Source organism: Diaphorina citri, unplaced genomic scaffold, assembly GCF_000475195.1.
Source record: "Diaphorina citri unplaced genomic scaffold, Diaci psyllid genome assembly version 1.1 scaffold117, whole genome shotgun sequence".
NCBI classification, from domain to species: Eukaryota; Metazoa; Arthropoda; class Insecta; order Hemiptera; family Psyllidae; genus Diaphorina; species Diaphorina citri.
This window is the reverse complement of record NW_007377554.1, coordinates 1-112300: the sequence shown is the minus strand read 5'-3', so window position 1 is coordinate 112300 and position 112300 is coordinate 1. Positions and strand designations below refer to the sequence as shown.

Genomic DNA, 112300 nt, shown 5'->3' with positions numbered 1-112300 from the left:
GTACAACATAAGATGGAATCAGAGAGTCTTTCATTGGTTGGATGCTCGTAAAGATAATATACCCTCTAAAAATGTCAATGAACTTGTCCAAGTTAAAGGCAGAGTTAAAAAGATTATACATTTCCTTGTAATAAACTTGTCATCTTGGAGATGGGACGAACACGCTAGACTAGCCCTTTAGGGAAAATATGACGTCATGACTTTTGACTTGAAATATGTATCCCTCGTTATTCCCATTACATAAGAACACGCTAGACTAGCCCTTTAGGGAAAATATGACGTCATGACTTTTGACTTGAAATATGTATCCCTCGTTATTCCCATTACATATCTTATATTATAAGAACAAGATCCGTTCATAGTTCCACACTGATCGCTCTATCTCAAGAATCACAAGACCTAGAAAGCTGAAATTTGATAGGACTATTCCTTTTATGGTCTAGGTGTGCAATAAGAAAGGATTTTGCGAAAATCTAAACCGATCCTGAGATATGATCAATTTTTGATCGCTAAAATCACCATCATGCTTTTTCTTCTTCTTTTTCGAGTTGGTACATAGGTATATTTTTTTATTGTTGTTATTATTATTTTGTTATTACCTGCCTCGGTGTAGTGGTCAAGGCGCTCGACTGGTAAACAGGAGGGCGTGGGTTCAATCCCAGCCGAGGTTGAATTTATTGAGTAAAACGTGACTAGATTTTCGTTTCACCGGCTTTAGGTGGATCTTTGATGGGAACTCTATTGCGACATGCTACTGTAACGAGATACCTAGGTAATCTCTATTTTGAAAAACATTAGGAGGGAGGGAGAGAGATACAGTTAGGGGTTAATTTTAGTGGATGTGCCAAGTGACCAAAGTATGAATGTTCTAGTGATTCTGGTCAAATTGTCTAACATGATGTCGAAAGTAGAAGGTAGATAATGGTAAATAGGGAGATACAGTTAGGGGTTAATTTTAGTGGATGTGCCAAGTGACCAAAGTATGAATGTTCTAGTGATTCTAGTCAAATTGTCTAACATGTGATGTCGAAAGTAGAAGGTAGAGGATAATGGTAAATACCCATTACATAATTATGTATAAACTTAATAAACGAAAGGAAAGAGTTGTAACTTGAAGATTTAACCCCCTTAACGTCAGTTCTATGTCCGTTTTCTGATAGTTCCTTGGTAACTTTTGAACTCTTTTTAGTTTCTAAAGTTTAAAGAGGCTGAGAACTACAGATGAAGAACGCCTCAAAATGATCGATTCAAGGCTAAAATTAAGCTTGAACTATTCACAGATAAAAAGCTGTCTAATAAAAGTACCTAGTTGGGTACTCGTGTGAAAAAATCATCATAGATCATACTTTCTATCAAAAGTCAAATTTCCGGCTTTTGTGACATCACTGGAGTGAACTTTTTTATTTATTTTTATTATTAAATGTTATTTTGAAAGCTAGAACCTTTTTATTTGGCAGTCTATAGGTACCCAATATGGCTTCTCTGGCCATGAAGTCGAATATTGGATGATAATACTCGTTAACGATAAGGTAAAATAAATACATTTAAGCAGGCAGACAGGTAGTGAGTAAAGTTAAACACATGATAGGCACATATAAATTATAAATGAAGAAATATTGACAATTTTGCGGCAGCAAATAGCATAGTTCAAACTTTCAATATATCATATACCTAATTTTATCCATGTACTAAATTAGCATTTATGTATATTTCCTTCATCTTAATAACCCGTTGCTTGTTCTTTAAAGAACAGAGCCTAAGACACTGGGAAAAACCTTACTCTCTCTCAGTAAGATATCGGGAGGTAAGCTTCGGATCTGCAATATCCCGATGACCCCCAGTCGACATCACTAGACTGCACTTTGCTCTAGAATGCACACAACGCGAGTCGCATGAGAAATAAGAGCTTTCGGCAGAACTGGAGAGGAAAACTCCCCCAGATATTGATTCCAACATATTTTGCCTGTTGCTTTGTTGCATGAGGGATTTTATAGACGGAAGGAGTTTTTCCAATTTCCCCAACCAGACGGCAGCACATCCTTGAAGTCAGATTTTTTTCTTTGTCACCTGGTTGTGCATTTGTCCGCCAGAGAAAATAACATATTTTGTGTCTTTTCCTTGTAACTTTTAACGTTCAACACATCTGGTGAGCATTCATATTTCATATCGCCAGTGAACACAGTCTACAGACCAGGAACCATAATTATTATTAGTCGTTAAAGCCGTATTCACTTAAATAAAATATTAGGTAATTTTCCCTCGTCACACTAATTACCACTTAAAAGTTGCTAGAGAATTAATGAAAATTTCAGGAGCATCATGATCTCAAGAATATTTTCAAGATTCGATGAAATAATTCTGTTGGGGGAAAAATGAACATAAGCCGTATTCACTTAAATAAAATATTAGGTAATTTTCCCTCGTCACACTAATTACCACTTAAAAGTTGCTAGAGAATTAATGAAAATCTCAGGAGCATCATGATCTCAAGAATATTTTCAAGATTCGATGAAATAATTCTGTTGGGGGAAAAATGAACAATATCCATGGATGCATATGTATGACCTTTTACTTTTTGTTCGATATATGAGAGCCAGAGCAGACATGCTGCTGTTTGCCTTATCATTCATTTTTATTGTTCAAGTACATGTTAGAACGAGTATAGTAGATTTTCTTACCCAGAAAAAGGGCTAATATTATTTTCATCTATTGTACATGTACAAGGGCGTATTCAAAATAAAGCATCCCTTCTAATGGATCAAAGTATTTTCAGTTTATCCCTGGAAAATTGAAATTTCTTACTCGGATGTTTGCACTTGTGTGAGAACCAAGAATGTGGGAAAATGGAATATCCACGTTTAGTTTGCCCGTGCTTTGTATAGTGTGGGCTATCAGAATGTGAATAGGTTTAGTAATACGTGGTTTTCACTTTTCAAGTGTCTTCCGACTTCTAATTTGATATCCTGATTATGTTTGTCCCTCTTTTTCTTTTATCCAAGTACTTTTTTAGAATCTCTATCGGTATCCATTTATAGGCTTTATTACAATTACGTTGTGCATATATCTTTTATGTCTGTGTTTTCGATCAGTTGCCCCACATTATTGTCCTCACTAAACGGAGTGCACTCCACACCCGACTTCTAATTTGATATCCTGATTATGTTTGTCCCTCTTTTTCTTTTATCCAAGTACTTTTTTAGAATCTCTATCGGTATCCATTTTATAGGCTTTATTACGTTTTAGCTAGACCTGACTCCTAGAGATTATTTTTTGCTAGACGAATTGAGATACGAGGCTAATCCAACTCATAATGAATACACCTCATGGGATTTGGACTATCACAATGCACGGACATCTCCTTCCTGTGATACAGTCCACTAAAGTAAAATTATCATAATCTAACGAAGGCCATAACAATTACGTTTTGTGCATATCCTTTATGTCTGTGTTTTCGATCAGTTGCCCCACATTATTGTCCTCACTAAACGGAGTGCACTCCACATTGGAAAATTTGTGCGGAATCTCGAGGCTGTTCAATTATTTTGTTTCCCCTTTTTCTTGCCTGCTCTACACGACACTTTTCTTTTTTTTCGAACAATAGAATTCATTCTTCATTGTTGTATCCGCACAGCTTCGCTTCTTTTCAGCAATAAGTAGTGTTGCGTATACCTATTTACCTCACCTGGTCTGCCCTATCCTGGGCATGTTTCCTATCGCGTCACCCCAGGCAAGGAACACGAAATTTATGTGAAACATTAAGAAAAGGAGAACCCTGATATTGAGCTGTGTATCATGCATAAAGGATGTTCTATTCTACAAGAGGAAAGGAGGAAGGCACAGAACCTTTTCTTTCTTATTCAGATGAGAAAGCACCTTTTTTACTTTCCTTATCCTATAGGAAGGAAAGTAATGTAATCGGGTCAAATTTTCGATGGTCAGTTTTTAGTGCCAAAACACGTTTTGAGGTCCTTAGAGCCTAAATCCAAAGTTTCAGCCATTGGTCCGAGTGTCTGTCTGTCCGTCCGTCTGTCTATCTGTCTGTAAACAAAACTTGACTTGGCGGGGCGGAGCGCTACCGCGCTCCTTACATGACAAAGACGACCTTTTTAGACGTCTATATCTGATCCGTGTTTTGTAGGTCCCATGCCGAAGGAGTAGGTTGGTGCTGTGTGTAGAAACTAGAAACCCATAGTTTGCTAACCATTAAAAGTAAGGGAAGTATGTAACTAGTTGGAAAATTTGTGCGGAAACTCGAGGCTGTTCAATTATTTTGTTTCCCCTTTTTCTTGCCTGCTCTACACGACACTTTTCTTTTTTTTTCGAACAATAGAATTCATTCTTCATTGTTGTATCCGCACAGCTTCGCTTCTTTTCAGCAATAAGTAGTGTTGCGTATACCTATTTACCTCACCTGGTCTGCCCTATCCTGGGCATGTTTCCTATCGCGTCACCCCAGGCAAGGAACACGACGAGTAGAGCTTGTTGACTTGTCCAGATAATGCCACACATTTCCTGGAAATAAAGCATTATGAGATAATTAAATTATTATTATTATTTACATTTTGTGTACATATGTACCTCAAATTGGTTTTACAGAAATAAGAACATTTTATAATAATATTTTTTACCATCCTTAATAGAAACATACTTTCTTCCTTGGAATCTGGGTTTCCCTTCGCTATGAAAACTCATTAAAAAAAGTCATTGCAATATATTATCGGTTAGGACCTTACTTATGATGGTGTATCAAAGACTTCAGATGACTTAGCTTGTCATTAGCGTTCAGATGTCCACTGGAAAGGTTTTTGTTATATTTTAAATTGACTGAGGAAATTCTCGGACGTATCAAGAGCATTTCCATCGCATCTCGAGTGAGGCGGAATTCTTTGGCAATTTGTCTCAACGTACGTATGAGCGTATAATCAATACAAGTACAGAAAGTGTTTGCGAAGTAATTGGTTGAACAAAATCCAAAGGCGTAGACAAGGTGTGTATTTGTAACATAAAAGTCTAAGAAGTTGCTAAGTGGAATGATAACCAGGATGAACAACACATCCCAGGTTTCTACGCTTTTATCTTCTTGATAATCTACGTCCAGATGCAAAGATTTTCTCAAAACCTCGCCTTCAGCTCCAAGCTGATCAACAACGAGGAACAACTTTGCAATTGTCTTTTGGTTCTTAGACACCAGCGAAAAGATGAGCGTATTTAAGGCATACACGTACGTTAGGGTGAAATAAACGTAACAGGTGTTTATGCCCAGCTGTGTCAAGCCGGATTTGTCCACATTATCCGTAACGTGATTAATATTAAGCCATGTAGAGGATATAAACGCAACGTTCAGGAGAATCAATAAGAACACTCGATAAAGCTTGTTTATGATGTAGTGATTCTTCAATAACTCGCGCTTTGAAATGATACCCATTGCAGTTAGAAAAAAATCAAGAATAATTATTAATGAAGAAGAACAAAACATTTCGGATTTTAAATCCTTTTTCCTCATTTTCTTTAATTTTTTGAAAATAAAATAAATAATACCTAATAAAAAATAAAGCACGAAAGTAGTAGAAGTCAACCTTTACACTTCCGTTTTTCGATATAAAATAGTATGTGACAGTAACATCAAGAACAAAATGACTAATAATGATGACCCCAAGTTATAAACAAAGGTTTTCCTGATATTAGTTACATTAGTTGATTAGCTTTTGTTTTTTTAATATAAAAGTACATGGACAGGTATTCTCCTAATATGTATTTATCTATGCAGATAGTAATCATGACTGTACTTATATAATTACCTATTAAACTTTTGATATAATTATAGCCTTATTTGCAATCAATGGCCGTCGGAAATAATTATGAAAGGGTGGCCTAGGATTCACATTGACGTCAACTAGATAGTATAGTCTAGATCTCTAGATTAAGATTGGGTGTCTCCATTTTGTTGGAGATTAAATTTATAATCATGATCTGCAACTTGTTATTCATCAGTCTGACGGTTCACGAGGGTAAGTCTAACGGTTTATCAATTGAGTATACAATTTGATAAATAAGCTACATAAACTGAACCCTTCCTTAGTCGCCACAATTGTAGACAATTATGACTATTTGAGGTACATATGTACACAAAATGTAAATAATAATAATAATTTAATTATCTCATAATGCTTTATTTCCAGGAAATGTGTGGCATTATCTGGACAAGTCAACAAGCTCTACTCGTTACAGTCGTTCTTTTCGATTGCTCTGTCCTTTGCCTTGGTCATAACATTCTTATTTCTCGGCTCTCTCCTTCTCATTCAGAAAGCTCGAGGAATTTTCACAAATTCGGAATTCATTTTTCTCCTCTCTGACGTCATCATTATGATTGTAATTCATTTGGTGAAGTTGATGTATTTGATATCTGTTTGCAACAAAACTCGCACCCAGGTATGTACACAAAGCAAGTTTTTAACAAAATTTCAAAAATTGTGAATTTGATATCTGTTTGCAACAAAACTCGCACCCAGGTATGTACACAAAGCAAGTTTTTAACAAAATTTCAAAAATTGTGATTTTTTTTTCTCAATACCCAACTACCTCGTTATCTTTAGGAGTTTTAGATCAATGAAAAACGATTGAAAATCCCATTAACTTTGTTTCGAAATTTTGTTACAGGCCGATAAGATCATGCAGTTGGGTAGAAAAGTAATCATTGAAGATAAATGCCCCGAATTAACTTATGAGGTAATTATGAAATTTGTAATGTAATAAAGCTTTTCGGGACATAGAAAATTAGCCTCCTAGGGCAATGGCTTCCATTAGACGAGTAGAGATTACTATTTGATTATTTCTTCAGTAATAAAAATTTAATCAGAAACTATACGAGTTTTTACTGTGTTTAGTGAGTTGCACATTGCATACATCAAACGTCGCTAGGATTTCATAAGAATAAAACAGTTTTTTTTTTTGTGCTATTATCATTTTCTTATCTTATTTTTACAAAGAAGAAAATATTCATGTTGATTTTTTTATTAACTTAGATAAAATTATTATCTGTGCTTTTCTTCCAGCTGACACTTCTGGTAAAAATCCTGAAGGAAGAACGAGTTGTATTTACAGCTCATGACTTCTTTCCTATTGATTATCCTTTGTTTATTTCTGTAAGTATTCTTTGAAATGATGTTATATTATTTTGATTGAAAATCTAAAGATAATCGTATAATAGTACGTATTGTCTATGTTTCACCCAAGAGTTTCCCAATTTGATACCCTGGGTAGACAAAAGTTTTGTGTAGAAAACTCCCACTCTACTGTATAAATATAAGCTTACTTTTATGAATGTTTAGGAGATGTGTTAACCTTTCTCTCTCTCTCTTCCAAATTTCAGTTCATTGGAGCCGCTACAACTTATTGGGTCATAATGGTTCAGTTTCAACTAACGTCTCCAAGTTAGATATCAAGTTCCATCGTGATACCAACATAGAGAAATGAATAATTAATTTTGATATTGTCTAAATCTAAACAAATTTACAAGATAAGATTTTTATCTAAACCCCCTTTTATTATACAATATAATTTTACGTCAAGAGTAACTTTAATCAGATAGCTTTTAATATATTTTTGTGTATCCAATATTATGTAGGCAACCAATAGTAGTAGCCTACTGCTGGAGTAAAGGGACTTTTCAGTCCTATGCGAGCAGTATAAATAAGCACTATTATTATTATTATTTTCCTGGCCTTGATCTTCTTGTGTTCTTCAAAATTTCGAGGCTACGTGCCAAGGTGCTCTTTATAAAATCTTACCAGGGGAGGGGGAACAATAAAATGAGCCTTTCAAGACTTGAGAAGCCAAACTTTGCCCCGGCCGTAGTACTTGTACTAATAGACCATTCTGACCACTACACCATGTAATAGGGACCAACAACCATTACTATTGTGGCTGACTGTGTAGAAAGCTAGACCTAGACTCCTAGAGATTATTTTTGCTAGACGAATTGAGATACGAGGCTAATCCAACTCATAATGAATACACCTCATGGGACGCTATATGAACAAATCCTTTGGTTGGAGTCAGACCCAAACACAAATTAATTATTTATTTGATACCACCTAGCAAACTATTATTTTGTATTTAGGTACAATGATTATGCAATTAGCAGAGTCAGACCCAAACACAAATTAATTATTTATTTGATACCACCTAGCAAACTATTATTTTGTATTTAGGTACAATGATTATGCAATTAGCGAATATCTAATATCTACAAACGCGATAGCTACATAGTTAACGTCGAAGTGAGCAAATTAATAAAACAAGAAACTATTAAAATGAGAAATTGATGATGTAGTTGGTTCTCGAAATGAAAAGGGATCAGATAGTTCCATAATTATGAATAAAACAAGAAACTATTAAAATGAGAAATTGATGATGTAGTTGGTTCTCGAAATGAAAAGGGATCAGATAGTTCCATAATTATGTACCTATACCTCGTTAGGTGCATTTTACTGGTTACTGCCAAACATGGTAGTAGATAGCCTAATAGGTAATAGATAGAAAATAGACAAATGAGTAGAGCTTGCAGGTAGAAAAGCTTATATATTTTCATAAATGGGGATCCGTAGGTAAACAACATAGATTCCATAGAATATGCTTTGGCAGGCAGGGTGTTGAAGTATATCTCCTGGGTGTAACCAAAATTAGATCCGATAATAAAATACACCTCTTCTCGACCTTTAAAACCCTAGTTTACATTTCAAGTTGGGTTGATAAATAGTTGATACATATTCTGAAAACATTACTACAAAATATTTATCTATATTTATAAAAGAGTAAACCCTGACTCATTCATTCATTCATAATCAACGCACAGCCGAAACGGCGGGACCGATGGTTGATACATATTCTGAAAACATTACTACAAAATATTTATCTATATCTATAAAAGAGTAAACCCTGACTCATTCATTCATTCATAATCTACGCACAGCCGAAACGGCGGGACCGATTTTGATGAAACTTAGAGAATAGCTTCCTTTTGATTTCAATAGGCCCACTAAGAACGGATTTTCCGAAACTCGCAGTGGTTTCCAAACTATGACCAAACAAGCAGGGTCCGTCCCTCCGGGAATTTTTTAGCCCGTAGTGATTGGAGAATATCAGTACCTATGTACCTCCCTAATTTATTTAATATCTAGTTTATTATTTTTCTTGATTTGATTTTTTGATTTTACTTTCATGTAATGATTTAAAATCAAGACTAGAGCCCGTTCTCCCTTTATTCCCAATATAATGTTCAAGTCACCCATCCATTTATTGGCCTTGCTCGGCGTAGCTTAACATAGGTGACGCTAAAACCGGTCTTAAAAATAATGTCACCCATCCATTTATTGGCCTTTCTCGGCGTAGCTTAACATAGGTAACGCTAAAACCGGTCTTAAATGATCGGCTGAAGTGTTATCTAAAACTTTCTCGCTTTGAGTTTATAGGTTGTCGCGACAAATTTCGAGATCAGAGCTCATTTGTGTGAGAAAATGTGAAAAAAATCCCCCCAAAACCGGTCTCGATTAAATTTAAGTCACCCATCCATTTATTGGCCTTGCTCCGCGTAGCTTAACATAGGTGACGCTAAAACCGGTCATTTAAGATCGACTGAAGTGTTATCTAAAACTTTCTCGCTTTGAGTTCATAGGTCGTCGCGACAAATTTCGAGATCAGAGCTCATTTGTGTGAGAAAATGTGAAAAAAATCCCCCCAAAACCGGTTTTTTGGACGAGTAGAGCTTGTTGACTTGTCCAGATAATGCCACACATTTCCTGGAAATAAAGCATTATGAGATAATTAAATTCCTGGTAAAAAGACCTTTAATTTGATATATAGGTCGACCAGGTTTGGATAAGTCCTTCTATGGGGACAGACCGACCGACCGACAGACACCGAAGCGAAAACAATAGTCCGTCCCTTATACCTTTTTATTACTATTGTAATTATAAAGGAAGGACGGACTAAAAACTACTAAAAATCGTTCATAATCAACGCACAGCCGAAACGGCTGGACCGATTTTGATGAAACTTCGAGAATAGCTTCCTTTTGATTTGAATAGGCCCACTAAGAACGGATTTCCCGAAACTCGCAGTGGTTTCCAAACTATGACCATAAAACTACTAAAAATCGACCCATGGCCAAAACGGGTGGGTTGGTTTCCAAACTATGACCTAAAACTACTAAAAATCGACCCATGGCCAAAACGGGTGGGTTAATTTACATGAAGTTTGTAGTTGTCTTGCCTTTTAGTGAGTAAAGGTATCCTAGGAACGGATTTTTCAAAACTCGCAGTGGTGCCCAAATTAGGGACGAAAACGAATAAAAGTGTACGGTCAAGTACGATACGGTACGGTGAGCTACAGTACGATACGGTATGGAACAGTCAGATACGATTAGGTACAGTCAAGTATAGTCAGGTGCAGTACGATACGGTAAGTTACGCTACGGTCACCTACGGCCTTGCCTCTATGCATACGGCCATGCCTCTATGCATACGGCCATGCCTCAGCCACGCGCAAGTGGGCGGAGCCTGCTTGTTTTCTATATTAATAAATATGATCTTACCTGTGGAGCTGAAATAAAAATTTGGTGTAGTCTATCATCAAGCGTGTTGAGTCGTTAACATTAATATGTTTCAAAGCTTGTAGGTAAGTATTGGGGGGTGTGCCTTTGTTCTGAATCACAATCTGCAATAAGTTTTCAATGTTTGCAAACAAATCTCCAATGCTTAAGACAAATATAATGAAACTTTGGTCTAAAGTTGAACGCAATAAGTAGCTGTACAAATTTACCAGGAATACTCCAATAGAAAAACTGAGAACACGATGAGTAATTTTATGAGCAAAGTGATTCATAGAGCAAATTACAATTATTGCTCCCACTTCCAACAGTAAAGAAACCTGTCGTCCTTTATTGCCCAAGTGTAAATTGCTTGTAACGCCCATTTTATTTTTCATAGCATCTATATCCTTAAGGGTATCATTCATCGCAGTATGTGCAGCAACAGCTTCTTTGGTTTTGTGATTTACCAGAAACAAAAGCAACATAATGATCACATAAATGTAGTTCAAAGTAAAATAGATGATGGTGTTCACAATTCCTAGCTCAAAACCATGAACATTGTCTCCTTGCAGAATGTCGATTGATATGTTTGACCTCATAGTTTTCCAATATATAAAGTTGATGAGGACCAGTATGCAAACCTTGTAAAGTTTGGAGAGTATATTTGTTTCTTTCATTAGATCGTATTTATTAACCGCTCCAATCAGTAGAAGCATTGTTGATAATGATTGGTTACGTCTTAGGAGAGTATATTTGTTTCTTTCATTAGATCGTATTTATTAACCGCTCCAATCAGTAGAAGCATTGTTGATAATGATTGGTTACGTCTTGTGAATGAATCTCCAGATTCTTTGTTATTCTTAGAAGTCTTCATGTTGGTCATTTACCTACTTTAGAAGCAGGTATCTAGGCTTTTATATGTACTTTATTTCAAAAGCAGATTTATTATTTTATTTAATATGAAATGAACGCAAATTAACATACGTATAGGTATCTGTAACTGTATGAATATGTCTATATCAATATTACAAATTTGTTTACCTATTTAATTTTATTTTATTATTTTTTTAATCACAAAATGTATTTTTAACTAAAAATCAGGAAAACTACTGTTAGCTTTGAAGCAATGGCAGGTTTTGAAGAAAATGTCGCTCATGGCTGATGGCAGGTAGTTAAGTAAAGAAATGTGTAGGTAATATCTATAGAAAAGTGGTGAATATTCTAACAGAACTGAAGTAATCATCACTCACGCAAGGATAATTATTACTATACTTCCTCAATTTGCTCATTATTGGACTATATGAAAATTCGTTTTTAGTCCCGTCCTTCCTTTATTATTACAATAGTAATAAAAAGGTATAAGGGACGGACTATTGTATTCGCTTCGGTGTCGTCTGTCACTCTGTCTGTCACTCTGTCCCCATAGAAGGACTTATCCAAACCTGGTCGACCTATATATCACATTAAAGGTCTTTTTACCAGGAACACGAAAATAGTGGTGCAAATTTCGTCCAGAGAACCACAAAGCAAAAAAAAAAAAAAACTGGTTTTTGGGGGATTTTTTTCACATTTTCTCACACAATGAGCTCTGATATTGAAATTTGTCGCGACGCAGGTTTCGGTTTCAGTTTCGGAACTCAGATCCGAAACCTTAGAGCGTTTCGAAACCTGGGATCCGGAGCCCTGAAAAGTTTCATTTTTCCCATCACTAAACCCATTTTGAATGTTCTCCAAATAAATTCACTTGATTCTCGTCATGCCTCAAACAGACCGCACTTGGACCTAATTTTTTCTTACCTGTACAAATGGAGTACTGACTTGATGTGTTCAAGCCTAATTTTATTCTCCATGCTGTATTGGGATTGGTTCATATTTATTTTCGAATCAAATTCCCCTATTTGCAACAAGAACATCAACATTTTCCCAATTGTCTGAAACTGGCATGTCATCAGCTTGAGCCAACAAATGAAAGTATACTCAACGAGAGTGCAATAGAACCAGCTGGAGTTATTGACGAAAGTGAAACCCAAAGCAAAGGACAAAATTGATATTCTAACAGTACTTAAAGAATAGAAGTCGACTATGTAGGCTCCAACCCACAGGAGCATATAGCAAATGATGCGGGTCGTGTCGTTGTTATCATAGTCCTCCTTTATGATAATACCCATCTTTATCTTTAAGTTGTTCAGTTCTTTCATTGTATGCTCCATGTATGCAATTGTTTCTCGAATTCCATCAATATTAGTCCTCATTATTCCAGATATTATTATAGCAGAGGTGTAAATAAAGCTGATTGTTATAATTATCAGGCACGTCATTTGTCCTAGGTCGTAAAATGGGTTTTGATAATGGATTGATCGATTTCGAATTTGTTGGGAAACGCTTACAAAATATGTACCAGTAATAAAACAAAGAATGGCGATTTGGTAGAGGGTACGCCATATTGAGGACTTCTTCATATCATAAACACTGAACACTCCCACAGAGTATAGAAGCATGTTCACAAATTTACTCGTCACCATATTATGAGGATTTTTGGGAGCTTTCATTGTTTAAAAAAAGTTTGAAAAATTTCCAGTATCAAATTTTTTTAATAACTATTTTCTACGAAAAGTAAATGAATAAAACGGAAAAATAGAAAGAAGGAAAGTTACACTTGAAACAAATAACGCATTGACGGAGTAGGTACAAACAAACATTCGTGATATTATCACACAAATACTCGTAACAATGCAGAACGCTATTGAAACCTGAACTTTTTTGTTTGTCTGAAAATGGGGTCAGACCCATATTGGGAATAAAGGGAGAACGGGCTCTAGTCTTGATTTTAAATCATTACATGAAAGGAAAATCGAAAAATCAAATCAAGAATAATAAACTGAATATTGAACAAATTAGGTAGGTACATAAGTACTGATTTTCTTTAATCACTATCGAATAAACTACGGGCTAAAAAATTCCCGGAGGGACGGACCCAGCTTGTTTCCTATTTTCTAATTTTGAATCTAATTTGACGACAGTTTGATAATAATATGCAAAAGCCCTTTCGTAGTTTGGCATCACAATACTAATGAAAGTAGCACTAATGAGCAGAATATGAATTCTAATACAATTAGAAATACCTAATTCTAATACAATTAGAATGGAGCAGTTGCAAATGGGTAAAAATTATAAATAAATAGTCGATTCCTATGTAAAAAGTTGGGAAAAATCCAAATCTGAGGCCAAAACTCCGAAAAAATAACTGTAAAAGGTCGAAAATTCAATTTTTATTATCCGTTCTAATGAAAGAGTTTAAATATGTGTGACGTCAGACTTTACGCAGTTGTTTTTTTTTTTTCGTCCGTTAGGAAACGTATGCGTATGCGCACAAACACATTAATGCGTTGCCTGCGAGGGAGCGGTACATTTGATGTGACGTCATCGCCTACGGGAGCGTATGCCGTGACGGCAAAGTTCACGATTTATCGGTATTTTTTAAATCGAATTATCTCGGGATCTAGAAGTCGTAGAAGAAAAAGAAAAATTTCTTTGGTCATTTTTCCTGCTCTATGACTTTGAAACATCACCCAAGTAAGCGCAACTGATCTATTAGGTAAAAACTCAATGTTATTACGTAGTAGCAGTAGTAGTATAGTAGTACGTACTGTAAGTGACATAAAAAAAAAACTTGGGGTCACATATGGACTTCATTTGCAATCAAAGGGGGTTTCTTGTTTTAAGTAGAAAAAATAGCAAGTTCACCTAATGGCGGAAAGTTGTTAGGATTGGTACAATATCAGTGACGGTATTTGATAAATTTCTTACCTGTAACTATTGACCAAAGACTTGATAATCTTATATTTATCATTTAAAAATTCTGTGGATCGTGTTTCTTGAACAATAATGGTGGACCTCTTCATATCACTGCCCCTTGTCAAAATTTTCAACATGCTTCGAATTTCAATGAATCTGCATCCAATATGTTTAACCATTACAACAAATGAAAACTCAGTGAATGTGCACAAAATATTAGAGTACCAAAATAAAAAAGAAATTCCCAACGGAACTACACAATACATATTCGCGGCATAGATATCCAATGTGATTAAAAGTAACAGTAAGGAACAAATGCAAACAAAATGAAAGCGATCTGTGCTAGGGCATTCCTCAAACTTGGGCATAATTTGACTTTTTAAAGCATTCAGTTCATCGTTCACGTCTCTCAACTTGGTCATAAATTTCACAATATCTTTTGCATAGATCTTGCACAGTGACTGAGTCAAGTTCAGGATAATATAGACAATATTGATAGTGGAGTATACTGAAGTTGTGAACACACTCAACTTGAATTCAACTGAGTCTTTCTTGTACTTTTTCGAAAACTCATAAGAGTTTGAAATTTGAACGAATGCAGTGAAGTAGATGAAAATAGAAAATATTAGAAGAAATATCCTATAAGTGATCTGAAGAATAAGATTGAATCCCTTCAGTTGATATAAGATAATTGGTGAAAGTCCTAATACCAGAAGCACAATCTTCACCTCTTTGTCGCAAGTTGATGTCCAGTAGTCCATGTTAACCTTAATCAGCAAATAATGTATTATATTAGCAAATTATGTATTATATTATAAAGGTGCATACGAGTATTTCGAATTACAAAAAAATACCGCAGTACCTATCACAAGATTCACCGACAAAATGACAAATGCTACCCAAAATATAGCTTCGCTGTACTTGTAATAGGAAGTAACAAGCTGGGTCCGTCCCTCCGGGAATTTTTTAGGAGGACTCGGTGCGTTATTAATGGAGGAGAACTGCAGAAGTTGAATTCTCAATACAAGGTCAAAGTTTTAGAAGAATGAGTAAAAAAATGTGATGAGAACTGATGCACATGATAGAAACACCTACAAATATTTCAAGGAGGCATTATTCGAAAATGTGTGTTTAATCATTTTAACCGAACTTTAGTGAAGAATTTTTTACAATGAAAACACGATGCCCAGAATATATTATCACCATATGAAGGAGGACTCGGTGCGTTATTAATGGAGGAGAACTGCAGAAGTTGAATTCTCAATACAAGGTCAAAGTTTTAGAAGAATGATTAAAAAATGTGATGAGAACTGATGCACATGATAGAAACACCTACAAATATTTCAAAGAGACATTATTCGAAAATGTGTATTTAATCATTTTAACCGAACTTTAGTGAAGAATTTTTTACAATGAAAACACGATGCCCAGAATATATTATCAAATTCCAAATCTATTACCAATGTAATTTCACTCTTAAAAAAGCATAAATAAATAATGGTTAATGGATATTATAACCTGACTTGTAACTGCGCCACTACACTCTCTATTCCTTGCATTATACGAGCAAATATTCTCATGAAGAAGAATAGATAACCTAGATTTCCATAGAGTATTAGAATGACTTGGTGATATTAGATGAAAGATGTGAAAGTATCTGTAGCTCCAGTTGAAAGAGAAGCAAATGCAATAGAGTATTAGAATGACTTGGTGATATTAGATGAAAGATGTGAAAGTATCTGTAGCTCCAGTTGAAAGAGAAGCAAATGCAATGGTTCAAGTTATAGATTCGTATAAGCTTAACCCATCCCCTGGGGCAAATTGCCCCAACACCCAAGCCTCAGAGTGGGCATTTTGTGTATGGAGTTTAAGCTGGTTCCTAACTAAGCTCAAATATCTGGGCGATCTTTAGAAGCTTTTTAGTTAGGTGTTGTCCATGGATATCTTGCGGAGGGTTGGCTAACCCTACAGTAAGTCTCCCACAAGCTTATATAGATTCGTATAAGCTTAACCCATCCCCTGGGGCAAATTGCCCCAACACCCAAGCCTCAGAGTGGGCATTTTGTGCATGGAGTTTAAGCTGGTTCCTAACTAAGCTCAAATATTTGGGCGATGTTTAGAAGCTTTTTAGTTAGGTGTTGTCCATGGATATCTTGCGGAGGGTTGGCTAACCCGACTCCGACTTATCTATGAGAAGTGCAATGAATGTTGTCAGGTACAGGGGATGGAGTATACACACATAGAGGTAAGTGAACAAAACCAGTGTTGGGGTGTGGTTATGTACTAGGATATGATAGGCTAGGCTTCTAGGGCTACTTTTTTTGTTAGTTTCTTTGGCATCAAAGTGATAACCTATATACTTAAGCTTGTGTCATTTCTTGAATGCAACTCCCTAATAACATGCTACTTTTTTTGTTAGTTTCTTTGGCATCAAAGTGATAACCTATATAAGCTTGTGTCATTTCTTGAATGCAACTCCCTAATAACATGCAGACTTACTGTAGGGTTAGCCAACCCTCCACAAGATATCCATGGACAACACCTAACTAAAAAGCTTCTAAAGATCGCCCAGATATTTGAGCTTAGTTAGGAACCAGCCTAAACTCCATACACAAAATGCCCACTCTGAGGCTTGGGTGTTGGGGCAATTTGCCCCAGGGGGATGGGTTAAGCTTATACGAATCTATATAAGCTTGTGGGGTAGGTTACCACTTCAATGCCAAACTGTAGGAACAATAAATTGCCCTAGAAACCAAGCCTATCTTGTCCAAGTACATGCCCCAGGGGATGGGTTAAGCTTATACGAATCTATATAAGCTTGTGGGGTAGGTTACCACTTCAATGCCAAAACTGTAGGAACAATAAATTGCCCTAGAAACCAAGCCTATCTTGTCCAAGCATAACCTTAGATGAAGCATATTTATTTTCTTAAATAATATTTGTGTTATATTTATTTTCTTCTTCTTTTGACACCTACATGGATTTCTAAAGATTCTGACTAATATGATTTGCCATTTTCCACAGGGACTGATCCCCATCAAAGAAGACTGGGACATGAAATCAGATGAGAAGAAAACTTCTGAGCAATATAGAGTGGCCTGTGATGAAAGCAAAGAGATCATGGAGGTAGGTTTCAGGCTGTACACTTTCTGAAATTTTTAGAAGTCATTTGTAACAAGATCTGTGGCTTATTGGGTTGGTAGAAACATTTAGTAAAGAGCTTGATATTTTAACTTTTTTTTTTTTAATTATTGTTATTATAATTATTATTTTTTTATCAGTGTTTTATTTAAGAATGTTTAAGTTTAAATCTTGTGACAATTTGGAGAAGACTTCCTCAATCAATCTGCGGCATCTTAGATTACCACCAATTTGTCCGAAATTTGTTAAATTGATTGGCAAATAAACTACGGGCTAAAAAATTCCCGGAGGGACGGACCCAGCTTGTTTATTACTATTGTAATAATAAAGGAAGGACGGACTAAAAATAGAAACCTTGAATAACTCACCTATTTGAAAAGGAAAAAAGGTGACAATGAAGTAATAAAGAAGGAACACTTAGAAAAGAAGGGTGAGTACTGGGTAGATAGTAGGTAGGTCCTCTAACTGCAGGCTAACATTATTAAAACACATTAAGGTACAAACCTTTTTCCTAAAGCTGGCTTAGGTATATGATTTTGAATTTCAAGGTAAATTGGCTACTTACCCGATATAAACCATCAGCTATTTTTATTTAGTAAGGTACCTACTACTTATTGATTTCATGAATTTTATTGGTAGATCTTGCATTGAATGTGTACAAAATAATCAGAGCAGAAACCCTTACTGTGAGGTTTTAGTTGTTTTTAGAGTTTCCTTTCAAGATGGAAAATCCTCTTGTTACTTTGAGTACTTTGACCTTGGGGATTGTTCGATACATATTACTTTCTATTTCCTGATTGCAAAAGATCTACTAAACAAACAACCAGGATCACGAAAATGGTGGTGCAAATTTTGTCCAGAAAACCATAAAGCCAAAAAACCAAAAAAACTGGTTTTTGGGAGATTTTTTCACATTTTCTACAAAGCCAATAAATGGATGGGTGACTTAAAGTTAATTGAGTAATTGTGGGATTTTTTTTTTTCACATTTTCTCACACAAATGAGCTCTGATCTTGAAATTTGTCGCGACGACCTATGAACTCAAAGCGAGAAAGTTTTAGATAACACTTCAGTCGTTAATTTAAGACCGGTTTTAGCGTCATCTATGTTAAGGTACGCCGAGCAAGGCCAATAAATGGATGGGTGACTTGAACCTTATATTGGGAATAAAGGGAGAACGGGCTCTAGTCTTGATTTTAAATCATTACATGAAAGAAAAGTAAAAAATTAAATCAATAATAATAATAATAATAATAATAATAATAATAATAATAATAATAATAATAATAATAATAATAATAAACTGAATATTAAACAAATTAGGTAGGTACATAGGTATTTCTTTAACCACGATCGAATAAACTACGGGCTAAAAAATTCCCGGAGGGACGGACCCAGCTTGTTTATTACTATTGTAATAATAAAGGAAGGACGGACTAAAAATAGAAACCTTGAATAACTCACCTATTTGAAAAGGAAAAAAGGTGACAATGAAGTAATAAAGAAGGAACACTTAGAAAAGAAGGGTGAGTACTGGGTAGATAGTAGGTAGGTCCTCTAACTGCAGGCTAACATTATTAAAACACATTAAGGTACAAACCTTTTTCCTAAAGCTGGCTTAGGTATATGATTTTGAATTTCAAGGTAAATTGGCTACTTACCCGATATAAACCATCAGCTATTTTTATTTAGTAAGGTACCTACTACTTATTGATTTCATGAATTTTATTGGTAGATCTTGCATTGAATGTGTACAAAATAATCAGAGCAGAAACCCTTACTGTGAGGTTTTAGTTGTTTTTAGAGTTTCCTTTCAAGATGGAAAATCCTCTTGTTACTTTGAGTACTTTGACCTTGGGGACTGTTCGATACATATTACTTTCTATTTCCTGATTGCAAAAGATCTACTAAACAAACAGATCTCGAATTAGACAATAAAATTATATATATTCAATTGATTAAAAAAAAAAAAAAAAAATTAAAATGTCAGTTTTATTGGTAAAGTACATTACCAAATCACCTAATGCTTCTAACATAAGGAATAGGTATTTTAGTGTGGAAAAACAGAAATTCTCCATTTCGATTGGGAATTATCCTGTACCATCTTGAGGCATCTCTGTATTAGAGCAAATGTATACTACTTTGCAATTTGGCCCTTGGAACTAGGGCCTAGTTATTGTGTAATGGGTGTAAGTACATAGGTATCCACCTAATACGATTATAATTCTGAAAGCTCGTCACCATTTCTGTCATATTTTCACATGAAAAGCTTTTAATAGTTGCGCCAAGTGAAATTTACTTACCTTTGACATAACAACAGTTCATACATTATGTTCACACTCAACATCGAGGGAATTGTGAATAATACATAACTCTCATTTTTTTTTTTTTCCATGTAATATTTAGTATGTAGATGTGTAGGTAGTTATACATAGTGTAATTACTTTATTGAAAGGTATTTTTTAAATTGCTCAGCTTTAAAGCTTCACAAAATGATAAGCGTGGGTTTAACCAGGGTGTTTATTTTAGGAAATGGTATCCGTGGCAATTCTAACTTAAGGGGGATTTCTTTGTTCTCTGATAACAGTAATAACCTACGAACAAACTATCTAGGCAAAAGAAATGTTTCAGCTAGGAAGGATTTTTTCCCCTTTTCAAATTTACTAATCCTGAAGAACGAGATAGTCCAATCAATAAGATCGATAGTAAAATGAATAAATATTTTTGATGAAAGATGCATCGAGAAGAGTAGTACTGTGGTACTCCGAACTTCCGCTAGAAGTAATGTAGTCCATATGGATTCCAGTATCTACATATAGCGCTACCGTATACAGGCCACTTCTCCTTCCTCGTATCTCCTCATGCGCACGAAGAAAGTTTCTCCTGTCCTAGGTGCGTGGTGTAAGCTTGGCGAATGTTTTCAGTTGATAACAGAACTTGGCGGATGATGGTTGTATAACGCGTGAGTACAATTATGACTCCGACATCGCGTGTTGTGTCACCGGCAATCACTACTGAGCCATGCATAGTGAATCCTTTCGTGCACCATTTGGAATTGACAAGCACGTACGACAAAATAATTGTAAGTAAACATCACTTAATATTTATATGTAAATATCGCGTAATTTCACGACCTCTATTCTCCATTGGTACATAGGTAGTCTTTTGGCCTTATGGCCATGTACAATTGTACATGTAATCATCATGTATAAGCTTGATATTTAAAAAGCCGGGCGTTACAAAATAACTCTACCCATTCTTTGAAGCCTTTGTGACTGATGAACAATTTCCATTCTTGAGTGTTATCGACAAAACAGGCATTCCTTTCATTTCACTGTTGTTATGGATTAGGCACTGTGTACGGACTGAGCGGTACAATTTTACGTAAATAAATTGGAAAAGACATGTTTCGGGTTTTTAGAGATTTCGACAATCTTTCCGAAAAGTGAGGTTGTGTTATCGACAAAACAGGCATTCCTTTCATTTCACTGTTGTTATGGATTAGGCACTGTGTACGGACTGAGCGGTACAATTTTACGTACACTGTAAATAAATTGGAAAAGACATGTTTCGGGTTTTTAGAGATTTCGACAATCTTTCCGAAAAGTGAGGTGGAAAAGGAGTCAGTCAAACATTGCCAATATTACCATATTTAACATCGTACTATGTTGCAAAGGTTGGATTATAGAGTTCATACTTTCCATGTCATGCTTTTAACCCCCTTTCCTCCACACATTCCATTTTAGTATAGAACTTTCCCTCCATCTTTCACCCCAACTTAAATTTCTGGTCCTTAGTTCTACATTGTAATCTATGTATCCTATGCCTTTCATAGTACCGTATTACTTCTAATTATGTTTGGTAGGCAATATTTTTTTTTTTTTTTTTTAAGTAATGTCCATTACCAGCAGTTCCATGTATCAAGGCAAGGCCAGGGTAGAGAGGGGACCTTGTCCCCGTCATATTAAGTGCAACATCATTCAGCACCCATCAACAATTAGCCACACACAATAGATATGCAGACACACACACACATACTACATAGACATCCTAGTGGAAAATGTTGATCGCATCATCCGCAAAGCTTGACAGTGGTGTAGTTGGTCAAACGACAGACACACATACTCGTACCTACCTACGAACTGCTATGTACCTCTGCGTAGATTACGTAGAAAATTAATGTATAGATATAAGACTTCCTCAATCAATCTGCGGCATCTTAGATTACCACCAATTTGTCCGAAATTTGTTAAATTGATTGGCATACAAGTATTATGTAAGGTAATATTTATTTGTTTTAAAAATCAAATTTTTATAACAATGGTTACAAGTATTATGTACCTAGTTCTTAAAGTAAGATTGAACTGAAAGTATAGAATATTATCTAATGCCATTTTTCGTAGAATTAGGATTAACCATAAATTCGGATATTCCTTCAATCCTCCATGCCCACACATTTCTCTCTTACTTAAATCTACTAGGCCATACAATGTATAGTATACATACATACATACATATCTTCGAGTTTTTACTGGCTTCTTTTCTTGTCTCACACTTCTTCTGGATATTCCTTCAATCCTCCATGCCCACACATTTCTCTCTTACTTAAATCTACTAGGCCATACAATGTATAGTATACATACATACATATCTTCGAGTTTTTACTGGCTTCTTTTCTTGTCTCACACTTCTTCTCTTCTCGGTTATTCATCATACCTATCCGAGAAAGTAACTCACTCAGAATCCCCCACTTCACTGGTCGTCATAACCAATAAGTAAATAAATATTGAAATAAGTATAAGTTATAGCCAAGTCAAGCGTCTCATTATGATTAAATAGAAATGTTCAGCAAACACTTCACACCAGAGTAGTGGCGAAGGCGAAGGTTACATATGAAGGATGCCAAACACCAAGCTATGACCAGTAGTGTGGCTATCAGCACAAGACGGACTGGTAGAATCACCACTGTGAATATCCCAGTCTGAAATATAAAGAAGAAGAAATTATAACAAAGTAGAAAGTAACAAAGAGATAACAAAGGAGCACTTGGATGTATACCTACCTAGTACCTATTCATACGACTGTAATTAAAAATGCATTAGAGAAGCAGTGCGAAAGAAACTGTATTTTGAAAAAAAAAGAAAAACAAAAAATAGAAAAAAAAAAAAAAAAAAAAAAAATACAAATTTCTGTCACGGCCGGACAGAAAGTATTCTAAACCTTGGGCTTTTTTTCAATACCTTGACATGAATATTAAACAGCTCCTGTAACGTATGATCAGTGCTAGGTATGCCTAGATAGGTGGCAAAGTCCTCCAATGTAGTATTAGCGCTATCTGGGCAGGTAAGGAGATGCTTATTCTCTTCCACTAACTTCTCCTCTACATGCTTCCTCTCGAGCCTGTGGAAAAAGGAGAGGAAAATGTGAAAGTAATGTGCTGTCTATAATAATGATAAAGGTGGATTTGAAACAACATTTATAGCCCATGTTGAAAGTATTATGATGGTAAAGTTTGCACATGACTAATTGACTAGGTACCTACTCTAGCTAGTCTTCTGACTAAATCTATTAGAGTACCCGATACCATCTCTCCTCTAACTTGATTCGAGCAGTCTTGTCTGACGCTGAAATCAAAATACTTTCTAGTCTCTACATTGGCAAAAGCTGTGTGTAGTGATGAAAGTTCTTGTAACGGACCCAAGTGGATCCAGAAATTTTTTGCAGGACCGAAAAAATTCTGAAAAATCCGCTGGGCATCCAACCCTGACCACTTACCCTAGTCTACTCCTCAGACGTTGAGTTTGCATGAGTAGGGAACTTGTGGGCAGATTGAGTTGTCTGGCCCTTGTTACTAGCTGACAATCTTCGTAGGAGTAATCGGAGGTGGGCACCCCGAGAGCTCTGAAAAGAAGGGCAAAAAATTATCATCACTATCAGCCATGTTAGATTGTCAACTGAAAAGTAAAATCATCATGGTCAATAAACTATCATTGTAATCTTCTGATTGTCATGTAACTTTTTTTTATTATTTACTAGTTTGCTTCTTGCTTCACCATTAACTTGCCTCTGTCATGAAAAAACCCATCAGTTCTATCACAAATTGTACTTTCTACTGTTGAATTGCTCTTGTGATTTGACCCGTGTTTCTTTACTTTCTTTCCATTCTAGCAAGTTATTCTGAAAAATCGTCACCTCAAAGAAATTATCGACAGTTTACGACGAATCATCTGGGAAATCAACACAATGCTTACAATGAGGCGATCTTAAAATGTCCAGAGTTCAGTGAAAGTTTCCAGCCCACCAAACAGGTACCACGTACCATTCCTTCTTACTCTACATACCTACTTCTTTGCAACTCTTCTCTCAAAATTAAAAAGAGTGAAGGGTTGCAGAGAACTATGGAGAGTATGGAGGAATGGATTACTGATTACAGTGACCCTAAGAACTTATCACCCCTCACATACACAAAACTTCTTACCATTTGCCTATTTTGTGTTCCAACAATATAAGCGGATTTGTGAGTGGGGAAATCCTTTGTGGAATGGGTCTCAGCTCACTAGCTGGGTCCACAGCTTGGAAATCAAACAACAGCAGTAAAGAAGAAAGAAATGTGTGAAGTTTACCACAACATTTATTGAAAATAATTTAAGAAAATCTAAAACAAAATAGTTAAAAATCTAAAACTAAAATCTATACAAAATAGTGATTCAAATTATAGTACAAAGGCCTACTCTAAGAGTAATAACAGTACACATTAAAACAATAAATATAAGATAAGGAGTATGATAGGTTACATCTTACTGCTATTTACTGAATAATCAGATGCAACAAGCAGCGAATTAGATAGATACAAACAAAATAGTTAAAAATCTAAAACTAAAATCTATACAAAATAGTGATTCAAATTATAGTACAAAAGGCCTACTCTAAGAGAAACAAAATAGTTAAAAATCTAAAACTAAAATCTATACAAAATAGTGATTCAAATTATAGTACAAAAGGCCTACTCTAAGAGTAATAACTCATCATTCAATTTTATCAAATTTCTTTTTCTGTGTTTACTGTAGATTAAAAAGAAAGAAAGAAAAACTCTCCCCTCAACCCTGGGATTCATGCAGAAAAAGAAGATTGTCTGGCCCTTGTTACTAGCTGACAATCTTCGTAGGAGTAATCGGAGGTGGGCACCCCGAGAGCTCTGAAAAGAAGGGCAAAAAATGATAGTGTCAGAATGTTTATTATAGGGTAGATTAGGCATAATGGCTCATCATTCAATTTTATCAAATTTCTTTTTCTGTGTTTACTGTAGATTAAAAAGAAAGAAAGAAAAACTCTCCCCTCAACCCTGGGATTCATGCAGAAAAAGAAGAAAAAAAAATGTCATGGGGATTCACCTTTTAGGATCTAAAGTATTAATTGGCGCTGTAGCGCTCCGCCCCGCCAAGACAAATTCGACCTACCTACCTAGGTGGTAGCATCCTAAGGTTCATCTGGTCCTGCTGAAATAGGACTTGAAAAGTTTTACCTGGCCATAACGGCTCGCACATTACTCGCATACAGTTTAGGATCATTCTTCTCCTCCTCGCTGGGTGTGTAGACGGGTAGGAATTCTATCTCACAGTTGCTGTGGGGTTGAGTGAGAGTGAGCCACAGTAGCTTCCAACTGGAAGAATTACAAAAGATGATCATAAGTTATTAATAAATGGGAAGATAGATAGAAAAAAATTCTTCGTTGACCGTCGCCGTCAGAAAACCAATACTACATTTTTTAATGATTTCCCTGCGTTGACAGTTATTACGTAATAAGCTACCTAATTAATTTAATTTTAAATACGTTTAAACATTTGTGTAACTTTGTTTATTATTGATTACATTAATTTCGTAAGAAGCTATTATTGTTATTATAATTATTATTTTTTTATCAGTGTTTTATTTAAGAATGTTTAAGTTTAAATCTTGTGACAATTTGGAGTCAAGGACTTCAAGGAGTAAGAAGGAGTGTCTGGAAATATGGAGGTTTTTCTATAAAGATAAGTGCTCCCTTTATAATACCTAATATATTATTTATAATGGACACAATCTACATACTGGTGGTGAGTATTTCTGTCAAGTATCTACTTAGTGGTAGTCAGATACTTGAAAAATTATGTATGCATGTATGTAGAAAATAATCTTTGAAACCTTGTTCTAAAAAGAGGTGTACACTCCAGAGTCTAGCCGAATAACTTACGCTCCAGGGCCATCCCAAGTCCAGGTGACAGTATCAAGTTTGTTCGGATAGCGGAGTAGTACAGGCTGAACTGGCACCCCCGGGTAAAACGCCCCTGGTTTGAATGTGATCAAGCAGGACCGATTAGTGCACGTACCTTCGGGGAAAATCAGTACCTGTGAAAACCCACAAGGAATTACATATACGAAAAGGTTCTGGAGGAGAGTTCTGGTCGGGCGATGGAAATTACCATTTCGTATTCACAGTTCAATTGATATCGAGTCCTCTTATTCCCTAGTGGTAAGTTTTTCTTAAGTAGGTAAATAATATTGTATTATCTGAAGCCGAATTGAATTTAAGTATGTATTCAAGTTGTAACTTTGTACCTATGTATATTATTTCTCAATTGAACAAAGGACTAATTCTCACTAGTTTCCATTTAACGTTTCAGTTGGGATTGAATCCTCTTCTTTCCTGCTAAGCTATCCAGTCAACCTACTTGTGGCCAATCCTGTTCTGACTTCGCACGGTCAATTATTTCCTGTATGGTTTTCTGTCTCGAGTTGGGATCATCTCTCCACACATACACCGGTTTTTTTTTTTTTTTTTATTTATATACTATGTGTTGTGTGAATGAACAACACTACCACGGACAACATATTTTAAGTATTCAGATGTGACTTACTATACGAGATGAATCCAGTACATGTGTTGTCAATATCACTGAATATAGGAACTGTGTACGATGGTGGCAAAGATAAAGTCAAATCCATCACGTGACAAAACTCTGCCTTATCCAATTGACCTTCTGAAGGATGAAGAAAAAAAAAAAAAAACACATCTCGGTTAGGATTCGAACCGAGTCCCTCCGTTGAGCGCCTCAACTGCTATACTCTCACGAAGCGAGTTCCCTAGGCGAACATAATAAAATTAACTTTCCATCATGACAAGTTAGATTTTGGCAACAAAGAGCTCATCAGAATGATTATGCACATACCTATGTAAGTACATGTTAGGTAAGTACGTACACTAAGTACAGGTACTAATTTGATCCAAACAAAATCACTAATCCTAATATGCATAATTGGTACATGTACTTCGCTTGTTAACTAACAAAATTGGTACAAATGTCCATCAACATAACGATAATTATGTGATGTTCATACCATCAGTAATCAAGTACTTCGCTTGTTAACTAACAAAATTGGTACAAATGTCCATCAACATAACGATAATTATGTGATGTTCATACCATCAGTAATCAAAATTAAACTACGATATATTAGAATTTCAGTGCTGTTATGTAACCTGATATAAAAACTGCGATGGTTTTAGTAAGTAGGTAAAGAAATTAAAGATGCTCTAAATGTTTTTTACAGTTTGATGAGACACAAATGTACTGATACCTACAGAATACAGACCTCGCGTTTGAAAACCGAGTATGTTAAGTAGTGACTACTCAAGCAATGTAACCTGATATAAAAACTGCGATGGTTTTAGTAAGTAGGTAAAGAAATTAAAGATGCTCTAAATGTTTTTTACAGTTTGATGAGAATGATGAGACACAAATGTACTGATACCTACAGAATATAGACCTCGCGTTTGAAAACCGAGTATGTTAAGTAGTGACTACTCAAGCAACAAAGTTAATCACTTATCAGTAATAAAATTGTGCTGGGCCATGGATCTGCCAACCTTGCCAAGAAACTTATCTAATATACCTACCAGCTTCGATATCTGATATCGATGCATTAAGTCATGTTCATTCGACATGAATGTTAGAATTAGGACACTCATTTTCTGTCCGTAACAATACTACATCCGGGTTGTTAAGTTGAACATTAAAACTTGCGAATAAAATCCTAATTAGGGGGTACCTATACCTATGCCTGATGTTAAATTGAATATCAGCGAATAGGTATTAGGTACCTATGATATTATGTAGGAAGGACAACTAGTCCACAAAATAATAAAACTTCCTGACTTCTCAAGAATTTTCATGGAAGTAAAATTATTGATATTAGTCTTATTGGATTAGTTATCTACAAATCTAAAGCATCACCGTCCCATTATGGAGTAGTATTTTGGCAAGTATAAGAAATATATTATATGGACTTATTGTAGCGTTTAAAAATATTTATCTTTTCGGCCTTCAGTGGCTAGCAGGCTATCAAATTTTATTATTTATAGCTATCATGATCTTTTATTATTTGACAACCTATTATTCCACCATCAATTCAGTGGCTAGCAGGCTATCAAATTTTATTATTTATAGCTATCATGATCTTTTATTATTTGACAACCTATTATTCCACCATCAAATACATATAACATATTGTGATGAGATATTTTGGCAACGTATACTTTTTTTGGTCATTTAGATTTACTACTCAAATGTATTGTTTCGAATCTCCTAATCTAGTGAACTTGGACGTGTGGTCTATGAATCAGTTTTGTCTCTGGCTCATCATATTTTGTGTGTTCTAAAATTTTGCTGAACTTTGATGTGACATTGGTATTCATTAGGATAACTTCGTGTCCAAGGTTATTATTTCTTCGTGTGTGAAGTCCAGCTTTTTACGTGTTTTTAGGGCAGTGTAATTATGTACATATACATATGTATAAGCATGATTTGATTTTTCAGTACCTGGGTATCTATGTTTAGGGCAGTGTAATTATGTACATATACATATGTATAAGCATGATTTGATTTTTCAGTACCTGGGTATCTATTATTTAGATAGTTGTTGTATCGGCACTCTGTTGTTTTCCACTTTACCTCTTGCTTCAAATAAAGCGCAGACATGAGGTGTACACCTAGAAATTTTCGCATACAAGTAGACATGTGTATTGTACCTACCTATGCGTGCAATACTTTCCTTGTTCTACTTTGAAACAGAAGGTTAAAAGGAAATGGTTCGAGTTCAGTTTTGTCAATTCTACTGGTGAGGTACCTCCGCTAACTGTGGTCTATGTATATGTCAGTATGCCACTCTATGTGGTCCCAATAAAATTCTAATATGAAACACCCTTGGGTCAGTGGCATGGGGCGTTTACCCTTTGCTCTCAATTTGTTTTTATCAATAGTGAAAATGATTACTGTTATTACATGACACGAAAGAACAATGAACTCCACCCATTATTGGAGGCAATAAAAACAAACATGAAACTTGGAGACTTACTTGCGCCATCCTGTGATTGGGATTTTTCTTAGTTCTTCATCTGACAGACCTACCAGTCCCAAGCATGCCAAACATTCTAATATGTACTATGAAGTAGGGTCATCTATTCATATCTCCACAATATTATCTACATATCTTTTGTTACTATTATTATGGGCATCTGATTATTTATCACCTTATTATTCTCCTTTTACCTATTTCTGGTCAATTTCATTTTATTTTCTCTAGCTCAAATCAGTTGAGTCTTCCCCAATTTTCCGTTATTTGCTTTTTAGTTTTTCTACCTTATTACAGTATAAACATTCATGGAAAATTGATTGAAGATAAGTAGTAACGATATACTTTTACCATTATTGGATATTATAGGTAATTCTTTTTTCGCGGATGTTTCCGATGAACAATATTATTCATGTTAGTTCCCATAGTTATGAACGCTCAATTTGATCCAAATTAGTATCTAATAATGCAGTAAATAATACTTGCTCACCAGTTTTGTGCTCTACATTTTGTAAGTACTATGCAGATAACAGTGCTTCATGATTGGAATACACTGTTCACAGCTTTAAGAAAGTTATTAGGTATACAACCACATATACGGTTTGACCATCCATCATATTCAATTCCTAGAAAGTCTCAGTACTGCTGTAATTTGAGAATTTGAAAATAAAAATTAATAAAATTTAAATCTGAGATAACAGGGTTGCAACTCACAAATCCCTATGAATGTACGTTTTTATCTAACATATTTTTTAGTCCCATTTGGCTCTCGATTCAAAATGCTAATTTCATTCTGGATAATATCACCTTTGTCTCAGATTGTTGGGAACCTCTATATTTAACCTGATTTGGTGGTGTAATCTTGTTCATGTGTTGAATTTTTATCCGTCTAAAATTATGACACCTCTCACATTAATCTTCCACCACAAGGAGGGAGATAAGAGGGAGAGAAAGCGAAAGGAAACAGGTAACCTGATTTGGTGGTGTAATCTTGTTCATGTGTTGAATTTTTATCCGTCTAAAATTATGACACCTCTCACATTAATCTTCCACCACGAGGAGGGAGATAAGAGGGAGAGAAAGCGAAAGGAAACAGCGAGATTAGTACGAAGAAAAGGGAGAAAGGGGCTATAGACTATTGATTGCTATCGTGTTGATGTATAAATATTTCTGTCGACAAGTAGGTAGGTAGGCACCTACATCTCTCTATACATATTATTGTTTCGTACTTTAAGTTTGACGTACATAAGTACTTGAATCAGGGCCGTACCGTAGTGTGGAATGATCTGCTGATTCGGTACTAGTTTTACACATAATTAACTTTTCTAGTGTGTTGTAATACAAAGGGTGGCAATAAAGCTTAGTAAACAAAACTTATTAATGAGGAGGGAGGGAGGGAGGGAGAGAGAGAGAGAGAGAGAGAGAGAAAGGGAAAACAAGAATTTATATGAAGAGAATAAACTTGCTTGAAAAACAAAACTGTAAAAGCTCTCTCTCTCTCGGAGTTCAAGGTCAAATCACAAAATAGCTTTGAAAACTAAAAAGGGAAATTCCGAGCAAATTGCACATAGTTGCTTTCACTCGAGATTTTAGTCCTTTACGGGGCTAATAACACATATCAGCTAGGGAGATAGAACGTCAACAATTTCTACTCGACTTTGCTGAACTTCAGTCATTTGACGAGAGCAGCTTTACTTGGTACCCACCTACAATGTACGGATACAGATAACTGTCATCTATTATATCAGATATTTTATGAATGCCCATCATTTTTCTGCCTATGCAATGTGCACAACACGAAATACAGTTTCTTTAGCACTGCTTCTCTAATGCATTTTTAATTACAGTCGTATGAATAGGTACTAGGTAGGTATACACCCAAGTGCTCCTTTGTTATCTCTTTGTTACTTCCTATTGTTAGTTGTCTAATTTCTTCTTCTTTATGTTTCAGACTGGGATATTCACAGTGGTGATTCTACCAGTCCGTCTTGTGCTGATAGCCACACTACTGGTCATAGCTTGGTGTTTGGCATGCTTGGGACTGGTAGGTCTGTCAGATGAAGAACTAAGAAAAATCCCAATCACAGGATGGCGCAAGTAAGTCTCCAAGTTTCATGTTTGTTTTTATTGCCTCCAATAATGGGTGGAGTTCATTGTTCTTTCGTGTCATGTAATAACAGTAATCATTTTCACTATTGATAAAAACAAATTGAGAGCAAAGGGTAAACGCCCCATGCCACTGACCCAAGGGTGTTTTTCATGTAGCTTATTAGGCCAAGTTAGGTTCAAGTTTTTCAACCAAATATGTAATAACAGTAATCATTTTCACTATTGATAAAAACAAATTGAGAGCAAAGGGTAAACGCCCCATGCCACTGACCCCAAGGGTGTTTTTCATGTAGCTTATTAGGCCAAGTTAGGTTCAAGTTTGTCAACCAAATTCATCAATTATGCGAACATTGTAGGCATTTTTCAACCTGTTTAAACTTTGTGTAACAAATGTGTATGAGACGCTACGAGTATTATAAATTGGCCTTTTTTATTTAAATAGCTCGCATGTCTTTGTGTTTACAGAATAGTGAAGCATGCGTGTCGCATTCTGATGCGTTGCGTTTTTGCGGTGATGGGATTTCATTGGGTTAAAATAAAAGGGCGCCAAGCGTCTTGCAAAGAAGCGCCCGTCATTTCTGTCGCTCCTCACTCTTCATTTTCCGACGCTTTGCCGGTCATCTGTATAGGAGCACCGTCTGTGGTGGCTCGGGGAGAGACGGCTAGCCTACCCTTTGTCAAGCGTATGTTAAGTCTTTACTCTGACATGCGGTCGAAATTTGTGATATTAAAATAATAATAATAAAATCTGTAGATATTGTTGTAAGAGTACTTTTGCTTATCACCAACATATGCTTATCTATATTAAAATTTCCTTTTGTTTTTGAGTATCTTGCCAAAAGTTTGCTTTTTGTTGCGTTATTTTTTATTAAGTAGTCTCCATTGGTAGATGTGATGTTCATATCCATTTCTAAATATTGGCTCAATTCTTTTCTTTCGGTTTCATAGTTTTTCTTTGCTTTTAGTGATTTCTATTACTTACATATGTATGTGCCTTCTCTTTTTTTTCCCTCTCTCTTTTCTCTTTCACCGCAAACCGAATTTCTTCCTTCTTCCATACTTCTGAATGTTCTGAAGCCTCAATCTTTTCCTTATGTGCACTCTTCAGCTCCTCTTTGTCTATTGCTTTTAGGAAATCATCTTTAGATGTGATATTTTGTTTTGTAATGTAGTTGACTTTCCTTTACAATATCTTGTTTTATTTGTGTTGCCAAACGCTTTGTTTTGTCAGGCTTTATTTATAATTTTTTGTTTTGTTTGCGCTCTGTACTCGTAGAATCGTAAAGCTGTGGATTTGCAAGTTGGGCCGCGCCGCCTATAGGGCGGGGGGTATGCAGATTACAAGCATAGGAGTCCAAGCGTCTCGTCAGGAAGCGCCCATATTGGTGATTGCCCCACACTCAACGTTCCTGGACGCTGGTATTGTCTATGTGACCGATTTTCCATCCATTATAGTGCGGCGGGAAAGTGGCCTCAATCCCTGGCTTGGAAGTATGAGCTTTTGTATTTGACTAACTGAAGTGCCCGTGCTTTGTCATGGAAAAAGAGTAAATAAATAAGTAATAAATCTAAAATTTCTGCATTAATGTGGCAACAGTGTTTGGGGTTTCAACATTAGAAAAAAGAAAAGAATCTTTTAGGGAGAGAGGGGGGATCAATTGAGGATAACCCTTTCGTTAATTTTAGATCTCAAAGGTCCAAGTAAATCTCTATATGAAACAATCTCATGATTGTTAAACTAACGAACACCAATTTCATCATTTCAGAGCTGATCAACTATACTCAACCGGTGTATGTGTGGAGAGATGATCCCAACTCGAGACAGAAAACCATACAGGAAATAATTGACCGTGCGAAGTCAGAACAGGATTGGCCACAAGTAGGTTGACTGGATAGCTTAGCAGGAAAGAAGAGGATTCAATCCCAACTGAAACGTTAAATGGAAACTAGTGAGAATTAGTCCTTTGTTCAATTGAGAAATAATATACATAGGTACAAAGTTACAACTTGAATACATACCTCGGCTGGGATTGAACCCACGCCCTCCTGTTTACGAGGCGAGCGGCTTGACCACTACATGACTACACCACCAAGGCAGATATGAACCTATGTATGTACCTATACCGATTTGACGAATAGTCCACCTGTTTAAATTGCAGATGATTTCGAGCGATACTTGAGAAGTCACCCAGAACTGATGAATCCCAACAACAATGGCACACCTATTACACCTCTGGATAAGAAGAGTGCATAGCGCATGCGCCGATCCTCCACTATAGTAGAGATATGGACACATGACGTCACCTGTGACGAGGATGTTATCACGACAGTACACGTGTGATTTGACCAGGCCTGTAGCTTGGAGGTCGCGAGTTCAAATCTCGACCCGTGATAAATTTTTGTACAAAAATGTTAGTTACTGCGATGACAAAAACTGTTGGTTCTCTTGGCTGTAGATTTTCATTTTATTTTTTCCTATTTTCACCTGTGACGAGGATGTTATCACGACAGTACACGTGTGATTTGACCAGGCCTGTAGCTTGGAGGTCGCGAGTTCAAATCTCGACCCATGATAAATTTTTGTACAAAAATGTTTGTTACTGCGATGACAAAAACTGTTGGTTCTCTTGGCTGTAGATTTTCATTTTATTTTTTCCTATTTTTTTATTTTTATTTATTTATAGTTCTCTTCTCTACAGTAGAGTTTGCCAAGTGGAATGAGTAAAAGTGATAGTTCCTATTATTCTACTATAAGCTTGAAGGATCAAGTGAAAAAATAATAAGTACCTAACATGATTAATGAATTCATTAAAAATATCAACTTTTTTTAGGGAAAATTATTTCTAGATCGGTTTTGTAGATATAGCTGTTTTTAATGAAGCTCTACGAATGAATACCAATAAACAAGCTGTAGAGTTTGCCAAGTGGAATGAGTAAAAGTGATAGTTCCTATTATTCTACTATAAGCTTGAAGGATCAAGTGAAAAAATAATAAGTAACATGATTAATGAATTCATTAAAAATATCAACTTTTTTTAGGGAAAATTATTTCTAGATCAGTTTTGTAGATATAGCTGTTTTTAATGAAGCTCTACGAATGAATACCAATAAACAAGCTTTTTTTAACGATCTCAAATACCTAGATATTTTTAGAGTTATCAACTCAATATTGCTGTACTCACTATTTATATGTATCAACAAAATAAGCCGTTTTCAATTAAATAAATGAATGTATGAGTGGTGTGAAAACAGGGAAAACTTTCAAGAAAATGCACAAAAGAATTTGAAATATCTTATGAAAATGTGTTGTTGTTCCACTGGAAAAATCTTTTTGAATGTCGTGTTGAATTTGTCTGGACAGGGAAAATGTATTAGAATAATGAAAGCCATACGTTTAGATCTTACTATGGTTCTCAACTTCCCACCGATAAAATTCGCCCCAGGCGGGAATCGAACCCGCGGCCTAGCGCTTACAAGGCAGACGCACTACCAACTAAGCTAACTAGGCTGGCACCAAAAACCGTAAACCGATTGAAAAAAATCACTTCTTTTAAAAAATGGCGCTAACGGATAAATGCAATGTTGCCAAACGTTCTTTTATTCCTTGCCGTCGTGGACTCGAGGTATTTGCCGTCGTAAAAAATAGTGGTAAGCCCCGGCCAAAAAACCAAAAACCAAAACTCTTCAGGATTAGGTACTTGAGCTACTTAAATTTTTAAGAACGTGAACGTCAGACCGTCCCAGTATGGTTCTGTAAAACCACAGAAAGAACTCTTTGAATTTAAGAATCGCGATTCACGATTCTTTTGAAATATTCGACTCTTTGAATCGACTCAGAGAATATTTACCCATCCCTAGCTTTCTCTTTTTGTAAATATCAGAATTTTCGAATCTTCAGGATTAAGTACTTGAGCTACTTGGATTTTTAAGAACGTGAACGTCAGACCGTCCCAGTATGGTTCTGTAAAACCACAGGAAAGTACAATTTGTGATAGAACTGATGGGTTTTTTCATGACAGAGGCAAGTTAATGGTGAAGCAAGAAGCAAACTAGTAAATAATAAAAAAAAGTTAAAATTTCAAGCTCTTTACTAAATGTGTCTACCAACCCAATAAGCCACAGATCTTGTTACAAATGACTTCTAAAATTTTCAGAAAGTGTACAGCCTGAAACCTACCTCCATGATCTCTTTGCTTTCATCACAAGCCACTCTATATTGCTCAGAAGTTTTCTTCTCATCTGATTTCATGTCCCAGTCTTCTTTGATGGGGATCAGTCCCTGTGGAAAATGGCAAATCATATTAGTCAGAATCTTTAGAAATCTATGTAGGTGTCAAAAGAAGAAGAAAATAAATATAACACAAATATTATTTAAGAAAATAAATATGCTTCATCTAAGGTTATGCTTATGTACTTGGACAAGATAGGCTTGGTTTCTAGGGCAATTTATTGTTCCTACAGTTTGGCATTGAAGTGGTAACCTACCCCACAAGCTTATATAGATTCGTATAAGCTTAACCCATCCCCTGGGGCAAATTGCCCCAACACCCAAGCCTCAGAGTGGGCATTTTGTGTATGGAGTTTAAGCTGGTTCCTAACTAAGCTCAAATATCTGGGCGATCTTTAGAAGCTTTTTAGTTAGGTGTTGTCCATGGATATCTTGCGGAGGGTTGGCTAACCCTACAGTAAGTCTCCATGTTATCAGGGAGTTGCATTCAAGAAATGACACAAGCTTATATAGGTTATCACTTTGATGCCAAAGAAACTAACAAAAAAAGTAGCCCTAGAAGCCTAGCCTATCATATCCTAGTACATAACCACACCCCAACACTGGTTTTGTTCACTTACCTCTATGTGTGTATACTCCATCCCCTGTACCTGACAACATTCATTGCACTTCTCATAGATAAGTCGGAGTCTCTTGAACAAGAGCTTGATAGTTTTCAACTGTTCTTGGGTTTTGGCTCGCTTGTCATTGCTTGCATTCAGGACAGACACAGTACCGTTTGGTGGCTGCAAGAAGCAAATAAAATGATGAGTGGGGGTACAAAGGAAATATTGGAGGGAACCAAACTGCTAATCAAAGGTAGCTGTAAGTAGTCTGTCATCTGGCAACCCAGACTTTGGGCAGCTCATCAATAAATTGTTATTCTCTCTCTACATAAGGGAGGGTAGATTTCTTCTGTTCTCTTATATCACTTGAATTATATTGTGTTACATATTTTTGTACAAATATCTTCACTTAGAACTTTTGCAGTCCCATACTTTTGTGAAATAGGCTACAGGTTTATTTCTTGAGGTCTTTATACTCACCTGAATAGTTTTCAGAATTTGGAACACCTCCTGGGTCCGAGACACAATGTCCATGACAGTTTCCTGGCCAAACTTGCACAGGGAGGCTGTGTTGAACTCTGTGGTTTTGGCAGGCTGTGGTGGCCCTTGTGGAGGTCCAGGTTGATTTGTGTTGTCAGTGGCTGCAGTTCTTACACCTTGGTTCACATTCCCAGTAGCCTGAACTCCAATCTAAACAAGAAGTCAATTTAATTTACTCACAAATAAGTACTTCAGTGCTTCTCATGTCATATAGGAGGTATGTGGTAAAAATGGTAGAAAAATAAAATGATATACACACACATACAGTATATCTAAATTTTTAGAGTAGCTTTTTCAATTTAACAATCACAATTATCTCAAATTTTCAGTATTGTCACTCACTTGGGTTTGCTGAGTCTGTTGCTGGTTTTGTTGCATCTGACCAGGCTGTGAGACTTGATTTAATTTACTCACAAATAAGTACTTCAGTGCTTCTCATGTCATATAGGAGGTATGTGGTAAAAATGGTAGAAAAATAAAATGATATGCACACACATACAGTATATCTAAATTTTTAGGGTAGCTTTTTCAATTTAACAATCACAATTATCTCAAATTTTCAGTATTGTCACTCACTTGGGTTTGCTGAGTCTGTTGCTGGTTTTGTTGCATCTGACCAGGCTGTGAGACTTGCCCTTGCATGCCCACTCCTACACTAGTTGTGGATCCTCCAAATGTGTTCACTATTCCTGAAAGAGGATCAATACTTAAGTAAATTGTAATGATAATAGTCTTTAAATATGACAACTCACTTTACCCCTAGGGCTACTGTTGTTAATGTGGTCAAATTATCAAACAATATTAATAAGAGTAAAATTCCATACCTTAGTGAGACTTGCCCTTGCATGCCCACTCCTACACTAGTTGTGGATCCTCCAAATGTGTTCACTATTCCTGAAAGAGGATCAATACTTAAATTGTAATGATAATAGTCTTTAAATATGACAACTCACTTTACCCCTAGGGCTACTGTTATTAATGTGGTCAAATTATCAAACAATATTAATAAGAGTAAAATTCCATACCTTGGTTGGGATTAAACCCAAACACCCTCCTGAATATCAGGTTATCATCTTGACAACACTACCAAGGCACTTGAAATCTTCTCAGAGACACCCAGTGGTTTGCAAACCACCTGTCTTGAACCCATATTTTAGACATTTCAAAATAATAGTTCCTTTCCTACTTTCCTTGGATTGGAGGAGGAAGATTGGTCAACACAAATGTTAACAACAGCAAAATAATAGTTGTCTTGACAACACTACCAAGGCACTTGAAATCTTCTCAGGGACACCCAGTGGTTTGCAAACCACCTGTCTTGAACCCATATTTTAGACATTTCAAAATAATAGTTCCTTTCCTACTTTCCTTGGATTGGAGGAGGAAGATTGGTCAACACAAATGTTAACAACAGCAAAATAATAGTTGTCTTTAGACTCAGTATGCTAGCAAAATTCTATTGTAATATTTTCATTACCTGGTTGTTGGGGATTAATGAGTCCTGGTTGACTATTGAACTGACATCTCTGTTGAGCATTTGCAAAACTTGATTGGAAAGTATGGGGAGGTCCAGACATTTTTTTTTTTTACCTTAAATAAATAATAAGATTTATCAAATGAATCTCAATGGAAAACACACATTGTATAATTGATTTTAAAACCCAAAACCTTGTGGAGCAAAGGTTGACCATGGTTTTACTCTCATTACCAAGCAGTTCAGCGGAAAGTTTGGAGACCCAGCCTCCAATGCTCTCGTTGAAGGCATTCATGCAGACTCAGGATGACAATGTAGGTGTGGACGAAGCCCTCAAGAAGTACAACGAGTACAAGTTGGAGTTCCGTCGTCAGCAGCTGAATGAGTTCTTTGTGGCACATAAAGATGAAGAATGGTGAGTTTTGTGTGTAAAATTTTATATTGTTTGACTGCTGAAAATTGTTTGGAGAATAGGGCTTTTTCGCCTGTAAGTTCTAAGTTTGTTAATGAGTGTAAAATTTTATATTGTTTGACTGCTGAAAATTGTTTGGAGAATAGGGCTTTTTCGCCTGTAAGTTCTAAGTTTGTTAATGAAAAATGCTGTTGGTATTTTGTTTACTTAGTTGTAGGTTTACCAATTTTTTCTCTCATTTTCCCTTAATCTACTTAGGACAAACAGATATCCCTTTTTTAACATTGTACCTAATTTGTTTTTCTCTCATTTTCCCTTAATCTACTTAGGACAAACAGATATCCCTTTTTTAACATTGTACCTAATTTGAATATAACAAACTCCACGTTTCAAATTTTCTACTTGACCTGTAGGTAGATCCTTTCAAACATAATGTAGCCCTTGTCATGTGTCACCAGGCAGTTTTAGATGGACCTTTCCTTGTGGTCCCTCTAAACCCAGCTGACACATTTGCTATATTTAACATGTACATTTTTCCTTACAGCCTCACGACACCGTGCAATCAACTGAACGCATTATATGCTAGCAAATTTTTTGAATTTTTAAACTGTGTTCTTAAATATATGAATGTACCTATATTATTTATAAAAGTATAAAGGGAGAGGGGCGCGCAATGCCTCTCTACCCTCAAGTATGAAATATGAGGAAGTGTGCGTGCAATGCCACTTTACTCTCGAATTAATTCTGAATAACAATCGAATCAGCCTTAATTCTTTCTACCTGGGTACTGCAGCAGGTGAGGTAATTTCACTTCCATAATATTAATCTAACTTGTTTGTTATCTTGGAGATTATACTAAGAGTCCTATGTTCGATCATTAAATTATGAAAGGAGGCAATCTACATAAATTAGAGGGTGAGAATTACAATATTGATGTGGTGAATACAAGCTTTGGTCTCCAGGTCGTTTAATGGACCTTGTATTATTTTATCCTCCAAATAAGTATTGAAAGTTTTTCTTGTGCCTGACAGCTGTATAAAATCAGGTAATCTGTTATTTTGTACAAAAAATTTGGTCCAAACCATAGGCAACAGACCCAAACTGTCCTGAAACAATAGGACCGATCAAACTGTTTCCTTTGTTTAGATAAGTGGCACAAGGTGTGTTATAGATGAAATCTACGATGTGCTGCATCAAAGGGTGTCTTGACATAGTAATAATAATTTGGCTGCTGCAGACTGGATTTAGTAGCCTTTGGTCCAAACCATAGGCAACAGACCCAAACTGTCCTGAAACAATAGGACCGATCAAACTGTTTCCTTTGTTTAGATAAGTGGCACAAAGTGTGTTATAGATGAAATCTACGATATTCCCAGTACCTGACAGTCTGTCTTGGTCATTTTCAGGTTCAAATTAAAATATCATCCTGTTGATTCTGTGGCACGGAAGAAGGAATTGTTTGGAACTTTACAGGTAATGTAAAAAGTTCTATACTTTGCTTTTTAAACAGTATTCTGGTCCATTCTTCGATGAAATTTCTCACCTCAGAAAGGCCTTTGTTGACCGGGAAAAAACGGGGACCAAAAATAGACGAAATACACAGTGACCCTATTCGGATAAGACACCATCTGGGTAATCGTGTGCTGCTTTCTTTTTCCCGGCCTCACACAAGCTGGGTGAGGTTAATGTGAGTAGCTTGTTGACGAATGGAGGGTAAAACCCCCGGCACAAAACCCTTAGCAGTCATACAGCGACGTCAACCCATACAAGAAACATTTTTAAACTAATCAAGGTGTTCTTTACATAAAATGTGTTCTCCATAGTAGAAACAAAAATTAGAAAAATAAATGTGGGCAGGTGGGCCAATAAATGGTGCGTTTTTTAGGTGGGCGAATAAATGGTACACTTACCCTATGTCGAAATTTACAAGACCTTCGTTAAACTGCAGGGGTTTCAGTCCTATCCTGCTGGGACAAACTATGGGGGTATGGGGAACACATTTTATGTAAAGACCTTTGTTATTATTAAAGACCTTGATTAGTTTAAGAATGTTCTATTCTATTTTGATCGTTTTGTCGATAGCGTCGAGCTCAAGTATTCAAGGAATTTCTGGAGGCAGGTCGTATTGATGGGGTCCGAGTGGATAGCGACCATACAGATCAGCTGACCAACCTTCTGGATGGAGCGGTCATTAAATTCGAAGGTGGCACTGATCAGGACATGAAAATACTCGACATTACTGCAGGTAATTTTTTCATTGTTTTTTTTTTTTTTTTAAATTAAATTGGTACTGGTTGGTTTTTTTTTTTTTTTTTTTTTTTTTTTTTTTTTTTTTTTGTGTAAATTAAATTGGTACTGGTTATTATTGTATTATTTGTATTTGAATTTCCTGCCAGCCTAGTTAGCTTGGTTGGTAGCGCCTTGTAAGCTCTAGGTCGCGGGTTTGATTGCCGTCTGGGGCAGATTTTATCCTAAACGGATAATGTTCATTCTCAGAACAGCTGGCTTTCTCCTACCCTGTCTTCCTTCGCTCTTCAATTTCGGGACGATTAAGGAGCGCGGCAGCGCCCTACCAAGTCAAGAATAAGACCTTAGCAGTCACAGTTCCCGCTGTCAAACCTCTTGGAGGGAAAAAGATGTTGATGGCTGTTAATAAGTTGAACCATTTTCTTTACCGTGTTACAGAAACAGTTGCCAAGGCTCAAGCGGAGAAAGACAAATCCCTCACACTGAAGGATGTGAAGAAGTAAGTTTCGCTGTTAACTCTAGTGTTTAGTGCTCACATTAACTTTACTAGTGATGTTATTAAGACGAAAATAATATCCATTTTTTCTCTAAATCTCACTTTTATTTGAGAAGAACAAAGAATGATAAGTAATTTCATAATAAGCATAACTTCCGAACCAGCTTTTATTGAATTGATACTTACCAAAAGCTGTACAGACAAACTGGTGCGAAATTCTTTAGGTAGAGCAGGACCTTTTGCTTTGAATAATATTTATATGGATACCCGATCATGCCATATTTTTCACGGGCATCTGCCAATTTTCTCTTCTACAGGGAACCAGTAGACAAGGTAGAAGCCAAATCGGACGGAGACTTGGAAAATGAAAAGAAAGATCTGGCAGAAAACGGAGTCAAAGATGAAGGAGAAGATGGAGAAGACAAGAAAATCAAAGGTAATTTCCACCACCTTATGAAAAGAAAGATCTGGCAGAAAACGGAGTCAAAGATGAAGGAGAAGATGGAGAAGACAAGAAAATCAAAGGTAATTTCCACCACCTCGTCTTGTTCCAGGAACTAGATTTGTACTTTGCAATAATGTACACTTTGCCCATGATCTTGCATGAATGATTTTTGATTGATCAAATGTTGGAAATCGTGCAAAGATCTAAAATTTAAATCCAAAGAAACTGGACTAAATAAGTAATCAATCTGATTAATTAACCTAATTAACTCTTTGTTTAAAGGTTAAAATTATGAAATTTGATCGCCGTATTCTGGATTTTTGATTGATCAAATGTTGGAAATCGTGCAAAGATCTAAAATTTAAATCCAAAGAAACTGGACTAAATAAGTAATCAATCCGATTAATTAACCTAATTAACTCTTTGTTTAAAGGTTAAAATTATGAAATTTGATCGCCGTATTCTGAGTTTATAGGTAGACTAAAATCTTGGTTTACGGTTCAAGTTCTAAACTTTGGATCACATTTAATCTCAAACTTGTGGCCCGGATATCAGTGATTGCTCACCTAAGGCCCGTTGCACACACATCGGTTTTGGACGACCGATTTTTTTTACCGGTCAAATTTCCCTTGCTAAAGAAATAGCAAAGGTTGAGTGCGAACGGCATCCACTCGTAATTTTTTTGTAGCCAGAATCAAATATCAACCCAAAACTCGCTTCGCTTTTGATTCCATTTTCATTTGACTAGATTTCATTCTCAGCTTTCTCTTTTTGTAAATATCAGAATTTTCGAATCTTCAGGATTAGGTACTTGAGCTACTTGGATTTTTAAGAACGTGAACGTCAGACCGTCCCAGTATGGTTCTGTAAAACCACATAAAGAAGGGCGGTCTTGTACATTTTGTAAAATATCTACCCCATTTGTGTACCGTATTGTAAATTGTAAGTTCTAGCTCCCTCTAAAAGGTAAGTCCCAATAGTGTTCAGGATATACATATTTCTGGAGGGAGTTATATATCAAAATGGATAGTGAAAGTAATATGGTAATGTACTTGTAACTTTATTCATGTCCATGTACTTACAAACATAACTTCAACCTAACTGCCTAACTCTTGATAAAGATATCACTGTTTCATTTTGAGGTTAGATATGAAGGTAGGGCAAAGGGCAGAGCTACCCAAATTGTGCTGCATCATATCAAAATGGATAGTGAAAGTAATATGGTAATGTACTTGTAACTTTATTCATGTCCATGTACTTACAAACATAACTTCAACCTAACTCTTGATAGAGACATCACTGTTTCATTTTGAGGTTAGGTATAAAGGTAGGGCAAAGGGCAGAGCTACCCAAATTGTGCTGCATCAAAGGGTGTCTTGACATAGTAATCATAATTTGGCTGCTGCAGACTGGCTTTAGTAGCATTTGGTAAAACATAGTATCATCTATAGGTAGTGAAAAACTGCATACCTAAGGAATTTGTCATTTCAGATTAATGGTAAATATGACAATCAGAAGATTACAATGACAGTTTATTGACCATGATGATTTTACTTTTCAGTTGACAATCTAACATGGCTGATAGTGATGATGAATACGATAGAAAAAGAAGGGACAAGTTCCGTGGAGAACGCACAGAATCCTATACTCGAGGAGAAGGCAGGAGGGAAGAGAGAAGACCTAGGGATGACTGGTCTGAGAGGTAAGTAAACTACATATTTATTTGCTTTGAATACTTGATTGTATTATATCTGGGGTGTGTTCTGACAGAACACTGCCTTGGTCTTTTGTATTTTCTCCCTTAGCTGAGGAAATTGTTCTAAGGAGAACTTTTTTATAAGTACAGTAGAACCTCAATTATATCAACTAATTGGGACCGAGGGTAGTTCATATATTTGAGATTCTGTATAAAAGTTGGTATAATCAAAATTCTGTATAAAACAATGAAAATAGGGCCAAATTTAGTTGTACAAAAGAACAAATTAGGGAAGAAATATCCTTTTATTTTTAAATTAAATAAAACAAATTAAATAACAAAAAACACATCTTTGATATTCTTTTCTTTGTCATTAGTCTCATTATTTGAACACTTTCAATGATCTCTTCCTCTAATTGAGTAGGATTTCCTTGAAATATAGGGAAACACCCTGATTTTTGGAGTTGATATAATTGAGGTTCTACTGTACATATTTAAATATGAGGCATTACCCACTAAAAATTCTTCTGCTTTCTGCTCAGTTTCAAATGATTAGCTAGTGTTCTCTCTTCTATTTCCCTTACCAGTGAAGATTCGAAATCCTTAAACAATGAACATGAGTCCCCTCCCAAGTCTGAAGATTCTGATAAAACTAATGATAAATCAAATATTGTATAAAACAATGAAAATAGGGCCAAATTTAGTTGTACAAAAGAACAAATTAGGGAAGAAATGTCCTTTTATTTTTAAATTAAATAACAAAAAGTAAAAAACACATCTTTGATATTCTTTTCTTTGTCATTAGTCTCATTATTTGAACACTTTCAATGATCTCTTCCTCTGATTGAGTAGGATTTCCTTGAAATATAGGGAAACACCCTGATTTTTGGAGTTGATATAATTGAGGATTTGAGGTTCTACTGTACATATTTAAATATGAGGCATTACCCACTAAAAATTCTTCTGCTTTCTGCTCAGTTTCAAATGATTAGCTAGTGTTCTCTCTTCTATTTCCCTTACCAGTGAAGATTCCAAATCCTTAAACAATGAACATGAGTCCCCTCCCAAGTCTGAAGATTCTGATAAAACTAATGATAAATCAAATACAGTGCCTCAGAACACTTGTACTTCCGTCGTCCCTTACAAAGTCCTCCTTCCTACTCCTGTTCCTGTTCCTTGTACATCTGGCATTCCAATACATATTCAAGGAGCTCCTTACATGAATGTAATCCCTGTGCAGCCTACTCCTGTGGGAAATGTGTATTTAGGGTAAGTGGGAAAGAAAAAGATAAACCTCTGTGGAACTTATTCAATAAATAGGCAGTTAATAGTAACAGCATTTATTTGTACAATATTGAAATTGAGCTCTTATAAAATAATGTTTAAATGTGTACAAATAAGTATCTCGGGCCTCCAGGCATTAAGTAGGTGATGTAAATAAATCTGAGTAGGGTAACAACAATAACTAATTAGGTTTATAGTGTAACAAAATTTCCTCTTTGTTGATCATGCTTTAAGTAAAAAAAAAATAAAGACTTTGTTTTAATTATTTTATTTTAACTCTCAGGGAAGGCTGGAATTCCAGAAGTCGTGGGAGAGGTGACTACAGAGGAGCACCCAGAGAAAGATATAGTCCACCACGACATGAGATGTCCCCTCCTGTCAAACGCATGCGTCCAGACTGGTATGTATTTCACATAGTAAAATTGTCTTATGGATAAATATTATTGTTATTTCAATTACTTTAGCTCTTGCTGATTGATGATGGTGAAAAAGCCATCATTATTATATCTGCCTTCACAATGGATACCTATCTTCTTCTTTATTTATTTATTCTGCCATTACCATTCTATGAAAGCTAAAGCTGCTAAAACAACAACAATATCTTCTTTTCTTTTTTACATTTCTGTGCACACAAGTAAATTGTTTTCTTTGCCCAATATTTATCATAAACAAGGTAATGCTAATGAAAATATTTCTTTCAGGGATGAAGCCAGACCTTTACCATATGAGAGACCTGTATACCCAAGTGCTTACAATCCTGGCTGGCCCTCACATGAACCTAGCTATGCTCCTGCTGCTCCCAGGTAAGTGCCTATGTAATAGTGTATGAGGCATTTTGTAGGATTCAATCTCATTTATAAAGGGACTATCTTCAGCATTTGATTCTTAATGGATAGGGAACCAAATTTTGCACACAAAGCTCTGGAATGTAAAATGTTGGTAACAATTTGAACTTCTTTTATTTATTTTCTTTTTGCTTTCAATTTCTAAATCTCTGAAATGTAAAACGTTATTGAAATTTTGGATTTTTTTACCCCCCAATTTCTAAATGGTTGTGACACTCTTGCTACCTTGATATACTTACTTGGAAGCAAAACCTAATCTATTGGTATTTTTCTTCCATCTCCAGGGGTGTAGCACCAAGCAGTTCAGCGGAAAGTTTGGAGACCCAGCCTCCAATGCTCTCGTTGAAGGCATTCATGCAGACTCAGGATGACAATGTAGGTGTGGACGAAGCCCTCAAGAAGTACAACGAGTACAAGTTGGAGTTCCGTCGTCAGCAGCTGAATGAGTTCTTTGTGGCACATAAAGATGAAGAATGGTGAGTTTTGTGTGTAAAATTTTATATTGTTTGACTGCTGAAAATTGTTTGGAGAATAGGGCTTTTTCAGAAGCCAAATCGGACGGAGACTTGGAAGATGAAAAGAAAGATCTGGCAGAAAACGGAGTCAAAGATGAAGGAGAAGATGGAGAAGACGAGAAAATCAAAGGTAATTTCCACCACCTCGTCTTGTTCCAGGAACTAGCTTTGTACTTTGCAATAATGTACACTTTGCCCATGATCTTGCATGAATGATTTTTGATTGATCAAATGTTGGAAATCGTGCAAAGATCTAAAATTTAAATCCAAAGAAACTGGACTAAATAAGTAATCAATCTGATCAATTGACCTAATAAACTCTTTGTTTAAAGGTTAAAATTATGAAATTCGATCGCCGTATTGTGGGTTTATAGGTAGACTAAAATCTTGGTTTATGGTTTAAGTTCTAAACTTTGGATCACATTTAAATCTCAAACTTGTGGCCCGGATATCAGTGGTTGCTCACCTAAGGCCTGTTGCACACACACCGGTTTTGGACGATCGATTTTTTTACCGGTCGTCCAACTTCCAATAGTGACCGGCACCGATCACCGGTCGGCGTGTGTGCAAGGTCCCATTCCGACGTGTGCTTCACTATGACCGGTAAAAAATCGGTCTGACCGGTAAAAAAATCGGTCGTCCAAAACCGGTGTGTGTGCAACGGGCCTAAGAATTTAGAGTTCAGAATTTTAGATGACAGTTTAGCCAACATAACATTGTACCGTTGTAGACCCCGACTCACCAAGTGCTACGCCAGGCGAGGAAAACGGGGTGAAAAAAGCTGAAGATCCCAGCTCAAGTCCAGGTAAAATAATGGCCACGCTCTTGTCTTCTGGGTGTTCAAGTTATACTAACCCTTACGTATTCTTGAGAGTTCATTGCAAGGGTCGTTACATTAATTAGACTTACTTTATCATGGACACTCGTTGCTTGAAGTTGAAAGCCCAGAAGAGGTTAGGTAGTAGAACAGACTCTTAGTGTCTCCCGCGGCTCTTCTACTACCTAACCTCTTCTGGGCTTTCAACTTGAAGCAACAAGTGTCCATGATAAAGGTAGGTATTCCATACCTCGGCTGGGATTGAACCCACGCCCTCCTGTTTACCAGGTGAGCGCCTTGACCACTACACCACCGAGGTAGGGAGACTCTTAGTGTCTACCGCGGCTGTTCTACTAGCTAACCTCTTCTGGGCTTTCAACTTCAAGCAACGAGTGTCCATGATAATGTAAGTCTAATTATACTAACCCAACTAACAAGGCGGTTTACCGATTTGCATTTGGCAACTACATGGTACTAATGGGTTGTTTTGTTTGCATTGAGAAATTGTTCTCCCCTTGCTTTAGTTTTCTGTTTCTAATTATACTAACCCAACTAACAAGGCGGTTTACCGATTTGCATTTGGCAACTACATGGTACTAATGGGTTGTTTTTGTTTGCATTGAGAAATTGTTCTCCCCTTGCTTTGGTTTTCTGTTGCCTCGTCCTTTATTTGATCGTGCCAGTCTTCTTGTCCTCAAATATGAAGTTCCTAATTTTAATGTACATGAATTTTTTGTCCTGAAATATGTAAGTATGCTGCAAATATCGGGATCTTTGACCATTTATCCTCAAACATGAAATTCCTAATTATGTAGGTACAACGTAAAGTTGCTCCTTGTAACTTGCAGATGAGTGTTTTACTGTCTTCTTAATGTACATGAATTTTTTGTCCTGAAATATGTAAGTATGCTGCAAATATCGGGATCTTTGACCATTTATCCTCAAACATGAAATTCTTAATTATGTAGGTACATAAAATTTGTAACTTGCAGATGAGTGTTTTACTGTCTTTCACAAACATGGTAGGTATCACCTTTATCTTTTCCCATGGGTAGTTCGGGTTAGACTACGCCCAGCATGGTTGATATCCTGCCTGGTGAACGTCTGGACAAATGACTTATCAGGCCTAAATCCTTATATCACCTTCTATCAGTTGTAAAGTTGCTCCTTCCAAGCCGATATATGTAAATACTTGCCAAATTTGATTTCTTCAGCCTGCAACCTTGTTGAACCTTATAACTCTTGTAAGTTGCTCCTTCCAAGCCGATATATGTAAATACTTGCCAAATTTGATTTCTTCAGCCTGCAACCTTGTTGAACCTTATAACTCTTGTACATATGATAATTCTATGATTTTGTTTTCCAGAGGGTGTTTATTTCTTCGTTGGTTTAACAAAACGTTAACTAACCTCTATTGCTAGCTTGTTCCTAAAATAATTGTGTTACTCACGTTTTTGCTTCTTAAAAACAGTCTGGGGTCTTTTGGTAACTTTTCGGAGGCACTTTTTAAACAATTGCACGTCTCATTTCAAGATGCCGAAAATTTCCAGAGGGTGTTTATTTCTTCGTTGGTTTAACAAAACGTTAACTAACCTCTATTGCTAGCTTGTTCCTAAAATAATTGTGTTACTAACGTTTTTGCTTCTTAAAAATAGTCTGGGATCTTTTGGTAACTTTTCGGAGGCACTTTTTAAACAATTGCACGTCTCATTTCAAGATGCCGAAAACGTACTATAGCCTAGATTATTAGAATAATAATAGTAATTGACTTTTGTAGTAGGTGACCACTAGGCGAGGTTAACGCCGGAGGCGTTCTCTACCACCCAACCCTTAGAGTTCCATTATTATGTGGTCAAAGTCTCAAATAAAACAGGATAAAATTCCATGCCTCGGCTGGGATCGAACCCACGCCCTCCTGTTTTCCAGGCGAGCGTCTTAACCACTACGCCACCGAGGCAGCTTATGAGGGTGTTTATAACGAGTGTAATTGTTTTGTGTACTCTGTTTCAGTAGAAAAAGGCGAACTCAGTGACGATGAAGACAAAGAGAATGTCACTACCGCTGGGATCGAACCCACGCCCTCCTGTTTTCCAGGCGAGCGTCTTAACCACTACGCCACCGAGGCAGCTTATGAGGGTGTTTATAACGCGTGTAATTGTTTTGTGTACTCTGTTTCAGTAGAAAAAGGCGAACTCAGTGACGATGAAGACAAAGAGAATGTCACTACTATTGAATCTGATGATGTTGAACAGGTGAGTGAGATAGAAATAGACCGGTAGAAAATATTGAATAAGATTCTTTTCATTATTATTTTAATCTTTATTTCAGAATAATAGGTACATAACATGCATAATTCTCCTCCCAAGCTACAATTCTAACTTCTAAGAGGAGGTATGAGAGATAAGAAATGAGAAGAAAGAAAAGAACTTTCCAAAGACATAAGTGTCACATGGGATTGCATGATTTTTTTTTTTTTATGTTGTGAATAAAGCTACAACAACATCATTGTACATTCTTCTGACAGAGGGATTTTCCGGATTTCTTCTTCAACCTTCTCTCTTTCATTCCTTAATGTTTCCCTTTGCAGAACGGAGGGGAGAGCAAAAATGAACCTCCACCACGGGCCCTGCACAGAACTTCCTCTATATTCTTGAGAAATCTGGCGCCTACAATAACCAAGGCAGAAGTTGAAAATGTAAGTCAATGGCCTTTTCGCTGTGAGGTCAGGTGCTTGTTATTTGTATTTTTTGGTGGGTAGCACAAATGTCTGACTGGTCTCTATATTCTTGAGAAATCTGGCGCCTACAATAACCAAGGCAGAAGTTGAAAATGTAAGTCAATGGCCTTTTCGCTGTGAGGTCAGGTACTTGTTATTTGTATTTTTTGGTGGGTAGCACAAATGTCTGACTGGGGGACTTTAAATATTGAGTAGACTAGCTTAGTCTGGCTTGGGACTTTAAAGAGGGAGGATACCCGCCTGAAATTTCCCTTAATGGCCTTTTCGCTGTGAGGTCAGGTGCTTGTTATTTGTATTTTTTGGTGGGTAGCACAAATGTCTGACTGGTCGACTTTAAATATTAAGTAGACTAGCTTAGTCTGGCTTGGGACTTTAAAGAGGGAGGATACTCGCCTGAAATTTCCCTTGCTAAAGAAATAGCAAAGGTTGAGTGCGAACGGCATCCACTCGTATATGCCGAAAACGTACTATAGCCTAGATTATTAGAATAATAATAGTAATTGACTTTTGTAGTAGGTGACCACTAGGCGAGGTTAACGCCTTAGGTGTTCTCTACCACCCAACCCTTAGAGCTCCATTATTATGTGGTCAAATCCTATGCAAGGCTGATTGAGAGGAGAGGCTGGCGAAAAACGCCGACCCCGTCTGAACACGGGAAATGGTGAGGAAGAAGAAGAGGTGGGTAGCAAAAAACTGACTAGTGAAAAAACCGACGTTAGTGTAAACGTAAGAAAGAGATAGTTGATGGATGCTGGTTCAGCATAGCTTTTATTGAGTAATTAGCTAATCAATAGGCATCTGACCTATTTTTCATTAACTTACAGCTATGCAAGAGATACAGTGGATTCCTACGGGTAGCCATAGCGGATCCACAACCTGATAGACGTTGGTTCAGACGAGGCTGGGTCACTTTCCGACGTGATGTGGACATCAAGGAAATCTGCTGGAATTTGAACAACATCCGTGTAAGTAGCCCAGAGTGGTACTTGGAAGAACTATGCTCTAGAGTCTAGAATAGTATTTCAAGAATAAGTACCTATCCAACATTCTGAAGTACATATTACGTAGGTATACATATTTCGTGAATAGTAGGGTTAAAAACTTTGAACAACATCCGTGTAAGTAGCCCAGAGTGGTACTTGGAAGAACTATGCTCTAGAATAGTATTTCAAGAATAGGTACCTATCCAACATTCTGGAGTACATATTACGTATACATATTTCGTGAATAGTAGGGTTAAAAATTCATAATCTTAGAATGTAGGTATGTAGAATGTAGATGTACCGTACCGTGTTTATTATTTTTATATGATTACTTTTTTCACGTTATACGTTTGAACAACATCCGTGTAAGTAGCCCAGAGTGGTACTTGGAAGAACTATGCTCTAGAATAGTATTTCAAGAATAGGTACCTATCCAATATTCTGAAGTACATATATTACGTATACATATTTCGTGAATAGTAGGGTTAAAAATTCATAATCTTAGAATGTAGGTATGTAGATGTACCGTACCGTGTTTATTATTTTTATATGATTACTTTTTTTCATGTTATACCTATTTCAGTGTAATCTGGAACCAAGAATAGTGTAGAGTCAGCCCATCTACACACGGAGCACGAAGAAACTAAACCAGTTCGAGTTACTAACTGGTCACTAATCAGGTTCTTTTCAGTACCTCCGTGTGTAGATGGGCTTAGAGTAGTAACATGTTTTGAACAATGAACTGGTCACTAATCAGGTTCTTTTCAGTACCTCCGTGTGTAGATGGGCTTAGAGTAGTAACATGTTTTGAACAATGTAATGTAGTAACATAAAGGAATTTTAATTGTGTTTAGCATAAATGCTGAGGTTGGTATAATGTAGTAAATAAAATGTTTTGATTTCAGCTCCGGGACTGTGAGTTGGGAGCCATCGTGAACCGAGATCTAAGCAGACGTGTGAGGACTGTAAGCGGTCTGACCTCACTCAAACCTGTGGTACAGTTCGACATGAAGCTCAGTGCCAAGATCATTCAGAACTTGGACTCTCGAATGGGTATGTAATCATTATGAAAAAACATCAGCTCCCTGTAGTAGTCACTGCGCTCGCCTTGCACGCAGGAGACCCGGGTTCGATTCCCAGCTCAAAAAAATTATATCATGGAAACATCAGCTCCCTGTAGTAGTTACTGCGCTCGCCTTGCACGCAGGAGACCCGGGTTCGATTCCCAGCTCAAAAAAATTATATCATGCAAATGACCGATTCCGTGAGCAATGATGTTGTAGCCTCGTGAGGAAAATGAGTAGCTATAATACGATAGCCTGTGAACTTTTTTTGACGGGAATCATTTTATTCTTATTTTCAAAAATCGTGTTCGTGTTCAAATTATTTTCTCATCCGCCGGATTCGACCCCCAGGTCTGTGGACTGACGGTCAGGAGCCTGCCCAGCAACCGATGAGCTACACCCTATCCTCGAAGAATCCCGTGCTACAGAACATCACAGATTATCTGATAGAAGAGGCTTCGGCTGAAGAAGAAGAACTGCTTGGGAAAAGTGAAGAAAATACGGAGGAAACTGAGCAGGTATGTTTGTGTGTGTGTGTGTGTGTGTTTTTTTTTTTTTTTAAGAAGAGGTTTGATAGGGGGAACTGTAACTGCTAAGGTCTCATCGTCCCGAAATCAAAGAAGAAGAAGAGTTATTGTTATTGTTGTTGTTGGTTTGATAGGGGGAACTGTAACTGCTAAGGTCTCATCGTCCCGAAATCAAAGAAGAAGAAGAAGAGTTAGAAGAGGTTTGATAGGGGGAACTGTAACTGCTAAGGTCTCATCGTCCCGAAATCAAAGAAGAAGAAGAAGAGTTATTGTTGTTGTTGTAGCAGCTTCAGCTGTAGCCGAACGGTGATGGCAATGAAGAAAGTATATCTCGTCCTGAATCGTAGTCAACCATCGCATCGTCAGGGCTTGGGCTTATTCTCTAAAAGCAGAGAGAACCCTTTGAAAACTGCCAACTTGCTAGGCTGGTTAGAATTAGCTGTTCTCCTCCCTGTTTATAGTCCCTCAGCTAGACACTGTTGTTAAAGTTGATTTCTCTGTGCTCCAGGTGGACCCCAATGTATTACGAGTGCTGGATCGTCTGATACTTTACTTGCGTATCGTTCACTCAGTGGATTACTATAACCATTGCGAGTATCCCAATGAAGATGAGATGCCCAACCGATGTGGCATCATACACACGCGTGGGAGTGCTCCGGCCTCGAAGGTAAGTTTAGTAATCTCGGACAATTTAATTTACCAAAATAACTAGAATTATAATATAATTATATTGTAGAGTTAACTAGCCTAGTTATCTGTAGAGTTTGTCGGCTGATATTTCTGTTTCAGTGCTTATCTATACTTCTCGCATAGGACTGAAAAGTCCCCTTTACTCCAGCAGTAGGCTACTACTATTACTGTGGTCAAATTCTCAAATTATATTGAGGATAAAATTCCATACCTCTGCTGGGTTTGAACTCACGCCCTCCTATTTACCAGTCGAACGTCTTGACCACTACGCCACCGAGACAGGTATTACACACGTCGTATTTCTTCTCCCGCAGGTTACTCCCCAGGAGATCACCGACTACTGTTCGACATTCCAGAACAAGATGTCTTCCCTCGTAAGTTCTCCTCAGGAACCAACGCCCGAGGAATTAGACCAGCTAGGCGCTAAGAAGACGGACGCTGAGGTTGAAAAATTCATAGCGGCCAACACACAAGAAATATCGACGGACAAGTGGTTGTGTCCGCTCTCCGGGAAGAAATTCAAGGGTCCCGACTTCATTCGGAAACACATCTTCAACAAGCATGCTGAGAAGGTGGAGGAGGTGAAGAAAGAGGTGAGTTTATTTATTTATTTACACGCTAAGCAACAAGGCCATGTGTGAAGGTGAGTTTGTTTTGTCTTGTAGACAACTCATTAATGTGTTCGTGCGCATGCGTTTCTGAGCATTTCTTAAACTCTGACCTCACAACTCTAAGCTTTTTTTTTTATTAGAACAGCAGATGAAATATGTATTTTCAACCTTTTAAAGTTACTTTTTATTTGAGTGTTCTTTTACCCTAACTTTTACAATATCTTTAACCGTTTTGTCGCTATAGCTGAAAACCGCCAAAAAAAAACGGTCGAAATCTGTCCAAAATCGGTCAAAATACCGCCAAGCGTAGCAACCATCTCAACTAAACGTTTTTTGTGCATCCCTTGTCACATTTGTGAACAACATACCAAATTTCAAGTCTCTAGCTTGTACCGTTCCCGAGATATTGTTAAATTACACTAAAACGTGTTTTGGCACTAAAAACTGACCATCGAAATTTTGACCCGATTACATTACTTTCCTTCCTACAGGATAAGGAAAGTAAAAAAATGTCGCGGGTTCGATTCCCGCCCAGGGCAAACTTTATCTTTTTTTTTTGTACCTTGGAACCGCTTTCGCATTACTTTAAAACACGTTCTTTTAGATCCATGCCAGGGTTTATATGCGACCTGGAAAACCTGGAAAAGTCATGGAATCTGAAAATTGACCACAAAGTCATAGAAAATCGTGAAAATTTAAAAACCTGGAAAAGTCATGGAATTTGTCACCCGTCAATAATTAAAAATGTTCAAATTAAATATCAAGCTTTTCCGAAAAACTTACCACAAAGTCATAGAAAATCGTGAAAATTTAAAAACCTGGAAAAGTCATGGAATTTGTCACCCGTCAATAATTAAAAATGTTCAAATGAAATATCAAGTTTTTCCGAAAAACGGAACTCTAAGCTTTTTTTTTATTAGAACAGCAGATGAAATATGTATTTTCAACCTTTTAAAGTTACTTTTACAGAGTTTTGACCTCAGATATGGATTTTTTTACGTAGAAATCGACCTTTCCTTCATAATTTTTACCCAATTGCAACTGCTCCATGTTTTTAAACGGACCTGCGAACCGCTTCGGGTATAAAGATAGTATTGCCATCAATCAATGTGGCCTTGTTGAAGGCTGCGGAATATTTGGGGCTATTTTTGAAGCTCTTTATGTCTACTGGACATGTGATGATTCAACAGAGACTTGGTAACAAATTTGTCGGTACATAGGTGACAAGCGTGAGGTCTTTGCCCTGTATGTATTCTACGGTGTACAGTCTTGTTGAAGGCTGCGGAATATCTGGGGCTATTTTTGAAGCTCTTTATGTCTACTGGACATGTGATGATTCAACAGAGACTTGGTAACAAACCAAAATTTCAAACCCACCTTAGGAATATTGTTTGTTCCCGGACATATGGGCAATTGGGCCGTTCTTACGATTGTATGAATGTGAAATTACAAAATTTCAAACCCACCTTAGGAACATTGTTTGTTCCCGGACATATGGGCAATTGGGCCGTTCTTACGATTGTATGAATGTGAAATTCATTAATGTGTTCGTGCGCATGCATTTCTGAGCACTTCTTAACCTCTGACCTCACAACTCTAAGCTTTTTCATTAGAACGGGAGTTGAACTGGAATTTATATAAGGTGCCCCTCCTTCGTTCGTGAGATTCCGGAAATTCCGATTACGTAAGAAGAGATTACGTCCATGTGGATTTAGGTTTTAGGATACATATATTTGCCCCTCCTTCGTTCGTGAGATTCCGGAAATTCCGATTACGTAAGAAGAGATTACGTCCATGTGGATTTAGGATACATATATTTGTAGTAATGGCTGGATTACACGACATCAGTAGGCAGTCAGTCCTACTGCTACCTTCGTGTTAACACCACTGGCGTCTAGTGACAGTGTTCTGCAGTCGGACTAAATGCACTTCTCTACAGCTGCAAAATAGAATCTGACCAACTGGACAGGAATGTTGCTGGACACCAGTGTTTTACGAGGCCAGTATGTAGAGTCTACATTGTAAACTGCTTATTGACCATGTGTAATTCAGCCATAAGCTTTCTGGCTGTCTCCAGTTACTAGGCATTTGTAGATTGTCAAGCCCCAAAGAAGTGGGTTTGTGTCGATTAGCAATACGGATCGACTGTCTTTTGACACTTAATCACTTCTTGGGGTTTTGATTTAAGTATACATATGCTGCATATTTTTACACGAGGCTTTTATAAAAGAGATGGTCCCTATACCACATACCTAGGTTAAGATATTATGTGTAATGTTTATAGTACCTAAGCTCTATCTATAAAACTTTATCTGATCGACTGTCTTTTGACACTTAATCACTTCTTGGGGTTTTGATTTAAGTATACATATGCTGCATATTTTTACACGAGGCTTTTATAAAAGAGATGGTCCCTATACCACATACCTAGGTTAAGATATTATGTGTAATGTTTATAGTACCTAAGCTCTATCTATAAAACTTTATCTTTTTTTTCTAGTGAGATCGAATTATCCTGTTTTATAAATACAAGGAATTTATTATTGATTTTGAAGAAAAACAACTTACTTGCCTTAGAGTTACGGTGCGGTGTTCTATTTAGATTCAAATTTAAATTCTAGACATACGACAGATGTTATATGTCTACCAATATTCCAGTCTAAGATTTAAGGGGGGTACACGCTATATCTTATCCATAAAAAAGTATCAAGAAACCCTAAAATAGAAGTGATGGCACAAGTTTTATGTTTAAGCGCAACGTTTGTTTTTTGAAGACTTTTTTTAAACACCAGCTTAAAGTGAACTCAGTTGTTTCTTGTCCCTTTTATCATCTGTTAGTGAGTTCTAACGGTTGAGATCTAATGTGTATTGTCTGAAATTTTTCAGTAAATCCCAAGTTTTATAACAAATACCTAGTTGTTAAGAAATATTTTCAGTGTAATTTGAACAATTAATAAAATTCAGTTCTGCATTTTCTTCTCTACAGTTCTTTTGTTGTCTATCTATTTTCTACTAACAGAACAAGTCGAATCCTTATATATTCTTCCCCAATTGTTAATTTATTCTTATTATTACCCTCATAAAAGTCCTCTTCTTCCTCGCGTTTTCCCGTGTACAAACGGGGTCGACATTTTTCGTCAGCCTTTCAATCAGCCCTAGGTGACTGCTTTGGGTTGACATTTGGTTTTAGCTACAAAAAAATTACGAGTGGATGCCCTTTGGACTTAACCTTTTACAAACGGGGTCGACATTTTTCGTCAGCCTTTCAATCAGCCCTAGGTGACTGCTTTGGGTTGACATTTGGTTTTAGCTACAAAAAAAATACGAGTGGATGCCCTTTGGACTTAACCTTGGCTATTTCTTTAGTAAGGTGATTTCCAGGCTGGTATCCTCCCAAGCCAGACTATTACCCTCATAAAAGTACCTACAGAAATAAATTGAAACAAAATCAGATGGCGTCTGCTGAAGAGACAAATATTTGAAACAATTTTACCAAAGATTGGAAACTATTCGACTTGCGATAACTTTTCTTGGTAGGTATTGACTTTCCGGATGTTAAATGGCATCCCTATGTCTACTGGACATGTGATTATTCAACAGAGACTTCGTAACAAACTTGTCGGGACATAGGTGGCAAGCGTGAGGTCTTTGCCCTGTATGTATTCTACGGTGTACAGCTAACGAGCTGGTCTGTGTGAAGCCTTTACCACAGAACTCACACTTGTATGGCTTCTCCCCAGTGTGAGTTCTTAGATGTACTACTAGGGCACTACTAGTACGGGAAGCTTTACCACACGTGGGGCACACGAACGGTCTCTCATCAGTATGAATTCTTATATGAGCTTTCAGAGCTTCCTTACAGTTTACTACTTTGAAACATATCTTACATTGAGCACCTCGTTTTAAGTGAACACTAGAGATATGACGTTTCAGGATATTTTTTCCTGTGAGATATTTGCCACACGTATCACACTGGTAATTTCGGTCTAAAGCTAAATGTATCTTCTTGTGTGTGGTCAAGTTTTTCTTGTTGACAAAGATTTTCTTACATACAGAGCAGGTATGGGGCTGAGCACAATGTTGCTTGATATTGTGAACATTGAGTTCATTCTTAGAGAGGAATCCAAGCTGACATATCTTACAGAAAACATTGTAGTCTTTTATATGACGACTCTTGTGTTTGACCAGGTAATATTTTTGTGTTGAAGTGTAGCTACATAAATCACATGAGAACAAGCCTTGTGTAGCGTGATCTTTTCTTTCGTGTTTTTTCCTCTGTTCTTTCGTATCAAACTCTTGTGAACAGAGACGGCATGGGAACTTGGTATCTGACGTCACATTATCTTCATCATCTAGTTTATCTGATTCTTCATCCTCCTCACTCGAAAAATTCCTTTTCTCATTTTCATCCTCAAGGAAGCTCCACAAACCTTCCTTTTTAATTTCAATGTCGTGAGCATCGGTAGACCTTTTCCTTTGATTTAGTTTTCTGACGGGATCTTTTCCTGCATTTTCTCGATGTATTTTTCGTTTAGCTTTTTTACCATTTATATTTTGTCTGTAACATAGGTAAGAAAAAAATCCATATATTTAGAATATTCGGACCCAACATGACATAGGTGACATTGAGGAAGACTGTTACATACAATATAGAATACATGTGTTTGGTTCAACAATTTGTGATTATTATTATTTTATTTATTTATTACTATTATTATATTATTATTTTTTACATAAAGGACCTGGAACTTTGAAACAGACCATGTTGGGGCTAAGGAGAATACGAGACCAGTTGCGCTGACTTAAGTGAGGTTTCGAGTTCACAAAGTTTCATAGCAATCGGATGAGCGGTTTGACCTGGCATAAAGTTCGAACAAACACACAAACAAACAAATATTCATTTTTATATATTAGATTATTCATAAAGGACCTGAAACAGTCCATGTTAAGGTTTAGGAGAATACATGTGAAATTAAGACCATAATAATAACTGATTTAAAAGAGATCGTCCTTCAGAACAATGGCCTCTCTCTGTATTTTAATCAATGATGTGACTATTGTTTCAGTTTCCAATACGGGGCGTACCCAGCATACCAGCCCTACCCCAGAGGAGCATTCGGAGGTTTTGCCCGTGGTGGGCGTGGCTATGGGCGAGGTGGGAGAGGAGGGGGCATGGACTATCGCCCTGTTATTCACTATCGCGATCTAGATGCCCCCCGGGAGCCTGAGGAATTTATAGAGAATACAAGACCAGTTGCGCTGACTTAAGTGAGGTTTCAAAGTCAAAGAGCAGAAAAATGAGGAACTAGGGAATTTTTCTTTTTCTAAATAAAGGTCCATGCCAAATTTGGTGCTTTCCTGACGAAATGCAGCTTTTTTGACGTTAGGCCACCGTATAAAATGTAGAAAACAAAAATACAAACAACTTTTTAATTCATTATCCTTCGAAAAAATTTACTGGAAACGCGATACTGTGAGAATACCTTCCCTCCTTCGTTCGTGAGATTCCGGAAATTCCGATTACGTAAGAAGAGATTACGTCCATGTGGATTTAGGATACATATATTTGTAGTAGTTCAGCCATAAGCTTTCTGGCTGTCTCCAATTACTAGGCATTTGTAGATTGTCAAGCCCCAAAGAAGTGGGTTTGTGTCGATTAGCAATACGGATCGACTGTCCTATGCAAGGCTGATTGAGAGGAGAGGCTGGCGAAAAACGCCGACCCCGTCTGAACACGGGAAATGGTGAGGAAGAAGAAGAGGTGGATAGCAAAAAACTGACTACTGAAAAAACCGACGTTAGTGTAAACGTAAGAAAGAGATAGTTGATGGATAGATCGACTGTCTTTTGACACTTAATCACTTCTTGGGGTTTTGATTTAAGTATACATATGCTGCATATTTTTACACGAGGCTTTTATAACAGAGATGGTCCCTATACCACATACCTAGGTTAAGATATGTGTAATGTTTATAGTACCTAAGCTCTATCTATAAAACTTTATCTTTTTTTTCTAGTGAGATCGAATTATCCTATTTTATAAATACAAGGAATTCTCATCATTATGAATTCTACTATGAGCTGTTAGAGCTTCCTTACAGTTTAGTACTTTAAGACATATCTTACATTGAGCACCTCGCTTTAGGTGAACACTAGAGATATGAGACTTCAGGTGAAATGTTCTTGCGAAAGATTTGCCACACACATCACACTGGCAATTTTTGTCTATTGGTAAATGTATCTTTTTGTGTGCAGCCAAAGTAACCTTGTTGACAAAGATTTTCTTACATACAGGGCAGGTATGGGGCTGAGCATCATGTTGCTTGATATTGTGAACATCGAGTTCATTCTTAGAGAGGAATCCAAGCTGACATATTTTACAGAAAACATTGTAGTCCTTTATATGACGACTCTTGTGTTTGACCAAGTAATATTTTTGCGTTGAAGTGTAGCTACATAAATCACATGAGAACAAGCCTTGTGTCTCGTGATCTTTTCTTTCGTGCTTTTTCCTCTGTTCTTTCGTATCAAACTCTTGTGAACAAAGACGGCATGGGAACTTGGTATCTGACGTCACATTATCTTCCTCATCATCTAGTTTATCTGATTCTTCATCCTCCTCACTCGAAGAATTCCTTTTCTTATTGAATTTCTCTTTTTCATCCTCAAGGATGCTCCAAAAAGTTTCCTCATCATTTAGTTCATCTGATTCTTCATCTTCCTCACTCGAAGAATTCCTTTTCTCATTTACTCTCTCTTCTTCATCCTCAAGAATGCTAAACAAAGTGTCCTCATCAATTAATTCAATATCATCGTGAGCAGCAGGGGACATCTTCCTTCGATTTAGTTTTCCGACAAGGTCTTTTCCTGCATTTTCTTGATTTATTTTTCGTTTAGCTTTATTACCATTTATATTTTGTCTGTAACATAGGTAAGAGAAAATTCCAAACATTTAGAACATTGGACAAGGACACAGGTGACATTGAAGAACACTGTTACATACAATAATAAGTTAAGTAGGTATAATAGAATACATGTGATTGGTTCAACAATTCGTGATTATTATTATTTTACTAATATTACTAGCCGTAAATTCTGCTAGTAAATCCTTAAGGAAACGTTCTTGTAGGAAACAATGTCACTCATCCATTTAGTGGTCTTGCTCGGCCCCTTAAGGAAACGTTCTTGTAGGAAACAATGTCACTCATCCATTTAGTGGTCTTGCTCGGCGTAGCTTAACAAAAACGAACCGAAAAAGAGCCTATAACCTTCACGGGAGTGCAAGCAATAAGTTCACAAAGTTTCATAGCAATCGGATGAGCGGTTTGACCTGGCATAAAGTTCGAACAAACACACAAACAAACAAATATTCATTTTTTTATATATTAGATTATTCATAAAGGACCTGAAACAGTCCATGTTAAGGTTTAGGAGAATACAAGACCAGTTGCGCTAACTTAAGTGAGGTTTCAAAGTCAAAGAGCAGAAAAATGAGGAACTAGCGAATTTTTCTTTTTCTTAAACGACTTCTAGATCCCGAGAAAAACAATTTAAAAATACCGTTAGATATTAAAATCTGACGTCACAGCGTACGCTCCTGTACGCGATGACCTCACATCAACCGAGCAAAGCTCTCTTGCAGACAACACATTAATGTGTTCGTGCGCATGCATTTCTGAGCACTTCTTAACCTCTGACCTCACAACTCTAAGCTTTTTCATTAGAACGGGAGTTGAAATATGTATTTTCATTTTTCAACCTTTTAAAGTTACTTTTAAAGAGTTTACTTCAGATATGGATTTTTTACGTAGAAATCGACCTTTCCTTCATAATTTTTACCCAATTGCAACTGCTCCATTACAATATTTCTACATTCGTAAATTAAACATTTAGATTACCTTGATTCCTAGTATTTTGAGGTCTACCTTTAGACCGATGTGATGATGCAGTTTGTCTCATACTGGTACCCTGAAGGTTTTTAACCGGACCTGCGAACCGCTTACGGTATAAAGATAGTATTGCCATCAATCAATGTGGCCTTGTTGAAGGCTGCGGAATATCTGGGGCTATTTTTGAAGCTCTTTATGTCTACTGGACATGTGATGATTCAACAGAGACTTGGTAACGAACTTGTCGGTACATAGGTGACAAGCGTGAGGTCTTTGCCCTGTATGTATTCTACGGTGTACAGCTAACGAGCTGGTCTGTGTGAAGCCTTTACCACAGAACTCACACTTGTATGGCTTCTCCCCAGTGTGAGTTCTTAGATGCACCACTAGGGCACTACTAGTACGGGAAGCTTTACCACACGTGGGGCACACGAACGGTCTCTCATCATTATGAATTCTACTATGAGCTGTTAGAGCTTCCTTACAGTTTAGTACTTTAAGACATATCTTACATTGAGCACCTCGCTTTAGGTGAACACTAGAGATATGAGACTTCAGGTGAAATGTTCTTGCGAAAGATTTGCCACACACATCACACTGGCAATTTTTGTCTATTGGTAAATGTATCTTTTTGTGTGCAGCCAAAGTAACCTTGTTGACAAAGATTTTCTTACATACAGGGCAGGTATGGGGCTGAGCATCATGTTGCTTGATATTGTGAACATCGAGTTCATTCTTAGAGAGGAATCCAAGCTGACATATTTTACAGAAAACATTGTAGTCCTTTATATGACGACTCTTGTGTTTGACCAAGTAATATTTTTGCGTTGAAGTGTAGCTACATAAATCACATGAGAACAAGCCTTGTGTCTCGTGATCTTTTCTTTCGTGCTTTTTCCTCTGTTCTTTCGTGGAAACAGACCATGTTGGGGCTAAGGAGAATACGAGACCAGTTGCGCTGACTTAAGTGAGGTTTCAAAGTCAAAGAGCAGAAAAATGAGTTACTAGGGAATTTTTCTTTTTCTCCAACGACTTCTAGATCCCGAGAAAAAGCAATTTAAAAATACCGTTAGATATTAAACTCTGACGTCACAACATACGCTCCCATCCGCGGTGACGTCACATCAACCGAGCAAAGCTCTCTTGTAGACAACTCATTAATGTGTTCGTGCGCATGCGTTTCTGAGCATTTCTTAAACTCTGACCTCACAACTCTAAGCTTTTTTTTTTATTAGAACAGCAGATGAAATATGTATTTTCAACCTTTTAAAGTTACTTTTACAGAGTTTTGACCTCAGATATGGATTTTTTTACGTAGAAATCGACCTTTCCTTCATAATTTTTACCCAATTGCAACTGCTCCATGTTTTTAAACGGACCTGCGAACCGCTTCGGGTATAAAGATAGTATTGCCATCAATCAATGTGGCCTTGTTGAAGGCTGCGGAATATCTGGGGCTATTTTTGAAGCTCTTTATGTCTACTGGACATGTGATGATTCAACAGAGACTTGGTAACAAACTTGTCGGTACATAGGTGACAAGCGTGAGGTCTTTGCCCTGTATGTATTCTACGGTGTACAGCTAACGAGCTGGTCTGTGTGAAGCCTTTACCACAGAACTCACACTTGTATGGCTTCTCCCCAGTGTGAGTTCTTAGATGTACTACTAGGGCACTACTAGTACGGGAAGCTTTACCACACGTGGGGCACACGAACGGTCTCTCATCATTATGAATTCTACTATGAGCAGTTAGAGCTTCCTTACAGTTTAGTACTTTAAGACATATCTTACATTGAGCACCTCGCTTAAGGTGAACACTAGAGATATGAGACTTCAGGTGAAATGTTCTTGCGAAAGATTTGCCACACACATCACACTGGCAATTTTTGTCTATTGGTAAATGTATCTTTTTGTGTGCAGCCAAAGTAACCTTGTTGACAAAGATTTTCTTACATACAGGGCAGGTATGGGGCTGAGCATCATGTTGCTTGATATTGTGAACATCGAGTTCATTCTTAGAGAGGAATCCAAGCTGACATATTTTACAGAAAACATTGTAGTCCTTTATATGACGACTCTTGTGTTTGACCAAGTAATATTTTTGCGTTGAAGTGTAGCTACATAAATCACATGAGAACAAGCCTTGTGTCTCGTGATCTTTTCTTTCGTGCTTTTTCCTCTGTTCTTTCGTATCAAACTCTTGTGAACAGAGACGGCATGGGAACTTGGTATCTGATGTCACATTATCTTCCTCATCATCTAGTTTATCTGTTTTTGGATCCTGACTCGAAGAATTCTTTTTAGCCTTCTCTTTTGCAGCCGCAATTTCCTCTTTCTCATCTACTACAAGAAAGCTCCACAGCCTTTCCTCTTTAAATTCAATCTCATCATCCTCATCTACAGTGGTCTTTTTTCCTTGATTTAGTTTGATGAGAGGTTTCTTTGCTGCACACTTTTCTTCATTTACTTTTTTAGCTTTTCTACCATTTATATTTTGTCTGTAACATAGGTAAGAGAAGATTCCAAAAATTTAAAATAAAACAATTATCTGAATTCAATATGACACATATTTTAGGAATCAGGAATCAAAGAAGAACTGTTACAATAATTATATTAACTATGATAGAATACATGCTACAGGTCATCGGCACCGGTCTAATAACTCTTTAGTATGGTAATATTTCAAGGGGGGGGGGGCTGAAACCTGTGTTTTCCTGATGCTAGGTGTATTTCACAATTTCATACATATTCATCCTTTTATTTAAACATATTGACACATGGCATAAACACGTCAGCCACTCAGACATCCAAATAAATCAACATCTAGAAACACCTGGCGTAGCGGGGAGACAATGAAAGAATACCCCCGAGTCCTCACGATAAATTGTGAAGTACAAAGTACGATCAAGCGTCCAGAAAGGGGCGCGCACGTCAAGATTTTGATGCACCTCGCCGCCTGGCCTATATTACTGAAGTACAAAGTACGATCAAGCGTCCAGAAAGGGGCGCGCACGTCAAGATTTTGATGCACCTCGCCGCCTGGCCTATATTACAAAAAATGGAGTTTCAAAAGTGCAAAACATTCTATTCTTAAGTTGATCACAAGTAATGTCATGTCCTGTTAGATAAGCGTTCACCATCTCAAAGAGGCATATTGGGGGTAGGTTCCAGATGATGAATGGCATCCCTATGTCTACTGGACATGTGATGATTCAACAGAGACTTGGTAACAAACTTGTCGGGACATAGGTGACAAGCGTGAGGTCTTTGCCCTGTATGTATTCTACGGTGTACAGCTAACGAGCTGGTCTGTGTGAAGCCTTTACCACAGAACTCACACTTGTATGGCTTCTCCCCAGTGTGAGTTCTTAGATGTACTACTAGGGCACTACTAGTACGGGAAGCTTTACCACACGTGGGGCACACGAACGGTCTCTCATCATTATGAATTCTGTTATGAGCGTACAGGGCTTCCTGGGAGTTTAGTACTTTGAGACATATCTTACATTGGGCACCTCGCTTCAAATGCACACTATAGATATGACGTTTCAGGTGATTATTTCCGGTGAAAGATTTTCCACACGTATCACACTGATGATTCCTATTCATAGGTAAATGCAACTTCTTGTGTGTGGTCAAGTTGAATTTGTTGACAAAGATTTTCTTACATACAGGGCAGGTATGGGGCTGAGCATCATGTTGTTTGATATTGTGAACATTGAGTTCATTCTTAGAGAGGAATCCAAGCTGACATTTTTTACAGAATACGGTGTACTCCTTTATATGACGACTCTTGTGTTTGACCAAGTAATATTTGCGTGTGGAAGTGTAGCTACATAAATCACATGAGAACACACCTCGTGTCTCGTGATCTTTTCTTTCGTGCTTTTTCCTCTGTTTTTTCGTACCAAACTCTTGTGAACAGAGACGGCATGGGAACTTGGTATCTGACGTCACATTACGAGTATCTTCCTCATCATCTAGTTCATCTGATTCTTCGTCCTCCTCACTCGAAGAATTCCTTTTTATCTTATTTGTTTTCTCTTTCTCAACAACAGTTTCCTCTTGTTCATCCAGAAGAAAGCTACACAACCCTTCCTCTTTAATTTCAATATCATCATCTGCAGTGGACTTCTTTCTTCGATTTACTTTGCGGACAGGTTTCTGTGTTGCATTTTGATTTGTTTTTCTTTTAGCTTTTGTACCATTTATATTTTGTCTGTAACATAGGTAAGAGGAAATTCCAAATATTTAGAACAGTGTACAGGACCAACATGACATAGGTGGCACTAAAGCAAACATATTAGCTTCAGTTTACCAATCCAATAACTCGCAAGTATGGTACTCAATATTCCATGTTAGGGGTAGTAACAAGAGAACTGATTTTTCTTAACATTGTCTTTCTCATATTTTTTTAAAATACCTACTATTTTGAGCTCTAATAATATTAGTATCGGAGGAACACCAGATGCGTCCCAAACAAAGATCATCCGAGTTGCGTCCGCGGTACCTGAGATTGAACCTATATCTATATACTTGAGACCATAAAGTAAATAAATAAGTATATAACGAACAGGGTGACCAAAATAACAATATGCTATAACTTCTGTATGCTATAGGCCTATAGGAACAAACTTTGAACATGAACGCTAAAGCTATTATTTTTGTACTTGTCTTTTGTGTTTAACCTAACCCTATAATAACACTGGTCACTGCTCAAATTGTGAAAACTCTTTTTTGCGTTTAACCTAACTCTATAACATTGGTCACTGCTCAAATTGTGAAAGCTCCTTTTTGCATTTAACCTAACCCTATAATAACACTGGTCACTGCTCAAATTGTGAAGATCTATTTTTGTACTTGTCTTTTGTGTTTAACCTAACCCTATAATAACACTGGTCACTGCTCAAATTGTGAAAGCTCTTTTTTGCGTTTAACATATAATAACATTGGACACTGCTCATTTGTGACAGCTCCTTTTATAGCAACATTCCATTGACATAACATCTGAAAAAGTACAGTTGAATTTTTAACGTTATCGATTGTAGGTAGTAGGTACTTACATGATGAAAGCTGAAAAAATGCTGCGTACAGTATATTTTGTCACCCTGTACTACATGTATACCTTCAAACTAGGATAAGTATATAAAGTACATAGTTCTAGCTCAGGGACGCAACTCGGATGATAAATTTCAGAAATGGGACGCAAATCGGACGGACGCAACTCGGATTATTTCACAGTCGGGACGCAAGTCAGATCCCCCCATTAGTATCGACTTATGTGTTTTAGGACTGGACTATTATGGTTGAGAGGAATTTCTGTGGGTCAACTTGATAAGGAGAACCAAAAAGGCAGATATATTTTGCAGAACTTCAAAGAAACTCGGATGATAAATTTCAGAAATGGGACGCAAATCGGACGGACGCAACTCGGATTTCACAGTCGGGACGCAAGTCAGATCCCCCCATTAGTATCGACCGATGTGTTTTAGGACTGAACTATTATGGTTGAGAGGAATAATTATATAATATGTATATGTATGTTTTTTTTGTAATTATTTACCTCACGCGGCGTTTACAATTTTCTTAATTTTAGACCAGGGACGCATCGAGTAAATACCACCTACACATCGGAATAGATTTCCCCGATGTGTTTATACAGAAGGAAAGTAAGAACAAACCCAGGGTGGTTAAGAAAATACATAAAAACCAAATCTGTCCACAATCAGGTGGTTACCTGAAAACAAAAGTGTCCGCAATTCGGTAATTTTTTGGGTCAAGTATCCCCAATTCACTGACACTGCAATGTTCATTTGATTTTCAAAGATAAAACTGAAGGTAAGCAGAGTGAACAGTGAGCATGTGGAACTCTTTACTTTATACATGCTTGACCGTACTGCGGAAAAAAAATCGGATTCGAACCTCTTACTTTGGAACGTAATAATCCTTGTGGTAATTTTTCTGGAATATTTGGCACAAGGTTTTTTTTCCAAGATTAAAATTAAGATGGTGGAGAAAACAAGCTTTATGTTTTCGCTGGAATTTTTTCCCTTACCTATAATAACTACACTGGCTAACAAAATTAAGGGAACACTTTTTTCGGTGCAAAAACTATTGTTAATTTCCTTTGCTATACCTAACGTTAACATTTTAATAAATACACATAAAAAATAATTTTCGGTGCAAAAACTATTGTTAATTTCCTTTGCTATACCTAACGTTAACATTTTAATAAATACACATAAAAAATAATAAAAAAAAAAAACTTATCCCACAAGGCCGCATAATCGCATATAATAAGAGTGTTCCCCTAACTTTGTCAACCAGTGTATTTTATAGGCAAATAAATTACCCTGAAAAGTCCTATGTTATATTACACTGGCCAACTTTTTTTTCCGATATCAAATTTGCTTTCAGTTTTTTCTATCACGCAGAGATTTTAATTTACACAGTTTTAAAAATTTGCCAGAAAAGCATGCTTAATGTACAGTGTATGTATATGTAGAAGCTTAATGGAATTAACTTCGATAGGTTTTTCTTGTGTACTAACAGAAACTAACTAAGGCCTCCTACCTTAATAGTTTTTTTTCTGCTTTTTTCAAATCTGATTTTGAGCAGAGATATAAAAACGGGCCTAACGTGATAGAAAAAAAATCAAATCAGCTCATAAAAACGCATCCGAAAATGAATATTGTAGCTTAATGGAATTAACTTCGATAGGTTTTTCTTGTGTACTAACAGAAACTAACTAAGGCCTCCTACCTTAATAGTTTTTTTTCTGCTAATTTCAAATCTGATTTTAAGCAGAGATATAAAGACGGGCCTAACGTGATAGAAAAAAAAAATTCAAATCAGCTCATAAAAACGCATCCGAAAATGAATATTGGGAAATAGCCGTAACAATGAGTAAGTAGCATGTGTTCAAGCAAATCTTGAGCACTGCAGAATCCGTTATCACAAAATGTACAAACACCACATAACTTATCCGAATGTTCTTCTACCAGATGTCTGGTTAATGCTTTGCTACTGCAGAATGCGGCATTGGCACAGTAGGAGCATTTAACCAAATTCAAATGTTGACCAAAATCTTTAGGGTTTGACCAACTCATTTCACAGCAATCACACGAGTATTCAATATTGACCTTTGTCCACTGCTCTTCTTCCCTTGTGTGTTTTCTTTTGTGCAGTTGAAGTCGAGAATTGAAAATATACATATTACATTTCATACAATAAGAGTGTGAATTATGATAGGATTGCATATGGCTGTGAAAGTCACTTTCACGGTCAAAATATAATTTACACACCGGACAGTTCAACGCAAACGCAAATTTCTTCAAAAACAATGGATTGATGTGTTCTTTGATAACTCCCTTGTCTTTCCATTCAAATACGTCGTAAGAATGGCACTCCATGATGTGATTCGTACAATTCTCTCTAGTTGAGAATACTTTTTTGCACAAGACACATGTACTCTTTGCAGATTGCATACTCTCACACACAAAGAATTGAAAATCTTCCACTTTGAACTTGGTAACAATAACTCGAGGTAATATGGCATGGGTTTCATGAACATGGGTTACATATGTGTTAAACTCATAGAATCTCATTTTGCAAAAGTTACATGGTATGGAATGAATAGAGAGATGATTATGCCAACTCTTAAACATATTGAACATTTTACCACAAATATCACACTTGAAAAGTTTTCTCATGATTTTTTTGCCTTTTTTATTTCTAGCTTTACACTCAATCACTTGTTTTAGTTTTGATGTTTTTATTGAGACCGTTAACTTTGGGATAGTCATAGAGCTTGTATTTGTCAGGTTGGAATTTTCTATTTTGGTTTCTGGGCTCTTTATAGGTTCACCGCTTTTAATTTTTCTTACTAAACTGGGGTTCTTTTTGAGCAATACATCATCAAATTGCACAGTGTTATCCAGACATTTTTCTATTTCTTAAGTCACTTTCACGGTCAAAATATAATTTACACACCGGACAGTTCAACGCAAACGCAAATTTCTTCAAAAACAATGGATTGATGTGTTTTTTGATAACTCCCTTGTCTTTCCATTCAAATACGTCGTAAGAATGACACTCCATGATGTGATTCGTACAATTCTCTCTCGTTGAGAATACTTTTTTGCACAAGACACATGTACTCTTTGCAGATTGCATACTCTCACACACAAAGAATTGAAAATCTTCCACTTTGAACTTGGTAACAATAACTCGAGGTAATATGGCATGGGTTTCATGAACATGGGTTACATATGTGTTAAACTCATAGAATCTCATTTTGCAAAAGTTACATGGTATGGAATGAATAGAGAGATGATTATGCCAACTCTTAAACATATTGAACATTTTACCACAAATATCACACTTGAAAAGTTTTCTCATGATTTTTTTGCCTTTTTTATTTCTAGCTTTACACTCAATCACTTGTTTTAGTTTTGATGTTTTTATTGAGACCGTTAACTTTGGGATAAGGAAGAACGGGCTCTGGTCTTGATTTTAAATCATTACATGAAAGTATGTAGGTACATATTATATTGTGTAGTAATAGGGAGCGCGCAGCGCGACCGTAAACAAGGGAGCGCGAAGCGCGACCCTAATCTCAACCCCGCGAAGCCCCGGGAGCGCGAAGCGCGACCATATGCACAAAAAATCCCGGAGGGACGGACCCAGCTTGTTTTTCTTTAACATTATTTTTATTAATTAAAAAAGATTTCCAAAACAGGTCAGTAGGCAAAACACACTATTTATAATCGGTTGTGCCAGTCCATCCAAACGGGCAACAGCCTGAGCATCAGGAGTATTCAGGAGCACGCTTTCTCCGTCCCAAGATATTTATGAAACATTCTATAAGTTAACCTAACTAATATACCAACTTTACAATAATGTACATGTTCTTGATATTAGTTTATTATTGTTATTATTATTACTATTTCAACTGTCAAATGTGTGGCGATAGCTCCTTTTTGGTGTGTAAAATATTATATAAAATTTAAGAATCCCTAACAGCGCCACACGATCCGTTTCCTCCGTCAAGAGGTTACCGTATTCAGGAGCACGCTTTCTCCGTCCCAAGATATTTATGAAACATTCTATAAGTTAACCTAACTAATATACCAACTTTACAATAATGAACATGTTCTTGATATTAATTTATTATTGTTATTATTATTATTACTATTTCAACTGTCAAATGTGTGGCGATAGCTCCTTTTTGGTGTGTAAAATCTTATATAAAATTTAAGAATCCCTAACAGCGCCACACGATCCGTTTCCTCCGTCAAGAGGTTACTATTACCAAGTGCAAGACAACATAGCCCTCTAGACGGCTGACTCCAAGTTGAATTTCAATTACGGCTATTCAAAATTTCCAACCCACCTATCCTTAGGAACATTGATTGTTCCCGGATAGATGGGCAGTGTGTACTGTAAGTCACTTTCACGGTCAAAATATAATTTACACACCGGACAGTTCAACGCAAACGCAAATTTCTTCAAAAACAATGGATTGATGTGTTCTTTGATAACTCCCTTGTCTTTCCATTCAAATACGTCGTAAGAATGGCACTCCATGATGTGATTCGTACAATTCTCTCTATGTGTACTGTTCTTGTACGAATGTGAAAATAAAGCTGTCATCCGACAAACCTGCAGATTAGTCAGAAGTTTCCTCAGCGTTTGAAACCCAAGACAACGCAACGTTTCTTCAAAATTAATTAATTGGACTGAAGAGTGTGTGTACTGTTCTTGTACGAATGTGAAAATAAAGCTGTCATCCGACAAACCTGCAGATTAGTCAGAAGTTTCCTCAGCGTTTGAAACCTAAGACAACGCAACGTTTCTTCAAAATTAATTAATTGGACTGAAGAGTACCTTATATGGTAAGTAAAAAGAAACTTAAATAAATGATCACATTATAAAAATAACATGAATAAATCGTGATCACTGAAGTCTGGAGTAGGTACATACATACATATCATGGACCGAAAATCACTTTTTGGAATCCCTAAAACTGATATTTTCCTTCCAATATTGAAAAATAGGATCGATTCCAATGTTTTCTCTCAAACCATGAACTCTGTTGTTATTATTATTATTATTATTATTATTATTATTATTATTATTATTATTATTATTATTATTATTATTATTATTATTACACTAATAAGTATGTACATAGTACATACCTACAAAAATTCAAGCAGACACAATTTCATAAAATGTACTGGTCAATGTTAATTAATAATTATGTGTAAATGTAAACTGTTCTTTCCGAACGTTTTATTTTGATAAATATGACATTTTTCTTCACCATAGAAAAAAAAATCTTTATTAAATTTAAAGAAAAAGAGAGTAATACAAAATGAAGACGATAATTTCAAATTTATTTGTTATACATAAATACTCGTACAAAATTTTTATTAAATTTAAAGAAAAAGAGAGTAATACAAAATGAAGACGATAATTTCAAATTTATTTGTTATACATAAATACTCGTTAAATCATAACTTTTTTTTTTTTTTTTTTTTTTTTTTAGGAAAGGAAAGCACACGCAATGTGCTACGCATTAAATGTATATGAATTATTTATTAATATTAATTCGAATCAATTACATTTCAAGTAGTTTATGCAAGTATAGATGGTTGGTTTACTTCCATTTCCAGAAATTTCAAGTTGATTGTTGTTGATGTCGTTTTCTAAAATGATAACTTAAAAATGCTTTTGACACAAACTTTGCTCCACACAGATCACAAATGAAATCTTTGATATTTAAATGTAGTTTTCTATGAATATTGAGAGTGGACTTTTGGGTAAACTGTTTAGAACAGAGGTCACAAGCATAAGGTTTGTAGCCAGTGTGAACACGTTTGTGTTCTTCTAGATAGCGCTTCTGAATGAATCCTTTGCCACACACCTCGCAAGTAAAGACACGGTTGTTAGCATGGATGAGCATATGAGTCTTGAGACGGTATGGAGAGCTAAGGTTCTTGCTACACACGGTACATGGATAGTAAGTGACCGAGTCGTCATGTTGCTTGAGATGCCGTTTATAACTTGTCTTGAAATTGAACGTCTTCAAACAGATATTACACTCAAACAATGTTTTAGCATGGTAGTATTTCACATGAACTGTTAGATTTCCTTTTGATGTGAATGGTTTCGAGCAATGTTCACAGATGAAAGGCGGCAAACCATGCACTTTTATACCATGGGAGTGAAGATGAGTACTACTATAGAATCCTATGTTACATTCTTTACAGAATACCGTGTAGCCTATGTGACGGCGTAGGATGTGCGAGCCTAAAGTTTTCTTGTTGCTTGTTCTAAAGTCACATTGGTCACAGCCGTGTAACCCATTTCCGTCGGTTGGATCTTCATTTTCGGTTTTCACTTTCACCAACTGCCTTTTTTTCACTTCCTTTCGTTCAATGTCAAGTGTTTTCAAAAGTGCGGACATATATTCCTTATTACTTCGCTTTTTCCCCGCACGATTTTTCTTGGTCCTAGAAAAGAAAAGAAATTATAAAAGGGTCAAATTATTCATATCGTGTAAGAGCCTTTCTTTACAAATGAAATGCGTATAATCTTCATTTATTGGTAGAACCCCTGGCTGTAAGGCAGGTCAGGTGTCACTTTTTAGTCCGTCCTTCCTTTATTATTACGATAGTAATAAAAGGTATAAGGGACGGACTATTGTATTCGCTTCGGTGTCGTCTGTCCCCATAGAAGGACTTATCCAAACCTGGTCGACCTAAGTATATATCAAATTAAAGTTCTTTTTACCAGGAACACGAAAGTGGTGGTGCAAATTTTGTCCAGAAAACCATAAAGCAAAATTTAAGACCGGTTTCAGCGTCATCTATGTTAAGCTACGCCGAGCAAGGCCAATAAATGGATGGGTGACTTAAGCATTATATTGGTAGTTATTAGGAAACATTAAAAGGAATAAATTCGATTGTCTGTTTAAAACCCGCGTGTTTCTTCAAGTGAAGGGAGAATGCACTACGCGCTGCAAAGCTCTGACCGCATTCACTACACGTGAATGGACGCTCACCATTATGCTTTCTTATGTGGATACGTAAATATGACTTATCTTTGAAAGAACTACCACAAAATTCACAGGCGTAAGGTCGTTCCCCAGTATGCGTTAACATGTGCTCATTCAATCTTCCGCGTAATTTTTTACCGCAGATATGACAGCAAATCTTTTTTTCCCCTGAGTGTGTTTCCATGTGTTGTTGAAGGTTCCCTTTTATTTTCGCACCGCATACTTTACATATGTGACATTTATTTCCGTGAACCCAATCCAAGTGTTTTTTGAGTGCATGATTTTCCGTGAATATTTTGTAACAGGTGGGACACTTATGAATCATACTCGGAGGTAGTTCACCACTTTCCTTCATATGTTTGATCTTGTGCCGCTTTAGATGTTTGACGGAGGTATAACCATTGCCACATACATCACACTTGAACTTCTTTCCTGTATGTGTATTCATGTGATCTCGTAAAGTGTATTTAGTTGCATGTAATGCTCCACAAATATTACATTGAAACTTGTTGTATTTCTTTTTACGAGACTTTCCTGAGTGCATGTACTTTTTATGTTCACCTAAACTACTCTTCGTTTTATATTGGTTACCACACTGATCGCACACATGACTCTTCTGTGCTGAATGAATTTCACGTAAATGTTTTCTCATGTACCGGGGAGTAGAGAATTCCTTCTCACATTTGGGGCATTTTCTCTCTTTACTTTGAACCAATTCTCTATACTGATCCATTGACAAATCTTGAATTTGATAATCTTGATACTGTGCTTTGTTGTATACTTTATTGTGTTTTGCTTCATGGCGTTTTAAACTTTTTTTGCTAAAATACTTTTCTTCACAAAAGATACAGCAATATGGTTTGATACCCAAGTGTGCGCTGATGTGATCTCTCAAAAGGGTTTTGTTGTTCTTAGTGATACCACAATAGTGACATTCTAGAAGTTGATTAGGACCGGTATTACGTATACCTTGGTGTATATAGTTCCAATGACGTTGTAGCTTTTCCCTTGTAGCAAATATTTTATCGCACTCTTCACACGAGAAAGTTTTGATCTCAATATGCACTTGTTTCAAGTGTCGTCTCATTGTTCTGTCAGAGTAGAATTCTTTATTACATTTCGGACATATTCGAACTTTGTCTCTCAGCAGGATTTCCCATTCGTCTCGCGTCACAACTCCCATCAAACCAGTTTCAAATCTGAAATGAATGCCACAGTTTAGGTCATTAGAGTCACCGGTTACAATTTCTGGATGGTAGTAAGTCAGTACCTACATATTTACATATGAAGAGATAAAATTTAAGTTTAATATATTAGTATATTATAAATGATATATTGGTATATTATAAATGTGTTTTTAAATGTTCCTTTAATTTTAGTTTAGACGTAAATGTGTTGTGGCAATATTCACATTCGATTGTCTGTTTAAAACCCACGTGTTTCTTCAAGTGAAGGGAGAATGCACTACGCGCTGCAAAGCTCTGACCGCATTCACTACACATGTATGGATAAATGTGTTTTTAAATGTTCCTTTAATTTTAGTTTAGACGTAAATGTGTTGTGGCAATATTCACATTCGATTGTCTGTTTAAAACCCGCGTGTTTCTTCAAGTGAAGGGAGAATGCACTACGCGCTGCAAAGCTCTGACCGCATTCACTACACATGTATGGCCGCTCACCATTATGCTTTCTCATATGGACACCCAAGTACCACTTGGTTTTGAATGTACCACCACATATTTCACAAGCATAAGGTCTTTCACCAGTATGAGTTAACATATGTTCCTTTAATTTACCACGCATTTTCTTGCCACATATGTGACAGCAATATTTTCTCTCTCCAGTATGAACAATCATATGTTCCTTAAGGCTTCCCTTAATTTCAGCACCACACACTTTACATGAATGATATTTGTTTCCATGGACAAAATCCAAGTGTTTCCTGAGCATATAGTTCCGTATGAATATTTTGTGACAGATCGGACACTTCTGAATCTTACTCGGGGGTAGTTCACCATTTTCTTGCAAATGTTTCATCTTATGACGCTTCAAATGTTTTAGAGAGCTATAACCATTGTCACATACATCACACTTATACTTGTTTCCTGTATGTGTATTCATGTGATCTTGTAAAGTGTATTTGGTAGCAAACAATGCTCCACAAATATTGCATTCAATCTTCTGATCTCTCTTTTTATGAGACTGATCTTTAGTCTGAGTTGAATGAATTTCACGTAAATGTTTTCTCATGTATTGTGGAGTACAGAATTTTACCTCACACTTGGGACATTTTCTCTCTTTATTTTGAACCAATTCTCTATACTGATCCATTGATAGATCTTGTATTCGATAATCTTGAGACTGTGCTTTGGATATTTTATTGTGTTTTGCTTCATGGCGTTTTAAACTTTTTTTGCTTGAAAAATGTTTTTCACAAAAGATACAGTAGTTAAGAGGGAAAAAAAAAAAAAAAAAAAAAAAAAAAAAAAAATCAGAGTCATTGTCCCTAAAGTGTAACTATTTATAGTTAATGTCATAAATCAATTGTCTGCATATTCCTAGAACTTTATTGTTTAAAATCAGAACAACTTAATTACTTAATTTTTATTGTCACTTTTTTTGTGTGCATATTATGATTATGATCATCACCATCAGCACCTATCACTATTGTCATTACACATATTATTATATGCATTTATTATCATTTAACCAAAGTGTTCGGCGAGATGGACATCCAAAGTTTCTTCACTAGAAAAACTTTTTTTGCATACTTGACATTCAATGTGTCTAACATCGCCACGTTCTGTGTGTCTTTTCAAGTGAAGATTAAATGCTGGCCTGGCTGCAAAACTATGTCCACAATAGTTACAAACGTAAGGTCTTTCTCCCGTATGCTTCCTCATATGAACGGCAAGATAGTACTTGTACTTGTATGTACTGCCACACACTTCACAACCAAATGGTCTTTCCCCGGTATGAGTTAACATGTGATCTTTCAATTTACCACGTAACTTCTTGCCACAAATGTGACAGCATACAGGTCGCTCCCCCGTATGAATCCGCATATGTGCTTTTAAATTACTTTTCACCCGAGCACCACATATTTTACACAAGTAACATTTATCTCCATGTACCCAGTCCCGATGCTGCACCATTTCACTTTGTTCGATGAAAAGCTTATCACATTTGTCACACTTGTACATTTCGTCTGCACGTAACACTCCGGCTTCTCTCAGATGATTTTTATTATGTCTCTTCAAACCGCGAGCTGTTGTGTAGGTGCTTTGACAAATGCTACAAACATGATTCTTAATCCCTGTGTGTGATGTCATATGATCTGCAATGTGAGTCCTACTAATAAATTTAGCTCCACAGTGGAAACATTCAAAGTTGGAATGCTTTATTTTCTTGACACCAAGATGAACACGACGCTCATGCTGGACAAGGTGACGTTGTGATTTGAAATATTTGCCGCATCCTTTACATTGATGAGGTCTTACTTTACTGTGAACTTCCCGTATGTGCAGACGCATACCTTTGGCAGACTGATATGTTTTCTTACAAAGTGGACATGTTTTTACGCGCTGCAAAACCATTTTGTACCATTCCTCCCTTGTAATACTTCCGGTTTCAACAAATTCTTCACTTGTCTCCTTTATCATTCGAGAATGTTTTACAAGGTGGCGTTTCAACATAGCATCCGAGTAGAAATCTCTGTTACATATTTCACATATATGGCCTTTCTCTCCAGTATGATTGTTTATATGATCTTCTAAACCTACTCGGCTCAAGTAGGTTTTACTGCAATGAGCACACTCGAACTTTTTCTTTTGCTTTATACCCATATGAACAACTTTCCTGTGTTGTTTTACACGTTTTATTGAGTTAAACCTTTTCCCGCAAACCTCACAAGGGCATTTCCTTGTACTATCATGAAGATCTCTGTAATGTCTCCTCATATCAGTTCCAGACTTGTATCTATCACCGCATATAGGGCATTTCCTGGCATTCTTTATAACAAGTTGTCGCCATTCCTCTGAGGTCAAGTTTTTTTCAGATCTGAAATGAATTGCATGGAGCTTCATTAACACGTGGAATTTTAGAAGACTTCTTTATGTATACGAATCACATTAGGAAAAAACAGGAAATATTGGTACATTTATATACTTTGATTACTTATGTATATATTGGAGTAATTAATGACAACAAAGAATAGCCATGGCTGTAAATCGAAATTTCTGCATGAGGTACCGAAACGTGTTGTCAATTGTAAATTAATAATTAAATATAAGTACACTTAAATACAACCCGAAACTTCATTTTGCATTGGATTTGTTTTGATACAGGTTATTCACTTTCAAAACGAAGATTACATAGTTGACTATCAAGCGATTTTGAGACATCTTTCTTTGTAGCAAATATTTTATCGCACTTTTCACACGAGAAAGTTTTGATCTCAACATGCACTTGTTTCAAGTGTCGTCTCATTGTTCTGTCAGAGTAGAATTCTTTATTACATTTCGGACATATTCGAACTTTGTCTCTCAGCAGGATTTCCCATTCGTCTCGCGTCACAACTCCCATCAAACCAGTTTCAAATCTGAAATGAATGCCACAGTTTAGGTCATTAGGGTCACCGGTTACAATTTCTGGATGGTAGTAAGTCAGTACCTATGTACATATTTACATATGAAGAGATAAAATTTAAGTTTAATATATTAGTATATTATAAATGTGTTTTTAAATGTTCCTTTAATTTTAGTTTAGACGTAAATGTGTTATGACAATATTCACATTCGATTGTCTGTTTAAAACCCGCGTGTTTTTTCAAATGAAGTGTAAAAGCTGAACGAGCTGCAAAGCTTTGACCACAGACATTACAAATGTAAGGTTTTTCTCCACTGTGTTTTCGCATATGAACACTTAAATACCATTTATCTTTAAATGTACTTCCACAAACATCGCATGCGTGGGGTCTTTCACCTGTATGAGTCAACATGTGTTCCTTTAATTTACCCTGTAACGACTTACCACAGATGTGACAACAGAATGGTTTCTCTCCCGTGTGGGATAACATATGTTTACGAAGGTTTCCTTTGATCTTTGCCCCACACACCTTACATACGTGACATTTATCTCCATGTACCCAATCGCGATGTTTCACCATGGCATGATGTTCAATAAACATTTTACTACAAATGTCACACTGATACATATCTTCGACGGACAACTGCCCCGTTGCCTGCATGTGTCGTTTTAAATGTCGTTTCAAACCTTTGGCAGCAACATATGAGTTTTTACATATGTGACATATGTAAGGCTTTAACCCAGTATGCGAATTCAAATGGTCTAGCAGTTGACTTTTACTTGAGTATCTCATTGCACAATGGTGACATTCTACATTCAACTGTCTTACCTTCTCCTTATTTAAATCTAAATGAATATTGTTTTTATGTTGAGTTACACGATTGGTCAACCAAAGCTAACAGCTAAGTGCTAACTATAGACTCTATCTATAGGTCTATAGAGTATAGGTATTAAAGGTAAACACTTTATTCACTAGGCCGGACGGGGGGAAAAACGAAATTTCCCTTCATTTTCCCGTGGGAAATAGAAAAAATCCCCGCTCCATTCACAAGTGAGTTGGGTTTTGAAAACTCGCTTCACGGAGATGTTTTCTCATACTAACAGGCGTGCAATAAGTTTTCTTGCAGACAGGACACTGTTTAGATTTGGAGCTGACTATTTCTGTCCACTCTTCCAACGATAAATCTCCTGTATCTAAAGGTTTGTTTTTATTTAACTTTTGAACAGATTTTTCAAAGTGTTTTTCAAAACAAATGCGCGATGAAAAGAAACAACGACAGAATTGACACTCGTAAAAATTCTTTTTCTTATGTAAAATCATGTGATTAGAGATAAAGATTTTCTTTGAATATCTTGATCCACAGTGATAACACTCGTAGTAATTATTGCTTATTTTCTTAGGGTCACCTAATTGAGCAAACGCTTTTTCCATCAGTGTAAAATATTTTTTACACATATTGCAGTTATCCATGTGAGCACTATTACGTTTCAAGATGTAACTCTGCAACTCACTTAGTTTCATAAATTGTTTTATATATTTAGGACTCCTTATCTGGCACGCAAACTTCCCACAAGATTTCACCGATCTGAAATGAATGTTAATGTTTGAAGAGTTAGAATATTATTGCCTCATGTTATTACTTTGAGATCACCAAAACTTGTTGTTGTTGTTGTTGTGTTAATGTTTGAAGAGTTAGAATATTATTGCCTCATGTTATTACTTTGAGATCACCAAAACTTGTTGATCTGAAATGAATGTTAATGTTTGAAGAGTTAGAATATTATTGCCTCATGTTATTACTTTGAGATCACCAAAACTTGTTGTTGTTGTTATTATTATTTTACTTTCTAATACATTATGTATAGGGAACCTATAAGACAGTAAAAAGTAAACGATTAAAATTTTCAAACTCGGGAAATGGGTAGTGCCTGAGTCATTGAGGTAGGACAAGTGGTGCCTTTATTTTAAGTCAACAGATTAATACATCGCTTTACTAATAAAAGGTTTTTAATAAATTGTAAGGTATACATAAAGCGTACAATAGAGGATGAATTAGGTTTTTAAAAAAGAAATAATAATAATAATAATAAACAGACAAAATACATCTGAGGAGGATGGGCAGGGACTTGGATTTTTATTAAAAGTTTAAAAAAGAAATAATAATAATAATAATAAACAGACAAAATACATCTGAGGAGGATGGGCAGGGACTTGGATTTTTATTAAAACGCATTGTTGAACAGTTTTAGACTCCATGATGACTAATTTTGATTTGTTTACAATCAATCTGTCAAAGATTGGGCAAGATAAAACAACACATAACAAAGTTATGACCCTTTCAAATCTTGTGTTCTTATTGGGACACCCTTTATTTTGAAACAGATTACTTCAATTTTACAGCACCTTATCAGAAAGACATACAGTGGTGAAATATTCAGAAAAAAGTATGTCCTTATAAATAAACATTTTAAAAAATGCCTCCTACCTGGACATTACAGTGTCCACAACAGTCATCAACTCATCACTTGTAATTTTTACCATAGAGGAATCAGAGTATCTCTTGTACCTACCAGCCAGTGTATTTGGAATCTAAATTGAACCACAAAGGAATTTCAATTCTTTTCTCTCTCAGTGGATGGATACCTATTGTTTTATACTTGAATATAGATAGGTACTTACTAAAAAATATAAAGGAAAAAAAAAAAAAAATAATAACTTCAACAACAGTGCTTGACTTGTAGAAGTCAAGCAAGTAAGGGACAATGTTTATGTTTTGATACAACATCTTAACATAGTCAATGACTGAAAGAAAGCTTTATTTTGAGCTAAAAATCAAGCCATTAAATAGCTCTTTAAATGTATCAGTCAATCAGAAGGCTTTATAATAAATAAACCATGGGTTCTGTCAGTACAGGTTCTATTATTGCCATTCAAAATACACTGGCTGTAACATAATAAATATACATACATATATCTGACACATTGATTCAACCCCAACAAAGTTTATAGCTAGAATGTGTTTAACCACAGAAAGTATATAGGCATTCAAAATACACTGGCTGTAACATAATAAATATACATACATATATCTGACACATTGATTCAACCCCAACAAAGTTTATAGCTAGGAGCTAGGATGTGTTTAACCACAGAAAGTATTCACCAAGTGCTCCAAAGAGAATCAAGATTCAAGACTCGGGTGATGAAGACTTTAAGCCTACCAATTTAGTGGAATCTGCAATGGAAGATACAAGTGATATTAACGGACAACAAGGAGGGAGCAATAGAAAATCCAAAGAAAGACAGTAAGTGAAAGTCAATAATTTCTTCTCACTGTAAATTGCTTATGTATTCACTAAAAGCATACCAAGTGTTCATTGCTTCATGTCTACACCAATGGCCCTATACTTTTCTTTTGTCATCAGAATGTTGTAGCTATAAAACAACCTCTGTGGCCAAGTGGTTATCAGAATAGGCTTTTACCCTAGAGGGTATGGATTTGATTTTTTGTGGGGTTGAAGTGTTTTTTTTAGTCTGGAGTGCACTCAGCCTTGTGAGGACTATTTAGTAGCAGTAATGGTTGCATTAATAATGTAAAAAGATTAATGTTACAAGTAGATGGGAATTAAATAATTAATAGTAAAAAAGGTATTGCTGTGATAAACACATAAGTTGTGAAGAAGCTTTGCTATACAACAAATGATTCATGATTGCTGTGAGGACAATGATAATTGAAATAGAGAATAGAGTAAGTTGTGAAGAAGCTTTGCTATACAACAAATGATTCATGATTGCTGTGAGGACAATGATAATTGAAATAGAGAATAGAGATTAATATATTACTCATTATGGTTTAAACTTGGTGCAAACATTTTACTGTCATTGGGCATGTGACATATTTTAAGTTGCCCTAAATACAAATAGGTACATAAGCAATAGACAGGAACTATCAATTTTTATAGCAATCCTTTCAATAGTGATGATCAACATTCTTAGTTCATATTAAGAGAGATAAAGGGAGCAGAAAAAGATAGTTAAAAAAAAAAAAAAATCTATTGGAAAGGATTGGTATTATATCACCCATGAACACCCACTTTCCCCTATCTGAAGGGTGTCCCAATAAGAGTGCAAGATTTGATTGGTTAATAATAAAGTATGGTTCTCCATGGAATAAAATGGACTTATTAGATGATTTGAGAAGTAAACATTCTGAAATTTTGTATGGAACAATAATCAGACAAATAACTTCTTAGACTTTGATGGTATATTCGTTTCCTTTGGACAAAATTTTTTGATGACAAATTCGAGGAAATCAGGCTGTATCTTGTTGATGCAACTTTCATTTTCACCTTTCAATGCTTCAAAGCTTGTGGGTTTGCTGGTGTAAACCTGTGACTTTAGATGCCCTCACAAAAAATAGTCTAGAAAAAATGTATGCTCCAATGTATAAACCGGACTAGTACGTATGTAATTACCTACGTATAATACGCAACTGAAATGAATGTGAAACTAGAAAGTAATTCAATACCAACATGATCTACAGTTGGAGGCAAAACCATCCTGTAATATGGTGGCTATAGTGCAACTGGTCATTCAAATGTGAAAGCAAAGTGAAGCTAAAGCTAACTCACTTGCATAATTATCGTAAAGCGAATAGACATTAGATTTGCTTTAATTTTAACAATTAACATATATTCTCAAAAGCATTGACGACTTTGGACAATATGATCGGATTTGATTTTTTTTTTCTTTTTTTTTTTGATGCCCTCACAAAAAATAGTCTAGGGGGGTAAAATTACATGATCATGGAGGCCATTTCTCATCAGAAAAACGGTTTTTTTTTCTTTTTTTTTTCATGTATACAAATTAAATAATGGGAAGGCGATATTATCACAGACCCTAAAATAAGGTGTCTTGAGCAGAGCTGATGAAACCGTTTGTTTACTTTATTGCAGATCAAACGTGAAACTCGAAATTTTGGAACTCCCTGACCGTAGAACTTGTAGGATTTGTACTGAAGTCTTCGAAAATTTAACTCTTCTTCGAAGGCATATGCGTGTAAAACATCCTGGAGAACAAAACTTGCCTTGCCGCTTATGTGATATGTCATTCTCTAACAAGTATCAAAAGAAAAAACATTACTCAGCTTTCCATAAGGGTATGCCGTTTATACCATCTTTTACATGCCCTATCTGTCAAAAAATATTCAAAAACAAGGAGTGGTATCTAGATCATTTGAGCTTGCATGAAGGTAAAAAGCGACATGTATGTGATATTTGTAGCGCAGAATTCTCTTCATTTTATCTTTTGAGTGGTCACAGAACAACTCATTTCCCTCAACCGAAGAAAACCTATTCATGTAAGAAGTGTGAGGCTACCTTCAGTTCGAGGTCAGGATATTTTTACCACAACTACAAAATTCATGAGAAGAAAAGCTGGCAATGTCCTACATGTGGCAAGGTATTAGCCCAATATGATAGGAATCACTTACGCATTCATGAAAAGGAACTGAAATATGTTTGTGAGACTTGTGGAAAGAGATTCAATTGTCCTCAATATTTAAAAGAGCACACTTGGAGTCACGAGTCGGTCAAACCATTCAAGTGTGACTTTTGTGACAAGCGATTTACACAGAGATCACCCCGTACCATTCATATGAGAAAGTTCCATACTGGAGAAACTAGATACGAATGCAACACTTGTAGTATTCGTTTTGTGTCCAAAGACTTGTTAAAGAAACACCTCGTGACACATTAATGTATGCACTATTCTGTCTTAGAATAATCAATTTAATAACAATATCAATTTAAATAATGTACCTACTATCAGAAAACTAAAATGAAGTTTTACATCTTTAGATTCTTGTGTGTGTAGTTTATTATTACAGGAGCTAAAGTTAGACACTGTCTATCACAACCTCAATCATTGTAAATTGTAATCATCACGAAATGTTGAGAAATTCCCACTATTTCTTATTTTTATCTGTCATTAATTTTTTTAATGCAGTTTGTATCCACCCCAATTATCAAACCAATCATTCTAGTATTTCCTTCTTTCTCTCTCCCTTTCTCTCAATAAAATCTTACTAACTTATTGTATAGACTAAACTCTATTTCTGGAGTACGATTATATTGCCCCAGAAAAGGAAAATTTTTTTCTGATCTTAATGAAATCATTTGGTGTGAGTTGAACTCATGACTTTGTGGCCTTTATTCTAAGCTACCAGTATGTTTATTTGTATGCTTGGAATCAACAGAGACATATCTCATTTTCATTGAAGTAAATTCAAATTCATTTCAGATGGTTCACAGACTGCCAGAGTATTGAAGATCCAAGTCTTGAGTGTAAGAATAATAAAGCCAGCTTTACTTGTGATACGTGCGATAAACCCTTTGATACCATAGAAAAATGTCGAAGACATGCTATAAGGATGCATATGAATCCATGCAAGATGTTTAAATGTGACATTTGCGTGGCTAGTTTTCTGACGCCACATAAATTAAAGACACATATCAAGACAAAACATCGGACACAACTTAAAGAACTTTATACGTTTGAATGTCAGCACTGTGAGGATAAGTTTTCAACGCCATTTGAATTAAACAAACATAATGAGAGTAAGCACGAGAAAGGGAGAAAATTAAATCCCGAAACTGGTGGCTATACATATGAGGAATATAAGGAAGTAGTTGTATCCAAATCTAAACAGTGTCCTCTATGTACTAAAATATTTACCACTGCAAAACACATGCGTGTACATCTTCGATCAGTTCACAATGGAAAAGAAAGAAAATTTATTTGTGACATTTGTGGAAAACAATTCACATCGAACATTCATGCGTCTCGACATAAAAATTATGCACATTCTCGAGACAGACAGAAAATGGAATGTGACTACTGTAAGAGAAAGTTTACATGTAAGCGGTACTTGGCTGAGCATATTAACGCTCATACAGGGAATACTATTTATGGATGTCGAATTTGTAAAAAAACGTTTTTATATACAAACGGTCTACGGAGACATATCTTATCAAGACACAAGGATACTGATGTAGTTATTTTAAATGAAGTTAAAGACATTTTCCCATCTCATTTACAATCATATCAAATTAAATGCCGCTATTGTGCCCGGACATTTTCAACCCAGAATGATTTAAAAGAACATGTGAGCAGTGTACATATGTTCATGACAGAATCTTTTGAAAACCCAAATGAACCTCGAGTTCTTAATAGTAACAGGTATCCTTTAGCTATTGATGGTGGTCTCAGCCTAGAGGAATACCAGCAAATTGTCGCAACCAAATCTAAACAATGTCCAATTTGTGAGAAAATATTTGCAGCTCCAAAACAAATGCGCATGCATCTTCGGCATGTCCATTCGTCGATCAAAAGGTATATGTGTGATATTTGTGGAAAACAATTTACAACTCTCAGTTATCTAGACTTACACAGAAAATCTCATAATGAAACTGTCAAGCGAAAAGAAGAGGACAAAAAATACGAGTGTGATTCTTGTAACAAAAAGTTTTGGTCAAAGCGTGCATTATCAGAACATATGATCATACATACAGGCATAAAGGAACATCAATGTCATGTTTGTAATACAGCATTTTATCACATACGTAGTTTAAGCAGACATTTGAAGATACATGAATATAATGAAAGTAAAATGTATAAATGTCCAGTTTGTAGCAAAATGTTCACTGAATTGTATGAAATGAAAAGGCATCGAGATCATAAGCATGGAGGCAAATGTCATGTGTGTAAGATTTGTGGAGCAACGATCAAGTATAATATTTCGAGGCATATGAAAACCCACACAGGAGAAGCATCGGAAGGATAATGAATTTGAAAGATTCAAGTACCATACTGGGATTCGATTCTCGAGCCAGAGAAAGCTGGAACACCCCATTTATTCTAAAACAACTTCTTACAAAGTGACCAATCATGTGATTCATGTGACACTCTAATTTAATTTAAAATAATAAAATTGAAAGAAAAAATCCAATTTTTGAACTCTCTAGAGCAGTGGTTCTTAACCTTCGGTCTGCAGAATACTCGAAAGTGGTCTGCAATACGTCTTAAAATAAATATATTTGGAATTTGGGCTCACATGTGCTTGAAGACAAGAGTGAAATGAAAGCACTCTGTCATAATTATGTTATGAACAGTCCGCAAAGCACTGAGTTTTATATGGGTGGTCCGGTACTTAAAAAAGGCTAAGATCCCCTGCTTCAGAGTCAGTTTAGACTAGATTTTAACTTCCCAATATATACAGGGTGCGCCAGAAAAACACTGACAACGGCTCAGGGTAGGTAGACCTCATCATTTCCAACAAAGTTCTGTGGGTCATTTTCCTAACTTCGGCTTCGTTTCCGAGTAATGTCCAAAACACCTTTGAAAAAAATGCGGACCTTGTGTCAGTTTTTAGGTCATATTTTCAAAGGTGGTTTTTTGGACATTTCTCGGAAACGAAACCGAAGTTAGGAAAATGACCCTCAGGACCTTGTTGGTTTTTTTTTTTTTTTTTTTTTTTTATTCTTGGAGATCATATTTGACAAATGACGACCTTATAAAGTGACGTACATGTTTTAAACGGTCTGTGAAATTCTATACGAAATCCGAACGGAACACTTTCGACGTTTCGACCCGTGGATTTTCATTTATTAACAGAACCAGTTGCTTCAAATGACTTATCCCATACCATTATGACATTGTAAATACTGTAGACAAGTTGGCCTCCTTCGAGATCCAATATTGAAGTGAAGTCTTAAATCATGTTGAGTCTGGGTCACACAATGTCCGTTTTCTAAATAACACTTCATAGCGAAAACGTAATGCTCTGTACTCTGTTGTTCACACCATTGTTCACAATAAAATTCCACTTTTTCTGAAACAAATGAAAAAAATTGTTTGATTACTGCCCTCCATTCTTGAGTTAGGGCGGTTTCAAAAGTTTCTGTTCGTTATGGCGGACCCTGTGTGTCTATGTCTATGTCCGCTGATAGGCCTGTTTTTGTCCTCTTTTCACTAGAAAACGGCTCGGTCGATTTTGATGAAATTGTTGAGAGTCGGACTGTAGGTGTCATAGGCTACTTAAACTTGTCATATTCCATTGTGATTCAAAATGGCGGCGACGGTTCAAAGTCTTGCCTCTTACGTTGCGCTAATAGAATTGTGAGGGAGCGAGACCGTGTTGTGTGTGCGCGCGCCTCCCCCTGGGTCCCAAAGGACGAGTTGACCACTAGTAGGAAAATGTAGGTTACATGTCACTTGGCCTTGTGTCAGTTTTTAGGTCATAACTTTTTCATTTTAATCGATAAACTGTTTTTGTTAAAACCACGAGCCAGAGCACAAAATTTTGACCCGAATAGATCTGATCTCCGAATTCCAAAGTTCAGGTTTGATGTGTTTTTTCAAGCTCGAAAAAGATTTACCTTGTTATGTCCGATTTTTACGTTACGAAACACGCGGTTTTTGTCCGAAGAAATTTTGGAGCACAGGTCTCCATCTTTCAAGAAAACTTGCGCTTTATTCAAGGATCAGAATGAGACCTTTTTTTGCCTTTTTACCTCACGTCCTTCCCAGCAAAATAACCACTTGACTACCTAAAAAACAGACATGATGCTACTAGAAAACTACTGACCGTGTGTGGGTGCCTTTGCAATGTTGTAGGAGAAACAAAGTTCAATTTTTGAGCTGGAAAAATATTTATTTTAACTTTAAACCAATCAGGGGAAAACTTTTTCCAAAGAAAGTGTAAACAGCATCGCCGGAGCAAAGAATTCAATCTCTGGCCAGCTTCACACCACTAATTAACGCTTAATTCGTAGCATTAAAAATCCCCGAAGACACCCACATAAGTCAGTAGTTTTCTAGCATCCAGTGTATTTTACAGGTAGTCAAGTGGTTATTTCTCCGGGAAGGACGTGAGTTAAAAAAGGTCTCATTCTGATCCTTGAATAAAGCGCAAGTTTTCCTGAAAGATGGAGACCTGTGCTCCAAAATTTCTTCGGACAAAAACCGCCTGTTTCGTAACATAAAAATCGGATATAACAAAGTAAATCTTTTTCGAGCTTGAAAAAACACATCAAACCTGAACTTTGGAATTCGGAGATCAGGTCTATTCGGATCAAAATTTTGTGCTCTGGCTCATGGTTTTAACAAAAACAGTTTATCTCTGTGGGTCATTTTCCTAACTTCGGCTTCGTTTCCGAGTAATGTCCAAAACACCTTTGAAAAAAATGCGGACCTTGTGTCAGTTTTTAGGTCATATTTTCAAAGGTGGTTTTTTGGACATTTCTCGGAAACGAAACCGAAGTTAGGAAAATGACCCTCAGAACCTTGTTGGAAATTTGGTCATATTTTCAAAGGTGGTTTTTTGGACATTTCTCGGAAACGAAACCGAAGTTAGGAAAATGACCCTCAGAACCTTGTTGGAAATTATGAGATCTACCTACTCTGAGCCGTTGTCAGTGTTTTTCTGGCGCACCCTATATAAAGAATGCAAATGTACGTCATAAGTTATGAGCACTTGGTTTTCTGTGCAAATTACTAATGCATTTCAGGCGTGTAAAAAAAAAAGGTCGCAGGTTTATTCACCAAGAAAATTTTCCGTAAATACTAAAAAAATCTGGGAGAATCATATAAAAAGTAAGGAGCGCGGTGGCGCTCCGCCCCGCCAAGTCAAAATTTGACAGCGCTACTATGAGATAATAATTAAAAGAAAATTCAATTTATACTAACCCATAATTTTCAAACAGAAATATTGCAAGAAATTTTTTCCGAGTGAAAAATTATTGTAACTGTAATTTTTTGTTGGTGAAATTTACAGTAATATAAAATTCTAAAAATTAGCTGGAGACACTTTATGGACACGATTAAGTCATTTGAATTAACCTGCCTCATACATAACTGACAGCTTTCTGTTTCATTCAAGAAAGAAAAATTTTTAGTGGAATTCTTCTGACTGAAGCAAATTGAAATTCATTTCAGATTGTTCACCGAGCTCGAGGAAAAAGAAGATTCAAGTTTTGAACGTAAGAAAAGCAAGGACAGCTTTCATTGTGATACGTGCGGTAAATACTTTCGGTCTAGACAAATTTGCAATAAGCATATAAAGCGCGTACATCTGAATCCGACCAAGACTTTTAAATGCGACTTGTGCTCTGATAGATTTTCAACATCCGCTAAATTGAAAAAACATGTTGATAAAATACATTTTACTCCAGAATTTCAAGAACCATCCAAAAAAAATGAACCTTTAGACACCGGTGATTATACATTGGAGCAATGGAACGAACTTGTTACAGCCCAATCGAAAGACTGTCCTGTCTGTCACAAAACATATTCCACTCCAAAATCAATGCGTAAACATCTCCGGGAAGTTCACTCTTCACAGAAAAAATATGTATGTGATATGTGTGGTAAACAGTTTACATCTAATAATCGTGTCAGTCAGCACAAAGCTTATTCTCATTTCGGTATCATTAAAACCATAGAAAGAAAATTCGAATGTGATTATTGTAAAATGAAGTTTAAGAGCAAGTCCTTTTTATCAGAACATATCAATACGCATACAGGCAATAAACCCTACCAGTGTCAAATCTGTAAAAAGTCATTTGCTAACAAGCGAAGTTATCAAAGAGATTTAAAGCGACATAAGCAATTAGCAGGACAATTAAAACCTGAAGACATACACGAATGCAAAATTTGTCATAAAACATTTTTAGAGAAAGGTTCATTGGCGAAACACATGAACTGGGTACATGGAGATAAATGTCATATATGTAAGGTCTGCGGGGCAAAAATTAAGGGAAACCTTCAAAAGCACATGTTATCCCACACGGGAGAGAAACCATTCTGTTGTCACATCTGTGGAAAATCTTTGAAAGGAAATCTAAAAGATCATATCTTAAAATGTCATACAGGAGAGAGACCATACAAGTGCGATGTTTGTGGAAGCTCGTTCAAAGATAAATGGTATTTAGGTGTACACATGCGTAAACACAACGGAGAAAAACCCTACAACTGCGACTACTGTGGTCAAACATTCGCAGCACGATCCACTTTTACATTTCATTTGAAGAAGCACGAAGGTAAATCTTCCTGTGTCAAAACTTATAGTTGTCAAATCTGTAAGCTTCGCTTTGAGAATGAATTAGATTTATCTTCTCATTATTCTGAACACTTTGGACATATTTAATGAGATGTTGTCTTGGACCAATTTAACAAATTTGTAGATTTAAAGTGTAAAGTGGAAGAAACTAAAGTCTACACTATAATAAATCAAATGTTAATAAAAAAGAAAAAAAAACCAAAGTCTTTCGATTATTTAACATGTTATTACCATTATTTATTTTCATCATGATCTGATTTTAGTCCTCGAATTACATGCGCATTTTCTCCCTTCGAAAACTGTTTTTATTATTATTATTATTATTATTATTATTATTATAAAATAATGGCGATTTGTTTAACAAAAGGAAAGGCCAACAACACGGATGGTCATCCATCCGAAAACCAATGGCGCGGCAATGTCTTTTCATATTCAGTGATCCATTGGGAACTGGTGCATCCCCCGAATGAACTTCATAGCGAAAACGTAATGCTCTGTACTCTGTTGTTCACACCATTGTTCACAATAAAATTCCACTTTTTCTGAAACAAATGAAAAAAATTGTTTGATTACTGCCCTCCATTCTTGAGTTAGGGCGGTTTCAAAAGTTTCTGTTCGTTATGGCGGACCCTGTGTGTCTATGTCTATGTCCGCTGATAGGCCTGTTTTTGTCCTCTTTTCACTAGAAAACGGCTCGGTCGATTTTGATGAAATTGTTGAGAGTCGGACTGTAGGTGTCATAGGCTACTTAAACTTGTCATATTCCATTGTGATTCAAAATGGCGGCGACGGTTCAAAGTCTTGCCTCTTACGTTGCGCTAATAGAATTGTGAGGGAGCGAGACCGTGTTGTGTGTGCGCGCGCCTCCCCCTGGGTCCCAAAGGACGAGTTGACCACTAGTAGGAAAATGTAGGTTACATGTCACTTGGAAAAAAAAATCTATTACCTTACAGCTACACACATTTATTCAAAGCTCTTGGTTTTGATTAACTATTTTATAGTTTCTAAGACACCTTTTGTAGATTTCAGCCTTGTCTCATTTGAGATTCCCAAGTGTTTGGTAGAATATTCGCCTTTCTCAAACTAATGAAAATTCTTTTCAGATTGTCCACCGAGCTACAGGAAGAACAATCAAGTCTTGAACGTCAAAATGACGAGGACAGCTTCAAATGTGATATACGCGGCAAGTGCTTAAAAACTCAAGAAAAATACAACATACTTAATGTGCAGATATATTTGAATCCAAACTCCAAAAGCGAGTTATCTTCTCATGGACTTACAACATCGAAAAACTTGGACAAATATATTGATATATTGAATTCTAATCAAGAATCCTTGGACTTGGACACTAGTGATTATTCATTAGAAGAAAATGAAGAATGGAACAAAATTACATATGAGGTAGAAACTAATGAACCCATGGACACTGGTGATTATACATTGGAGGAATATAATAAAATTGTTGCTTCTGGCAGTAAAGACTGTCCTGTTTGTCACAAAACATATTCCACTCCAAAAACAATGCGTAGACATCTGCGGCAAGTTCATACCTCACAGAAAAGATATTTGTGTGATATTTGTGGTAAACAATTTACATCTACTAATCGTGTTAATATACACAAAGCTTGCGTCCATTCCAGCACAGGAAATAAGTTTGAATGTATTTATTGTAAAAAGAAGTACCGACGTAAGTTTGATCTGAAAGAACACATTAACAAACATACGGGCAACAAACCGTATCACTGCCAAATCTGTAAGGAATCATTTTACACTCTGAAAACTTATAGAGGAGATTTAAAGCGACATGAGCAATTAGCGGAACAATCTGATGAAATGCATTCTACATCAAAATTTCAAAACAAAATTAAAAAACCGCTTGACACCGGTGATTTGTCATGGGAGGAATGGAATGAACTTGTTTTGTCCGGAACTAAAAAATGTCCTGTTTGTCACAAAACATATTCCACTCCAAGGCAGATGCGTATACACCTCCGGGAAGCTCATTCTCAGAAAAAATATGCCTGTGATGTGTGTGGTAAACAGTTTACATCTACTAATCGTGTCAGTCAGCACAAAGCTCATTCTCATTTCGGTATCATTAAAACCATACAAAGAAAGTTCGAATGCGATTTTTGTAAAAAGAAGTTTTATCGTAACTTCGACCTTCAAGAACATATCAATACACACACAGGCAATAAACCCTACCAGTGTCAAATCTGTAACAAATCTTTCGGTACAAGGAGAAACTATAGATTACATCTTAAGCGACATAAGCGATCAGCAGGACAATTAAAACCTGAAGACATACACGAGTGTAAAATTTGCCATAAAATATTTTTAGAGAACAGTCGATTGACGAGACATATGAATTTTACACATGGAGATAAATGCCATGTATGTAAGGTGTGTGGGGCAAAGATCAAGAGTAGCATGAAGAGGCACATGTTAACCCATACTTGAGAGAAACCGTTCATTCTGTTGTCACATTTGTGGAAAATCTTCGACAGAAAATCTTGAAGATCATATCTTAAAATGTCATACTAGAGAGAAACAACTTTTTGTTCGCATTTAGGATAGGTAGATAAGCTGGTTACCTGTCAGTATTTTTTTTTTTTTGAAACGTTTAAAAAAAAGGCAGTTGGTCTTACCTGATGATTGTTGTTGAATCATTATCAAGAAATATGGGAGATTTGATTTTTTGTAATTTTGAAGAGTACACCATTCAAATAACTACCGCCATTGTCGATACACTGCTGGAGGCGATTTCTAAGGTTTCGCTTCACTTTTTCTGCCATAACGAACAGAACATTGCAAGAGGTATACGGCCTATTTCGTGGCGAATGTTCACCCCGTTAGTTTTCCTCAAATCCAAAGTTTACAATGATCGTCCAAGAATAATTAAAGTACAACATTCGCCGTCAGCTGCCATGGTGCAGTGATTACTACACTCGCCTTGCACGCGGGAGACCCGGGCTCGATTCCCGGCGGGGTAAAAATAAACTGTGTCATGCAAATGATTGATTCCGTGACTGCGTGTTGGCCCACTCAGCCTCGTGAAGAAAATGAATAACTATGTAATATAAATGCACATAGCGACCGGTGCCACCAGCATGGTAGGTGAGCATTGGTGTTAAGGTGTGTCCACATATGGTCTACCGGCCATCGATCGATACCAACTGAACCGTCCACACTGCCTCGACAACATAGATTATTATTCACCTCGTCGATCGACTTGTGTTTGGACACAGCTTTGGGATTATTGAGATATTTGGAAAATCCTACAATGCTGAAGTGAGCACCAAAAATTGTGACAGTAACAAAGAAATTGCATTGATTATTTTATTACAACCAATGCATTTATTAGTAATAAATTTGTTAATTTTATATACCTATTGATAATTTATTTGGTGGTTCGAAATATGTCTACTATATTTGTCGCTTGTCGTCGATTGATGAGATGTTTCTCCGTTGTGTTTACGCATGTGTACACCAAAGTACCACTTCAAACGTAGGTACTAGATTCTCGTCCCTTTGTAAGAGACACGATATTCAAATTCATTTCCCTATTTATGTTTAATTCGTTATCCATCCATTATTTATTAATCTTCATTTGATATCAATAATGCAGAAAGTGTTCCTAGCCCAGAATTCTCGGAGTGGAATATGTTTTGTGACATACAGGACAGTCTTTAGTTTTGGACGCAACAATTTTATTCCATTGCTCCAATGAATAATCACCCGTGTCTATGGGTTCTTGACTTTCAATGACCTCATGTTTATTTTTGTTCCATTCTTCAAATGAATAATCACCCATATTAGAGGGTTCATTTCTCGAATTCAAATGGATCCGCTTGATATGCCTCCGACATTTTTCTCGAGTTTTATAGCACTTGCCACAAATTCCACATTTAAAGCTGCCCTTGCTAATTGCACGTTTAAGACTTGAATATTCATCTTCCTTCAGCTCAGTGATCAATCTGAAATGAATTTCAATTAGCTTCAGTGAGACGAATTCCACCCAACACGGTTTTCCTATGAAGCACATTGGGATGATATTTATTTTATCCATGACGAAACAGAGCCTTATTTTATTATTAATAATAACTGTATGTTCACTTGATTTATAATTAATGTACATTTTTGAAAGAATGCAAGTGCTACACGCCAAGTACTCTTTCCTGGGATACTGATAATAAATTGAGGAAGGGGATCTTTAGGGCGAGTCATTTCAGCCGGTGATATTAAGGGGATAGAGAGAGAAACAATCAATAATTTATTGATGAGCTGCCCAGCGTCTGGGTTACCATATGACACAGCATACTACTCAAACAGACATGTCACATTAAAATGAAATTTAAAAAAAAAAAAATGGGGGCCCAAACAAAACAGACATTCCACATAAAAAAAAAAAAAAAAAAAAAAAAAAAAAAAAAAAAAACATGGATAAATTGGTGTAGGTGGTTGAGATTGTATCATCATTGCGGTGAGCTGTAGAAATGGAATATTCTCTTGGAAACTTACGATGTGTATATGTATATTTCTTGCTTTGTGAGGGCGCGACAAACTCCACAGATAAAATATTCAGAGATGCAGATTCTATTGTTCACCCAAATTCTACGGTATGGGCAAAAAGGTTTGTCTTTTATTATGAATAAAAACACCAAGTTTCAACACACATCGTTCTTGTACGGTCTCTCTTCGGTATGACATTTTGAGATGTGATTTTCCAGACTTCCTCCTTTCAATGATTTACCACAGATGTGACAACAATATTCCGTATGGGTTAACATATGCCTCTTCATGTTACTCTTGATCTTTGCCCCACACACCTTACACACACTACCTCCATCTCCATGTACAAAATTCAAATGTCTTGTCAATCTATTGTTCTGCAAAAATGTTCTATTGCAAATTTTGCACTCGTATATCTCCTCGGGTTTTAATTGTCCTGCTAATAGCTTGTGTTTTTTTAAATCTCTTCTATAACTTTGCATTGTATAAAATGATTTCTTACAAATTTGGCACTGATGAGGTTTGTTGCCTGTGTGCCTGTTGATATGTTCTTTAAGGTCAAACTTGTTCCTTATCTTAATGCTACAATAATGACATTCGTACAGCTGGTTTGATTTTTTGATTCTACCAGAATGAAAGTGAGACTTATGCTGACTGACACGATTGGCAGTTGTTAACTGTATTCCACAAATGTCACAGACGAATTTTTTCTGTGAGGAGTGAATATCTCGGAAATGATTACGCATGATCTTCGGGGTGGAATATGTTTTGTGACAGACAGGACAGTCTTTAGTTTTAGACGCAACCAGTTCATTCCACTGCTGTATTGTAAAATCACCCGTGTCAAAGAGTGGCTTTTTAATAACGTCAATTTTAATTTGAAATTCTGATGTAGAATGCATATTTTTCATATGTTTTTTCAATCTTCTAAGTGTGGAAAATCTATCAAAGCAAAATTCGCATTTAAATTTTGAAAAGTGACTTTGCTTGATATGCCTGAGAAATACATTTCGAGTATTGAAGGACTTGCCACATATTTCACATTCGTTATTTGGACGGTTAATAAGTCTTGAATATTCGTCCTCCTGTAGCGCAGTAATCGATCTGAAATAAATTTCAATGTAATATAAATAATGAATATCTGCAAATAAGTTTGTTCATTTTAGGAGAAACATTCAAATTTCCAGGTGTTTATAATGGTGTCTCGCTCTAATTTAGGTATGATAAAATTTAATTCAAAATTACTTTTACAAATTAATGTTGATAGAAGGTGAATTCCTACATAACAAACACGTTATATTCTCGTATGCTAATGAAGTAAGAATATGAAAGACATAAATACGAGTCTTACAAAAATCATTTATTCAAAAATCAAAAGATCGAAATGAGGGATTTATACCTGCTAAGCAAGGGTAAATTCTGGGCTAGGAACACTTTCTGCATTATTGATATCAAATGTTTAGATTTGCTTTAATTTTAACAATTAACATATATTCTCAAAAGCATTGACGACTTTGGACAATATGATCGGATTTGATTATTGTTGTCACATCTGTGGTAAATCATTGAAAGGAGGAAGTCTGGAAAATCACATCTCAAAATGTCATACCGAAGAGAGACCGTACATGAACGATGTGTGTTGAAGCTTGGTGTTTTTATTCATAATAAAAGACAAAAATCTTGTCGCCCAAACCGTAGAATTTATGTGAACAATAGAATCTGCATCTCTGAATAAAGATTGCTGGAGAATACTCCCGAGTACTATAATATATCCCCTTGGTAGCACCGGCTGTAATGATTTGCCCTAAAGATCCCCTTCCCCAATTTAATTCAGTATCCCAAGAAAGAGCACTTGGCGTGTAGCACTTGCATTTTTTAAAGAATCATAAATCAAGTGAACATACAGTTATTATTAATAAAAAATAAAATAAGGCTCTGTTCCGTCATGGATAAAATAAATATCATCACATTGTGCTTCATAGGAAAACCGTGTTGGGTGGAATTCGTCTCACTGAAGCTAATTGAAATTCATTTCAGATTGATCACTGAGCTGAAGGAAGATGAATATTCAAGTCTTAAACGTGCAATTAGCAAGGGCAGCTTTAAATGTGGAATTTGTGGCAAGTGCTATAAAACTCGAGAAAAATGTCGGAGGCATATCAAGCGGATCCATTTGAATTCGAGAAATGAACCCTCTAATATGGGTGATTATTCATTGGAAGAATGGAACAAAAATAAACATGAGGTCATTGAAAGTCAAGAACCCATGGACACTGGTGATTATTCATTGGAGCAATGGAATGAGATGGTTGCATCTAAATCTAAAGAATGTCCGGTTTGTCACAAAACGTACGTCTCTCCGAAGTGCATGCGTAGACATTTCCGAGACGTTCACTCCTCACAAAAAAAATTCATCTGTGATATTTGTGGTAAATTATTTCGTTCTACCAATCGTGTCAATAGCCATAAATCCCATTTCCATTCTGATAGAATATTAGAAAAGAAATACGAATGTTATTACTGTATGAAGAAGTTTGGAAATAAGTTCCACTTAGCAGAACATATTAACTCTCACACAGGCAATAAACCCCACCACTGCCAAATCTGTAATAAAGTTTTTTCTTCAATTCGAAGTTATAAAAGAGATTTTCAGCGACACAAGCTCTTGGCGGGACAATTAAAAGCTGAAGAGTTACATAAGTGTAAAATTTGCAGCAAATCATTTCTAGAGAAGTTTCGATTAATTAAGCATATGAACTGGGTACATGGAGATGGAGGTAGTGTGTGTAAGGTGTGTGGGGCAATGATCAAGAGTAGCATGAAGAGGCACATGTTAACCCATACGGGAGAGAAACCATTCTGTTGTCACATTTGTGGTGAATCATTGAAAGGAAATCTTAAAGGCCACATTTTCAAATGTCATTCATGAGAGAAGATTTACATAACTTGAGATGAATATGCTTGTGAGAAAGCTCAGTCAATGATTAAGAGTATTTTGGTTCTACAAATGTTTAAACATGAGAAATCCCTTACTTAAACTCTTTACCTCTCGATTCTCGTTTATTATTATTAGGCACACTAAGAAAAGGTTTTGAGGCAATATAACATATTAGTTACAGTTTAAGGTTATACATATCTAGATACTGACAGTAGAGTCAGTTTTCCCGATCTTATATTGAATAGAATCTGTTCCAACTTTTTTTTTTTTTTTTTTTAGTTTCCCTCTGTAAATAACTTTCTATATTAACAAAAAAGTTACACTGTCAGTTCTACATAGAGGGTGTTTTCCAGCCAGAACTACTTGCTAGGTGTAAAAAGTCGGACAGAAGTTCAGACAACTCCAGAATAGATGCCTTTTTTTGTTTGGAATAAGGGTCGGGGAATGATGATATGTAATTGCCATTATCCCAATTTTATTTGGGGTCGTCATAATCTCCCCCTCCTGAATCCTCTCTTCTCTACACCTCTCTGGTTGAATGTAAATGTGAACTCAAACACCTTTTATAATAGGTGCTCAAGTACTTTTCATAGTAAAGGTCCAAAGGTATCTCGAAAATATTTTATTTGAAAAGAAATATCAAAATGTAGAAAGCTTCAGTGATATGAAATTAAAATATTATGTATAAATTAATGTGTCTGATTGAAGAGGAAACCTTGATATTCACGTCAAATATGTAGTATGTACGTTTAGATACTACTGCCGATAAATATTACGTGATAATCCAGTAAAATAATCCACCTATAAAAATTGTTTTCAGATCTATGGAGTCTTCATCATCTGATATCAATAAACAGACATTTCCAAAGACATCAAAAACTTCGACATCCGAAAACGAAAATCATAAACCAAGTTGTGGAAATTCTTTCATGGTTCACAAAAATCAACCTATTGATACTGGTGATTTTAGTTTAGAACAATGGAGACAACTTGTCGCTGAAAAAACAAAGTTATGTCCCGTATGTAACAAAGAGTATGCCACTCCAGTTACCATGAGAAAACATTTGCGAGAAGTACATGTTAGCAAAAAGAAATTCAAATGTGACTTGTGTCAAAAACAATTTAAAGCGAGTCGTTCGCTTCAATGCCATAAACAATTTGTACATTTAGGTGTTCATAAACCAAAGTTCTTGAATATGGAGTGTGATTACTGCAGTAGAAAATTTCCGTCTAAAAATGAAGTCACTAATCATATCAAAAGTCATATGGGTGTTAGAGACATTTTATGTCCTATTTGTAAGAAAGGTTTTATTGCCCTAAAACATATGAAGACACATTTGAAAAAACATATGTGGAAAGCGGGTGAGATACCCTTGGAAGATACGTACCTGTGTGATCTTTGTAGTAAAGTGTTTTTAGAACATAAGGATATGATTAGACATCGTGAATGGGTTCATGGAGATAAATGTCATGTGTGTAAAGTGTGTGGGGCAAAGATCAAAGGAAACATGAAAAGGCACATGTTATCCCACACGGGAGAGAAACCATTCTGTTGTGACATCTGTGGAAAATCATTGAAAGGAAATCTAAAAGCTCATATCTTAAGATGTCAAGGAGAGAGGCCATACAAGTGCGATGTTTGTGGAAGCTCGTTCAAAGATAAAAAGCATTTTAGTGTACATATCCGAAACCATGGCGAGGATAAATAATACACTTGCGATGTTTGTGGAAGCTCGTTCAAAGATAAAAAGCATTTTAGTGTACATATCCGAAACCATGGCGAGGATAAATAATACACTTGCAATCAATATCTGTGGCGAAAGCTTTGCAACTCGTTCTCCGTTTACTCTTCATTTGAAAATGCACGAGCTGAAGTCTTCCTGTCTCAAAACGTACAAATGTCAAATCTGTAAGCTGCACTTTGAGAATGAAGTAGATTTATCCTCTCATTATTTTGAACACTTTGGAAATAATATATTCTAATATTTGGTGCACTAACTAAGAAATGTGGTTTGATAGAGCTGAAGTCTTCCTGTCTCAAAACGTACAAATGTCAAATCTGTAAGCTGCACTTTGAGAATGAAGTAGATTTATCCTCTCATTATTCTGAACACTTTGGAAATAATATATTCTAATATTCGGTGCACTAACTAAGAAATGTGGTTTGATGAGAATAAGCCTTTCAGAAAAAAAAAGATTATTTCTCAAATTAGGTACTTGCGGTTTGTTTCTCTTCTGTAGAGGATCTATTAACTCTCGGTATCTTGGCGGTAGCAATAGATTGCCAGGAGAAATTGACGTTTGTTGAAAGTGATCAGGCTAAACTAACTTTAAATGACTAATTAATGTACATAAATCGACCAGCTTGTTTGTAAACAATATCTTTGTACAATAATGAACCTGACCTTCCTGTGGTAGGCGGTAGTAAAGTTCACGTCTAACACAAATTCACACTTGGTGCCTGACAGAAACAAACTCTAAATCAAAATTAAACTTCATTTCAGATCTGGCAGCTGCGTAGTTGATGTCATAACTGCAGACAAATGGAGAGCCCTTATTAAAAACAAGACCAAGACATGCCCTATATGCAATAAAAGTTATCCCGGTGCTCGCAACATGAGGAAACACTTGAGGCTTGTTCATGACAAAAACTCTACCACTACTTGTACCATGTGTAAAAAAACTTTTAGAAACAAGGCTACCTTCCAAAAGCATATGCAGCGGGCTCATGTAGGTCTCAAAATAAGTGTCTCCAAGCACTTTGAATGCAACTACTGCCATGCCAAGTTTAGTAACAAGTCGTTACTTTCTGATCATATTAGTAGTCACACTGGCTTGAAAAATTATAAGTGTCACGTTTGTGATAAGGCCTATTCATGCAGAAAAGCTTTAAAAACTCATACTCTGCTCCATGAGCAAGAAAAAGTTATAAAATCAAGTAAGAAAGAATTTATAATAGACACTGGAGATTGCACATTGGACGAATGGAATGATTTTATAAAGCGGCGTGTTACAGTATGTCCTAAATGCAACAGAGACTACCGTAATCCTAGGAATATGAGGAAACATTTGAGACGAGTTCATACCTCTGTGAGAAAATATGGTTGTGATGAATGTGGGAAAATGTTAAAATCACGCGACTCCCTCAATACGCACAAAAAAATTCAACATGAAGGAAAGAAAGTAAAAGTGAAATACGAATATGAATGTGACTACTGCGGTGCCAAATATCCAAACAAGTACACACTGTCTGATCACATTTCTGGCCATACAGGTATTCCCAATCATATCTGTAAGATCTGTAACAAAGGTTACGCATGTGCAGCTAGCTTGAAGATACATAATATTAAAACGCATTTACAGTTCACTGGAGTTCCTATCGAGAAATTCAAATGTGATCTTTGTGATAAAGAATTCTTCGAGAAAAAGAAATTGAATAAACATAAAAATTGGGCACATGGTGATAAGTTTCATCTCTGTAAAGTTTGTGGAGCTAAAATAAAAGGTAGTCTTAAACAACACATGATTACACACACTGGAGAGAGAAAGTATTGCTGTCACATATGTGGAAAAAAGCTCCGTGGTAAACTAAAAGAACACATGTTGAACACATGATTACACACACTGGAGAGAGAAAGTATTGCTGTCACATATGTGGAAAAAAGCTCCGTGGTAAACTAAAAGAACACATGTTACCATTCACGTGTAGTGAATGCGGTCAGAGCTTTGCAGCGCGTAGTGCATTCTCCCTTCACTTGAAGAAACACGCGGGTTTTAAACAGAGAATCGAATGTGAATATTGTAAAGAAACTTTTCCGTCTAAATTGAAATTTAAAGAACACATGAAAATTCATTTATGTTAATTTTTTTTTAATACATAGAAAGCCATACGTAGTTATTGGGATTCGGGACCCTTTAAATCAGGGGTTGGCAACCCCGCGCCCGCGAGCCTGTTTTCCTGCGCCCGCGAAGGTTTGACGGGGTTCTCATTTTTATATGAATGTCTTCTTTTTTCCCCATTGATAGACCCATTTTCATTAAATAAAACGAATATAAATCTTTTATTACATAATATTTCAGTGTTTTATCCTTCACCTTGTTTATCTGAACAGTCTCCGTCTCCAAACATGCTGGCATACTCCAAGGTCAACAAACATTTTTATAATATTATAATATGTATAATCCCGCAGTTTAAACAAGGTCTTCTATCTTTCATAATTAAAGTTTATCATTATATGTATTGAGGTATATTTAAGTAATATATTCATAAGAAAATACTAAATTTCTGTTGATTTATGTTAGAAGAGGAATAGGGGTGTTCATTCACATACACAGCTCCAGCACGCTTCCCGTATTTCCAGGAGGCGGGACATTGGTAAGGCAAGTCATTGAAGATGTCAGGAGGAAAAAACCCCTTCGCTGACTGCTTCTGTCAGGGAGGCTTTGAAAGACTGGAAAGAAAAAGAGTTTAGGATAGGATATGTTATTGTACTGAGTTTTAGAGATTTATGGATTAGATGAAGAATGTAGTGCTTTAATTTCAAAGAGATGAAATTTATCAAAACCAGGTATAAAGTTCAAGAAAGCAACCCTTTATCAGTCGTGTGCCTTCTATATGTATGTATTATATTGTATGTTATTCATTTGATAAATACATAATATGTGTTTCATGTGATTTCTTACGCATTATTCAATTTCATGTTGTAAAAAAGACATTACAAATATATAATACCTAAATTTGAAACGATCTGTTTTAGGTGTGTCGAAAATATCATGGCCAAAGAAACAGAGAGATTTGAAGACACACGTCAATTGAATGGTACCTATTATCCCTACCATTCTTTGATCAAGTACGAATTCCTAGACGACTCGATGTTCTCTGAAGAAGAAAATTACTCTTTCATCGCCAACATCAATGAGGATGCAGTCAAAGAAACGATGCCATTTGAAAGAATTTTTGAAGATTCTAGATTTGACAACCTCCATGATATTTACCAAACTACACCTGGGGAATTATCTCCCATCTCCAACTATACTGTCGATTCAGACTCATGTGATAAGATGCTTTCATTTCATATTAGTAATCCCTGGACAGTGTGTGATGAAAGTAACGCAAGCCCAACCATCTGTAGTACGAAGGACAATTCATCGGATAAAGAAAATAATGAAGTATGCCATCTGCAAAACGATGAAGATAACTTGACCCACAGGTCAAATTCAAGAAAAGTTTCGTTTGATGAAGTTTTTGAATATCTCAAAGGTAAAACAGGAACTGAAGAAAGTCATAATGATTATGATAATAATGGGAACAAAAAAGCATCAGACTCTTTTGAAAGTTCATTGATCGATTCCAATGGACACCTGGGTATAGATTTGAAATATAATAATACTGGCCACGAAAGGAAAAAAATAAGGGTAAAATCCAAGAGTAAAAAAGCTAAAGGTAAGGATTGCATTCAAGATAACCGAGAAAATTTTAAACCCAATATTTTAAGGGACCGTTCAAAAAGTAAAATTTCTTCAGAAAAAATTCCCAAAAATGCGTCTAATTCTTTGAACGACAATACCAACAACTCTTATGGAAGAATCATACCGGAATCAGAGTGTAATATGATGCATCAAGAAGTTTTAGAGGAATCTATAGTACACGAAGAATTTATATATCAAAATATAACATTGTCTGCTGGAGAATCATTAGAGACCTACGACCAAAGTATCCAAATTTCTCAGTTTGGTTCAGACAACCCTGTCCAGACAGAGGTTCCATTACTGAAAGAAGCAGAAAATGGAAAATCTGTTGAAAACATGCTTAGTACTGTAATTCCTGCACTTCAATATTTCGATAAAACTAACGATATTACTCAAAAAGAAATAGAAAAATGTGTGGATAGCACTGTGCAAATTGATAATGTTGAAAATATGCTGAATACTGAAATTCCAGCACTTCATTATTTCGATAAAATTAACGATACTCGTCTAAAAGAAATAGAAAAATGTGTGGATAGCACTGTGCAAATGGATGATGTTGAAAATATGCTTAATACTGAAATTCCATCAGTTCAATATTTCGATAAAATTAACGATACTAGTTTTAAAGAAATAGAAAAATGTCTGGATAACACTGTGCAAATGTAGTTATTATAGGTAAGGGAAAAAATTCCAGCGAAAACATAAAGCTTGTTTTCTCCACCATCTTAATTTTAATCTTGGAAAAAAAAACCTTGTGCCAAATATTCCAGAAAAATTACCACAAGGATTATTACGTTCCAAAGTAAGAGGTTCGAATCCGATTTTTTTCCGCAGTACGGTCAAGCATGTATAAAGTAAAGAGTTCCACATGCTCACTGTTCACTCTGCTTAGCCTTCAGCTTTATCTTTGAAAATCAAATGAACATTGCGATTGGAAGAATGGAACAAAAATAAACATGAGGTCATTGAAAGTCAAGAACCCATGGACACTGGTGATTATTCATTGGAGCAATGGAATAAAATTGTTGCGTCCAAAACTAAAGACTGTCCTGTATGTCACAAAACATATTCCACTCCGAAGGCCATGCGTAAACATCTCCGGGAAGTTCATTCTTCAGAGAAAAAATATTTGTGTGATATGTGTGGTAAACAGTTCACATCTACTCATCGTGTCACTCTACACAAGTCAAAGATTCATGCCGGTAAAGTTAAAAGTTCAGAAAATATGTACGAATGTCATTATTGTAGCATTAAGATAAGAAACAAGTTCTTGTGGTAAATTATTTCGTTCTACCAATCGTGTCAATAGCCATAAATCCCATTTCCATTCTGATAGAATATTAGAAAAGAAATACGAATGTTATTACTGTATGAAGAAGTTTGGAAATAAGTTCCACTTAGCAGAACATATTAACTCTCACACAGGCAATAAACCCCACCACTGCCAAATCTGTAATAAAGTTTTTTCTTCAATTCGAAGTTATAAAAGAGATTTTCAGCGACACAAGCTCTTGGCGGGACAATTAAAAGCTGAAGAGTTACATAAGTGTAAAATTTGCAGCAAATCATTTCTAGAGAAGTTTCGATTAATTAAGCATATGAACTGGGTACATGGAGATGGAGGTAGTGTGTGTAAGGTGTGTGGGGCAATGATCAAGAGTAGCATGAAGAGGCACATGTTAACCCATACGGGAGAGAAACCATTCTGTTGTCACATTTGTGGTGAATCATTGAAAGGAAATCTTAAAGGCCACATTTTCAAATGTCATTCATGAGAGAAGATTTACATAACTTGAGATGAATATGCTTGTGAGAAAGCTCAGTCAATGATTAAGAGTATTTTGGTTCTACAAATGTTTAAACATGAGAAATCCCTTACTTAAACTCTTTACCTCTCGATTCTCGTTTATTATTATTAGGCACACTAAGAAAAGGTTTTGAGGCAATATAACATATTAGTTACAGTTTAAGGTTATACATATCTAGATACTGACAGTAGAGTCAGTTTTCCCGATCTTATATTGAATAGAATCTGTTCCAACTCTTACTTTTAATAAAAATCCAAGTCCCTGCCCATCCTCCTCAGATGTATTTTGTCTGTTTATTATTATTATTATTATTTCTTTTTTAAAAACCTAATTCATCCTCTATTGTACGCTTTATGTATACCTTACAATTTATTAAAAACCTTTTATTAGTAAAGCGATGTATTAATCTGTTGACTTAAAATAAAGGCACCACTTGTCCTACCTCAATGACTCAGGCACTACCCATTTCCCGAGTTTGAAAATTTTAATCGTTTACTTTTTACTGTCTTATAGGTTCCCTATACATAATGTATTAGAAAGTAAAATAATAATAACAACAACAACAACAACAAGTTTTGGTGATCTCAAAGTAATAACATGAGGCAATAATATTCTAACTCTTCAAACATTAACATTCATTTCAGATCGGTGAAATCTTGTGGGAAGTTTGCGTGCCAGATAAGGAGTCCTAAATATATAAAACAATTTATGAAACTAAGTGAGTTGCAGAGTTACATCTTGAAACGTAATAGTGCTCACATGGATAACTGCAATATGTGTAAAAAATATTTTACACTGATGGAAAAAGCGTTTGCTCAATTAGGTGACCCTAAGAAAATAAGCAATAATTACTACGAGTGTTATCACTGTGGATCAAGATATTCAAAGAAAATCTTTATCTCTAATCACATGATTTTACATAAGAAAAAGAATTTTTACGAGTGTCAATTCTGTCGTTGTTTCTTTTCATCGCGCATTTGTTTTGAAAAACACTTTGAAAAATCTGTTCAAAAGTTAAATAAAAACAAACCTTTAGATACAGGAGATTTATCGTTGGAAGAGTGGACAGAAATAGTCAGCTCCAAATCTAAACAGTGTCCTGTCTGCAAGAAAACTTATTGCACGCCTGTTAGTATGAGAAAACATACCCTATTCTATCTATACTAGTGACCATTGGAGATTTCACCAGACCCTGTATCTTGGATTTTTGTTTGTTTTGATTTTGTAATAATGATGGCTCACTTCTGTGTGTTCTTCACGTGTATGATAGGTGTCCTGGAATGTGTCCTAATTTTGTTAATTAATTATTAATGTGTTTTATGAATAAAATGTCCAGTGTTAAGTAAAAGAAACAAAAGTATATCCTGTGTTCTTCATTATTAAAAAGTTTAGAGTTATGTACCGGGTTGAGATGAGCTCGGACAAGGTGAGATAGGATATTGTTTCTACAGCTTTGCATTGGAGTGGTAACTTGAGCAAGGTTAGCGTGGGAGTGTTGGATATTTTTTCTAACCCTCTGTCCCAGCAGCAATGTTTAAAATTTATTTTATATTTATTTTTGTTTGCTCTCTAATTTGCTTGTTTGTAATATCTAATATAAATGAAAAGTATAATATAAACTTGCAAACTTGAGATAAAAAGTAAAAAATGAATTCAGATTGTACAAGTTGCAGAAAAAAAATTAAAATTTCAAATTTCCGGCCAACTTTACACGCTCATGAAGGCTGTGTTAAGTTACCACATCATTTTCCACATGCCAAAAAAGGACAGGAATGGCCTATCTCAACCCGGTACATAAACACACTCTCTTGGCGTGTGGAAAATGATGTGGTAACTTAACATAGCCTAAAGCCCTAAAGTAAAGTTGGCAGGAAATTTGAAATTTTGATTTTTTTTTTTTCCATGACTTGTACAATTTGAATTCATTTTTTACTTTTTATCTCGAGTTTCTCAACCCGGTACATAAACACACTCTCTTGGCGTGTGGAAAATGATGTGGTAACTTAACATAGCCTAAAGCCCTAAAGTAAAGTTGGCGGGAAATTCGAAATTTTGATTTTTTTTCATGACTTGTACAATTTGAATTCATTTTTTACTTTTTATCTCGAGTTTGCATGTTTATATTATACTTTTCATTTATATTAGATATTACAAACAAGCAAATTACAAAGCAAACAGAAATAAATATAAAATAAATTTTAAACATGGCCGCTGGGACAGAGGGTTAGAAAAAATACCCAACACTCCCACGCTATCCTTGCTTAATTAAGTTACCACTCCAATGCAAAACTGTAGAAACAATATCCTATCTCACCTCGTCCAAGCTCATCTCAACCCGGTACACAACCACACCCTGAGTGTCCATGGTAAAGTAAGTCTAATCAATATTCTCCTTTCTTCTCTCTCTCCCTCCTCCTTATTCTCCTCCTCCCTCTTCTCCTTCTCCTCCTTCTCCTCCTCCTCCTTCTCCTCCTCCTTCTCCTCCTCCTTCTCCTCCTTCTCCTCCTCCTCCTCCTCCTCCTCCTCCTCCTCCTCTCATCAGCTTCTACTTTAATCTGCAGGAAAAAGGAACATATTAGAACGTCATGTCTGCCTTGTAGTTGCTAAGTCATGAGTTCAATTCCCACCCAAAACAAAGTTCATCATAAACAATTATTATTCTCAGAAGAAAAAAAATGTAATGGTGTACCAAAGTAAGTAATGGACCACCATCATCATAGTCATCATACTCCTCACCTTGTCTGGTATCATCAGCTTCTACTTTAATCTGCAGGAAAAAGGAACATATTAGAATGTCATGTCTGCCTTGTAGATGCTAAGTCATGAGTTCAATTCCCATCATCAGCTTCTACTTTAATCTGCAGGAAAAAGGAACATATTAGAACGTCATGTCTGCCTTGTAGTTGCTAAGTCATGAGTTCAATTCCGACCCAAAACAAAGTTCATCATAAACAATTATTATTCTCAGAAGAAAAAAATGTAATGGTGTACCAAAGTAATGGAGCCAAGACATGGATGGTTTCCAAGTTGGTGAGGCAATACACACTTACTTGGGTGGTATCAGTCTTAATTGAATCTGTTGTTGCAATTTGCAGCCAATCATTCAGCTGTTTTTGATTTTTTGCTGTGCTAGTCCAGAATTGGTAAAAGTCATCTACTTTGGAGTTACAAACTTCACAGATTTTTTTAGGAAGGCTGTCATCAGTCATAATCTAAAACAATAAAACAACCAATGCATTAATGATGGACAAGTTGAAATGTGCATTTCTAAGCATGCTAAAACTGTTTTTAATCCATTTGTTGTATTGAACTGAATATTAAGGGGTCAGAAAATGGAGCAGTTGCAAATGGGTAAAAATTATTAATAAATGGTCAATTCCTATGTAAAAAGTTGGGAAAAATCCCAATCTGAGGTCAAAACTCCGAAATAATAATTGTAAAAGGTCGAAAATTCAATTTTTATTTTCCGTCAGAGTTCAGGAGATGTGCAGAAACGTATGTGCACAAACATGAATTGCACAGAAATGCATGCGCACAAACAGATTAATGTGTTGCCTGCAAGGGAGCTTTGTGTGGAACATTTGATGTGACGTCATCACCTACGAGAGCGTATGCCGTGACGTCAAAGTTTACGATTTACAGGTATTTTTTAAATCGATTTATCTCGGGATCTAGAAGTCATAGAAGAAAAAGAAAAATTCCCTTGGTCCTCATTTTTCCTGCTCTATGACTTTGAAACATCACCCAAGAAAGCGCAACTGTTCTATTGGACCATGTGACAGGAAGAGAAGAGCACAAACCTAGGAAAGAGGTCAGATGATTTTCCTACCTCACTTTTTCCTACTGACAGAGTGAGGTCTGTTAAATTTGGCTGGCATTAGAAGCATCTAAAACCCTACAATAATTAATTATAATTTCTCCCTCTCTGCTGATTGAATATTTGTAGGTACTACATTTAGAAAACCCCTGAAATAAGTATCTACTTATGTGATTTTCATAAGGTATTTGAAAAATTATGGGAAACCCAAACTGTATCAAACAGTGAATATCGGTACTTATGCAGAAGTCACGTCCGTGGAATATTGCTACCAAAAGAACTGGCACAAACAAGCAGTGACCAGTGTTATTATAGGGTTAGGTTAAACGCAAGAAGGAGTTTTCACAATTAGAGCAGTGATTAGTGTTATTATAGGGTTGGGTTAAATACAAAAAGGAGCTTTTCTTTTCCATGGACGTGACTTCTGCATAATTACTGTGAGCATCTAATCATGGAAAAAATCATAGGAGACAAAAGGAATTAATCATCGTTGAATTGAATTGAGAGAGTTCCCCATCTCTTTGATACCTCCATTGACTTACAGTACACGTCTGAATACCTAAATAGGTAGGTACCTACGCAAGACAATGTATTTCAACATAGGTACAAGCCAGGGTCAAATGAATTACCTGGACGGGTAGACAGGCAACAATCTTAGTAAATAGTTGTCTCGTTTCACTTCCGGTTTCGAAGATGTCTATGGAAGCAAGATCTTTAGCGAGACATAACCGGCAAAGGCTTATTATTTCCTGACGAGATATCTTGAATTCAGCCATGTCGAGTTAATAACTTAGAACTAGGCAGGTTGAAGAACAAAGATGTGTCCTTATTCAACGAGCATCGCTGCCTTCACGATTGAGAACAGGGTAAGAAAATAACATAACAAACAAACGAATAACAAATGATGAAACAACTAAAATGAAATACTCGAGTTATTCAACTAATTCACATAAAAATTATGGTGTTACAGAACTTTTGAATTTAAAAAAACACATTTTTCCTTCAGCTTCTGATCACACAACGTACGTTTCGGCATCAAAAATGGAGAAATGGCGAACTGACGCCATTTTGAATCCATTCCCACCAAGGCAGGGAAAGAAACCAAAGAGTTGAAAAAAAATCTCTTTGGAAGAAATGCACAGCGGCAAAGGGCAGTGTTGTCATTTATCATTTGAACGGCAAAGAACTTTTTTACTTTCCATATCCTATAGGATATGGAAAATATGTAAAGAACGTCCCAACTCAATCCGACAATCAGTGCCGGAGAACTCAATTTTTCGGCACCATAATCAGGGGCGACCAAAGAGGGGTTCAACTTCGAAATCTTAAATGTGAACCCCTTACTTTGTGATACATTATATCAAATGTAAAGAACGTCCCAACTCAATCCGACAATCAGTGCCGGAGACCGGAGTCATGCCATATTAAAAATTTATTATTATTATTATTTTTTTTTTCATGTTCTCCCACCCATATAAGGGGAGCACCAAAAATGGGAAATTAATATTGATTGCTGATTTGTGCTGCAAATAGGTCCCACTAAACTTCACTAAAGGTTCATATTGAAATTCAAATTCACACCCAAAAATTAAATTTGGATGTATCACAAAGTAAGGGGTTCACATTTAAGATTTCGAAGTTGAACCCCTCTTTGGTCGCCCCTGATTATGGTGCCGAAAAATTGAGATCCCATAGAAATAGGTTCCCCCGAAAAATAAAGGAATCCGTGATTTAGCGTTTTTCCGGGTTCACATTTAAGATTTCGAAGTTGAACCCCTCTTTGGTCGCCCCTGATTATGGTGCCGAAAAATTGAGATCCCATAGAAATAGGTAGGTTCCCCCGAAAAATAAAGGAATCCGTGATTTAGCGTTTTTCCGAATTGCAAAGTTTTTAGTTTAACACCCTGTATTACCTGTATATTAGATGGCTGCTATCAGTAACGTGCAAGTGGTTAGCCCGAGCCAAAGAAAAATTCCTTGCCGTCAAAAGGGAAAAAAATCTTTTGCCGTTTTATGTTATCAGTTATAAGATCTGACAACACTGTTACAAAATTGTGCCTGTACACTCCTGTAGCAGCGTGGCGCCATATTTCAAATTTTGATGTAAATTTGAAAAAGAAGATAAAGATGAAAGTGTTTTAAAGTTTAAAGATATCAGAGTGAAGCTGAAGAGTTCATAGGTCATTGGGTATTTTACTTTAACTAAAGTTTTACGCAAAATAGAAAATTATTTTGCTGCGAAGAACACATCAATCCATTGTTTTTGAAGAAATTTGCGTTTGCGTTGAACTGTCCGGTGTGTAAATTATATTTTGACCGTGAAAGTGACTTTCACAGCCATATGCAATCCTATCATAATTCACACTCTTATTGTATGAAATGTAATATGTATATTTTCAATTCTCGACTTCAACTGCACAAAAGAAAACACACAAGGGAAGAAGAGCAGTGGACAAAGGTCAATATTGAATACTCGTGTGATTGCTGTGAAATGAGTTGGTCAAACCCTAAAGATTTTGGTCAACATTTGAATTTGGTTAAATGCTCCTACTGTGCCAATGCCGCATTCTGCAGTAGCAAAGCATTAACCAGACATCTGGTAGAAGAACATTCGGATAAGTTATGTGGTGTTTGTACATTTTGTGATAACGGATTCTGCAGTGCTCAAGATTTGCTTGAACACATGCTACTTACTCATTGTTACGGCTATTTCAACTCCAAATTACTAACTTGTAGGATATGTAGTGCTTCCTCCTCGATATCACTTCGGTACTACACACCACAGTCTATAAGGTCACACATGTTATCTCATTGTATTCTCTCAAATTTTTTCAATGGTTTCACCTCAGTAGACCACAGTCCTTATTTTGATCTTACTCATGGGACTGCCAAACCTCTTCCTTTCCAATGTATTCTGTGTCGTGATAATTTTTCTTTCCCGGATTGGTTTATAGATTTTCAAAGTTTTATTTATCATTTGAGTGAATATCACACGAATGACTTGGTCGGTTTTTGTACGTCATGTGTTAGTTTACATCACTCTGAGAATGCTTTGCTACATGGTATTACCGAAAACTTCATTTCCTCTGGATCTAAACTTGTATGTACAGAGTGTGGTACAAGTTATGATAGACCAGAATCAGCTCTACGTCACATGCTCTCATTGCATTACATACTCATCGGTCAGATTCCTTCTCACCTCCATCATTTGCTCAATAATTACTTACAAAATCCACGAGATGTCTGTGCAAAATTAAACAACAGCTGCTTTCGATGTGATCTTTGCAATTCTGATATCGATGGCTTACTGGCCTATACTGCTCATCTTAATATAAAACACAATATTTTCCTAATACAATTAACATGTAATCTGTGCAAAACTATTCATTCATCTCTTAGTTCCTTCGTAAATCACGTATGCCCTCGACGCACTTGTTCTTATGTTAATACGATAAATCAAAAACATCATAGAGCAATATTGCAAGGTTTAGAAAACACTGATCCTAAAACTGATTCTGAGTTTACAAATATAAACGTTATCCAAGGAAAATACTCCGGTATATTAGGGGAGCACAGCTATGCACACACAAGTATGAGAAAAAGTGAAGCAAATGCACAGGTTGTATATCAAGACCACGACTATTCTTTCGAAAACTGACTGATCCTCCAATTGAAAATCGGCAATTCACTAACATCTCAGAAAGATCTAGAATTCCACATGTAGGACTCAATAAATATTCCTTTTGTTAAAATAATTCATTTAATAAACCTGCAAGTATGCATTATAAAAAGATTGCATCTCCGAAAACGATGTTTGATATATATTCATTTAAAAAACACTGGTCAACATAATATTTGTTAC

The 112300-nt window shown here is 36.2% G+C and overlaps 21 protein-coding genes and 2 long non-coding RNA genes across 24 annotated transcripts; 11 read left to right on the top strand and 12 right to left on the bottom strand.

Annotated features, from left to right (window-relative positions):
- The first annotated feature begins 6172 nt into the window (after window positions 1-6172).
- LOC103524734 (putative gustatory receptor 28b) lies at window positions 6173-7622 on the top strand. The gene is made up of 4 exons (XM_008489765.3): window positions 6173-6429; window positions 6658-6726; window positions 7053-7142; window positions 7370-7622. Exons 1-4 carry the CDS (start codon window positions 6364-6366, stop codon window positions 7433-7435), a joined length of 291 nt encoding a protein of 96 aa, XP_008487987.1. The 5' UTR covers window positions 6173-6363; the 3' UTR covers window positions 7436-7622.
- A 1292-nt stretch (window positions 7623-8914) lies between these two features.
- LOC113465503 lies at window positions 8915-12840 on the bottom strand. Its single transcript, XM_026820051.1, has 3 exons — window positions 12386-12840; window positions 9743-9797; window positions 8915-8920 (listed from the first exon to the last, which is right to left on the bottom strand). Exons 1-3 carry the CDS (start codon window positions 12838-12840, stop codon window positions 8915-8917), a joined length of 516 nt encoding a protein of 171 aa, XP_026675852.1.
- Window positions 12841-22715: 9875 nt separating this feature from the next.
- On the bottom strand, window positions 22716-29263 carry LOC103524733 (lysophosphatidylcholine acyltransferase 1). The gene is made up of 7 exons (XM_026820050.1): window positions 29255-29263; window positions 28913-28998; window positions 26230-26320; window positions 25752-25906; window positions 25047-25184; window positions 23300-23425; window positions 22716-22924 (listed from the first exon to the last, which is right to left on the bottom strand). The coding sequence occupies exons 1-7, from the start codon at window positions 29261-29263 to the stop codon at window positions 22717-22719; spliced, it is 813 nt and encodes a 270-aa protein (XP_026675851.1). The 3' UTR covers window position 22716.
- Window positions 29264-33061: 3798 nt separating this feature from the next.
- LOC113465495 lies at window positions 33062-33922 on the bottom strand. The gene is made up of 2 exons (XR_003390193.1): window positions 33504-33922; window positions 33062-33322 (listed from the first exon to the last, which is right to left on the bottom strand). It is a non-coding gene; the product is annotated as an uncharacterized LOC113465495 (long non-coding RNA).
- Window positions 33923-35148: 1226 nt separating this feature from the next.
- LOC103524730 (mediator of RNA polymerase II transcription subunit 30-like) lies at window positions 35149-38087 on the bottom strand. Of its 2 annotated transcripts, XM_026820035.1 has the most exons (6): window positions 37869-38087; window positions 37227-37285; window positions 36734-36787; window positions 36332-36541; window positions 35867-36031; window positions 35149-35297 (listed from the first exon to the last, which is right to left on the bottom strand). In XM_026820035.1, the coding sequence occupies exons 1-6, from the start codon at window positions 37966-37968 to the stop codon at window positions 35169-35171; spliced, it is 717 nt and encodes a 238-aa protein (XP_026675836.1). In that variant the 5' UTR covers window positions 37969-38087; the 3' UTR covers window positions 35149-35168. The 2 variants fall into 2 exon arrangements, with proteins under 2 accessions (XP_026675836.1, XP_026675837.1); XM_026820036.1 differs by lacking the exons at window positions 36734-36787; window positions 37227-37285 and adding an exon at window positions 36968-37080 and having other exon boundaries at window positions 37869-38086.
- A 16-nt stretch (window positions 38088-38103) lies between these two features.
- LOC103524728 (serrate RNA effector molecule homolog) lies at window positions 38104-53894 on the top strand. The gene is made up of 14 exons (XM_026820049.1): window positions 38104-38280; window positions 39684-39750; window positions 40360-40522; window positions 40963-41023; window positions 41338-41456; window positions 46536-46610; window positions 48801-48874; window positions 49210-49317; window positions 50184-50324; window positions 51248-51395; window positions 51758-51924; window positions 52442-52600; window positions 52938-53217; window positions 53839-53894. Exons 1-14 carry the CDS (start codon window positions 38138-38140, stop codon window positions 53892-53894), a joined length of 1761 nt encoding a protein of 586 aa, XP_026675850.1. The 5' UTR covers window positions 38104-38137.
- Window positions 42192-45802, top strand: LOC108254592 (serrate RNA effector molecule homolog). The gene is made up of 5 exons (XM_026820037.1): window positions 42192-42431; window positions 43027-43167; window positions 44729-44845; window positions 45147-45248; window positions 45575-45802. Exons 2-5 carry the CDS (start codon window positions 43040-43042, stop codon window positions 45768-45770), a joined length of 543 nt encoding a protein of 180 aa, XP_026675838.1. The 5' UTR covers window positions 42192-42431; window positions 43027-43039; the 3' UTR covers window positions 45771-45802.
- A 289-nt stretch (window positions 53895-54183) lies between the features above and the next one.
- Window positions 54184-65354, bottom strand: LOC108254589 (zinc finger protein 91-like; the record flags this gene model as incomplete). Its single annotated transcript, XM_017449714.2, has 7 exons — window positions 54184-54502; window positions 56913-57811; window positions 59361-60154; window positions 60851-60865; window positions 61302-62081; window positions 62582-63651; window positions 64269-65354. Coding segments are annotated over 7 exons (4770 nt in total), but the record flags the coding sequence as incomplete, so codon positions are not given.
- LOC108254593 lies at window positions 54850-55449 on the top strand. The gene is made up of 2 exons (XR_001809918.2): window positions 54850-54949; window positions 55041-55449. It is a non-coding gene; the product is annotated as an uncharacterized LOC108254593 (long non-coding RNA).
- Window positions 59143-61293, bottom strand: LOC103524726 (zinc finger and BTB domain-containing protein 49). The gene is made up of 2 exons (XM_026820034.1): window positions 61133-61293; window positions 59143-60154 (listed from the first exon to the last, which is right to left on the bottom strand). The coding sequence occupies exon 2, from the start codon at window positions 60064-60066 to the stop codon at window positions 59272-59274; it is 795 nt and encodes a 264-aa protein (XP_026675835.1). The 5' UTR covers window positions 60067-60154; window positions 61133-61293; the 3' UTR covers window positions 59143-59271.
- Window positions 65355-67975: 2621 nt separating the features above from the next.
- LOC103524725 (zinc finger and BTB domain-containing protein 11-like) lies at window positions 67976-69419 on the bottom strand. Its single transcript, XM_017449713.2, has 2 exons — window positions 69302-69419; window positions 67976-69072 (listed from the first exon to the last, which is right to left on the bottom strand). The coding sequence occupies exons 1-2, from the start codon at window positions 69417-69419 to the stop codon at window positions 67976-67978; spliced, it is 1215 nt and encodes a 404-aa protein (XP_017305202.2).
- Window positions 69420-71648: 2229 nt separating this feature from the next.
- LOC103524715 (zinc finger protein 208-like) lies at window positions 71649-75640 on the bottom strand. Its single transcript, XM_026820048.1, has 3 exons — window positions 74687-75640; window positions 73230-74387; window positions 71649-72643 (listed from the first exon to the last, which is right to left on the bottom strand). Exons 1-3 carry the CDS (start codon window positions 75517-75519, stop codon window positions 71809-71811), a joined length of 2826 nt encoding a protein of 941 aa, XP_026675849.1. The 5' UTR covers window positions 75520-75640; the 3' UTR covers window positions 71649-71808.
- A 28-nt stretch (window positions 75641-75668) lies between these two features.
- LOC103524712 (zinc finger protein OZF-like) lies at window positions 75669-77598 on the bottom strand. Its single transcript, XM_008489744.3, has one exon. The coding sequence runs from the start codon at window positions 77271-77273 to the stop codon at window positions 75894-75896; it is 1380 nt and encodes a 459-aa protein (XP_008487966.2). The 5' UTR covers window positions 77274-77598; the 3' UTR covers window positions 75669-75893.
- Window positions 77599-77650: 52 nt separating this feature from the next.
- LOC103524714 (zinc finger protein 121-like) lies at window positions 77651-78655 on the bottom strand. The gene is made up of 2 exons (XM_008489745.3): window positions 78220-78655; window positions 77651-77788 (listed from the first exon to the last, which is right to left on the bottom strand). The coding sequence occupies exons 1-2, from the start codon at window positions 78566-78568 to the stop codon at window positions 77772-77774; spliced, it is 366 nt and encodes a 121-aa protein (XP_008487967.1). The 5' UTR covers window positions 78569-78655; the 3' UTR covers window positions 77651-77771.
- A 2283-nt stretch (window positions 78656-80938) lies between these two features.
- Window positions 80939-90001, top strand: LOC103524722 (zinc finger protein 729). Its single transcript, XM_026820047.1, has 3 exons — window positions 80939-81081; window positions 84077-85616; window positions 88752-90001. Exons 1-3 carry the CDS (start codon window positions 81017-81019, stop codon window positions 89979-89981), a joined length of 2835 nt encoding a protein of 944 aa, XP_026675848.1. The 5' UTR covers window positions 80939-81016; the 3' UTR covers window positions 89982-90001.
- A 979-nt stretch (window positions 90002-90980) lies between these two features.
- LOC113465502 (zinc finger protein 226-like) lies at window positions 90981-92354 on the top strand. The gene has a single exon (XM_026820046.1). The coding sequence runs from the start codon at window positions 90981-90983 to the stop codon at window positions 92352-92354; it is 1374 nt and encodes a 457-aa protein (XP_026675847.1).
- Window positions 92355-93759: 1405 nt separating this feature from the next.
- On the bottom strand, window positions 93760-95865 carry LOC103524710 (zinc finger protein 62-like). The gene is made up of 2 exons (XM_008489742.3): window positions 94416-95865; window positions 93760-93871 (listed from the first exon to the last, which is right to left on the bottom strand). The coding sequence occupies exon 1, from the start codon at window positions 95315-95317 to the stop codon at window positions 94562-94564; it is 756 nt and encodes a 251-aa protein (XP_008487964.3). The 5' UTR covers window positions 95318-95865; the 3' UTR covers window positions 93760-93871; window positions 94416-94561.
- A 486-nt stretch (window positions 95866-96351) lies between these two features.
- On the top strand, window positions 96352-97335 carry LOC103524721 (zinc finger protein 16-like). Its single transcript, XM_008489753.3, has one exon. It carries the CDS (start codon window positions 96352-96354, stop codon window positions 97333-97335), a length of 984 nt encoding a protein of 327 aa, XP_008487975.1.
- Window positions 97336-98168: 833 nt separating this feature from the next.
- On the top strand, window positions 98169-99053 carry LOC103524720 (zinc finger protein 234-like). Its single transcript, XM_008489752.1, has one exon. It carries the CDS (start codon window positions 98169-98171, stop codon window positions 99051-99053), a length of 885 nt encoding a protein of 294 aa, XP_008487974.1.
- Window positions 99054-99120: 67 nt separating this feature from the next.
- On the top strand, window positions 99121-100959 carry LOC103524719 (zinc finger protein 808-like). Its single transcript, XM_008489751.1, has 2 exons — window positions 99121-99236; window positions 99849-100959. Exons 1-2 carry the CDS (start codon window positions 99121-99123, stop codon window positions 100957-100959), a joined length of 1227 nt encoding a protein of 408 aa, XP_008487973.1.
- Window positions 100960-103752: 2793 nt separating this feature from the next.
- LOC103524711 (zinc finger protein 558) lies at window positions 103753-104083 on the top strand (the record flags this gene model as incomplete). Its single annotated transcript, XM_008489743.2, is given in 1 exon segment — window positions 103753-104083. A coding segment is annotated over 1 exon segment (288 nt), but the record flags the coding sequence as incomplete, so codon positions are not given.
- Window positions 104084-104183: 100 nt separating this feature from the next.
- Window positions 104184-104588, top strand: LOC103524718 (gastrula zinc finger protein XlCGF57.1-like). Its single transcript, XM_008489750.1, has one exon. It carries the CDS (start codon window positions 104184-104186, stop codon window positions 104586-104588), a length of 405 nt encoding a protein of 134 aa, XP_008487972.1.
- A 2583-nt stretch (window positions 104589-107171) lies between these two features.
- On the bottom strand, window positions 107172-109527 carry LOC103524717. The gene is made up of 4 exons (XM_008489749.3): window positions 109068-109527; window positions 107672-107833; window positions 107328-107388; window positions 107172-107176 (listed from the first exon to the last, which is right to left on the bottom strand). The coding sequence occupies exons 1-4, from the start codon at window positions 109212-109214 to the stop codon at window positions 107172-107174; spliced, it is 375 nt and encodes a 124-aa protein (XP_008487971.1). The 5' UTR covers window positions 109215-109527.
- Window positions 109528-112300: the final 2773 nt, after the last annotated feature.

What these genes read in the sequence shown, in the direction of transcription:
- LOC103524734 (XM_008489765.3), top strand. Translation starts at nt 6,364, where the DNA reads ATGATTGTAATTCATTTGGTGAAGTTGATGTATTTGATATCTGTTTGC. An exon ending in GCCCCGAATTAACTTATGAG is followed by an intron (nt 6,727 to 7,052) that starts GTAATTATGAAA and finishes CTTTTCTTCCAG; the next exon opens with CTGACACTTCTGGTAAAAAT. An exon ending in ATTATCCTTTGTTTATTTCT is followed by an intron (nt 7,143 to 7,369) that starts GTAAGTATTCTT and finishes TCCAAATTTCAG; the next exon opens with TTCATTGGAGCCGCTACAAC.
- LOC113465503 (XM_026820051.1), bottom strand. Translation starts at nt 12,840, where the DNA reads ATGAGGACTAATATTGATGGAATTCGAGAAACAATTGCATACATGGAG. An exon ending in TCAGTACTCCATTTGTACAG is followed by an intron (nt 9,798 to 12,385) that starts GTAAGAAAAAAT and finishes CTTTATTTCCAG; the next exon opens with GAAATGTGTGGCATTATCTG.
- LOC103524733 (XM_026820050.1), bottom strand. An exon ending in CCAATCACAGGATGGCGCAA is followed by an intron (nt 26,321 to 28,912) that starts GTAAGTCTCCAA and finishes AAAAAAAAAACC; the next exon opens with GGTGTATGTGTGGAGAGATG. An exon ending in CGTCTGAGGAGTAGACTAGG is followed by an intron (nt 22,925 to 23,299) that starts GTAAGTGGTCAG and finishes CTTTTTCCACAG; the next exon opens with GCTCGAGAGGAAGCATGTAG.
- LOC103524730 (XM_026820035.1), bottom strand. Translation starts at nt 37,968, where the DNA reads ATGTCTGGACCTCCCCATACTTTCCAATCAAGTTTTGCAAATGCTCAA. An exon ending in CATTAATCCCCAACAACCAG is followed by an intron (nt 37,286 to 37,868) that starts GTAATGAAAATA and finishes ATCCTCTTTCAG; the next exon opens with GAATAGTGAACACATTTGGA. An exon ending in GAGTGGGCATGCAAGGGCAA is followed by an intron (nt 36,788 to 37,226) that starts GTCTCACTAAGG and finishes AAATTAAATCAA; the next exon opens with GTCTCACAGCCTGGTCAGAT.
- LOC103524728 (XM_026820049.1), top strand. Translation starts at nt 38,138, where the DNA reads ATGCTCTCGTTGAAGGCATTCATGCAGACTCAGGATGACAATGTAGGT. An exon ending in AATTGTTTGGAACTTTACAG is followed by an intron (nt 39,751 to 40,359) that starts GTAATGTAAAAA and finishes TTTTGTCGATAG; the next exon opens with CGTCGAGCTCAAGTATTCAA. An exon ending in AATACTCGACATTACTGCAG is followed by an intron (nt 40,523 to 40,962) that starts GTAATTTTTTCA and finishes ACCGTGTTACAG; the next exon opens with AAACAGTTGCCAAGGCTCAA.
- LOC108254592 (XM_026820037.1), top strand. Translation starts at nt 43,040, where the DNA reads ATGGCTGATAGTGATGATGAATACGATAGAAAAAGAAGGGACAAGTTC. An exon ending in AGGGATGACTGGTCTGAGAG is followed by an intron (nt 43,168 to 44,728) that starts GTAAGTAAACTA and finishes TTTAACTCTCAG; the next exon opens with GGAAGGCTGGAATTCCAGAA. An exon ending in TATGCTCCTGCTGCTCCCAG is followed by an intron (nt 45,249 to 45,574) that starts GTAAGTGCCTAT and finishes TTCCATCTCCAG; the next exon opens with GGGTGTAGCACCAAGCAGTT.
- LOC103524726 (XM_026820034.1), bottom strand. Translation starts at nt 60,066, where the DNA reads ATGTCCCCTGCTGCTCACGATGATATTGAATTAATTGATGAGGACACT.
- LOC103524725 (XM_017449713.2), bottom strand. Translation starts at nt 69,419, where the DNA reads ATGAGATTCTATGAGTTTAACACATATGTAACCCATGTTCATGAAACC. An exon ending in TCAATTCTTTGTGTGTGAGA is followed by an intron (nt 69,073 to 69,301) that starts GTATGCAATCTG and finishes CTTAAGAAATAG; the next exon opens with AAAAATGTCTGGATAACACT.
- LOC103524715 (XM_026820048.1), bottom strand. Translation starts at nt 75,519, where the DNA reads ATGGATCAGTATAGAGAATTGGTTCAAAATAAAGAGAGAAAATGTCCC. An exon ending in ACACATTTATCCATACATGT is followed by an intron (nt 74,388 to 74,686) that starts GTAGTGAATGCG and finishes CATTCATTTCAG; the next exon opens with ATTTGAAACTGGTTTGATGG. An exon ending in GGTAGTTCTTTCAAAGATAA is followed by an intron (nt 72,644 to 73,229) that starts GTCATATTTACG and finishes TTTCTTTTCTAG; the next exon opens with GACCAAGAAAAATCGTGCGG.
- LOC103524712 (XM_008489744.3), bottom strand. Translation starts at nt 77,273, where the DNA reads ATGAAGCTCCATGCAATTCATTTCAGATCTGAAAAAAACTTGACCTCA.
- LOC103524714 (XM_008489745.3), bottom strand. Translation starts at nt 78,568, where the DNA reads ATGAGATACTCAAGTAAAAGTCAACTGCTAGACCATTTGAATTCGCAT.
- LOC103524722 (XM_026820047.1), top strand. Translation starts at nt 81,017, where the DNA reads ATGGAAGATACAAGTGATATTAACGGACAACAAGGAGGGAGCAATAGA. An exon ending in AGAAAATCCAAAGAAAGACA is followed by an intron (nt 81,082 to 84,076) that starts GTAAGTGAAAGT and finishes AATTCATTTCAG; the next exon opens with ATGGTTCACAGACTGCCAGA. An exon ending in CAGGAGAAGCATCGGAAGGA is followed by an intron (nt 85,617 to 88,751) that starts TAATGAATTTGA and finishes TTCTGACTGAAG; the next exon opens with CAAATTGAAATTCATTTCAG.
- LOC113465502 (XM_026820046.1), top strand. Translation starts at nt 90,981, where the DNA reads ATGAAAATTCTTTTCAGATTGTCCACCGAGCTACAGGAAGAACAATCA.
- LOC103524710 (XM_008489742.3), bottom strand. Translation starts at nt 95,317, where the DNA reads ATGAAAAATATGCATTCTACATCAGAATTTCAAATTAAAATTGACGTT.
- LOC103524721 (XM_008489753.3), top strand. Translation starts at nt 96,352, where the DNA reads ATGGATAAAATAAATATCATCACATTGTGCTTCATAGGAAAACCGTGT.
- LOC103524720 (XM_008489752.1), top strand. Translation starts at nt 98,169, where the DNA reads ATGGAGTCTTCATCATCTGATATCAATAAACAGACATTTCCAAAGACA.
- LOC103524719 (XM_008489751.1), top strand. Translation starts at nt 99,121, where the DNA reads ATGGCGAGGATAAATAATACACTTGCAATCAATATCTGTGGCGAAAGC. An exon ending in AAGTCTTCCTGTCTCAAAAC is followed by an intron (nt 99,237 to 99,848) that starts GTACAAATGTCA and finishes ACTTCATTTCAG; the next exon opens with ATCTGGCAGCTGCGTAGTTG.
- LOC103524718 (XM_008489750.1), top strand. Translation starts at nt 104,184, where the DNA reads ATGAAGAAGTTTGGAAATAAGTTCCACTTAGCAGAACATATTAACTCT.
- LOC103524717 (XM_008489749.3), bottom strand. Translation starts at nt 109,214, where the DNA reads ATGGCTGAATTCAAGATATCTCGTCAGGAAATAATAAGCCTTTGCCGG. An exon ending in TTGCCTGTCTACCCGTCCAG is followed by an intron (nt 107,834 to 109,067) that starts GTAATTCATTTG and finishes TTATTGTTTTAG; the next exon opens with ATTATGACTGATGACAGCCT. An exon ending in TTAAGACTGATACCACCCAA is followed by an intron (nt 107,389 to 107,671) that starts GTAAGTGTGTAT and finishes TTTTTCCTGCAG; the next exon opens with ATTAAAGTAGAAGCTGATGA.